Raw genomic sequence first — 121,896 nt, forward strand, 5'->3', positions numbered from 1 at the left:
CTCTGGGTCGGGAATGAGATCCTTCCCCAAGTGGAGGAGTTCAAGTATCTCGGGGTCTTGTTCACGAGTGAGGGACGATTGGAGCAGGAGATTGACAGACGGATCGGTGCGGCGTCTGCAGTGATGCGGGCTCTGCACCGGCCTGTGGTGGTGAAGAAGGAGCTGAGCCAGAAGGCAAAGCTCTCGATTTACCGGTCAATCTATGTTCCTACCCTCACCTATGGTCACGAGCTGTGGGTAGTGACCGAAAGAACGAGATCGCGAATACAAGCGGCCGTAATGAGTTTCCTCCGCAGGGTGTCTGGGCTCTCCCTTAGAGATAGGGTGAGAAGCTCGGTCATCCGGGAGGGGCTCGGAGTAGAACCGCTGCTCCTCCGCATCGAGAGGAGTCAGATGAGGTGGCTCGGGCATCTGGTGAGAATGCCTCCTGGAAGCCTCCCCGGTGAGGTGTTTCGGGCCCGTCCCACTGGGAGGAGGCCCCGGGGAAGACCCAGGACACGTTGGAGAGACTATGTTTCTCGGCTGGCCTGGGAACGCCTCGGGGTCCCCCCAGAAGAGCTGGAGGAAGTGGCCGGGGACAGGGACGTCTGGGTTTCTCTGCTCAAGCTGCTGCCCCCGCGACCCGATCCTCAGACCAGCAGAAGATAATGGATGGATGGATGGTTTAAAGAGGATAAACAAGTATCTGTACCACTAACAGAGGGTGGTGCAGGCTACCGTGCTCGTCATAGTCTTCAGTGAAAGTAGCTGTCCCAGCAGGAAACAACCCCCAAGGAAGAGAAAGGAAATGACGGAAACTGCTGTGGACATCCAGCACCTCTGGAATTACATTTGTCCCAGGGAATATCTGCGGTATTAAATCTGGGAAGAGAAGTGAGTTTTATTGTTTTCCAGCTCAGACCAGAAAAGTCACTTTTACTCGGTCAGAAGAGAGTTGCAAAATTGTCAAATTTGCATTCAGTCTTCTTTGAAACAGGCAAAAACTGCCTCCTGTCTGCACATTAACATCTTTTGCACGTGGTGCTCCCTGGATAGGAATATGGCAGCGTAAATATAGCTCTTCTGCAATGTAGAAAGACCAACTATACAAATAGATTTATAATTAATTCAGCTTTATTGCTGTTACACACCACACTCTTAGCACCAGAGTAAATGGTCAGGGTGTGTTTTAACAGCTCGTTTCTCTTCACATTGAGTCTGCCGCAGATGAATAGTCGCTTTTTCTTTTTCAGCGTGTTGCAGATTTGTCTCGACTGTCCCTTTTTGCATGATAAGCATGACAAAGCCAAGTTAACAAGCAGCCCACAGAGTCAGTCTGTCTGGAAGGAGGTAGCTCATAAACATGCATCAGTCTGGACAGCGTTAGTCTGCCTCTGGGTCCAGGTCCTCAGTGTCAGTGTCAGGCTCAGTGACACCTCCGTCACTTCGGCTGAGCAGCTGCACGCTGTTTGCCATGTGAGTGCCTGCGTGGCACTTTGCGGTGCGGTGGGTGACAGGATGCATGACAGCGGACGGTGCGGTACTGGCACTCTCCTGTCATCTGGGAGAGATCCACCCTCAGGACTGAAGCGGAGTCCTTCTGAAATCAAAACTCTTCTGGAGTCACACACAGTCTGAACTTGGCTTCTGTGGCTTCATACTGTCCTGGTAAGAGATAACAACTGACTGAGCAGCTGAGGAAACTGGCAGCTGAGCGGTGATTCATTTGACCGAAGAGGAAATACTGAAAATACTGAAATTCCTTATATTGTCAGGAAAAAGGTTCAGGTGGACATATGGTTCCCCAAAAATACAGACAGAGAGAAAAGTATTACAGTAAACCTCATCTTGCTAACTGTTCTGGTTAGTTCACATCGGTTATGTCACTGACTGCCATAGTTTCTTGTCCAGTTTTCAACATTGAATAAGATAAAGGCAAAAGTCCACTTCAAGAAAAACATCTCAGACAATAATGGAAGTTGACAAGAATATACCACACTGAAAAAAGTGACTTTTTGGTGAAGTAAACTCTATCAGAGTAACTGTCGTAATTTCTACCTTGTATTTAAGAATTAGTAAGAACTAGAGCTTCTTAAGTAAAATTAAACATTTTATAAATGTAATACATGAATTATGGGGGAAGAGTAAGTTTTATTTAGGTTTCCTCATATAATTTAAATGTTTAATATTTGTATGTACATAAACCTAAAAATACTACATAAACTTTACTCTGAAAGTGTATCGTTAAAATGTACTAAGTTACTTCATAACAGCAAATACTACAGATATATAACATTTACTTAAAATTTTGAGTAAAATGATGTTCCTGCCTATGAAAAACAAGTAGACTTTACTTACTTTGTTTAAATAAATATAACTTAAAACTTAGATGTAATAAAGTAAATGTTACTTAATATCTTCAAAACTGTTATGTTTTATGGTAAGTAAAATTTACTTGATACTGGCAAGTGAGTGTTATTTGATATTGCAGCATTAAATATTACTTAAATGATTTGAGTGCAAATACTTACAAAGGGTTTTTAAGTAAATCTTATGAGTTGTTTTTTTCAGTGCATGGTTAGGTAATTAGATCCATTTCTACTTGAATATTTAGAGAAACAGTAAAGAAGTTCAAAAGTTGTTTAAAAAATATTTACTTCTGTGAAAAGGTTTTATGGACAAACTGAGTCACGAACCTGCAAACTGCCATTTACAAATGAATTATAAATACTTTTCTGTATTTGTGGCACTCTGTAGAGTCTAATATTTTCATTATTTACAGCAAATGGGAAAAAATAAACAATAATTCACATATTCAAAGCAGAAGACTAAATGTGAAAAGATGCAGATTAATTCAGAGATAAAAATGACGGTCGAAGCTTCAGTCTTTATCAGTTTTTAGGTGCCACACCTCAACGTTTGTGCTCTGAGCAGTGGCAGGTCTGTCATTAAATGTCATGTTTCTCAGTCTTATGCTTTAGGCTGCACAACCTCATTCAGGGATGAGAGAAGAAGAGGAAGGAGATGATACCCAGGAGATATCTGTCTTTAAATTCAGTTTGACACCCAAAGGAAACCTGCGCCAGCAAACAGAGAAGCCGGTGGTTGGAACCCTCTGTTTCTGAGGCGACTGCTCCAGGCTGCCACCCATATGTAGGAGCGACCAGTGTGGATACAAGCAAGGTTTTTTTCTATATCAAGAACAACCACGATGTTACTCAACAGAATAATGTACCTCATCTCAAAATCTGGGCCGATTCGCTTCAAGTGTCATTTTCAAATTTGCTGCTTTGCTACATTAAATGTGCGGGTTTGGTGGGTGATGTATCAGACTGAGCAAATGTGAGGACAGTGTTTGTGGTGCTGTGTGTGTGTGAGAGTGTGCTTGGTGCAGGCTGCGAGTCTGTGGTGTGGCTTCAGGCCAGGCTGAGTGGAATAATTGATTGCCGATTGACCCTTCACTGCCACTGCGGACAGTCCTCTCCACTGCATTACTGCACGGACTCATCTGATCAGCGGTGTGTGTGCAGCCTCACAGCTGTGTGCGTCTGTGTGCCAACCAGCCACAACATTTAAAAACCGCAGACGGATCAAGTGAATAACATTGATTATTTTGTTCCAATAGCACTTATCAAGGGTTGGGAAATATCAACACGCAGTTCTTGAATTTGATGTGTTGGAAAAATGTTCCGAATAAAGATTTCAGTAACTTTGAACAGAGAGGAACTGTGATGGATAGACGACTCAGCCAGAGCATCCCAAAAACAGCAGGCCCTGTGGGGTTTTCAGTGTATTCTTCTTAGAACCTCTAAAAAGGGGTCCAAAAAAAAAAAAAAAAAAGTGCACAATCTTTACTGATGCAAGTGAAAAAGGGGAAGACTGGCCCATGTGATCATTTAAAGGTTCAAACTTCTATTTTAGGAGTCTACTTCAGCGGGTTTACATGCTTTAATGTTCGTTAACCTTATTATTTTTATCAAACGGTACTTTAATGTGGCACCTTTCTTCTCCATTCTGTCTGAAATGGTCCATTTTAGTTTCTGTCTCTTTAAGATCCAGTCAAACATGGCAGTTTAGGAGCATTATCTTCTGTGGGATGGAATAGTTTAGTTGGACTTTGGTCTTTGTAGACCTGCAGTCATGGAGAAAATCTATGGAATCCCCCTGAAGTTAAAGGAAAACCCCCCAAAAAAGCATGTTGCCTGTTGGAGACTGTATATGAAGCTTGGTAATGTGATGCAATGCTGCAACAGTTTGTGCTCTTTGTTATGCTAATTTAAAATACTGTTAATGACGATACAGCACCTTATAGCAATGTTTTTTCAGTCTGCTGGAAAAAGGTCTCGCGTTATTGGTCCGTTCACATCACCGACCAGGCAAAAATGAGCAGCATCATCTTTCCACTTATAGAAAAAGTGAAATTGCACAACACCTTGTTGTTTACTGGAACGGGAGTGCTATCTTGTAAGGACCTCTGCCCTAGTACCACTGCGCTATTTTTATTTTATTTTTTTTGTGACTAAAAATAGTGAAATCTGGTAGAATAGGGAAGATACGGAGACAGAAGATGGACCTTAATGGGACCTTTATGAAGTTGTGCTGCTGAATACAAGATCCACTCATTAAAAATCAGGCACTGTGCTAAAATCAGACCCTTTTTTTGGTCAATTTATCAAAGTAAACACATTATAATACTTCTAATTACATTCAACAGTGTGTTTCATAATAAAGATGATAATAAAGATGTCTTTTGGTCTTTGAACTTTATTTCTTTTCAGTAGATTGGATACGAGCTGTAGAAATGGACTTTTATGTGATTTTACAGGTGTAGAAGCACTGTTCTGAGGTTAGAATGAACTTCTCAGCCTCAGAACAAGCAAAAACAAATGAACCCTGTGGTTTCTTATTCTCTATAGTTTCCCTGTGTGGAGGCAGAATCAGGCGCGTCCGATGAAACAAAGACGCATTACTTTGATATCAGCTGTAAAATGTTTGTAAAATGATTGTTGATGTCGGCTCCAGATTTGTTCATTCTGCTAATCGTATTTAAAGCTAAAACAAACTTTAGTTGGTGTCAGTGATAACAAACTTTTTGCAAAACACAAGACAGTTGGAAGTTGTCCCAACAAAATGCATTTTATTACGTAGTTATTTTTAAGGCCTAAGCAGAAAGTTTCCCGAACTTTAACCCATCAAGGCTTCATGTAGCGTGTCTTCTGTTACCCTTTAAGTCTGAGGTGAATCAACTGGTGCACCAACTTTTTCAAAGCATAATAATTAGGGCTGGGCGAGTTAACTCGTTATTATCGCGTTAACTCGTTAATTATTTAACGCCGATAAATATTTTAGCGCGCATTAACGCAGTTTTTTTTTTTTTTTTTTTAATTAAACAAAAATGTAGAATTTTTTTTGGGGGGGGGGGGGGGCTTTTGTGCCTTTAATGGATAGGAAAGTTCAGTGAGACAGGAAGCAGGGGGCAGAGAGAGGGGGAACAACACGCAGCACAGGGCTGTCCGATGTGAGACTCAAACCGGGGCCAGCTGCAGCGAGGACTATAGCCTCTGTACATGGGGCGCCTGTTCAACCCACTATTCCACGACCACCCCTGTTTTATTATTTATTTATTATATTATTGTAAAAGTCTGTTGCTCACAGGCTTTTATTTTGTAAAAGTCTGTTGCTGTCTGCTGCGGAACCGGAAAAGAAAGTAATCGGCGGATCCACCAAACATGGAGAAGGGTACGGAACTTTTACTCGGCCGTTTTCATTTTAAAGTTCTTCCAGACGGCGGAGTCGACAGAACCAAAGTCATCTGTAAACACTGCCAAGTTGAATTGTCTTCTCAGCGTAGTAGTTCCAGTCTAAAATATCACTTAAAGGCAAAACACACAACTGATAGCAGCAAGTCATTCAAGGAAACAGACAGTGGAGCGAGGCTTCTACATAAAAACTACAGAAAGATGCTGATGTTAAAAGTGTGTTTGCACAACAAATGTTATGGCACTTTCATTCATATGGCAGCACATTTAAAATAAAACTAAATGCTAAAAGCTATACACTACTTTTGGATTCATTTTTGGATTTTGCATACAAATGCGATTAATCGCGATTAATCAGGGAGATCATGTGATTAAAAATTTTAATCGTTGCCCAGCCCTAATGATAATTATCATAATGAAGTCCAACAGAGCCAGAACTATCAGTGATACTGGCCTCAAGTGGCTTCTTTGTTGGCTTCACATCTCAGGCCCAGAGGCTCCAGTCCAGGCATTCGTGTGGGTGTCGACTCCGACGTGTACCACCTGCCTGATCATTACTGCAGACCACCTACATCCCGTCATCCCTACATTCCCTGCTGGAAGGGGCAGGATGATGCTCCCTGCCACACTACAAAAACTGGATGGTTTGAAATACCTGAGAATAAGACCGATCCAGCATCTGTGGAAAAACAAGTCCACCCCAGAATGTACAGGATTTAAAGGACAGGGTGACTCCTGACACTGAAAGAGGACTTCTGTGGTTTATTCTTCGACAGGTCAGAACTATTTTGGTGTCACAAAGGACACCCACACAGTGTTCGACTGGTAGTTTTATTGTTGTGGCCGTAAATGTCTGTCATCTTTGACCACAAACCGAAGTTCAAACCAGCAACCATCATTGGAAACAAAAAGGCCCGTGTGACCTGTGTCACAATAAAAAAGTGAATGAGAAACTCTGAGTTTCTCCTTTCTGATTGAAATGCTGAATCACTGGCACACACAGAGGTAAGGAAGTGAAGCATGAAGGGAAGTGATAGTGGTGTTTTCAGGGATTCAGCAGGAACTCGACCCCTCGTTAAAAGGTTGACTCAGTAAATCATCTCGTGATCAACAGAAAATAAAACAACACCAGGGAAATCTCTCAAATTATGAGCTGAAACCGCTCCTGGTGACAAATACGAGTAATAAAAAGCACAAAAACAATCAATTAATCCCGAATTATGAAATAAATGAAAACACCTACTCTGCTTAAACGCTTCGAAGAGGGTATCTGGAGGTAATTCTCCCTTTGTGGCATAGTTTAAATGTTTTATTTCCCACTTTCAGGTAACAAGTATGCTGTTTTCTGTGATTCACACCTCCCCTCCTCTCCGTTTTAAGATCAGCACATCATCCCACCGGTCTCATTCGTTTGTTTGTTTGTTTGTTTGCCAGTTAGTTTATTACTGTATTTTCAAAGCATAGGACAGGGTTGGATTTGCTGTTTGGGCATATTTTCTCCTGTGATAGCATGTTTGAATTTGTCCACTCAGCATGCAGCATGTCAGAGTGTGAGTGTGTTTCTCGGTGTGTGTGTGTGTGTGTGTGTGTGTGTGTGTGTGTGTGTGTGTGTGTGTGTGTGTGTGTGTGTGACGGTGTGGTGCCGGTGGATGCAGGGCACGCAGCTCAGTCAGGGGTCGCAGCAGCAGTATGGCGCCAACGGTGCCAAATTGCTTTCCTGGGCGTGTCGGGCGGGGACCGGCGCGGTGCACCTCCGTCCCCTCCCCCACTCTGTGGAGGCTCCTGGCCCCCGGGGTCACTAACTCCATCACCAGATCAGGAGTAATAATTATTAATACCCCGTGAGTGTGAACAGCACGCAGGTGATTTATCAAAAATGTCGATTACATTTTGCGCAGGGTGACAACTTTTAAAAGCTGAGCAGGTCCCCCGGGAGCGGCTCCAACTGGAGCCGCAAACACGTATCTGCTGGACGGAGCTATTAGGTTTCTGCTCAATTAAAAAGAAAAAACACAAATGCCTCACATTTCAAGACGTTTTTTGGAAGGACAGATGCTCACAATTTTAATTGATCGCGACTGTTCTCACAAGGAAACACAGGAAAGCAGCAGCAAGCACGACCAGATGAGAGTTTTGAAGGACTCTGTGGACTCTGATCAACACAGAATTACCATCATTATATCAGAGTCTCATAAGGAGCAAGCATATCTGCATACTGACACCAAATCCATCTGAATCAGTGATGTTTCAATGCCAGTCTGTAAAAATATTCACAGTCTGCGTGTGAAGGTGCTGCAGCTGGGTATCACTTCATTCTAATAATTAGATACAAAACTGTTCTCCTTCTCAAATCCTGCTGTTCAGTGGGGCGCCAAAGTGTGTGTTCACGAGCTGTCCTTTGGATTCAACGCTCTGACACACAGGCCAGGGAAAAATACAGGAATGGTGAGTTAACATCTGCGTGTCCGATGCTCAAAGAGGAAAACTAAAGACAGAGTACAAGCTGAGGGTGATCCAGACGTCTGAAAACGCTTTCTTTATGTCTTTCGAGTTGGAGATCAGAAGTTCTAAGTTCCCAGACGTCATATTATGACAACGAACGTCGCCTGGAAGTTGAAAAGTGACGCTGCAGGGTACCCACTGTGTCAGTCCTGATAAATCAGCAGCACATGACACAGTCTGCATAACCAGGAGACTGTGACTGACGTGAAAAAAATGGGGATTTATTGATCTGTCAGAATAGCTTCAAGTTACATCAACATATCTTGTTAGTATGTTAGCATGCCACTTTATACACATTTTATGTGTCATTTATACACATTTTCAAGCTATTGTGAATCTTTTTACAGATTCGTAGATACAAAGGCAGTGTAGGAAAGCGCTGCTCATACATCCACCATGAACACAGAAACCTCGTCGCTTTTTTATCTGCTTGATGTTAAAACTAACATCATCAGAAACCAGCCATCATCCCCATGATGAATTAATGGCTGCGGGTTTATCCGTGTCAACTTTGATACGGTTTGTTTAATTAAACATGAGCTAATACTTCCTCCCAAGTCATCTTTTAAACTTGACACCCATCAATTTTCCACACCCGCTTTATTCAGGGTGGCGCCTATCCCAGCTGCTATTGGGCGAGAGGCAGGGTACCCCGGGGACGGGTACACCGGGGACGGGTACCCCGGGGACGGGTACACCAGGGACGGGTACACCGGGGACGGGTACACCGGGGACGGTTACACCGGGGACGGTTACACCAGGGACGGGTACACCAGGGACGGGTACACCGGGGACGGGTACACCGGGGACGGGTACACCAGGGACGGGTACACCAGGGACGGGTTACCAGTCCGTCACAGGGCTTCAACCCAACATTTAAAGGAAAATAGTACAAAGACAACTAATCAAATGTTAAACCTGAGAAATGTAATCCTTTTTAGATGCATTGCTCGTACACATAGAGCTCTTTTATGCTTTTCCTCTTCAGTCTGCCGGACGGGAAAAATCAGCCTCATCCTGGATCTTGTTCATATAAGTTTTCATATCTGTTTTCAGCATTGTGTCTTCTGTACAGATATCTCTGATCGTCTTCCTCTTTTTATAATTTGATGCACCCTTTATAAGGAAATCCATGAATTCTTTACGTCCTGACACTGATTAAAGTTTTGCTTTTATTGTTAAGCTTTCTGTCTCCACGGTCTTTAAGTGCTCAACCTTTTCCCATCTCCACCTCTGATAGGCTGCACTCTCTCTGGAACAGACCATTTGCCAGTTAATGTGATCACACTGAAATGTTTGAAGTGCTTTTAAAGCTTTACATTGTTTCTCGTCTTTTGTCACAAACTTTTCTGAAAGCTAAAAATGAAAAATGATCACAGTTCTCAGTTTAAAGGTGCTGATTTGATGCCAGTACGTAGAAAATGACTGCGTTCTTTTTATTTTAAATCTTACCAACATTTTTTAAAACATGTTTGTATAAGAACTCCATTATAAAGACTTTTTAAAACAGCACAGTCACCTGTGAGCAGGGATTCTCTGAACATTCAGCCTTTTTAGTATAAAATGAGCCATTTATTTCCCATATTGAACCACAGAGGAGGGGTTAATATGATGTGGAAGACAAATAAGCTTTTAAAAAAGAACCTTCCATAGAATACCGACATCCTTAACAGTGAAACCACGTCAAGAGCATCTGTTCCACTATGACTTGGTGGAATTCTGTTAGCACCAACAAGCTTCTAAACCACTAACCATCATGCACATGAGCAGAAATGCAATGATACCAACAACATTATGCGTGTAACAGTCAAATCACCCAGGATTAGCTCCTTCCAGTCCGGTTAAACAAACTTATAGATAACATACGTTCCTTTCACTCCTGTGTTTTCATCACTGCACTGTTGGCCTGCTGACAGCCAGAGATGAGCTCGAAAAGAAACCCGGATCTCATATGTAAAAACTAGAATCAGACCAGCAGGACTTCAGCAAGAAAAAACAGCTTCTGAGCGAAACTACCCTTCAGAGACCACAACTCCAACATCACCTGCCTGAGCTGAAAACACTCTGTGGTGCAAATACTTAAGAAAATTAACAAATTCGTCAAATTCGTCAAAGACGAGCACCAAAGAGTGAACTCCAGCCGTGCCCTGACCTGCACAACAACAGAAGAAAGAGGAGGCGGAGGTTATTATCAGCCTTCCTAAAATGATGCGAATCCATCAGCTGCCCCAGTGTTTGTCTGCACTCTGTTTATGATGTGTGTGTGTGTGTGTGTGCGTGCGTGTGTGTGAAGGTATACTGTAGGTAAGCTGAGCCGAAGAGACGCTGACTGTGTTGAATCTCAGCAGCAGCAGCTCCAGACGCCAGAGACACACCGCACCCCCCCTCCATCTCCGTTTCTCTCCATCCCTCTTCACTCGCTTTGTTCCAGCTCGCATGGACTCTGCCCTGATTTATAGAAAGAAAAGCCCTCAGAGTAGTCATGGTGATATCTCTCTCTGTGCCACACACACACACACACACACACGGGACATGTCTGCCCCTGCATACCCCCACAGTCTACATGTGTGTGTGCGTATAGCTACAATACGCACACACACTCCGACTCTCGGTGAGGTGACGGCTGTCACACTGCTCAACGTTTCCTCTGAGTCAGCAAAAGCAGGAAGAGGAGGAGAGCGGTGGAGAGGCTGAAAGGGGCTGAGAGGGGGAGGAAGAGGGGAAATTGAAGAAGAGAGATATTAAGAGAAAATTAAAATCTGAACTGAGGTGAAAGCCAAATGTTTCACTCATTAAAGACTCAGCAAATTAATTAGTTTGTGAAGTTGGGGGGCAGTGATTTGACATGGACTCCAACTTTAATGCACAGCATGTCCACATTTAAAGCAGGAATCTAATGGAATTTATTTAAATATAAGAACTGAGCTAAAGTTCTGAATCTACAGGGCTGCGATGGTTAAAAAAAAGTGTGTTGCCTGATAATTAAGCAATAAAATGTGAGGAATATTTCATAGTATATTCATGACATTTAAATGTTTATAATAAAAAAAAGAAAAAAATGCAAAAAAAACTAAAACAACTAAAACAACATCAGGTAAGGATGTGAAAATAGTTACTAAAAGTGTTTGGAAGAGGAAAACAGTTTGAATGCACATCTCAGTTTGCCTCTCCATCAATCAAAAGCCTCCAAACCACAGCCGGCACTCAAAGACAACTCATCAGACTGTCAGATTTAACATTAAACTACCTGCAGCCTGCGGGGAAAAGGACAAATGGCTCAGATGTGTCACTAATGATGAGAAAAAGAAAATCTATACAGGAAATGAAGTTGTGTTTTTAAACATTGAAGAAGTCAGATTCCAGCCGCAGACACACAAACAGGTTGGACTGACGGTGGAAACATGCAGCTGCACAGGCTGTGCACATCACTGACTGCTCACCATCCACTTGACCCGCAACACACACTCACACACACACACACACACACACACACACACACACACACACTCTCCTTCAATCACACACTCATTCACGGTCAGTTATGATGCGTGTTTGAAGTGAGCAGCAACCCGCCGGGCGTGTCACATCAGCATCAACACGCGGTGGCATCTGTCTCAGCCCGCGCGGCTTCCCACCCTGAGAGGTGCACAAACCTCTTAATTCAGCCGGGGGGCGCGCGCACACACACACACGCGCGCGCACATCGTGGACACTGGGGGGTATCATGCAGAGATGCCCCACGGACACACTCACAACGTGCAGAGAGTGAGAAGGGGGGGTGCTCACCTCGCTGTTTGCAGGAGGCGGCAGCCGGGCTTCATCAATCCATCACCGGCTGACGAGACGCGCAGTGGCCCGCTGACAGGCGGCCTGAGCCGGGGCGGTGGGGCAGGGGAGGGGGCAGCCCTGTCCGCCTCCTCTGGTATTTTTCTCTCACACAGATCTGGAAATGTGGAGGTGGAAGCTGCCTCTGACCCAGCATCCTGCGCTGCACAGCGGCTCAACAGAGTCAGCGTGCCCGCTGCAGAAAGCTCCATCCCCGCCACAGACAGCAGGTCAGAGCCGGGTGGCGGTCTCTGAAAAACCGGACTAATAATAATAACAACAACAACAACAATAACATAAACTGCTTTTTAAAAGAATGTGGCACTCTCATCAAGACGGTGTTCTTTCATTATTAAGAAACATTTCTGTGGCATTTCGTAACATTTGAACACCGATTAAATATTTTAACTGTAGCCTTATTTTAATCAAACATACAGTTACTTGATAATTATTCATTAGAAAAAAAATCCAAGATTATTTAAAATGTTATACTTTTCTTTTTAGTTTCTTTGAACATATACTTTTTTTAACCAAACAGACAAAAAGCTGCGATGACGCTCAGTCGGCCTTAAATAAATCCAGCTGAACTGCACATTTCTGACAATCTCGAAATAATTTAGATTTTTTTTTTAAAAAATCGTTTTTACTGTTGTTGTTGTTTTGGAAGTTAAAAGCTGCGCTGAGGCAATGAGGACGGCAGCAGTCTGCAAGTTTGGGACAGAACTTTTTATTAAACATTATGAAAACAAGATTTTCAACAACGTTCCACTTTGTAGGTTTTTCACTTGTTGACACGTCAGGACACGTTCATTGAATAAATATAGAAATTATATGTACAGATATACATTTACAGCACTGTGCAGAAGTTTGTTTCATTGATCGCAGTTTAGTTCATGACAGGATTCTTTTAGAGATGTTGCTTTCAGGGTAAAATACGAAGTTTGATCAAAACCAAATAAAGTACAAATATCAAAACAAAGAGAAGAAGATTATTTGTTCGTCTAGATTAAATAAATAAATAAATAGGGGAAAAAATGTTATTTTAACCGGTCTCAAGAAGTGAATCAAATTGTTGCTTTTGTTCAATTTTCTCATTCGTGTTTTGTTTTCCTCAATTTTATCCAAACGTCACATTTCGTCTGCAACAGGTTGACTAAGCATCGGACACTTCTGCACAATATTGCACATATATCTAGGCAGCAGAAAACACATGAACCAGGGATTTCTTGTTGACAGAAAAATGCATCGAGTTATTCCAATTACAGTCAGCTACCACCAGGCAAAGTCTCCTCTTTTTTTTTTCTAACAATCAAGCGTCCTATAAGATGGTGTTAAGACACCGGGCTGCAGAGAAACCCACAGGCCGGCAACATTTTTCTCTACGAGTATTTAAAGTTTAAAAAAAAAAAAAAGGAAAATTGAAAAGTCTTTAATCATCAGATTGGTGCATAGAGTTTTAGCAGCGAATGCAGTCCTTGTCCATCCAATAAATGAAGATCAAATTTACATCCAGGTTTTTAAGAGAGTAACAGATCAAAGGTCCTAAAAACTAAAGGTTTGTCCACTTTGATCTCTTCTTAGTGCAGTACAGGCTTGCCTTTGACATTACACATGTTCAGTAGGAGGAGGATACCATTGACAATTTGCATGCTGTAACATACAAACATTTGTATTAAGACATTTCGAATAATCCAAGCAACAAAAAGCTTTAAAAAGAGAGAAGGTAAAATAACACAGTTAACTGTTTTTCTCTACACATTATGTACAGGTGGAAATAAATACAGTCTAAAATCTGGCTCAGTTAATCTCTTTTTGTCGTTTTTCTTTTCTTTTTAAAACAATAGAAAAATTGATTGAAAATAGCAGTTAAAGACGCATCCAGTTTTTCGCAGTTTAGCAGATTGTTTTGCGTTTTAGTCCGCAGTCTTTGCACCTCTCCGGGGTTTGAGGGTGTGTGTTTGTGTGTGTGTGTGGGAGGGGGGGGGGGGGGGGGGACATTTTTGTTGCTTTTCTGCATACCCAGGCCTTACTGATGGCGAAGGAAGGAGGGAGGAAGAGAACCATGGGTCATGCTTTCCATACATGTGGAAGGATCTGGGAGATGAGTGTGGGGGGGGGGGGGGTTACCATACATGTCCTGCATGCAGGGTTGCAAATAGGGACGGGGAACTATTACACTTGCATTATTCAAAGGTTTCTGCATCGCAGCGCACCTCTTTGTCACAGAAACAGTCTTTTTGAGCTTTCTGCAGCTTGAGGGAAGGCGGCGTGTTGCTTCTTCTGCAGTTCAAACAGACTTTAAAAAAAAAATCATTCTTTGCCTCATTTTAAGACAAAATCATCGCTTTTTCTGAATTAAGACAGTCACCTCACATGTTATGTTGGTTCAGTAAGAATCCTGACAAGAGAAAAGTCTACAGGCTAAGTGATCCCATGTGCCCGCCTGACAGTTGGCAGCGGGCTTCCAGAAGTTTAGCCTACCCATCGTTAAGACTTACAAATATTACGCACCTAATCTTTAGGCCTATTTGATAATATGTTGAGCTTTAAAGTCTTTTCTGTCGAAGGAATAACTGTAAACAAAAACACAAACGCAGAAAAATATAAATTAATGTCACAAGAGTGTGTAGGTGGGGGTGTAATTCAGAGTCTATGCTACAAACATGAGTCTCTCACATGAAGAACTCGGGGTTGGCCTGTTTCCCGGACGGATCTCTCGTGTTCGCGGGCCCGCCGGCATTGTAGGTCCGGCTGGCCAGCTTCTCGTACTTCTCCTTGTATAGATCCCTCTCCTTGACAAGGCGCGCCACGTCCTGCTTCAGCTGCTCCACCTGGGTCTGCAGGGTGCACTTCTCGCTCTCCAACATGTGCCTCTGCTGCACGCGCTTGAAGCGGCAGGACTGCGCGTAGCCCCGGTTCTTCAGGGTGCGCCGCTTCTGCTTCAGGCGGATCACCTCCTCTTTGCTGAAGCCCCGCAGCTGCCGGTTCAGCTCCCGCACCGTCATGCTGACCAGCTGCTCGTCCGAGAACCGGTCCTCCAGGCGCGCGTGGTGGCCGTGGTGATGGTGATGGTGGTGGTGATGGGGTTGGTGATGGTGGGCGGCCGAGGCCGTGGACAGGTCCTCCCCAACGTACTGCTGCCCACGGAAGCCCTCGTAGGCCTGGTGGTGGTGATGGTGGTGCGCGTTGCCGATGAGGGCCTCCACCGCGTCCTCCGGGGTCAGGTTGAGCGCCTCGGGGTTGATGTGGTGCTGATAGCTGGGGATCCAGTACAGGTCCTCCAGCTGCGGCTTGCCCGCGTTGCTGTGATTGTTGTTGACGCTGCTGTTGTTGCTATTGCCGCTGCTGTTGACGCCGCTGGCGAGGCCCTGGTTGGGCTGCGCGCCAGGGCTCGGGGCGCAGAAGCTGGGCGAGGAAGGCACGGAAGAGCAGGGTGTGCTGATCGGGGTGGAAGAGAGCGAGCCGGACGGGAGGCGGTGGCAGTAGCGGTCGGCCTCCGGCGGCTCCTTTTTGACCTCAAACTTCATCAGGTCAAAGTCATTGACGTACTCGATGGCCAGAGGGCTGTTGGGCAGCTCTGCGCTCATGGCGAGGTCGGTGGCCATGTCAGTCCATGCGACGACTCCTGCCCTCACAGCCAAACCGACCGCGGGCAGCCCTCTCGGGTACAGATTGCGAAGAGGAATACACGCCTGTATGGTGTATATATAGGCACACGCACACGCCCGGTGCGTGGAGCTGCTGCAGGGCCAGTGGGTGGGAGGAGAAACTTATTAAGGCTGCTCGTTCCTAAGACAACTTCTATATATAGTGGCGTGAATATACGTATGCATGTAAATGAACTTGTACACCTGCCAGTTTGACTCCGCTCGCTGCTCTTGTTGACAACTTATCCCTGGTCAGATGAGCGCTTTAATACCAGGAGCCCCGGAGCGGCTGAAACTCGAGCCCAGTGAATTTGGAGACACCAACCTGTCTTGTCCTCGCTTCACCTCTGCAGCCCACTTGCCTCCTTGTGATTTACTTTCCTCGGCTCTGCTCGACCAAGTGAAGCCAAAAGATTTTCTCTCCTCCGCTCGGTGCGTTATAAATACTTTCCAAGCATCCTTCTTTGCTTCCTGCAGCTCACAACTTGATCACAAAGTCACTGCAGCATGGCCTGGACTTAAAGTTTCTCACAGTCACACTGAGCGCGCGGTATGAGGCAGAAACAGAGCGCCGCATGCGTAAAGGTGCGCCAGCTGTCCCGGGAATCCAAAGATGGAATGAGTTTGAGATGAAGCTGAAGTTGCAGCTCTTACTTGGAGAGACAAAAAGGCTGATCCCTTGTTGATGTGGTCACTCCATGTGTTTGCTTTGAGGATCGTCTGCTCACGTGCTCGGTCCCCTCTCACCGGGTCGCGCAGTTGTGACCTTACGTGTTGAATGATTGTGAAATTTTACACAAGAGGTGTTAAATTCCAGTTTGTTTTGTCTCCAGCTGTGTTCTTGCTGCTTCTGAAAGCTTCACGGTGAAACCACGCAGTGACACCGAGGCGCTGGAAGGCAGGCACTTATAAAGACAGCGGGTCCCCCCCTCCCCCTACCCCCCACCCCTCCGACCCTCCCACACAGAGGTGTGAAGGGCCAATGGGAGGAGATCCCAGCCGCGTATTTGCATTCTCGCACAGCCGAGTCTCTGCTCCGGCAGCTGGTGGGGCCGGCCGAGGAGAGCCGATCTGAGCCGATCCGAGCCGAGCGGAGAGAAGTGTTCAGGGAGAACAGGTGCAGCAGATCCCCCCCTCTAGTGACCGAGCAAACGCTACTGCACGGCGGAGTAAGACGAGAGTTGCGGGAGTTTCTCGGAGAGAAAAAATGTTTACTCGGAACAGAGAAACACTCGTTACCAGGTGTCAGTTATGTAAAGACGCTGTCTGTTTTCAGATATCAATGCAAAGAAAATGACTCCCAGGCTTTAGAAATATACACCAACAACATGTTTAAATGAAGGAAAAGTTACCCTCAGTAGATTTTAGACTGAATGTTTTTATGTTAATTAACTTAATCATTAAAAAAAAAAAAAAAATCATGTTTTTAACAACCTAAAAGGTTTAGATCCTATGATGCAGCCTGTTTTTGCAAAGACATGTAATCTAATATAGTGTAATCTGGAAACGTTTTAGTAAATAGATCGCGGATATATTTCCATAGGCTATTTAAGAATATTGATTAAACTGCTGTTCTGTGACCCCTGAAAAAACCGACCTGCTGATGGTAAAACTCAAATAAAGTCGACCTGACTGGAAAAAAATAAACTCAGACAAAATGTTTTTAAAAAAATGGACAGAAATGTGGACACACTAAAAAAAAAAAAAAGAAATTTGAAAACGTTGAAAAAGAACCAGCGAGACTGGAGGTATGCGGTTGCGCACGCGCACCGCGAATGTAAAGGTCTTATTTTGGTTTCACTGAAAGAGGTTAAACTTACGAAATAAACAAAGTTCGGTCATTTTAAGTGTATTAAAGATTGCTTTTTATGTCCATTTATCTCCTTTAAGTCTCTCAAAAGAGGCCCACGGATGCCTCTGACACCACAAATCTCTAAATCTATCAATCACTGATCGATTTAAGGCCGCGCGCCCCGTCCAAAAAAAAAAAATCAATCCGCATTTCCGCAAGTCTGTGTGAGGCTCAGCCGCGAGCTGCGCCCGCGCGCGGGTTAAGTATGATTGGACGGTCCCGTGCGGTTTTCATTCGCAATTAACCACAAATTGCATCCCAACTCATCTCCGCGGATCGACGGATAATTAAGCCCCGCCGCCGCGCGCGTCTCCATTCTGGACACATCTGTCTTTTTTTTTTTTATTTATTATTCTGGGCGGAGAGGCTCTCAGGTGTGGGGGTGGAGGAGGGGGTGAAGCGAAAGGTTCAGCAGGATGTCGATAACGCTGATAAGCATCGCGGGAGCCGCCGCACCTGACCCGCTCAGCCTTTTCAGCAGCGGCGGTCCCCGGGGCCCCATCCACCCGCAGATCCATGAGTGATATATCCGCGGGATAAAGTGCCTATCTGAGAGAAAAACAGGTGGCAGTAAGTTTAACTTGATCAGATGTGAACAGGAAAGCCTTGCGCAGCTGCTGAGCTTAACTTCCAGTCCGAACTGCCCATGAAATACGCGCCCCCTCCGCCTCAAATCTGCTGGCAAGGATGAAAAGGAGAGTATAAGATGAAGGGACGGAAATCATATCGAGGTCTTTTAGGTTTAGGTGCGCTAAGTCATTAGAAGTGGTTTTTTTATATATATATATCAAATAAGCAGAGCTGGCCCTCAAACGCCAAGCTAAGCAGTCTGTATTGAAATGGAGCATTTAAGAAGATCCGCTGTGGTCCATTCATTGTCAGGGGAAGGGGAGTGTCTGTGGCCGAGGGCTTGAGACATAAATTTTTTAAGTCAGGGTTTTCATTGTGCCTTTGCATACTGGAACTTCGCTGCAAGTGCAGTTCTACCGACTTAAGCAAAATGGACATCAGCAAGGTGGAGGATCGCCGGAAAGCTTTGAGTCAAGGTAGCCCGCATCCAGTCCACAGAGCCCAGCCAGGAGGTGGCTCAGGGTTATCACAGGCCCGGAGCTTTTTGTCACTTCCGTTAAGTCACTAATGCCTCTGCAGAGGAATCAGCTTCAACACTGCAAAGATGGACACGTGCATGCATGCACGCACACCAGCAGTGAGGCTAACAAGGGAGGCTTTCTTTAGAAATCAGGAGTTTCGCCACATTTAGGAGGCCTCGCTGGTGTTGACACCATGTTTGTCCTTCAGAGAAAAAAAAAAGAAAAGATTTTTAGTCTCAAAGAAACAGAAAATGTGCCACCACCGAGTCTGGGCTGAGAGAGGAGACTGCACCTCGAAATGTGGATGAGGTGCTGTGGAGAGCGAGGAAACTCCATGAGTCAGAACTTCAGTCGAAGTAAATCATTTCCAACTTTAAGCTTCAGGTTTTTCATCCATTTTGGTCAGTTTCTGTTTGGGATTGTTGTGGAAAACAAAGTGTCTGTGCAAGGTCCTGTGGACAAATGAGTGTCTGGTATATCTTCCAGATCTGCTTTGGTTCACTTTGCGGACCGAGTAGATGAAGACAGAGAGAAAAAAAATGAATTAGATGTCAGAAGTAAGAAAAGACTGAGAAAAACTGAGCAAACTTTCAGACTGCTGAAGTTTCAGTCAGCGTGACTTCAGAGAGCAGCTGCAGGTTACCTGTTCAGAGTGTTGAGTTCAGAAATGCAGAAACGTTCACTGAGATTTTACAGCAACATATGCTGCCTCCCAGACCAAATCTTTTCCAGGGACGTCCATGGATTTTAAACAAGATGATGTAAAACTACATTCTGCACACATTACAAAGGCATGGCTGAGGAAGAAGAGGGAAGAAGAGGGCACGGGGACTGGTCTGCCTGCTGCACAGATCTGAAGAAAATCCAACAACAGCCCAAGATTGTTGCACACTTAAGACGTGTTTGTGGGAGGAATGGGATAAAAGAGCAGCGGAAGCTCTTCTTCACTTCAACATGCCTTTCACAGGCATATTCCATGTTCTAAATCCACCAGGGCCTGCTTTTTGGACCGGTTCCTTGGTTCGGAGCACACAGCATCCATCTCTTCCAACAAAGATCTGGAACACTGATCGCTGTGACCACAGCACACGTTTCCACCGTGTGACGCTCCGTCCCAGACGCCTCCGAGCCCGGAGAAGTGGACGCCGCTGCTGGAGGTGAACATAAGGCTTCTTTTCTGCACAGTAAAGTTTGAAATGGCTTTTGTGAATGGAACGCATTTTTCCCCCACAGTCATCCCTTGTCCATGTGGTTCTATCAGCTATGGATGAATGACGGTTCCTGATGCAGCGCCTTCTGAGGGATCTCAGGTGTCCCAGCTTAGCTTCTTGCTTCCTTGTCCTTCACAAATTCCTCCAGACGTCTTGAATACTTTAATGATATAATGATATGGTCAACTGATGTTGTTGTAAAGTGCTTTATAAATAAAAAATATTCTGCACTGCAGAGGGAGAAATATGCAAATCTCTTTGTTCCTTAAAGACTCGAATTTTGGGAATCCTGTTTTTGTACCAAATCATGATTACAATCACCTGTCTGAAATAAAATGATTTTTTGTAATAAACATTATTTGCCTCATGTTGCCCTCATGCAAAGTAGGGCTGTAGGATACACAAATCTCACGATACGATACACGATATTCAGCCAAAGGTATGATTCGATACACTTCCACCATTTTCTGGGAAAAAAAAAAACGGACAGGGTGATTTGACATGATTGATTCGCTAATTGAACTGGTGGTCCGACCTTTGAACCTGAAGGACAACACAGCCAGACAAACAGAAACAAACGAACACGTCACAAACGTGAGAGCTGTGAACTTTATGCAACATTTTTATGAACTCATTTATAACCGTTTTGTATAATGTGACCCCCCCTGGCATCGTATTGTATTACCTTAATGTTCTGTGTTTTCACTAATTGTAACGTCTGACTTTTCAATAAAGTTTGCTTTAAAAAAAAAAAAAAAAAAAAAGAAGATACCTCCGGCTGAAAAATCGATACTTTATCGGGAAATGAAATATCGATATATATCGCAGTATCGATAAAATTGCTCAGCCCTAACGCAAAGTATTTTGCAGGCCTGAAATAAAAGTAAAAGAGTCGCTTTTTTTATGCTTCGGGTTTATTTCATGTCTTGCTCAGATTTATTGTCTGTAGGTAATCAACTTGCTGAAAAGACAGATTCCTATTTGAAGGTGACATATCCCTTTATGCTCTTTTGCCTGAGCTCTGATTGAGATGTATGAGACAGGCTTTGGTCAAAATACCTGTTGGTTTAAGCACAGTGGCTCTCTGTCTAAGCCCTGGTCTCACAGCGATCCGTCAACAGTCTGTTTTGAGGATTGGAGACTCAGCACATGCTCATGCCCACATTTCAACCTTCTGCTGGTGTGGGAGAGAAATGTCATGACATGGCCTAATTACACCGTGTGCCTTGTTGTCCGGTTCATATGAATATTGTTTAAGGTTAGAATGAGCTTGTTTACGATAATGGCGAAAGCCAGGCGTCTTAGAGAGATTGGGCTTGAGCCACGTACGCATTGTATGAAGCAGGGCGGTATAAAAGAGTGTCACAAACTGAGGGAATTTCCGGACATTCTGAAATGCACATGCCTCTGTGACGATTTGTTCAATAAATTCCCCATGAGAGGCTGACTATGGCGGTTCCGACTCCTTTTTCTCCACAACACTGGGAGGAACTCGCGTTAGCTACTGCTAAAGGAAAAGCTAAATAAAGAAAGCATGAGGAATTATTTCTCAGATGCTTCCATTTCCCTGCTCTGAAGTTCAGGCTCTGAGAGTTGGAGCTGATCCCTCTTTGTGGCTCAGTTTCTTCAGTCCAACGTTGAACTGGACCAAGTTGTTAAAACAGTGGGATGAAAAGTGGCTGCTGCACATTCAGTCTTTAGCCAACTCTGCTGGAACATTAGCCTCAGATAGAGTTTATCCACTGGACTCAGATATCCTCTGAGGCTGCTGATAAGTGGAAGATGCATGCTCCTCAGTGCAGCTGACAGCAGAACATTTCCACCAGAAGCTGGCTTCAACCGTCCAGCAGGGTGGATGTGAGTGGGCGGGGCTTAGCCGAGAAGGCGGAGTCAACTTAAGTGGGAAAGTACTTTTGAAATGAAAATCAGAACGGCTCGTTACAGGAGGAACTTTCAAACAATCTTTAAAATTAAACCTGTACATATGCAAATACCTTCCATCTCAAACAGCTGGTGGTCATCTATCCATCCAACCAACAACTGACAGGCATGGCAGCCGACTTTAAAGTATCCAAGTTGTATTAAGTAGAATTACTTAAAGTTAGTAAAGTAAAGCAAAGCAGGAGAAATGTCAAAGAAAGCAGAAGGTTTTGAACACACGAATCACACACATTCACAAATTTGTCCAACATCCACTTTGACATAAACACACACACACACACACACACACACACACACACACACACACACACACACACACCATGAAGGATCGCAATTGACCTTTCTTTTTGTCTCTCAGTCTCTGTGGACAGATGATTTCTCTCCTTCTGTCTTCTCTCCATCTCATGCGCTTTTACTAAAAATTGAAATATTGATCTTAATTAGAGTTTGCCGAGCTCAGCAGCTCGCGTTGAGGGTTTTAGACAAGAGGCAGCAGACATCTGTCTAAGGCACTTACATCTTCAGCGCAGGAGAGGAGCAACGTGGGTGAGGAGGGGGAGGAGGAAGGGGGGGAAAAAAAGCGTGGCGAGAGGAGAAGAGTGATGGCTCCCTGTCTCCTGCCTTTTCTAAGAAACATGTCGAGCTCTCCATCTCTGCTTGTTGTTGTCGATACCTCCGAGATAGAAGTGAGCTGAAAAGTGACACGCACACACACACACACACACACACACACACACAAATAACTCAAATCAATCCTGACAAAATGGATTCATCACAGTTAAACATGGAGCGTGTGAAGAACTGTTGGTGAACTAAAGTTTTCCAGTTGCTCACCGTCTGGTTCACACCAACGTACGCCCTGTTCACACAAAAAGATGTGTGTCTGAGTAAAAGAAACTTCCTCCTGGCTCAGTGTTTGTTCCAGCAGCAACAGACGATCACAACAAACAATTGAATCTTTGCAATTAGATTATCTATAACTATTCAAAGATCACTAACCTGGTTTTCTAGTTGGTCCTGATGAGACGTGTTCACGTGTCACTGCTGGTGGTGCGATGTTGCCAAGAGAAGCGGTAAACGCTTTGGTTTTGCCACGATTCTTTTAAGCATCCTGCCCAGCAAACGTTAAACACCACGTGTACCAATCACTGATAAAAACGGGCTTGTGGTGTTTGCATGTTGTCATTACTGCTGCTTGGGAGGATCACTGTGAAATGAAAGCAAGTCTCAGAAAAGGTGCCGATTTCACGATCAATACCAGAAAAAACCACCAATAGAGAAAGTGACAGTTTGTCACACTGGGCTGTGTGGTGCGGGGGCTGTCCTGGTATTTGCACTCGCCACCATTGTTACCGGGTTACGCTTTGTTCAGTTTGAGTAAAAAGTTGCTAAAAATTGTGAAATTTGGTGGAGATATGAAGACGAAAGAGATTAAAAAAAAAAATAGTTTAAAAGTTAAAAATCCAAAGAAGCTTCCAAACAGTTTTATGGTTATTGTGTGGAAGATCTGCTAATAAGTCGGTGTTCCCAGCAGTCTGATCGCCCCTTTTGGCCCAATTTAGTAGAAACCAATTACAGCTTTTTCAAAGACAATCAAAACGCGTTCATTTCATGGAGTAGTAATCAATCAACCTCACTACGTTATTAATAAAGATGAAGTAATCGGATGTTTTGTTTCTCACCTGCACTGGAGAAATATGTTAATTATTTTCTCATATTGAGTAGAAATGGACTGAAACACAATTTTAGGAGCTAATCTTATGACTATGAAACTTAGCATACAGAGTCCCAGCATATTAAAGACAGCCTTGGTGCAAGAGGGATCCTTACAGGCTGATGCATAAACAAACTCCATCAATTTTCCATTTATCTCCCCCAGTGACAGCTCTATGGGAGAAGATAATTACGTAACTATGCACTTTGAGCAATTTGACACAGTGTGTGATCCTGAGAAACGATGTTTAAGTAATTTGCTTAATTTTCCTGTTAATTTGGAATGAAATGAAATGTAGAAATACTTTATACCAAAGGAAAATTACATTGTTGCGGTATTTTTATTCTGAACAATAAGCTTTCATTCTGTATTGTTATTGCTGCAGGTAGGAAGGACCTCCTGTATCTCTGTGTTACAACGTAAGCCTCAAACCGATCACACTCCGTTGTTTCAACACGACGTCATGAAGAGGTTTGTTGTTCTTTAACCTCTCCAGCACAGAGCCAGCCTTTATCAGTCTGTTCAGTTTCTTTGAGTCTTTGGCTCCAATGCTGCTGCCCCAACAAAGCAGATTACTCTCTCCACCAGACTAAGAGGATACATAAAACCTTACTTCTTAAGGAAGCTAAGGTCCTTCAGTCTGTTCCTTGTAGACGGCCTTATTGTTGCACTTCCAGTCCAGTGTGCTGTCCAGGTGAATCCGCAGATTCAGATGTGATCTGAAGATCAAATCGGAGTTTAATCGGACTATCTGAACTCTGCATTAGACCTCATGTCAAAACTATTCAGGATTTTGCCGGCTTTTAACCCGCTCTCCCTTTTTTTTTGGGACTGTAGCAGCCCAGAGTGCTTAGTTTACAGTCCAAAGTCAAAAATATTCAAGTCCATAGTAAACTGATAAATGTCAGTAACTCTCAGCACTGGTGCAGGTTAAGCACACACACAAAAAATTGACTGCTGCCTTTAAAACCTCTCAAACCAACTAAATGGGCCACACTGTTGCACTTTGGTGACAGATTTCCTCACCGTCCTGAACACAGGCAGCGTGACAGGAGTTCTAATTAGTTGGTCAAATTAGCAAAGAAGTGTAAAAACACAGAAGTGCGTCACAGAGCCCGGTATTATCCCGACATTTCATCGCGCCGCTCTAAATGCATTTGGAGGCTCGTTTCATGAGCTTTTTAGTCTGTTTTACATATTGTAACGTCAGTCAGTCTCAGCTTTCTCTGACTGCACACGTGTGCAGTAAGGAGGCCCATCCAGCTCAGTACAAGTTCATTTCGTGACGTCAGCGGAGCGCGTTAGGTGGGGCTCCGAGTGCCTGCCAGGCTGCTCGTTTGCTGCCATCATTACTCCCCAGTTAAACAGTGTGTTAATGTTGTAAATATGACGCTTTGCACTCAAGCACACTGTCACTTTCACACAGTGTATTAATAGTTTTATTAGAGAAGGCCTCTCGCTGCCCTGCAGACTCCTCCCAGCATCTTCTGTGTGCAGCTCTGCACTGCCACACAACCGGTTACATCACAGAGAAACCGGAGGTGGAGGCACGAGGAGAACAGCAATGCCTCATTTATCTGTAAAACAAAAGAGTTTGACGGGACTGTTTTTCACACCGAATCTTGAAAACAACAGAAAACAAAATCCTGTAAGCGGACTTTTATTTGAGTCATGTGATCCTTTCCTGTGAAGCTGGGTTGTGGTTTTACAACCCAGCTCCACAGGGACAGTCTCCTCCAGAGAAGCTCCTGCAGTGCTCTAAATACTTTGTTTGTAGTCCAGGTTTTTTCTACTTCTGCCTAATATCATCACCATAAAACACTTTTTCAAAATGCAGACGTAGAGGCCAGTTTGACGCACATAGGAGAATGGCAGCTGTCTCTCACACCGACTTAATCAATCACCTCCTGAATGAGCCAGAACCGAACAGACCGAGGCTCTAAGGAGAGAATCCTCAAAGAGACAGAAGCTAAAACAGAGAGCTGGCAGATGGCTACACGAGATGCTGCAGCAGTGTGGACCATTTTTCTTTCAAGCATGTAAAAAAAAACCAAAAAAAACAAACACTAAAATTATATTTCTCCAATATGCGGTTAATTATGGCTACGGACAAACATTTGACTTTTTTTTAACTGATATTTTACTGACATAACATCATAGTGGTGCCACATGAAGCTATGATTTCAATAAAAATGATATGGCGTAAAAAAAAAAAAAAAAAAGCAGCTTCGAAGCTAACAGGACGCATCATTCACAGTGAACCTCCCGCTCTTATCTGAGACTGAACAAAGCAGCTGTGAGCAGAGCTCCAAAACTTTCAGTCTGAGCTGGAGGTTTCCTCTTACTGGGCCTTAACCTGAACAAATCTGTTGGCCACACTGGAAGAAAAGTTTACGTGAGACAAGTGACATCACGCTGTGGCTCTCAAGCTGCGGGAAATCAACTTCAGAACCTTTTCAAAAAAAGGGTCCAAGAAGTGTTTCAGTTCAGCATTCACACAGTTTCCTTTCTGATAATCGCTCCATCAGATGAATGGGGTCTACGGGAGTATTCAGGCTGGACTCTGAGACGATCATCATAACCTGCTCTCACCTGTGACAACGGCAGCTTTTCTCCCCTTTCCAGTCTTAATCCCAGGAGTCTAATCTACTTTTTCTGCAAGAAGAGCTGCTGTTATGTGAGCACATTCCTTAGCAAGATAAAAGACTAAAATTATGAGAAACGGGTTTTTCTATTGAGGAAATTGGGACCTGACACATTGCAACAAATATTGGCTTTAAAAGTCTTTTTGTGTGAACGGTGAAAACGTTTAAAAAAAGGTTTAAATGAGGTTTACCGTTTTTTTTTGGTTTTAAAGAGTTTGGAATGATTTTGTTTTTCTGGAAATGTCAGAATCCTTATGAATACATTCAAAAACTCCATTCAAATTAGTTTGAATGCAGATTTAGAGCAGATGGAAGCATGTGACTGCTGTATATGTCTGGCATATCGCTGCAATATTAACACGCACGGGAGAAGAGAGTCAGATTCCTGCATGTGCACACACACACACACAGACACACACAGACACACACACACACACACACACACACACACACAGAGCCTGGTGAGGGTGAAGTCACTGTGAACTCATGTGTCTCCTCTCCTGGCGTTTAAAATGAGGGCTGCTGCCGCCTCTGTCACCACCTTCCCGATGAAAGCTCTCTCAGGCACGTTGGGTCATGTGACGACACCGCCGCTCCAAAACAGAAACACGCACAGCCATAAACACCGTCACAGCACTGACATGACATGTCAAAGAGAGACCGAGAGACAAGACACGCTAAGTTTAGATTTTTTATTTCATCTTTTTTAAAACTTTACAAAAAACCTGAGGGAAAAAAAACCCGAATCACAAACACTCAATTTCATATAAAATACAGGTTTAAGGATAAAGATAAAATTCTGAGGCCCTGAGTGAAATCATTCAGAGGGAAAGGACAGAGACGACTGTCCAGACAAACCTGGGGTTCAGAAATCACACATGGATGAGATCTGTTCACCTCCAGCCCCGCTGCGCTCTGCTGCTAAAGCCGCGGCTTGATCTGCAGCTTCTTCTCTGCGGAGCAAAAAAAACACAAAAACACACCCCTGTGTTAAAATGAAAAAAATCAAAAGACAAATTGTGTGTTGGCTCATGTGGAACTGACTCTGATCCACTGTCTGTTAAAATGCTCGAATCCTGCGGAAACATTGAGCGATGACATCTGAGCTGATGAGTAAATGAAGAAGAGAGCAGGACAACACAACGGGTGAAGGCGTGTGTGTGTGTGTGTGTGTGTGTGGGAAGTTGTAGTTTGGCAGTGATACATTACATCTGAGCTAATTTATGCAAAGCGTAGAGGAGCTTGTTTGGCTGAGTTCCACCTCTGATGAGGCTCTGGCTGATGTGTTGTGTTAGTGAGGGCCCACAGTGTCATTAGTAATACTTAGGAGCACAAAGCAGCCGGACAGTGGGGGTGGACGGATGAGCAAATGAGTCTTTGGAAGTGTGTTCCTGAGCTCAGGTCTGCTGGGTTTTACAAAAGGAGGAAACTTAAAGACAACGATTTCCCACTTTAACACTTTTTTTTAGCGCTTTCTAGTTGTGGAAAATTAATCTAGAAGATTCCACATATCCTAGGATGTGAGGAAAAAACATAGTTAATCACAGAATGATTCCACATTTAATAAAGTTCTTACTCACGTAGATAAAAGTGCACGCCGAATCAGAACAAATAAATTCAGGATCATTCTAATTGCCAAAACGCCTTAAAATCCAAGTTGGACCATCTCAACAAATCTCTTGCTTGATGTTTTCATGGTGTTTGTCAATGTTAAAACACCTTTGAACCAAAGTCTTATTTTACTGATTCAAACAAAATGTTAAAAGACCTGACCTGTCATTTAAAGAAAATGAAATGTGAGCACACACCTCTGCCTGAATTCTGCACTTTTGTTTTACTCGGATGAAACAGAGAAAGAAGTTAACGGAGCCAGAGGGGAGAAACCTCCACTGTCTTTAGTTTGTTGTGTTGTGTGAGCTGAATCAGGCTTCAGATGCAGTTAAATGTTGCACAGCAGAAGCAACCAGAGCACATGTGTGCACGTCCAGCAGGCAGGGGCAGGTGGATGGTGGATGTTGCTGAGCAGAGGAGGGGGCCTCACTCCTAATCCTTTATCTGTCAACAGTGAGCTGAGCTGAGCCTCCGTCCAGCCCAAAACCTAAACATTATTACCTCTGAATGCTGTTACTCCTCCCCTGAGCACCATCACATCGACTCTGATCATCATTATCTGTGTGCAGCTCAGCACTCCCCCAATCCCAAGAATTAAAGTGATCCAACACCATTCGCGACAAAAAAGATCCTTCGACAAAACATCTGTGGACAACGCGCCTCACAGTCAGCACTTTTACACCAAGGGTGTCACAGCTAGCCCTGGGTGCAACCTTAATACCCTCTGCCATCAGTCCTGTCAATTAAAACATCCCAGTGAGCGCCAGCTGGGATTGTAACTATGATTTCCAGCTGTAGCCTGGCTTAAAACTTTTTTTTTTTTTTTTTTTTTTAAATCAGATGAATTGTGTCTTTGTCATTTGAACATGACAGCATTTTAATACTTGTTGAGGCACTCAAAAGCCGTACTGTACTAGCTGAGGAAAGTACGGTCTACAAGCTGCACACAACTGGAACAAACTACCAGCAGAACTGAAATCAGCCCCAACTGTGAGCACTTTTAAATCCAGGTTAAAAACATTTCTCTTTTGGCGTGCTTATGGTTGAGTTTATATTTTCTTTGATTGCTTTTAACTGTGTTTTAATTTTTATTCTATTTTTTTTTCTCTTTAAATTGCTTGTTTTTATGCTGCTTTATGCCGTTCTTTTAAATGCCTCGTCTTTATGTAAAGCACATTGAGTTGCCTGTGGTATGAAATACACTATATAAATAAAGATGCCTTGCCTTACAATTTGAATGCATTTGAAGTACAGCATAGGATGCAAATTATAGAAATGTTCAGATTGTGTGCTGCCAGCAGAATACTTTACTGCATACAATGTCCATGCACAAGTACTTGGAAGTAAAGAGTAAATACCAAGCTTGAGAACGGTTAAAGAAGACCCTCAAATCTGTCCACTCTACCCAGTTGGTTAAACAGGAAACAGAGTGTAATGACTTGTTAACGGTAGGGGTGGGCCAAAAAAAAAAAAAAAAAAAAATCGATTCATGTACGTATCGCGATTTTTTTTATGGGATGATTTTAAAAATCAATTTTTCTCCTCTGAATCGATTATATCACGTCATATCCAGAAAAACTTCATCAATTCATCACATTAAGTTATGTTAAAATTAGCCCACATTTGTGTTGTGTGGACAATTCAATTCATTTTGTAACTAAACTTAAAAAAAATGCCTCTTTTTGTCTCAGTTGAAATAAATGTCAGCTGCTGGAATGACTGACACAGACTGATGTGCATTGTTTATGGGAACGACATTCATTCTAGAAGTGTATGATTCAACTTGTTTGTTTTTTAAGGAGGAAGAAAATTGCAATTACTGATTATATCGAATCGCGATACTTGTAGAATCGCAATTATCGTGATACAATCGAATCGTGACCAAAGCACATCGTCCCACCCCTAGTTAACGGTGTCTGATAATCAGGCACAGAAAAGCTTTGACACTCCAAAGTAAAGGAACCCCACATTAAGCCATGTTTACAGTAAAACGACCGTAGTTCTGTAACTGATGGATGCTGTTTTCTCATGATGTGTAGTTTTACTAAATGTGACGAGCGTTCAAACCTTTGACTTGTGTTGTGTCACTTTGCAGCGTCTCCGGTGCATCTGCCTCCTCAGGAGAGCTGGAGAGGGAGATGAAGGACGGCAAAGCCAAAGGACCCGCAGTGGACGTCCCAGGAGATGCCTGAGCATCCTGCGGCATGATGACAGACAGACCGGGCCTTGGAGAGAGAAGAGCAGATTCATTAGTAACACAGTGACGTGATGAGGATGCTGTGGCGGTCAAACTGCATTTCTAACCTCTTCGAAGGCTCCTTAGTGCGGACTTTCTTCGCTGGAGTGGTGCACGTGCTGCCGGCGTTGCGTTTGGCTCGCTGGCGGTGGTGCAGCTTGCAGCGGGAGCCTCGTGGGCAGGAGCCAGACTTGGAGAAGTCTGGACACACCAGAGTGTGTTTCTTCTTACACTGGTGATTAAATACACACGACATCAGCAGCTGAGTCTGTCAGCATACATGCATGAAGCTCCAACTGCTCAGAAATAGTCAAACGCAGCGTGGGTGGACATGTCCTGCCATCGAAGAAACCTGTGAACAACCAGAACCTCACAGCAGACGTGTGTGTGAACTATAAACATGCTGCATGAGGGGTAAGCCACATAATGAGAGTACATACAGAAAAAGATCAACTCTGACATTAACACAGACAGACCCAGGTTTACAATGGAAGCTTCCAAAGTCCTCCTCGTTAAGCTGATCAGTAGTTCAGTAGAGCTGCATTTTAACATAAAAGTCACCTAAATGATTGCTTCAGACCACAGTTGTCTGTATTTTCACTGTGGATCAGTTTTTCCCGGTGCGTCATCCTGTGGTGACGCTACGCAACCTGGTTAATATGCTTCTTACCAGCCGATGGAAACGCGTGAATCGCATTTCTCGGAATTTGCTTCAGGAGGAATGAAAACCTGGCTACAGCCAGCAGAGAACTGCAGCAAAAAGATGGAAGTTCACTTCAGCTAAGGCCACAGAAATCAGCAATGCGGCACATTCCCACAGCGTTGTGCTGAAGTGCTTTTATTTGAGCTTTGGAACATAACCATTGTGATTCAGTGCTTTGTTCTCACGATTACTGCCTCCTCTCCTCATCTACACTCTTGAACACTGCAGTTAGCACTGTACAGTGTTCTGGTAAAATCTCTGTGACATCAGAGGGTGAGACCATGTATGATTGGGTTATTACTGCAGCTGTGTGTGCATATGCTGCATTTAATAAAACTGTGTTTAAATATCGTTTACAAAGAGGAAAACCTTTTCGGTGGTTAAAGTTGGCATGTTTTACAGGCTATGGTAGAGATTAAGCAAAGCCGAGACAGAATGGTGGATGTAAGAAGTAACCTAACAATGTTTGAAAGCAGATGATAGCTTCACTTATACTACGCACCGTTTCAGCTCAACAAAACCAGACGAACCCAGCTCGCCTTTGTGAAAGGCCTCTCTGCAAAAATGGCATCAATTGGGAAGCAGGAGAGACAAACAGATTCAACGACATCATTGGCACATGGCCTGCACAAGAGAGCAGCTCCTATCAAAACCATTATTTCAAATAGCACTTGGACCAGGGATGTCCAAAGTCGGTCCTCCCCGACTTAGACCATCACATTTAGGAAAGGAAAGAAAAAAAAAAGGGGAAACTTTTGTTTGGTACTGATAACATTCAACAATCTTTGTACTATTACTGGAAATATTGTGCTGCATCAGCACTGTATTTAAGAATAATAATAAAAAAACTTGATGAATGGGCTTCTTTTTCATGTGGGCAGTCGGGTTTTATATAAAGCCGAGAGACGCCCATGCATCAGTTTTTCTGCAGCCGCACTCCAAGTTTACAGGCCCAGCGCTTCTCTTATAGAATATCATACAAGCAATGAAGAAAAGAGCGTTTCTTAGTATTGAAATATACTTCATGAACACCTGTATTGGGCCTTACTACTTGAAAGATTTAATGTTGATGTGAATCTGTGGAGTGGACCCGAGTGGTCTATTGATCTCACACAGAACCAGTGTGATGTGATTTTAAGTGAAGCTCACCTCTCCATTGGGCACTTGTTTGTAGGTTACTACCTTTAAGAGACTACATTTTTGTCACCCTATCTTTTTATGTACAAGTAAAGCAAGTGTGTCACTGTTAATGCCATCCCGGGGAGGACTGTGCATGAGAGCGTGAGCTTTCACATCCATGTTTGCAAGTGAGTGCGTATGACAGTGTAATACGGGTGTAAATTGGTAGCTTCATTCTCCACGAGATCCGATCCCTCCCACCTGTCAGAAAAGCTAATTATATTCACTCTGGAGTGCAGACTGCGAGGAGTGTGTGTGTCTTTGCATGTGTGTGTGTGTGTGTGGAGGGGTGAGGAGTGCGGGAGTGGGAAGCAGATTGGTCCAGAAATAGAGTGCGTGTGTGAGTGAGTGGAGGGAAGAGAGATCGATTTTCCAGGAACATTGTGGACTCTTGGTCAACTCCCTCTGGAGCCAGGGGCCCCCCGACTCCATGCCATCAGAGCCCCTCACCCAACCCTCACACATACGTTCCTTCACCCAATGGGTGCCAACGCAGCCCGGGATCAACTCACTGTCAAATGCTTCTTCGGGTCACTTTATAGGGCCGCGGTTTTGAAACAACAAGTCAGACCCGCCGCAGGCGTCAATGATGATAGCAATATATCTGGTTCAGTCCGACGTCAATGCTGAACCTACCACCAGCTCTTATGTTGCACATCATTTTAAGAAGTCAGCCATTCTGGATTCCCATCAACAAATTGTTTGCCAGACTAAAACTCCCAAACCCAGAATGATTTGATTGATAACCATGTAAAAACACAAGAATCTGCATAGGAGCGCGTGGTTAACAGTTGACCAAACACTGCTGTTTTGGCTTCAGGACTGATCTTTGGAACAAGTTGCAGCACATAAACTACACATCAATAGATATGCAACTATATCGTTTTTTAAAAAGTTCAGAGACAATGAGAAAGAGGTGAATTACGTTTGAGCAGCTTCACTTCTATATCAAGCATAAATGGGAAACATTTTAGATCCGTTCAAGTTTATTTTTATGTTTTAAACTTATTCTAAAATGGATTAAATTCCTTTATCTCAGCTCAAACCAGTCTACACACATTTCTGAACAATGGCATGATGATATTCCCTCACTTGGTTAAATAACTTTTAGTTGCAAGATCTTCCAAGTTCAGTCTTTCTTTGAGAATTTCTCACATTCATCTTGACAGTAACATTTAAGTTCAGCCAGAATGGATAGAAGGAGTCTGTGCTCAGGTCATTCCAGAGAGGCTTTACTGGGTTCAGGTCCAGACTCTGGCCTGCTCACGCCAGGATTTTTAGCTTTCCTGAAGCCACTCCTGCTGATTTTTTTTGCATCCATCTTTAATTCTAGTCTAACTAGTCTCCAAAGGCCTTTAGCAGGAAAATATCCCCACACAAAACTGCTGCCACTACAGCTTTTTATTGTAGAGGTGGTATTTAGTAGGAAGTGCCTATTTTCCGCCACACCTGCCTTTGAGAATTGCGGTCAAAAAGTTCAATCCTCATCACATCAGATCAGAGGATTTTCATTCTTGAGATCTGAGGCCATCATGAGTCTTTTAGTGCAAAATATATTCAGTTTCTCACCTCTGTCTCACCTCTCCACCTAATTGGTGGAGGGCTGCACCAACTCTTGTCCTCCTCTACGCTTCTCACTTCTCCACAAAGTGACTGTGGGGCTCATTGGAAACTTCTCTTTCCTGAATGCTCAATCTGGCTGCGAGCTCTTTTTTTGTTCTTGGTTCGACAGCTCGTGGACAGCTTTTGGACCCTTTAAATGCTGCAGAGTTTTATTGTATCCTTTCCTATTTACACAATCAAAGACAGTTTTCTCTGCCTTATGGCTTTTTTCTCTGAGACACCATCAGTTAAAAGAGCTCAAACAGATAAAGTCAGTAGCCATGTTTCCATCAACTCGCTTTAAGTGAAAATCTAGGTTGCCAGAGTGTACTTTGGTATCCAGAGGAGTTTATGCTGGACTACAAACTAGCAGGAAAAAACTTCTGGAAAACAAAACAAAATCAAATAAAACAGATATACAGTATACAAAACTTAAGAAAATGTCAACATAATACAAAGTTGAACACAATACGATTGGAGCTACTGCTAAGTGCTCCCACCACTGCAAGCCAGTATTGTTACAACATGAAGAAATGCATTTCTATTCTAATGGGTATCCACTTTTCTGCAGCAAAGTCGAGGGTAATTTTAGCATCAGTGTTGTTCCTGGAACAAAACAACACGAACAATACGAGGGGAAAGGCCTAAATAGTTGTTCTCCTTGGTTGTCATTTTTATAGAAGACGTTAAGTATGTATGAAATACTATGCATGCAAGTTCAAATCATAGCGATCAGTTTGACTGCTAAGCTCAGAGTTTGTTAGCCTGATTTCCTATTTGCTGTTCTAACTTCCCAGCACTAAAGTTGGAGGTTGAGATTTTGCACACGTCAGAGATTGTGGTGACTCCGACAGGAGTGAAATGGACTTCCAGTTGAGTAGCACAAGACACACATATGTAGAAAGAAGGAGTTACACCTCATTTCCTCCAGAACTTGCTTCTAAATCAAATCAAATTTATTAAGACTGCGGGGCGGGGCGGTCGGTGGCTTAGTGGGTTAAGCAGCCGCCCCATGTACAGAGGCTACAGTCCTCGCTGCAGCTGGCCCCGGTTCGAGTCCCGCACCGGATGGCCCTTTGCTGCATGTCTTCTCCCTCTCTCTACCCCCTGCTTCCTGTCTCTCTCCAACTGTCATATCAATTAAAGGCATAAAAAAAACCCAAAAATATGTTCCAAAAAAAAATAATTTTATTAAGACAGCAAGGTGCCCAGGTCCTGTGGCTGCAGAACAAACCCAGATCATCAGCCCTCCACCACCGTGCTTGACAGCTGGTATTTGGTTGTCTCACACTGTGCTGCTGTGCATTATAAGCAAACATCTCTCTGTCCAAAGGACATTGTTCCAGAAGTCGAATGCAACTTTGCAAACCTAAGCCGTGCTGCAAGTATGAAATCAGTGCAAGAAATATTAAGTGTCTGAGAAATTGACTGCAAAGCTCAGTCTGCTCCCCTCAGCTCCATACATCCTCATTTTCATAAAAAGACGAGAAAGCGTGAGAGAGAGAGAGAGAGAGAGAGAGAGAGAGAGAGAAAGAGATGGGAAATGGGAGGAAAAAAGCAAAAGTGGACAGAACATCTTTATCCCACCGCAAGTTAACAATTTTCCACTTGATTTAAGGAATGCTGGGATGTCTCTGGGGCCTATTAGAGAGCTCTCTGCTGGGCCCAAACCAGGAAGAGTCAGCACATTTACCAAGAGACAGAGAGCGAGCAAAAGAACCAATTCACAAGACGAGAGGAAAGGGGGGGGGGGGCTGGGAGGTGGAAGCGAGTAAAATAAAAAAGGGACATCGCATGCATTTACAACTTGGGCATTAAGCCAAAACTCATTGAGAGCGACTTACAGAGAGTAGAACTCAACAATAAACGAGCCCAGGTTGATATATTATCAGATTTACAAGAGGAACATTTTGAGAAAATGGGGGTTCACTGCATCACTTAGCTTAAGGCTGTGATCAGATTGGCATTAGCATCTTCTCAGTTCATTTAAATGACACCAATGCGTTGATGCAGTGGAGGTATCAGTGCCCAGAGCTTCAGTAGAAAAAGAAACATTGCTTTCTTGTTGCAATGCATAATATTGCTGCCAAAAAGTGGAATCTGGCTTCACTTTTACTGCAGCTTTAAATTCATTGCCAAACGGAGACCTGGCAGTTATGTGCGAGCAAACATTCTTGATCAAGTAATTTACCAAATGATCATTCAGAATCAGTCCTGAAAATTGATCGTTGCATTGCTCAATCTTTCCGGACCGTATTTCATCACGTCTCGTGTATAAAATAGTGTGATGCTTGCACATCAAGTTTCACATGAAATCAAAGTCTCAAGCTGACAACAAACAGGAGTCAGCACACACCACATGTGAGACAGAAACTCTTAAAACTACTAACGGGCAACAACTTTGCCTGTAAGAAATACAAAAAGCTAAAAAAAGAGCTGTGATCTACGAGTCATTTCACAGTCATTGGGCTAAAGGACAGAGCAGATTGCTCCGTGTTACAGGACAGTGAAGTAGTCCGGTGGGAACTGATAACCTGCCAGGTGTAAAGGCAACAGCAGCTCTAATTCTGCAGCCTACACGAACCAACTTCATCGTTTTTAAAATTTGATGCAGCGACACATTCAAAAAAAAGGTTGTTAGTGGGGCAAAGAAAGACAGAAACGTTTGTAGAGTCAACAGTAACAGATTTTGGGAAGATTCTACCATCAGCAGATTGATTGGTGAGGGTGTCAGGATCGGGTATAAAAGGAGCATCCACCACGCCGTGGCTCACCAGGTGCCAAACTCCATCAGAGAATCACTTCAAAACTGTCAGCATCTACAGAGCAGAATATTGTGAAAAGATTCAGGGAGTCTGGGGAAGTCTCAGCGTGGAAAGGCCGAGGACAGAAACCACTGCTGGATGAGCTGGGAGCCCTCAGGCAGCACTGCATGAGAAACCGTCATCACGCCACCATGATCCATACAGCCACACGGGCTCAGGAGGAGCTGGGAGAACCATTTCCACTCAACATGGTCCACCTCTGCATCCAGAAATGTGAGCTGAAGCTGTATCACACCAGGAGGAAGCCATATATCAGCTCTGAGCAGGAACACGGCCCAGTTCTGTGGACACCAGCTCATCTCAGATGGACAGAAGGACAGTGGACACGTGTTCTGTGGGCAGATGAGTCCACGTTTCAGCTGCTTCTGGGAAAAACTGCTGAGAAAGAGCATCCAGGCTGTTCTCAGAGAAAGGTTTAAAGCCAGCCTCTGTGATGGTGGGGGGGGGGGGGGGGGGGGGGGCATCAGGGTCCATGGCACGGATGGCTCTATCTGTGTGAAGGTGCCACTGATGCAGGTGGATGTTGGAGTTCTAGAGAGACAGATGCTGCCATCGAGGTGACGTCTTTTCAACCGACTGTTGAGCAGCTGAAATCTTTGATTCAGCAAGAATGGACACTATTACCACACTATTATAAACTGAAACTATTAGTATCCTCAGTTCCCAAACCACCAAAAATGAACACACTGTTCCTACATAAATACTAAAAACAATTAACTAATCAATGCGGTTCAGAAAATGTCCCAACTTGTCATGAATTCGGGGTTTTAGTCAGAAATGAACACAGTTAAGGAGGGTGCAGACGGATCCTGCAGGGTGGAGGTGGAGACAAAGCCAGGATGAGGCAGGATGGTAGCGGGTCTGCTGAAAGGAGGAGGAGGATGGAGACAAGGAGCAGACTTAACCCCAGAGTTGCTGGATTGTCTGCCGGCTCGGCTCGTAATGCCATCCTCAGCAGTTTTCCCATCTATAATTACTGCCTGCTATCCATCATACAGCCGCCAGAGCCTCGCAGTGCAGCGCTTCATAAACACACACACATGCACTCAAGCAAAAACACACACTGGGGAAAATCACAGACCTAAGCACTTCAGCTAATAGAATAAATATTAATATCCCTTTTTGTTTTCTATATCCTCGTTTCCCCGCGCACTATTCAAATGAAGCCTGACAGTGTGAAAAAGCATCTGTTTCACACTCAGCGCTCAGAAACCAGCAGAGAAAAAGAGACAAAGGGAGGTAAAAAACAAAGGAGAGGGGTGGAGGTCATGTTTGAGGAGGACATGGGGACAGCATGTGTTTGTGTGTGTTGACTTGAACATCTCCAGTCATTTGTAAGTGGCTCCGTTACCCATCAGGCCCTCAATGTGTCACTCAGACACTACAGCTATGCCATTATGGACCACCACCCCCCCGCAGCTGTTGCTGCCTGTGTGTCACTGTGTACACGTATGTGTGCGTGTGCAGGGGGCATATTGGTTACCAAACTACTTGTTTACCTAAGCCTCAGTTTAACTTTGGTGGAACCTTAGACGTGTTACACAATCTAACTGTATGTTCAAATAAAAAGCATAGCGTCAAGAGAGAATTTTGAAATCAGATGATGGCGTCTAAATAAAAGTGGGGTGAGATCAAACCAACAAAGTCATGATCAAATAAACCATGACTGGCAAATTGAAGCAAACTTTTCTGTGGTCAGGTTTGGAGGAAATTAACAGAATGCAGCGGCAGAGGTTGCAAACAGCTGGAATTTGTGGTCAATAACTGGAATCAATCAATCTCATCCCTCTCATCGGCTAATCTCTGCCGTCATTAGTCCTCCTTATTGTGACTCAGTAATTGACCTCAGCAAAACGGTTCACCTGGAGGAGAGGAGGCTGCAGGAGGTGTTCAGTTGTTTCGGGGTGTAAACGGATACAAAAAAAAGACTGTCATGGACTCGTTTCTCCTAGTTTCCTTCTCTATTCACGTCACACCTGAGTGGGATTAAGACAACATGAGATGAAGGAAGGCTTCAGAGGAAGTTCTTTGGTTTGAGACAGTTAGGGGAAGTATACCCTGTCATGCTAACAAAGCCGATTAGACACATGATTATTCTCAGTATATGAAATATTTGCTGCTGTTTCAGGACTTACACAAGCCGTTCCCACTCACCATTATGTGCTTTAACTCTATAAAAAAGCCAATAACCACTGCTTTTAGTGAAATTTACTCACTTATTTGTTAGTTTTTCTTGTTTCCATCAACTTTTTCTGATGCCAAAGAGCAAAACGTGCCAAAAAGGCTCAGAAACGCAACAAGTGAACACAAATATAGGAAATGTGCACCTGAGTGGTTACCGACCTGATTGTGTGAATGTGGACAACCAGAGGTCAACTGTGACGTTTGTCTCATATGAACCAGTCAAACTGGTTTATTAAGAAGGTGAGTGTCACATTAACTTTTATCTGAGTCATTAAATCAAATCCAGGTGTTGGCCAGAGTGACATGGCGCCGTACACATGCCGTCTTCTAACACCAGAGCTGATCCACTGCACACAAGCAACATTTTTATTAAAGGATTCCATTGGATATACCTTTAAAATTGTTCTTTCTCTCCATCTTGTCTGAGTACAACTCATGTTTGTGCAGCCAAACGTCTGTTTTAGATTCAACAATACGCAGACCACTAAAAGGCTCAGTCGCTGATGCTGAACATCATCTTTGTGAGGAAATGATGAGCAATGAAAACTGCTGATCCGAGTTTGTTCTGATCTTCATGCCGTTTGATTTGAAATGAATCAACAATAACCGTAAGAGGCCGACGTTAAAACCTGTAATTGTAATTCAGCTTTATAACCTGATCATGGCCAGAAAACCAGGTTGCAGAGCAGCGGCGATTCTTTGTTGGTCTAGATCCAAGAACTGCCTATAATGGGGGCAGGATTATGGTGATCTGACCAACTAAAACTTCACAATCAGGAAAAAAAGTCATTATTACTCTCCCTTCCCCTGCCTTTCACAGTCACTGTTCCTCTGAATTCATTAATGCCCTGCAAACAGAGCCGCTGTTTAAAAAATGCCGGTCATACGTTGAGCGTCGTCAGATTTCTTTCTTTCAGCAGTTTGTGTGTGTTTTTACCTTCTCTCCCTCTGGACAGTAGCCTTTGACAAAGTCCTCACAGACTTCAGCTTTGCGGGACACATAGACGTGACTGTAAGGACAGTTGCTGTTGTTACAGATTCCTTTCAGAAAGTACGAACACACCGGCATCTGCAGAGACACAAGGAAGGAAGAACGTAACTGAAATTATTTACAGTGCTGGGATCCTTACCAGCTCTTGAAATGAGCTAAACAACAACAAATATTACAAGGTCTCATTATTTTCTTATTGAACAAAAACTGAGACGAAGCACAGAAGCAGTTTGTGAAAAACTAAGTTCACCCCATGATTCGGCAGCTTGTAGAACCACCTAATCTGAAGCAATGGTTTCCTGTACGATGTTATCCGTCTCTCACACCATTGTGGAGGAATTTGGTCTCTTTTGGCGCATTTCCACTAGCTCGGCACGGCTCGATACGGCTCGGCACGGCTTGGTTTGGATGTGTTTCCATTACAACCGAGTATCACTTCGAGCCTCCTCGACGTGGGCGGGGTCGTCGCAACACGGCTGCGCGACCAGAACAACAACAACAACATACGAGGAGGATAGCATGGAGGACATCGAGGCGCTTGGAACCAGGGCTGAGGTGATACGGAAAATCTACCCGGTTGCAGGTACTGCGTGCTAGTGGAAACACGGCAAAACATGGAGGACATCAAGACGATGGTACACCTGCTGCTCGGTCAGTGGCTTTGCGTGTAGTCATTAACCTCGTTGCCTATCACTGAAATAATAAAAATCGCACGGTCACTTTTTAAACATGGAGTCACTCAGTGACGTCACTCCATGGTCAATCAGTGGCCTGCAGCCTGTAGACGTCACATTTTCAGGTGGATTCAGCGCGCCCAGGTGGTGCACTGAACTGCCTTGCACTACAGTGATACCTAATCACTAACCTGCCTACTCTGATATTGCAATATTGCACATTTCCTCAACTGTATCAATTGTATTATTGCATTTTGCTTGTACCTGTTGAGGTGTCCATGACCACGGTACACTGACAGGGACAACAAGAAGGCGGACATTTCCAGCCGCACACCCCTCTGGACAATTGCATTCCCACCCAAAGTGTCTATTTATTGCAAATGTACATACTGTATTTATTATTCTCATACACATCCCTATTTACCACCCATATTTAATTCCATTCTTACCGTTCTGTATTTCTAATTTTTATTCTTTCATGTTATTGTTGAGTGTTGTTCTTTGCGAGTGAAGTTTTACCGGAGTCAAATTCCTTGTTTGTTTAGTCAAACCTGAACAATAAAGCTGATTCTGATTCTGCTAAAAATGTGCCTGACACCAGGTGCTACTACCTAATGGAAATCCCTAAAAACTGAGTCGAGTCACTATTAGTGGGAATTTAATTTAATTGTGCTTTCCAGAACTTTAACATTTGACATGCTAACCGAGGCCTGTAGAGTCTGAGATGTAGCTCTTGGGTTCTGAAACCACACCAATTGTCCAGTTCTGTCCCGTGAGCCAGACGATCCGTCACACCGAGCAGCTAAATGACCTTAATTGCAGTTGACAGCAGCGGAGTGAAAGTGAGAGTGTGTGTCTTGACAGCGTGTATGTGTGTGCAGAGAGATCTACTGTTGGACAAGCAAGGGTGAGCCTGCTGGAGGCCACTCTAAATATACCTCGGCGAGAGTTCAGTGAAGAAAGATGGGGTGGGGGTGGGGGGAGTGTGAGAGACTCCTCCATGTTGAGATGGGATCTGTTCTACCTAATTAACTGCTACAGAAATATTTATCCAGGCAGCAGCTCGACCAGCTCTCATGATGTGTTTATGTGCTCTGGATGCGTACAGACTGGGCCATGGGTACAGGGAGGGTGCTGCTCCCGGCTGTGGGGGTGGAAGGGGAGTTGGCCTGCGAGTATCTGGTTTCCAAGTATTTATGGTAGTTGGGTGGTGGGTGCAGGATTTGGGATTCAGGCTCATCTATCCACACTAGTGCTTGGATCAAGCCCCCCCACCCCTATCCCCCCCCATCCCCTCTCAAATGAACCCCTTTCACTTATGAGCCCTGCATGAAATAAAAGCGGGTGTATCCTGTGGAGGGAGGGGCCAAAGGTTCTGAGGTAAGGGGGGCCCAAGGAGAAGTGGCATCGCATAGCAGACAGCTGGGCTGTGACGACCAACGCAAGTGGAGGGCATTGTGCGTGCGTGCATGAGAGAGTGTGAAAGTATATGAGTGAGTGGAGGGTGAGGCGGCAGGGCACCTGTTGTCGGGTTGTTTGTCTCAGTTTTCCCAAGATGGGACTATCACGTTAACCAACTACAAATAGATCAATTAAAAGAACACATCTCCTCTAGAGTTGTGACAAACAATACGATGACCATTTGTGGGGTTAAACTGATCTGTTCTTGGTTATGTGAAATCCTCAGTGGCTCTCCTTACTTCACTGACAGCTAACAACAGTTAATTGGAGAGGAAAAGTGGAAAAAATGTCACCCTTTCGAGGTTTAACCCATTTAAAAAAAAAAAAAAATCCATAAATCACACCTACTGTAACCTACTGATCTGGCATCATCACGTTAAAGTTACGGACAAAAAGGAGGTGAAAGGAGGAGTTATAAAGCTGAAGTGAAGTGAGATCTCACTATCATTAAGAAGATAAAACTGTGATCATAACCACAGTAATGAAATAATAATACACAGATCAGCTATTAAATCATGGCCACCTGCCTACTACTGAGCAGCCACCATCATGCCACCAAAATAGCTGTGGTCAGTCATGGATACAGGGCATCTGAAGGCGTCTGGTACTGAAACGTTAGCATTAGACCTTTTGGCCCCTGAGGTTTATGGGAAAGAGTCTCTGCGGATGGCTCCTTCTTCCCACAGATGCTATCAGGTTGGTATCCTGGAAGTTTGTAGACTTTTTGTTGTGTGCTTTCGGTCCGTCCTAATCAGTTTTTGCACTGCAGCGAGGACTATAGCCTCTTGTACATGGGGCGCCTTCTCAACCCACTACGCCACAAATCACCCCTGTTTTATTATTTATCTTATTATTGTAAAAGTCTGTTGCTCACAGGCTTTTATTCTGTAAAAGTCTGTTGCTGTCTGCTGCGGAACAGGAAAAGAAAGTAATTGGCGGATCCACCAAACATGGAGAAGGGTACGGAACTTTTACTCGGCCATTTTCATTTTAAAGTTCTTCCAGACGGCGGAGTCGACAGAACCAAAGTCATCTGTAAACACTGCCAAGTTGAATTGTCTTCTCAGCGTAGTAGTTCCAGTCTAAAATATCACTTAAAGGCAAAACACACAACTGATAGCAGCAAGTCATTCAAGGAAACAGACAGTGGAGCGAGGCTTCTACATAAAAACTACAGAAAGATGCTGATGTTAAAAGTGTGTTTGCACAGCAAATGTTATGGCACTTTCATTCATATGGCAGCACATTTAAAATAAAACTAAATGCTAAAAGCTATACACTACTTTTGAATTAATTTTTGGATTTTGCGTCCAAATGCGATTAATCGCGATTAATCAGGGAAATCATGTGATTAATTAGATTAAACATTTTAATCGTTGCCCAACCCTAATCTTTTCCAATTCATCCATCCTCTAGGATCAGCTGGATCCAATGCTTCCCATGCACGAGCACGTTGTCAGTCCCCAGCAGAATGTGGAGGTGTGGATAACTACAATTCTCTGTGGAGTCGCTCCTCAAAACAAGCTTAAAGCACCAAGTTTTACTGCTTTGTCTGGAGTGACCACATGTGTGGCAGGTGTGTTCATACTGTGCTCTTGCAAATATTTAGGCTGTACCTCTTTTGGCTGTGAAGGAATCTGGTGGACTGATCACACAGAGCACACACATGAGCAGGTAAAAGGGGAGTTCTCGTTGTCTACAGGAGAGAAAATTAAGGCATGCACCAGCATTTCCAGGAGGTTGGCTTTAAGTCGTGGTTTGATTCTGACTATATTTCTAAGCTGAATGAACTAAATGAGCTTAGTAATGTGACATTCAGAATTGGAGTGCTGATCAAAGGCAGCATCGAGAAACTTAAAGGTGGTCCCAAAGTTGCTAGAGAAGGGGCCAATGAAGGAGTTTATGTTTAACACCTGGAGCTGCTCCGTATGCAAGATACCTGTGCTGCACACATTACTTCAAATAACAAGTCGATCATTAATCAGCTTACAGGGACGGTGTCGGTCTGTTGACCTTTGGGTGAACTAGTGTTCTGGTTTACAGTCGAACACGCCTGGACTTCCCACCAGCACAAGTCTTCCTCACTTCGCCGGTCCATAGAAACAGGAGTCGTGCCAAGAGCCCAAACACGATCCGCTACGACTCGACCCAATAGTGTGTCATCTTATACCTTCACAACGTACCAAAGCCTGGCCTTTGCCATGAAAACACATAAAACACTACGTTGTCCAACACCTTGTCTGTGAGTGGAGGTGTACGTTACCTTCTCTTTGGCAACTTTATGGGAGAATGGGCAGGCGCCATCTGCCTGCTTGCATGTTCCTCTCAGAAACCTGCAGATAAAAAACAAAAAAAAAAGTTTTAAAAAAAGTAGAAGATGTGCTGCTGGTTTTCCAAATATTTTACCCCCAATAAATCTGTTTGTTTTAATAATCCACTTTTTCCTTCACACACGTGTACCCTTAACCTTCCTGCAGGAACTGCGTGCCCTTTGTTTTGTGGCATCTGAAGAAGAAACCAGCACCACGTGCTGATCAGATTCTCTTTTCATTCGTGATGTTTCAACTAAATCTCCCGTCATGTATCGGTTGCATCTTTTAGTTTTTTAAAAAAAGATGTTGTTGTTAACCTGTCACTGTTCCTTCTTATATTTCACACCTGCCTAAAAGAGGCGACTCGGCCTCGCATCAGGCTGGAGTTGCGAAAGCAGCCGAGTGACGACAGCATCGTTGGTTTGAGTGGCAAATTCCACGATGCTGGCTCCATGCGTGTAAGCCCACACGAGCACCGCCCGCTTCGCTTCCGTTAGTACCTCCCCTGTGGCCTCAGAGGCGTATTGCCCGTTCCACCTCTGTATTTTCACACATGATGCACAGAAAAAGGTGCATCAGACCCAGCTTAAAATATGTGAAAGAGGCTAAAAGTATCACTGAACCGGGCCCGACTCGCTGAGTTTGAAAGTGTTTAGAAACCATAGCAACTCTTCCTGCAGCGCAGCTTAAAGCTAACAGAGAACTCTGCTAACTCTACATCCCAATCAGGACCCTTTTTTTTGTTTTTTTTTTAGCCCCAGCAGGAGGAAGCCAGGCTAATCTTCTCCCACCTGTTGCCCGGCAGCCCGACTGGGCCTCCTATTGGACTAAGTGGGATGTTCTGGTGCGTTCGGGTTACCTGGTGCAGACGGCTACTTTGTCCGGGTCGTGTATGAAGGGACAGCTTGTGCCACGGTTACACTTGCCGAAGCGGTTGTAATACATGCAGTACTGCTTCTGCTGCTTCTTCTGACGAGCATGTCTGATGATGGCAATGCTCCGCTGGACCGCGCGGCTGGATTCAGGAGATAAAGACACGCCACAGGTATCCACAACAAACATCAACTCTGAGGTCACTTAAGAGCACAGGCTACAGTAAGGCAGTTTCAGTTTCAGCTCTGAGCCATGTGCAGGTTTCTGGGTATAGGTGTTCTGCATATACTAATTTTAAAAGATTACTTCTGGCTTTACAGTCCTCAGTTGAGGGTGATGAAAGGCACTGAATACTGGGGCAGAGACGGGAGGATCAAATGTAAACGTCTTGGCGGGATTTGATTTCATGAAGGTGGTGTGGTAAGAAGAGAGCCAGCAGATGATCCATATAAAGCTGACGTTATTTAAAGGTTGCAAGGCTTTTATTCAATTTTTTTTTTTTTTTTTTTTTTTTTTTTACAGATCAATTTTGTTAATGATGTCTTACATAATTGGCCTGCCTTGTATCAGATAACAGGAGATGAAAGAGGCGTTACCTGGCTAAGTGGCGCGTGCTGGAGGGTCGGGACAAAGCAGGAGTCGTGTGTGAGACGTGGTGGCCGGAGGGCCGTCCTGAATGTGGAGGAGAGACACAAATCAGCAGCTTAGAGACTCCACTTAGGTCAACAGAAATGTTGAAACATTAATTCAATCAACTAATCCCACAGAAGAAAAGCTTTTTTTTTCTGAAATGAAGTATTAAAATGGGAAAGTATTATCACAGCATCTTATCCTTCAAATTAATTCCTACAGAGTTCTTTGTTAATATTTACTTTTCTTTATCTACTGAAAATAGAAAACTTGACCATCATATCATATATAATCCAGTGTTTACAGCGTGATAGTGACAACTTCCAGGAGTGCCATCATGCAACTCGGACCTATGCTGTGAAATGTAACCACAACGTCACAAGCAAGCAGTTCTGCATGGTGATAAAGACATTCATACCTACTAAAAACAGGTAAAAACAGCCAAAAACAACCTTTTCTTTCGATTCGTTTTATTCTAAACATCATCTCCATAGGTTTTAAGTTTCCCCTGAAATCAAATATTTTTTTAAAAAATACTATTTTACTGATTGACATCACTTGTGACAGAGTTGAAACTGTGTGTGCAATAAAAATACAAAGAGAACGTGATATGTGACCTGTTATTAATACTGTGGTGGTTTGACGTATTGGTGCCAAGGCAAAACGTGACATCCAGCTCAGTCTGAGGACATCATAAATACTCTGTACCCAGTGTCTGAGCAAAGCATGGAGGTTATGAGAGCAGTGAACAAGAGCACAAGGAGGCCGGAGGGCTGGGAAGGCAGTTGCTCTTATCCAGGCCTCTAAATATGGATCTTTATGGCTGTTATGGTCTTGACAAGCGTGGCTATGCTATGATTTTAGCAGAGCAGCGTGACAGTCCGGTGGCTCGGTCCCAAGAACAAATGTGACGCTCGCTACGTTAAGATGTGAAATTACTCTCCCGCTGGAAGGACACCTGATGCATGCGTCTTGAGGATGCAGGAATACCGTGAGGATGCGTGTCGGGATACTGTTCACAAGTTTAACAGACGGCAGCTCCTCGATTTCAGCTGCAGCTTCAGTTGCCCCAGAATGTGTAAAAGAGAGCAAGAGAGGTGTGAACGAGGTCGAGGCAGATCCGGGCTTTAATCTGCACCATCCACTTCTCCAGGCACTCCCCCTTGCCAGTCTGACAGATGACAACTTTATTATTTCAGATGGCAAATCCAGCCTGCTCCCCTAAGTATATTAGAGAGCATGTGGATGGAACTCCAGCCACAAACATGAATAAACACTACTGCATCACCACAGGGTGCACACACACTTACTGTCAGACAGCACCAGGTATCAAACTTCACAGGGCTGTGAAATGTGTCGAAAGCACTGAGTGAAGAAAGCCATTAAACTACAAATGCTAGCATGAAACAGCCGGTCGGATTCCTGCTCCTGTTCACTTGTTCTTTTGCTCAGATTAATCTTGATTCACCATGTTTGGCAACTTTACGTGAAGTTAATAATTGTCATTTTAGCCTTTTTTACTTTTTTTACTTCCACTTTTTTGAAGATCCCCACTGTATTTAACTGTGTAAAGTAAATAGATGCAAACCAGTGCTGCTACGTTTACTGCACAGTTAGGCTGAGCTGCAGTACAGTTTGATTAGGCCGTTTAATTGTTCTACTGTCCATGTCCAATATTCAAACATGGGTGGGGAATCAATTTACTGAGTGAGGCATGTTCGACTCCACTACAATAGGTGGGGATATTCCCCCTTTCAGCTTTTTAGTCTCGGGCTTTTTCTGGTGGAAAAAAAATGGTACTTTTTGTACAACTAAAGGTTTTGATTAAAAACAACTTCTGACACTTAAGGGGATTTCTGAAAGCAGTTCCCTTAACGGTTAAGGGTTAAGGCTTAACCCTATAATCAGGGGCGCAACTACCCACTTTCTGAGGGGTATGCAATGCCTCTTGCATACAGCTTGAAAAAGGAATTTTGATCTGTTTTGATACCAAAAATTAGTGCTACGCGCTTGCAATTTTCTCATTTTGTGTAAAAAGGGTAAATTTCAGTATTGTTGTAGTTATATTTACCGCTAGCTGCACTACCCAGAATTCAATTTAACCCTTTAGCGGAAATAGCGGAAATGTTATTGTTTCCGTTCCGCCACTAATTCGACTGCGACTGAAATGGAGACTCGTCAGATCAGGCAGCGGGGGCCTAATCAGTTACGTGCCTCTGTTATTGATCATTTTATTTACACATGCACAAAAGCGGTTAAATAAAGACGATGCCTACTCGAAATTATTTTTCCACCATCGCTTTGGCGCCCCTTCTAGTGCAGCGTCCCTATGCGCTACTACCTATAATTTATCTGCCTCTGAAGAAGCTAGAAACAAAAATAAATAAATCAATAAGTTCAAATAAAAACATTAGAATGACAAACTTTCGCCTCCATTACCGGCTCAGGGGCGTATCAGCAGTGGATCAACTTCCATCCCTAATGCCGCCTCTGTCGCCAATCAGTCCAGGGTTGAAAGGCATGTCTCAAAAGGCCGATTGAGGGCAAAATAGAACAATAATGTAGCAACGTGAGGGCACTAATGGCCGATGAATTTCAGGGGTTTATCATTTCAAATTTGGGAGAAACCCCAATATTTTCATGTAAATCTGTTAATTATTTTGTCCATTTGTCTGTTGGCAGGGTTACTTACAAACACCCGGTGAAGTACATCATTGATTTTGCTGGAACATACACAATTTTAACAAAAGTGATCCCATTCTGCTACAGAATCTAATGGCTTCTTCCACTGTTCATGCTCCAAGTCTCCCAAAGTTTAATCAAATTTGGGTCAGAAGCTTTCATCATCTTGTAATCTCACATTCCACATTAAGATGAATATTTTCCTGATTCCGACACCTTAGTTGTAGGAGGGAACTCTGATGGAACCAAACAATCCTAACCAGGCGACTCCTAAACATCTGTACCTGTTCGATTAATTGACATGTTGCTCGTCACGGTGCGGGACAGCTTATTGGCAGACACCCGGTACAGGGAGCCACGGATCCAGCACATTCCACTTCCCATCCAGCGCTGAGGGGATGATGGACGCCTGTCATGAGGGGCTCTGAGACGGTTCTGAAGGAAACTCCTGAAAAGAAGGGAAATGATGCATCATCATGAGGAGTGAGGACATCTGTGGAAATCATAGATATGAGGTCAGGTTTTCATCCACTTATCCGTTCAGTTCACTTTGCTAACAGTGAAACGTTCAGTCAGGCTGGGCTCCGAGTTAGAATATTATCAGCTCATCCCTCTTTTTAATTTCACCCCTCTTTTGCCCATCTTCCCTCCAGCTCTTCGACTACATCTCCCCTCTTCACTTTATGTTTCCCATCCTGTAGTCACCCCTCCCCTCCTCCCCCTCCCCTCTTCCTCCCATGTCACAGCACTCTGTTAAATTGCTCCTCTAATGGAAAGGACGGCAGTGTGGAAATGGAGAGAATTGAAAAGAGGAGAGAAGGAAATCAATGAGATAATAGGCAGGGCAGGGGGCCAGAGCAGCGAGGTTGGCCCCAACGCTGGAGGCTGGAGTGTGGAGACCACACACACACACACACACACCTACTACAGTATGTACATTACACACAATCACAGGTTCCTACACACACTCCCCATTCAGGAGTCACTCAGCAGACTGGTGTGTATGTGAGGCGGCAGCACGTGCCCTGCTGCAGTGTGTGTGGGGCTGCCTGCCGGTGGTGGGGCGGTGCAGGGGTTATGGCGATAAATTGCGCTGTCCTGTCACTTCTATTTGGGGCGGATTGGGGCTGGTGTGCAGGGCGCCGCTGGAGGTAATTTGCTGCTGTATTTCAGATGGGCTGGAAATGGGTTTAGAGCGAGAGTTCATGCCTCCCATTACGGAGAAGAGAGAGGGTTACCCCGAACCAGCGCCGCGCGCAAAACAACTGACACGGACGCTTAACACGTGGAGAGCTGCTGCACTGCTGCAAACACCAGAGAAAGCCGGCGAAGATCCGCCGAGGGCTGCGTTCGCATACACCGACCACCTGAGTGTGTGCCATAATTCAGCAGCACAGACACTCAGTTTCACAGATACAAGATCAGTGGCTGCCCTACACAGGGCAACTGCAGCCAGGGGAGCTGTAATGGGGGCTAATGTTGCACTGACTGCCACCCAGGGAGGCTTAAACAAGAACCGGGTGGCCCACGGAGCCACAATGGAGGTTAATGGCGATATGACATGAGCAGTTAACACAGACTGCAGTTAACCCTGACACAGGGCTGCAGTCAGTTGGGGGTGACCATGGATGCTAACACCCTGTCTGTTAGGATGTGCGTTCCCTGGGCTCACAGCAGCGTCTGATCTCACACGCCCGTGCGCACCGCTGCTGCACCATGTGATGCTCCTGCAGAGCACAACCCAGCTGAGCTCAGGCTGCAGAGACGCAGACGACAACATTCAGTCATTCGCATGTTGGTCACTTTTCTGTTACTGTTCCTCACAGCTTCATGCACTCAGCACAGATGTGATATTTGCCTTTCATGTGAGACTGGACACTACATAAAGTTTGGAGTAGTTAAGTGTTTTTTTAACAAGCAGTACAACCGTAATAACTCACATTAGCAATGCAAGTAGTGTAAAACATAGCAGTTTTAGCTGATGGAACACTCATGGGTTTAATTATGTACATTATAGTTCTTATGTGCTTGAGAAAAACATGATTTTTTTTTATTTAGGATCGGATTAATGGCTAAAATACAATAAGACTGAGTTATCAAGTTCATGTATACACCTTAGTTTGACTCTAAATTGGATCGGATTCAGACCCGAGATAACTCTGTTGAAAGTCACTCTAAACCTGCTTGTAGACGCTGAAGCTCGTGGTGAATCAGACTTTGCGTTCTGCGCATGCGCCAGATGTTTTCCCGGGGTCGTGACCCGGAAGTCAAAGGAGACGATATTCCTGTTGTTGTCGCCGTCAGAAAGAAACAAACAACGCGATGGAGAATGCTCCGTTGGGCATCGAGTTTGTGCAACAAGCAGCTCATCACAGAGCAAATGTAGAGGGACGTAGCTTCATCTGGCTCTGCGTTCTCCATCTTTCTCCAATGCCTGAGTTTGTTGTTGTTGTTGGTGGTGAAGAGGTCAACAGGAAGTGGCTCTATTAGCAACAGTTGGAATGGGTACAGCGCCACCTATCATACCGGGGTATGACACGCTTTGTGCCTCTGATCCCATTCATTCATCCACCATCCAAGGAGAATTACCCTAAGGAGCATAACCCAACTGTAGCTATAATGGAATTAATCTCATCATTAAGGTGACCCACTGAGTGTTTGCAGGTCCACTTTACGTACCTGGTACATGACACTACGCAGAAGCTGGAGTCTTGTCAAGCTGGGCCAAAATGAGTCATACGAGTTATTATACGAGTGATTATATCAGACCTGAGCAGCACTTATGAATATATAAGGTATTAAAAGGAAATTCCTTCCATAGAAGAACATTTAAACATTATTCACTGCTCATTCTCCTTCCAAGGAAAGTACAAATTTCACAAATATTGTTGCCTGATTGAGATCAGATTCAGAGCAAACTGCTGGTGTTAAAGCACTGTTAACATAGATACTGAGTGTTTTTATCATGATATAAATGCAGTGATTAAGTTCTAAGCCTTATTTATGCAGAAACACAGTTCTTGTGAAATTTCAGATTCAGAATTTTGTGCTTTAACAAAATGATGTACGGTGCTACTGTTTAAGCCTGGTAACGGTCATAGTGAAGAAACTATCGAGTCCCTGGAGGTTTCTGGCTCTGGAGATGTGACAGGAGTTTGCAATACGATCCAGGGAGAGAAGGGAGCAACCGATTATCTTTTGTGCCGTGTATCACCGTTCAAGTCTATTAAAGACAACATCTGTACAGTGAATTCATCTGTTTTTACACGGTGATCTACCACAGAGAAAGCAGCTGCAGAACGTCTTAATGTGTTCTCACACAGTCCACAAATACTTACATTACTTCCTTATAGATATCTAAATCAGTCAATAACTATTCAGTTTCCGTGCACGTATACTGGGACAAGGACAGTGGTCCAATGAAATGACCGAGTCGAACTAAGCTTAGCTCGACTTAACTGTGCACGTAACTGTGGTCGGTGTATAGGCGCCGCCATTGTTGATCGTCATCATACCACACAAAGCTGCGGTATCTACAATTCTACAGGATCTAGAATTGTCTAAACTTGAAAATTTTGGCCAGAAACTGAAAACTCGGAACTCAAAAAAGGTGGATCATCTAATTACAGCCAGATGTGATCACATCAATCTCATGAGGAAATAAGAGCACAAAGAGCTACAAAAAAAAAGAGAAAAAGTCTGACTCATCAAAACTCCCTATTTTCCTATAAAAGATATAGACAAATTAGAAATTAGGAACAAAAAAGTTCTCCGTTTCATGTTTTCTTTTGCCCCAACACCACAAAATGTGTTTAAAATCACAAAAGCAGAATGTTTGACATGGCAGCTCCATCAAAGACTGAGATAAAGAAAGAAACATTCAGTTTCTGTTTCAGCCGGGAGGTGATGTAAAGTTTGTGTACTGGGTAGCTTTTAATTTATGTTTCAAAACATAAAGTGCTTGGAGGTCAGAGGAAAAAAAAAAAACTTTAACTCATCATAAATAACAGAGAAAAAAATATATAGAAGAAAGAGGAAACAGAGGATGGAGCAAGGGCATAAGGGAGCTCCCATGAGACTAGTTTATATATATATATATGTGTGTGTGTGTGTGTGTGTGTGTGTGTGTGTGTGTGTGAGAGTGTGCTTCTCTGACCATGCGATGCACAGATAAAGGAGAGAGCGATTCAGCACTACCAGAGCTGTTGATGAATGATCCGACTTTTGTTTTAGTGACAGGGAAGAATTTGGAGGGTCACGCGACTGCTCAGAATAATGCTGCCCTTGTCCATTTGTCTGCAACCAAAGCATTAGTAAGCTCATATTGGGAAACAGTTACCCTTGAAACAAAGCACAGCAAAAACAGTCATCTGGCTAATTCCAAACATGAGGACCGCTGCTCTCCTTAAAGGAAACCAGAGCAGCGTCCCAATCCCATCAAGTCCAACTGAAAGGGGGCCGAGCAGAACGCCTGACAAGAGGAAGCAGAATGCAGTGTTGACAGCAGCGGAGGTGGATCATAACACATGGCTGTAAGTGACAGGCAAATGACTAATGTGATGAGTAATGAGCAAATGAATGAACTGGGGGATAAAAGGGGACGAACGTGGGAGTGAATGCGGGAAAAGCAGGAGAGAAGTGAAGAAGAAGGAGCGCTGCTTCACTTTATTGCCTAGTCTCTTACATCCTGTGCTGATCAATACTGAAGCACTAAAGAAGATGAGCGCCCGGACCAAGCGTGTGTGTGTGTGCATTGATATGCGGTATATATACACACACTCAAAGACAGTATACTTATTAGGGATTGGACCGTGTCGCCAAGTTGGAGCTTAACGTTTCTGCAATAAACAAAGCAGAGAGATATGGAGGGAGGTGGGAGAGGGCGACATGAAATTTTATCAAACAGAAAGAGGAAAAATAAAAAAAAAAGCAACAGCGCAAACATCGGGTTGTAGAAAATTAAAGACTGGCTCAGGGGTTTGAACGGGGGGGGGGTTGGGAGTGAGAGAGATGGAGAGAGGCCCGGGCTGTAATTTATCCTCCAGAGTGCGTGCTTTACGGCTTTCTTAATTCAACTCCTGATACTATTAATGGAGTTAATGTTGAGATTATATCTATTTTCTGGTGGCCGGGCCTGAAATACTGCAGCAGATAACAACCCACCCCCCCCCTTCAAACTGACTGATAGTAAATCACCAGCTGTGCTCCTCGTGGCTAAAACTGGGTAAGAGCACAGCATTCTGGGTAGGTGGAGGCTCACTTCCTGGAGTGGATGAGAAGGTTTAAAAAAAAACTCAACTGAGCTCCATAATACCTTAAGATAACTGTTGTTATTTACAGTGCATGAAACAATTCTGTCAGCCTTTACATGCTTTAGGCACTTTGTACAGATCTTAAAGTCGCCCCTCACTTCTTTATAGCTGCAAATATAAATATAAACACAGTATACAAGATGAAAACAGAGTTTGTTCAGTTCTCAGCAGCTTTAAAGTGAATATCTGCTCTAAGCTCCTTTCTCCTCCAGCACAGCCTGAACCCTCTCAGACGAGCTTTCTGTCCTTTCTTTAAGGAGTCTTCAGGAACAGTTCTCCAGGCTTCTTGAAGGACATCCCAAAGCTCTTCTTTGGATGTGGGCTGCCTTTTGTTGCGTTCTCTGCCAACATGATCCCACACTGCTTCAGTAATGTTGAGCTCCGGGCTCTGGGGAGGATTCATCCCTCCATCAGACCTGCTGCCACTGATTTTCAGCCCACTTCTTGTGTCCTTTGGCACAGCTCAGCCTTTTCTCCCTGTTTCCCTTCCTTAAGAACGGCTTCCTGACAGCCACCCTTCCATGGAGCCCATTTCTGATGAGGCTTGGGCCAACAGCAGATGGATCAGCTGAAGGTCCAGATGCATCTCTCAGCTCCTGTGTCAGGTCTTTGCTGGATGTTTTCCTCTTTCTTAAGGACATCACTTTCAGATCCTGTTCATCTGCTGTAGATAGTTCTTTAGGCCTGACACTTCTTCTTTTGTCCTACATTTGTCCAGTTTCCTCAAATGTTTTAAGGACACACTGCACACCATGCTGAGATATGCCAAGTTTTCAGCTAACAGCTCTTTGGGAATCACCTTGTTGCTGCAGAAATCCTGTTTTCTGTCTGTCACACTATGTTATCTTTGCTGTTTTTCATAGATGCAGCTAAAGAAATGGGAACAAATGATGATGTCTCTGTGACAGGCTGCTGGGAACAAAGTGCCTAAAGATCCAGTTTAAAATGGCTTCTTTGCCAAGTTGTCTGTTCTGTGTGGACACAACACTGGTTCAGCCCTTGAGTTAGGAGCCTTTTTTCTGCCTGAATGAGTCATAGGTCAGAGTTAAAGTGATACTTCGGAGTAGATTCAACCGGGGGTCATTTGAACCGTGACATCCAGCCAAGTAGCCCACCCGAAGTTTTTCCGATATTGGCTGAACATCAGCTGAGTTACTGAGTTATCCCGAATAGCTTCGTACAAGGGTTAATGGATCCTGGTCCGTATCTCCAAAATTACCACACTAAAATCACATGCCATGATACCAAACTTCTACAGTAGCACAAATATGGTCTGTACTCACCAAACGATGCATTTGGAAGTTTGAAAATAATCCAGGAGTTAATTATTATCAACACAAGCCTGATAGCTGCTCTGCAGCTAAAGCTGCGTCGACGTCACTTCAGAGAGCTGGGAGCTTCAAAGTAAGATGAAGGTTGATCTACTACTGTAGACAACAAAGCAAGGCTGCTCAGTTTCTCCATTGATAAAATAACTTCACAACTCTACAACATAAAAATCCATAAAAAAAAACATGTAGAATATAGCATATACTTTGTTGTCTACAGTAGTAGATCAACCTTCATCTTATTTTGAAGCTCCCAGCTCTCTGAAGTGACGTTGACGCAGCTTTAGCTGCAGAGAAGCTATCAGGCTTGTGTTGATAATAATAAACTCCTGGATTATTTTCAAACTTCCAAATGCATCGTTTGGTGAGTACAGACCATATTTGTACTACTGTAGAAGTTTGGTGTCATAGCATGTGATTTTAGTGTGGTAATTTTGGAGATACGGACCAGGATCCATTAACCCTTGTACGAAGCTATTCGGGATAACTCAGTAACTCAGCTGATGTTCAGCCAATATCGAAAAAACTGCGGGTGGGCTACTTGGCTGGATATCACGGTTCAAATGACCCCAGGTTGAATCTACTCCGGAGTATCACTTTAAGTGGACTGGACTGAAAAAGCTATTGCTCAAGACTACTTTCATTATGGGAAAATCTGTCTGCTTGAAGGGAAATATAAAGAAATGAAGGGGAAGCACTGTACATCCCATAATATGCTCTTATTTTGTTTTCCTTGTGAATAATCATTTAGTTTCTTTGTGAAATCCTTTGTAAGCTCACTAAGAAAAGAGCCATAAAAGTAAACTTTAAAGAAAAGTTGAAACAGGAAGTCAGCATTCATCATCCTGTGAAACTCACAACATCTCATTTCTTTCTCCCCGATCGCATCGCTCTGCGATAGTGACAATTTTTATGCTTTTTCACATTCGTCTGACATCCTTTTTACACCACAGCAACTCACAAAAGATAATATTCAACTTATCGAAGTACATTTGATCTGGAATTAAGCGCCCGACTCAGTGTTAGAACCAACTGATGCACACGGGATCATTTTAGCCGACTCCTCATGAAATGTGAAGCCCTGCATCTTCAGCTTGATGGTTTGCAGATACAGCAGCCTCCTTTCTCCATGTGTCATTTCATGAAAACTACTTTTTCACAATGTTCTATGAAATCAAATCAAATATGAATAACAAGCGTTTCTGACATACTACTTTAAGCTGCTCCAACAGTAACGTCAGTTTGTCTGCAGCTCTGTTAGCCTGTTGCTAACACAGCAGCCAAAGTGTGAGACGTAAATGTGGGCGTTCATAGCTGCAGAAGTTAGAAGTCCCACTCATGTTTCCCATCATCCACATTATGTGATCTACAGTTGGCACACATGTACTGGGGTGTGGATCACAATGAGACTCACAGTGAAGCCACTGGTATAAACTGCAATGGAATCAGAAGATAACTACATGCGCATTTGGGCAAGAGACCGACACTCCAGCTTTACAGGAATCATGCAACTCCGGCAGTGTGTTCGATCCACAGCTGCAGCAGCAACGCCTGCACTGCAACGGTGTCCCAGCTGTCTGCCACACTGCATAGAAAACAGGACCAAGTCAAAGTAGCCAAGAATAAGGCTACGGCTACACGGAAACGTTTTTCACTGTAACCGATACTTTTGCTTAACGTTTGGCTGTCGCGGCCACACGGAGCCGGCGTTCCCACTACCCCAAAACGATAGTTTTGGAGAACGGGTTCCAGAGTGGGAAGATCTGAGAACGGCGTCGTTTCGTTGCCATTGTTACAGCCAAAACGGATTTGTTTACATCTGCGTCACAGCCACATGGCCAACGCCAGTGACATTTACACATACGTCAGTGACCAGAACAAAAAGCGGCTTCCATTCAAAATCCGGAAGAAGAAGACAACACAGCAAGGACAGACAGCGATCATCATGGACCCCACAACATTAATAGTAGCACTGCTGCAGACACTGCTAACTACAGCTGCGTTGTTGAAGGAACAGCGTGAGCTTCGCGCTGGTAGAAGTAGGGGCGTACACGCATGCGCATTGCTTCTTCTATTGTTCTGGTGTAACCGGTGGGGGTGGCTTACAGCGCACATAGAGGTGTGGCGTGTGTACTGCATCGTTTTCAGCGTTTTCATCGTTTCCAGCTTTCCTGTGTGGTTGCAATAATTTTCGTACCCGTTTTCAAAAAAAAAACTTGTTTCGTTTCCGTGTAGCCCTAGCCTAAATCTTCACTGTCTAAAGGGAGTCGTTCCTCTCCACAGTCGCCTCAGGCACACTCCGGACGGGAGATTGGACTGAAGAGAAGTTTGGGTGCAATCTGTTGGTTTCCTTGGCTGGGAAATTGTTTTTGAATTGGCTCTATATGAATGAATTGGATTATCTTATAAATAATTATGATTACAATTAATTGAATTCCAATTGGCTTGAATTGGACTTTATTATTTAAGTGCCTTGAGATGACATTTGTTGTATTTGGCGCTATATAAATAAAAAAAATTATCTTTTAAGTATCTAGGTCAAGTTTGTGCTTCTATGTTCAGTAACAAAACAAAGAAAATTTGAAATGAAAGCACAGGTTTGGGAAAACTTTGCAGGTTTACTTTGGTATGACTCGCTGACGTGACACCGTCCAACAGACCAGCAGAATGAGACCAGCTTTAAACTCTTTTATTCACATACAATCCCCTGTGGATGCTTCCGTTTAAACATTTTCATGGAAATTTGTTCCAGCTGGAACAAATCTTGTGTAACATCTTCCCCAAAAAAACACAAAAATCTGAGCCTCTTCACACTGAAACAATGTTTTCTCACATGTGTGTAGTTTCACCAAGGCAGATGAGGGGTTTGGTATTTTCTTAACCAGCATGGAGGTTAGCAATGAGCAGGCACAGAGCTGAGAGCCCATGAGGACAGGGATCAGTGGGTGTGATAGGCCAAAGATGAAGAGCAGCACTCAGTAGTTAAGAGCAGACAATATGAGCTCATGGTCCACTCAACGGCTTCAAACTGATAAAAGTGCTGCCGATCTTTGGAGTTTAACAGATAGATGAGTGGAGCCGGTAAGCGGGGGAAGTGTTGGGGGATTGGGGGTGGGGGCGGCCTCTCCCAGGGGACCTGACCTGTCCCCCTCCCTTCCTATCTCTGTCCTCACTTCTACACACAGGGTGATATTTCACAGGATGTCAAGGGGCTCAAATTGAAAATCCCTTGATGAATCAATATTTACTGCAGCAGCTAAATGAATAGTAATAAGTCACCAGAGGCTGAGTCCAGCCACAACCAGGCACCTCTGCCTCACCAAATCTGGATTACACAAATGACCCTCACCCCTCCGACATCACACAAAAAAAAGCGTACAAAATGCTGAGACCTAAAAGGTTCAACGGCTGCTTTAAAGAACAGATCAGTGCAGACGCAGGAGTAGCAAACAGAAGGTCGTCATTAGCATCTGCTCTGGAAAGTAACCAGAGAAAAGTTTGTGTTTAGTCCTCAACGGGGAAACCATTTCTGACGAGGATCCAGACCTAATTCACACTGAAATTATGGCTAATATTCAGCAGGAAAAAGTTAATCATTTATCTCATTTTAATATTTAGATTTGTGGCATCCAGCTCCTTCATAAAGCGCATATCAGACTGGATGCAGCCACCATCACACCAGCAGCTCGGAGAACAACTGGCTGGCATTTGGCCCTTTTAAACTGGAAGTTACCATATTTGAACGAGAGGGCATAGATTGTGAGTGAAACATGAAACATTAATGGACAAAAACTCCTCTTAAAAAGGCCTAATATCTATTAGTTCTACTTGTGGGTAACCATTTACTCTGCGTTTCATGACAGGAGTCGATCCTTTACATGGGAGTCAAACACCAGGGGCTGAACTAACACCCAGTAACTCTGAGTAGGAGTGAAGTTTCAGCCAGCAAAGACACATTTTCCTTGGCATATTTATGCGTTTCTTACGACCGGCTTCACGCTAGCTGTTGCTGCTACACAGATTTTTGGATTCTAATCCAGGCAACACGAGCAATTTCAAGAAATTTGGGCTCTAGGAAAGAGAGATAAACCAGTAATGAAAACAAGACTGACAACTCTAAGTGCATTTAGGGTGAAATGGAGATTCACTGATGGTTCATTTCATCTGTGAGGGTGTGAGATGGAGGAATAAGAGAAAGGGTAAAAGAAACCAATAATCAAAGGCCGGCCATAAGGACATTAAAACGAAGACCCATCGTGGGGTTGATGCTCTCCCCGCTGGTGGAAATTAATGGGAGAGACACTGGTGTAAATGGTTTATTCTCTGGGTTATCTACTGTGTAAAAATGAGCACCATAAATTCCCCACCTCTTCCACTCATGCTACACATGATGGTGACATAAAAGACAGGGCGCTGCTCCGCACTGAATGATATTAACCACCGAGCCACACAAAGACAGGCCAGCAGGAAGAGGGGGTGCGTGTGTGTGTGTGCGTGTGTGTGTGGACGCGGATTACCTGGCAGACTGGATCCTCTTGGCCCGCCAGGAAAGGGCTGGGTTGTAGTGGAGGGTGTGCGCAGTGCTGGAGCCCAGGCGGGTCACCATTTTGTAGCGCGTTCTGAAAACCCGCTGGGAGGCGGGGCTACGATGAGAGGGCGAGGTGGGATCTGTGGGACGGCAACAATTAACAGCAGATCAGTAAGAAATTGTGCACATCAAACGCGACAACACAAAGAAACCGAGGCCAGTCGATGTGTAAACAAATGCACACACTCAGACACACAAGTTTGAGGACTCTGGCAGGTGTGCTCTTTAATAAGCTTCACATATAAAAATGAGCGGGAATAACAGAGGCAGAATTTTTATGAGTCTAATAAATCATGTGCTCTGTCTCTTTCTGCGCTGCCTTCATCCCTCCTGCTCGGCCTCCCTCCTTCCTTCTCACTTTAAGTCTCATTCGTTATATCATTTTACAAATCCATCAGAGAAGAGGCATGAGAAGGGAGCGATCGCAATAGAAAAAAAAAAGGGGGACTAAGTGTTTTTATTTATTTATTTGGCTGAGTATCCATCATGTTGTTTTATGATGGCCTGGGCCGGCTGACGCACAGAGAATAGAATTTGCATTGAAGATCGCTCGAGTCTCCGTTCTCATCAGTTTACAGAGATCAAACCCTTCCCTGACCAAAGTCTTTCCCCTGAAATCAGTGTAAAAGTTTGGTTTCCCAAAGTTGAAAAACTATTCGGAAGGGATTCAGAAAGAAATACTCTCTATATTAAACATTGATTTACCTCTGACCCCACAATTTTATATCATATGAGCACTCCCAAAGGGAAGATGGGAAAAAAATAAGCTGTATCTATTACATGTCCTATTATTAATAGCTAAAGCACTTTGAATTGTTTTGTACATGAAATGTGCTATACAAATAAATTTGATTTGATAAGAAGATGAAAACTGTCTTGTGGTTAAAACAGCACACCTTCATCTCAAGATGGACATTTTCTCAACAAGATGGGGCCCTGTAAGCAAATACAGCCAATGTGAAACATAAACAATCTACACCATCTCAGAACCGTCCAAGTGTGATCTAAAAGAATGTCAGAAACAGTCCAATGACTGAGTGTTTGCCAAACTGTTATTTCTTTGATTGTTCAGTTTTTACATTTCACGAATAACATTAGAGTTTTCTTTTTCATATGTATGTAACAGAAAGAAAAAATTGTTGTAAACTAAAAGATATGTGTAAATACATATGAATACCAATAAAACTTGGTTAAAAAAAAAAAAAGTTTGGTTTCTCTCATCATCTGTCCCAGTTGCCCCATCATCTGTACTTTACTTTATCTTAGTAAAGGCAAAATATCCAACAATAAACACAGAGTAAAACTTTCCAACGTTCCAAGTCAAGTCATGAACTGCCCATAACAGCGAGAGGTTAACTTAGATGTTAAAAGAATCTGGCTAAGCTTCAGTTTATTCAGCTTCTCCCCATTCAGAGAGCACATCCTCCACAAACACAGAGGTTCTAAACTAATCCGACAGTCTGAGCTGTATGAAGAAGTAAAACACTTTGGACACACCTGAAATGCATCATCACAGCCATAAGTCTGTCAGTCTTTAGAGCGTTTTCACTTCCACTCATGAGCATTTCTATGAGACTTTGATCCATGACCTAATCTGATGAAGTCGATCATTTCTGTACAACATTTGACTCTCTCTCTGTCTCAAACATCATGTTTGGCCAGATCTTCATCAGCATGAGGGTGTGTTCATCCATTTCTGTTCTGGACTGAAACCATTCATTCTAGACTTGTGTTTACATTCAGAGTGTCACTTTTCTACCATTCCAGCAGACGGCTGAGAGAAGACATAAGGATAAATCCTTTTTGGGGACAAAAAAAAAAGCCAAAACATCACTGTGTCATGTGATATGAGCTTGTTGGATAAATGTGTGTGCAGTCCATTTACTTTTCCATGTAACAGGGTAATACCTGCCTTATTACTGCCCATAACACTTTTAATGACCACCCAGAGGCGCCGACTGTCAAGCACCACCCCCCAACCCCTGCTGGAGTCTCACATTGCCATTTCAGCAAAGGGGAATTTGTTAAAGACAAAACAATGTTACATTAGGAGTAAGTGAAAATTATCACCCTGGAGGGCGTTTTCAGGCTCAAACCTGCGACCGCAGTTGGATAATTTAATATCCATGTTCATGTGTGCAAAGATGTGATGTGGTTTAATTACCAGATCCTCCCAACAAATCAAACTATCATCAAATAACTCCTAAAGTATCTCTACACAAACTTGGGAGTTTGCTCCAGATCTCATTTGCTTGGCGTGAGAGCTGCCGCTACTACAGACAGAGAAAAAGATGTTAAGTTGTGTAAAAAACAGAAATATTCTAATGGTTCTAAAGACAAGAACTCACCATTCATGGCAGTAAACATTTGGAAAGATCCCACTGTGAATTAATTTGCTCCCAGCTGCCTGATACTTTATGAAGAGGTAAAACCCTCCTGAATCAGTTACTCGACATATTCATTTGAATCATTTCACCCCCCCCCCCGCCAAAAAAAAAAAATTGCATCATCTGCACTACTATCTCTGTCTGTAGCATTATTCTCTGCAGTGGTCACTGACAGCACTCCGTCTTCCTAATGAGCACAGGAAAGACAGAGTGAAAGAAGGTGTGAGGGGGGGGGGTAACAGATGAGTTTATGGACTGAGAAGAAGCTCATTTCCCCTCACTTCTTTCACAAGTCTTTAATAGCCTATCCTCAAGATTGTTGCTATTTTAATTAGCGTCCAATAGCCAAACGTGACCACAACAGTGACATACAATACAATGATTCGATTTCCACTTCCACACCTTCCGCCTCCCCCCAGACGTGGTTTCATTTGTCAGCTGTGATGCAGCTCTGGATCAACTGGAGAATTCATCTCAGACAAACATTTGCTGCTCAACAAATCGCAGAGAGCTGGGGGAGCTGCTGAAAAGCTCAATGCACGTCGAGGGAACACAGAAAAGCAGACGTCTGTGAGTTTGGCAGGTGCAGGCAACTCAAATGTACATATGAATGTTGGAAAGCTATGAAATTATAGCACAGCTATACCAAGCTGACGCTGTCAGGTGAACCTGAACAATAACCAGAGCCAAATAAATCTAGGATCACACTTTCCAGATGTATTTAACATTAAAGGGATATTTAATTTCTAATTTTAGTTCTGTATACAGCAGTTGCTTTATTTAAATATTAATACAACATATTCACACACACAAGCCTGTTTTTCTATCTCAGTAGGGATTCTCTTTATGACCCAGTGCATCTCTGGCCCGTCACCTTAACAGACACAGCTGGATGACAAACCCTAACCTTTGCCCCAAAACCAACCCTAAAACCCAAAAATCACTTTGTACCTGCAGGGAGCCCAACCTGGTCTGACAGGAAGTCCCCAAAAAGTTGTGTGCAATTCAATCAAATTAATCATTACGAGACTTTCAGTACAATAGTAGCTTAAACATGTACAGATAATTAAACCGTTCATTAGAAGAGCTCAGCTAAAGGAAGAGCTCAGCTAACTGAAAAGCTCAACTAAATGAAGAGCTCAGCTAACGGAAGAGCTCAGCTAACGGAAGAGCTCAGCTAACCGAAGAGCTCAGCTAACGGAAGAGCTCAGCTAACCGAAGAGCTCAGCTAACCGAAGAGTTCAGCTAACGGAAGAGCTCAGCTAACTGAAAAGCTCAGCCAAAAGAAGAGCTCAGCTAAAGGAAGAGCTCAGCTAACCGAAGAGCTCAGCTAACCGAAGAGCTCAGCTAACGGAAAAGCTCAGCCAAAAGAAGAGCTCAGCTAAAGGAAGAGCTCAGCTAACCGAAGAGCTCAGCTAACCGAAGAGCTCAGCTAACCGAAGAGCTCAGCTAACGGAAAAGCTCAGCCAAAAGAAGAGCTCAGCTAAAGGAAGAGCTCAGCTAACCGAAGAGCTCAGCTAACGGAAGAGCTCAGCTAACGGAAGAGCTCAGCTAACTGAAAAGCTCAGCTAACTGAAAAGCTCAACTAAAAGAAGAGCTCAGCTAACGGAAGAGCTCAGCTAACGGAAGAGCTCAGCTAACGGAAGAGCTCAGCTAACTGAAAAGCTCAGCCAAAAGAAGAGCTCAGCTAAAGGAAGAGCTCAGCTAACCGAAGAGCTCAGCTAACCGAAGAGCTCAGCTAACCGAAGAGCTCAGCTAACGGAAAAGCTCAGCCAAAAGAAGAGCTCAGCTAACCGAAGAGCTCAGCTAACCGAAGAGCTCAGCTAACCGAAGAGCTCAGCTAACGGAAGAGCTCAGCTAACGGAAGAGCTCAGCTAACTGAAAAGCTCAGCCAAAAGAAGAGCTCAGCTAAAGGAAGAGCTCAGCTAACCGAAGAGCTCAGCTAACCGAAGAGCTCAGCTAACGGAAAAGCTCAGCCAAAAGAAGAGCTCAGCTAACCGAAGAGCTCAGCTAACGGAAGAGCTCAGCTAACGGAAGAGCTCAGCTAACGGAAGAGCTCAGCTAACTGAAAAGCTCAGCCAAAAGAAGAGCTCAGCTAAAGGAAGAGCTCAGCTAACCGAAGAGCTCAGCTAACCGAAGAGCTCAGCTAACCGAAGAGCTCAGCTAACGGAAAAGCTCAGCCAAAAGAAGAGCTCAGCTAACCGAAGAGCTCAGCTAACCGAAGAGCTCAGCTAACCGAAGAGCTCAGCTAACGGAAGAGCTCAGCTAACGGAAGAGCTCAGCTAACTGAAAAGCTCAGCCAAAAGAAGAGCTCAGCTAAAGGAAGAGCTCAGCTAACCGAAGAGCTCAGCTAACCGAAGAGCTCAGCTAACGGAAAAGCTCAGCCAAAAGAAGAGCTCAGCTAACCGAAGAGCTCAGCTAACCGAAGAGCTCAGCTAACCGAAGAGCTCAGCTAACCGAAGAGCTCAGCTAACGGAAGAGTTCAGCTAAAAGAAGAGCTCAGCTAACAGCTACCCAGAAGAGTCAGTTCTGGCATCTATGGCTGCAAGAAATGTGCAAAACTAATCGAGTAGCCTGAAAACACAGTCCACTACTTTTTTAAAGAGTCGACTAATCTTTGTTTGGGGGAGGAGGAGACTGTTTCACTACACAGACGCAGAACTAGTGTTTATGGCGTTGTTTCTGCTGTAGTTTGCACAGCAGCAGATAGCGGCAACAAAACAAAGCGAAGCATGGCAGTGTTTCATTCAACCAGACAAAGTCCAATGCACATTATGTGGGATGAAGCTAGCTTACTGCGGTTCCACCAGCACGATGAGGACTCGCCTCCTGAACCGCCACAGAAATGTGGTGCTTCAGGAGCAAAAAGACCAGACGGAACATGATGCTGTAGCTAAACGCTCGTGTGACGCCAAATGACAGGAGCAAATAACTGCTTTGGTGATTAATGTTAGTTTAATGATGACATCACGATGACATCATGACGAGTTGACGAGGCTGAACAGAGCTCTGGGCTCCGTTAGGCTGTTAGGAACGGAGCATTTTTGAGAATACCCTGAACCTTTGGGGTGGGTCTTACGGAGTTGAATATATTCCTGATTGGTCAAGTATTCCCTGAGTTTTATTTCCTCCTTGCCATCTCAGACATCGCAGCTTTAAAATCCACGACAGCTCATAAAATCTTAACTTCAATTCATACAGGAATAATTGTTACCATTTGTAAATACTCACACTCAGCCATTTACTTTGAGAGCGCTGAAATGCACTTTGAGTTAATAAAGCTGAAGCAGACTTACTGGTTTTACTCCATGAACCCACACGGCTATGCCAAAGTAAAATATATACTGTTGTTCTTACTTTTGTGATTTGGACTCAGTGGGTGAAAGGGTATGTGTTGGGTTATCAAAGAAAAAGAAAAAAGAGAGACGGCACAAGAGAAGGAGCTGGAGAGAGAATACGGGTGGGGGTGGTGGTATGTACACGATTAGTTGCCTGGCTTGTAGTCACTTTTTCTCCCACAATCCATCTGTACTGCAGTCAGAGCTATTTGGGCGTCCTGGCAGATGACAAATAGGGCTTGTCAAAGGTGCTGCCATGATTCCCACCCTGCAACCTTGTACAACCCCACCCCACCCCCACCCCCACCCCATCCACTTCCCTAACCTGCACCTCAATCTGCCTCTAAACCCTTGTTGCAGACATCGTGACACCCGCTGTGTCCGAGATGCTGTCACACAGCTGTTCCACCTTGGCTGCTGTTAAATGACACCAACAGTGAGCTGTAGGTGTTTGTCCTTTGTGTGCGCGTGATGTGTGTTTGTGTGTGTGTGTGTATGAATGGATGGTGTGGCGCTGATTGTAAACCACTGCAGGTTGTGTTGGTTGAGTGGCTCTGGGAGCAATGGGGTCTCAATCTTCCTCTATAGGACCATGACCAATGAGCATGTGAACACATACGCGCACACACAAACACACTTACTCACACATATACACCTGGAGTCTCAATCTTCTCTTAATAGACCTTTGACAGTGGCCTGCCTTGCAAGTGGTGCCCTGCACTGTGAAGACACCATTTGCAGACGCATGCAGCTCGCCCGCCGTCCATCCATCTCTCACCGACTCCCCGCTCTGAATCCACAGATAATCTACTCGCGCCGCCTCCCGATGCACTCATCGCTCCTACTGCGAGTAGTCTGCCTTCCTGTCTCAGAGCGCCATTAAAGGGCTGGTTCAACACGTTTTCTCACTTATTTCTCAAAGCCTGAGTATTCAGCGTCTGTCCCAGTGCAACAGAGGTGGAAGGAGATTTGTTTGGGATGGTATCTGCCGGGCAACAAAACATCAATGCAAATCCTGCTGCAAGCACACTGGGCATGAGCCAGGCCCCGATCAATTCTGTTTATTTCTTCCTTAGTTAAAACAGAGTTATTCCACATCATATCAGTAATCCGTAATGCTTAATCGGTGGTATTGGCAGTCAAAGATAAATGGGTTAGAGAAAAAAAAAAAAAAAGTTTGACATCCTCCATGAAATTCTGCAGCATGCTACCATCCTGGAATTGACGTCCACACATTAAGATTAGTTTTTTTGAGCAGTGATACAAGAGGGCTTGTGAGGTAAAAAAAAAAACAACAAAAAAAACAGCAATCCTTAAGGACACTCAGGACACCATATTGAGCAAATTTGTGAACAGCAGAGCAATCTAGAAATGCAGTGACATTCCATAAGAAGTCCAATGAGGCAAGAAACGAAGTCTAAACGGGCAAACAAACACTTCTGTGCCTTCCAAAAAGCTTCAATATACGACTAAAAGGATCCCAGTTGCATTTGTGAGAGTGCGTAATGATGATTAGGCTGCTTTGATGTCCCTCTTCAACATGGGAATGGCATTAGGTAATGTGGTGTAAAGAAAGGGGCTACTTTCTCCTCAGTCCTCTGGACCTGCACTCTGGACAATGCTTGCACAGCAATGATGAAACTAAAAAAACAAAACATTTATCTGTTGACTAGCTCCAAAACTCCCAGTGGTCTGTAGCCGATCACCTCAAAAACTAAAATGAGGAGAAGGGGAGGAACGCTGATGAAGTTGATGAAGGTGAGTGATGCACTACAGTTCCTGTGGCATACAAGCAACACTGAACTTAAAAGGTCCCATATTTGGATCATGCATTCAATTCAAAACAGAATTTTATGGGTTTATAAACTCTTAAGTGTGAAGCATAAGCTGGGAAAATCAGACAGAAATTCCTCTAATTCACCATTAAATACACTTAAGACAAAAACTACGCGATCATGTCGCCTTCTGTGTTTCAGTGAAACCAAAATTTGGCTGGTCTCTTGTCAACCGTCTACCATCTTTTTGTGTCCAAGTCGCTCTGTGCTGACGTATCCTGTAATCTAATGCAGCAGTATTATCAGCACAGCTCTTCTTATTTTACTCGCATGTTTCTGTTGACTAAAACAGGAATGCGTCTGAAATAATGACGCATATTGGGCCCATCACACACCAAATTAAAGGGGAAGTTCCTTTTTTTTTTTAAACCTGGACCTTATTTCTGCCATAAAATACGTTCATCTACTCACTGATAACAGTTTGGTGAAAGTCGGCGTCCTTCAGACGCTATTTAGATCACTGGAGATCCGAAATATCCATGTAACGAGAGAGAACAGGGCAGAGACAATACAGCCTCTAAATAAGGCATTATTTGTCTTTATTTCACCAATACTTTAAGTCGATACTTTATATACTTTAAGGATAATACTTTAGGCTCATACACTCCGATAAGGACGTCCCTTCGAACTCAAAGTCGTCGTCCACGTCGTCAAAATCTGATAAATATTCTGCCATGTTGCACAAAACCAGCAGCAGCAAACTCTGTGTGAAGTTAGCTGACTGTCACAGAGCACGGAGTGAATGAGTTGTGCTGCAGCGGCGCGTCGATGATGTCATCCCAGTAGACACGTGTGTGGAAAGCCCCCGATAACAACAACATGGCAGCTCTGAGCTAACAGTGCAATAGTACACGTTCATTCATTCATTCATTCTTCTTAAAGTATTGGTGAAATAAAGACAGATAATGCCTTATTTAGAGGCTGTATTGTCTGGGGCTGTAGCGATACACTAATCTCACGATACGATACGCGATATTCAGCCAACGATACGATTCGATACACTTACATCATTTTCTGGGGGCAAAAAAAAGGGACAGTGTGATTTGACATGAATCGTCGCTGATTGGACTGGTGGTCTGAAGGACAACACAGCCAGACAAACAGAAACAAACGAACGTGTCAAACGTGAGAGCTGTGAACTTTATACAACATTTTTTTTTAACTAATTTATCACTGTTTTGTATAATGTGACCCCCTGGCATTGTATTGTATTACCTTAATGTTCTGTGTTTTCACTAATTGTAACGTCTGACTTTTCAATAAAGTTTTCTTAAAAAAAATAAATTAAAAAAAACGATACTCGTGGCTGAAAAATAAATACTTTATCGGCAAACTAAATATCGATATATATCGCAGTATCGATAAAGTTGCTCAGCCCTAGTATGGTCTCTGCCCTGTTCTCTCCCGTTATATGGATATAAACGGATGTGAGCCGACTTTGACCGAACTGTTATCAGCGAGTAGATGAACGTATTTTATGCCAGAAATAAGGTCCAGGTTTTAAAAAAAATAAATGAATTAAATAAACAAATTAAAATAAATAAAACACACGAACTTCCCCTTTAAAAGCAAGTCATTTTCGAGACTTCAATTCTGCTAAGGAATGTGGTCAGCCAAAGTTGTCTTTGAAATCTGAACTTTGCATACAAAAGCAGCCTGTAAGGACTTGACTGTATGATATACTGGAAGAGCAGTCTGAATGATCCATGTGGTATTTTTGAGCTGTCAGTTAAAAAAAAAAAAAGCCTGACAGACAACTAAAACTAAATAAATAATTAATAAATAAATAAATAAAAATCACAATCAGCCAATTTAAATATAATTCGGGAGAACCAACTTTTTAAAACAAATTTAAGTTTTCCTCATTTATCCTCTACGATTATGTATAACAGGTCTGATCTTCCAACTGAGGAATCCACTCCAAACTCGTGACAAATCACTGGTTCAGATCCTACTTTATATACCTAAAGAGACAGATGGAGCATCACATAAGTGGATCTGAAAGTGTAGAACTAGACTCCCATCCCGAAGATGACTGAGCCTCATCTAAGTGGCGTGGGCTCGACAGAGTAAAGTTCTCTTGTATGCTAAGTTTCTGTATCCTCAGCCCTCTAACTGGGGCTGCTGACAGGCCACAGCACTGAACCTTCAATCCTCCATCCTCTTACGGATCCCCCAGAAGTACCTGACGGCTAATTCCGGGGAACAGCGGTCTCCGTCTGCTCCCTCCCCGGGATGTGCCGATGGATAATAAATCTTATTATTGACACTGCCTGTTCCCCTGCCATCCCATGTCCCAGTCCCCTGGGGCTCATCCTCTGACTCCAACAGCTCCAGCACTCACAGAAGACAGCGGTGCCAGGCTAACATCAGATTTAACAAGGGAGTTACCACAATTTAATAACCCAATGTAAGCCAGCCTAGTGATGATAACATGATCTCTGCATGTTTGACACTCGGTGATACTTTCTGACAGACTACCCAGAGATGCCAACGGGGCTTGATGCCTCACCCTGCCAACAGAGAAGCGCATTCCTCCGTTTTTAAAAAGATTGCATCGCATAACTCATGCACATGTGTTGCATGCAAAGGCTCTCCGTCCCTGAAACCTCATTTTTACAAGAGGACAGGCAGACTCAATCGGTCCACTGCTGCAGGATGTGGAATGGGTCATCTGTTAGGTCGCTAGAAAATGGCGTATGCTCAAACTCAGTTCCTGGCATTTAACACCAAAATGAGAAATAAAAGCATTTCAATGTCTGCCAAAAACATGGACTGGTTTTAGTCTCGCAGGTATTATACATCTTTATAATTATTTTCTTGGCTTTACAATGCCATCAGACAGAGACCGTGGATATTACCACTTCACTTCCCCATCAGAAAGTGCAGAATGAGAGAAAAATAAGGCAGTGGACACAAAATGACATACATTTGAGATTGATCTTCTTTTTTTTTTATGTGAGGCGCGATGATTAAGACTTAAAATTGTATTTATTTTTAGGTTTTTGGGCCTTTAACTGACAGTGGGTAGTAAGGAAGGGGGGCAGAGAGAATGGGGGAAGATGTGCAGCAAAGAGCCCCAAACCCATAGAGGAACTACAGCCTCTGTACACGGGACGCCTCCACAACCAGCTGAGCTACACGCCGTATAACAAGTACCTGATTTCCATACAAATAGACAAAAGGAAAGCAAAATTATCCTTTTATGCCACTGATATTTACAGTGTGAAAAAAGAAAAATGGGTGAAAACTATTCATTAAAATCCGTCTCCAGCAGTTATTAATTATTAAAAAGTTATTAATCCCATCTGTGTTCATCAGAATTGTTCACTTTGAAGTATTTGCTACACAGAATTAAAATATTCTGAGAATGACTCTACGCCTTTTATCTCATCGAGTAAACGAGGATCTAATAATATGTTAAACTAAGCCCTGCCGACATCTGCACCTGGTTGGAAAGGGGAGGCTTGCGCACGCTACAGCATTTGGTTAGACGGGTGCTATTGGTGAGCTAGCGACCGCTTCCCTGGCTAAGCAAGCAGCCCCTCATTCACTCAGCTTGGGACAAAGTCCCGAAGTCCCAACCGCAGACTAGGCTGGGCTAGCGTCTGCTTGCTTGACCTGAAGAGCAGCCAGCAGTTGGGTTCTGCCTGTAGTCTGTGCTAGCTTCATGTTTTACTGGTTATTCCCAGCCAAGACGTACAGCTGTGCAGCCCCACCCACAAAGCAGTCAGGACTGGCTCCTCCCAAAACTTTGAGAGTAAATTGAAAAGAACGTGGAGCTTTAAGGATGAATTACTGATTTTGAGTAATCTAAGTTGTAGTCCATGTGAGCGTGACAGTTTCCTGCAGACTAAAAACAGATCGGCCACCAGAGGAACGGTGTAACTGTAAATGTGATGACAGATAGATGGCACGAATCAGCTGTTGTTTGCTTCATGACTAAATCCACACTTGGCAACAAGTCAGATGCTACAGAGTACAGAGCACTGTATTTAACAAAGAAAGTATTTCTGTCTGATGAACCTGCTTCAGTCTGTTTAGAGCAAAACTCTGGGCTATATTAGCCTGTATGTGGAAGAAAAGGGTTGGCAGGACCTGACAAGCTGATGGGGCCACATACTGAAATAGGAGGCCCCTGGTGTTTGCCATGAGCAGATGCTGCCAACTAGGGTGTAGGTGATGTCACCATCCAGAGGCTTGTTCAGGAGGGAGGGTGGCGGTGACGATGGGGAAAAGGTGGGGGAGCTACTGGCCTGTGGCTTCGCCCATCAAGCAGTGGAGCCATCAGCTGTAACCGACACCAGCTGATCCGGGAAACCTCAGGATGACCAGGGGCGGGGGGGGGCTCTCTCCCTCAGGCAAATGCCAGGTGAAAGGTTGTTGCTCATATACAAAGAAGTTGAAATGGGTACAGATACTAATATGCTTTTGTTGTTTGAAACGGTTTATTTTGGGTATAATTTGAGCAGGTTTGAGCGATGTGCAGCAGAGCTGATTATTGTCTGGTATTCTGGGTTCAGACAAATTCAGACAAATCCAACATGAGCAAGTGGGAATAAGAAGACCACCCTGTCTTTCCATGCAACAAGCCAGTCATGCAGGATTCATGACAGCCCACACTAGTGCTGGGCGGTATGACCAAAAATACATTTCACGGTATTTTTTCACGGTTTCAAGGTATTTTTTTTTCATGCATAATTAGGTGTTCACAGCATTTTCTACAGATTGAGAACAGAATTAAAAATTAAAATAAAAATTCTTCAAAATAATTCCTTTGTTAATAATTGGTCAAACAAAACTTTATTGTACTAATATTCACATCTTCATTGTAAACAAATTAATAACATAGCTAATTACACTGGTCGGACTGTTCAGCTGTTTCAGACTGATACCTCCGGTTCAGGCTGGTCCTCATCCTTTACACGCACGTCTCTTTTTCAATCGCGGAAAATATTTTTCAATACTCATCTGGATTGAAGCAGCAAACATTCAGTGTAAGAGTTTAAAAAACCTAATTTATTTGATTCACAGCTGCTAGTGTTTTGACCTCGACAACCCAACTATATATATATATATTTTTTTTTTTTTTTAACGGCAAACTTGCGACTAGTTAACTTTATAAAGAAGGCGTAATGCTATGGGTCGGGACGGGACAACATTGTATTAAAAATATAAAATATTTTTATAGGACTTTTTAACGTGTGATTTTATAAAGTTGCACGTGATACCAACCTTTTGTGAATTTCGCCAGCCGTCTTCTTTCAGTTGAGCTAATCTAACGCGACGCTGAAGCTAGCAAGCTTCCAGGCATGATCTCGCTGATGGAGACACACGCGGTGTGCACGGAGGGGAGGGGCTGTGTGTGTGTGTGTGTGTGAGTAGGCTATGCGAGAGAGACGCATGACTGACAGAGACGGAGGGAGAGCAGGGAAAGGAAATGCAGCTTAACGAATACGACTATTTTTTAAATAGCGTTAAAAATAGACAGTAAACATGCGTGTTTAGAAGCGCAACACTGAAAAGGGTCCCGTCTCAAACAATGTCGCGCGACGCAGCGTTCCCCCCGTTGTGTAATCAAATACACCGGTATATTAAAAATTCATATCATAATGAAATTATAAACCGGTATTCGGTGTGAACCGGTATACCGCCCAGCACTAACCCACACCTATTCATTTAAATGAGCCCACCCCCATAGTCTAGCCTGGGAATTCCCATGCTGCTTTGCGCGCAATATCATTCACACTGCAAAGTCAGCCTGGAAACCACCGCCCTTATTTTTGCCTGAGTTAGGGAACCAATCACAGAACGGGGGGGGGGGGATAGGCAGCAAGACGATGACGACGTCTTTGCGCGACACCGAAGCTTGTGGAGTGTTAATCCAACATGGCAGCGGACACAACGTTACTGTTCGATGCAGCCTTAGAAAGTGTTTTAAGTAGCTTAGAACGCAAGTTTACTTTTAAAAAAAGAGCAACGTTTGGCGTTGAAAGATTTCATTGCCAAGAAGGATGTATTGGCTCTGCTACCAACAGGCTTTGGCAAAAAAATCTGTCGCTCTACATACGTCATCTGGTATAAGTGATACAATTGGCTATGAATCGCGCGCAAAGCAGCATGGGAAGAACCAGATGCCATTTGATAGACATTCGTAGCGCCCAATAAACGGCTCTAGCCATTCGTAAACCACGCCTCAAATACGAGAAAATGCACACCTAGTTCCCAGACCACCATCTCATCGAGCTGTGGACGCGTCAGCCAGGCTACCCATAGTCAAGAGTTAAGGCTGATTTATGGTCGCCTACGGAAACCCTCCCGGAGACGCTCTCCGTCGCTTGCGTGCGTCGGCCAAACTTCCTATCTATCCGTCGAGGCGACGGAGACTCGCGGAGACTCGCGGAGACCGCAAGGGTTGTGATTGGTCGGCTAACAACATAATTTCCGCAATCACTTTTCCGGTTTAGCGCTCTCTCACAACAACAACAACCGCCTTTTTTTTTTTTTTTAAGTATTTTTTGGGGCTTTTTATGCCTTTAATGATAGGACAGTTGGAGAGAGACAGGAAGCAGGGGGCAGAGAGAGGGGAAAGACACGCAGCACAGGGCCGCTCGGTGCGGGAGTCGAACCGGGGCCAGCTGCAGCGAGGACTGTAGCCTCTGTACATGGGGTAGCTGCTTAACCCACTACGCCACCGACCGCTCCACAACCGCCATTTTTTAAAGAGTTTACTGTGTGGCCGGTCAACATTTGGTCAAAATTATTTGCATTTCAAATTCAACAAGCTCCAACTTCAACAACAGTCTTTTTCTCTTGCTCGCCATCGTTCACTGTGAGGAGTGGAACAGAGCCGGAAGGTAAACAATCAACTACTTTCACGAAAGACGTCGCGAGATTGGTTCGTCTAGCGTAGCGACGCCTACTGATCGGGAGGTGAATTGCCTTGTGTATCTGACATCCCAACGGAGAACTTCGAAAGGACGGACTACGGAGAAGGATTGACGGATAGCGACGGAGAAGCATACTGAGGCCTTTAAGGGTATTCAACCAACAAGAAGAAAAAAAAAAGAAAAAAAGAAAAGAGAGTTACTCTCAGTGAGGACGTTGAGGTCCAATCCTGATGGGTTGAAGCTGAAATGAAAATGATCACAACAGAAGAAACAGCACGATAAACCACACCACACCACAACCTGTTAAGGTAGATCAACACCCAACGCATTTAAGGTGGAAGCGCAACTCAGGTTCCTGCAGCAGCATGCTAAAAGTTAGATGTGTCTTTGCTAAGCTGCATATTTTCTGACATTTTGTGAGAAGTTGGTCGCAGGTGCATGTTTGATAGACCTACAGCCACTGACAACAGGCTTTGGTAAAAAAAACTCCTCTAACAACAGCAGCTGCCTGATAACGTGACAACCGATCCAACGTAGCACCCTGCCTCTAGTCCCTCAGCTTCTTACACAACGGAGCGATATCTTTCCTCTCAAAGAAGTGAAAGCCTAGAGATTAGATAATGTGAGCAAGTACCTAAAACAAAGCCCACTCGATGCCATTCCAATGGACTTGCTACTAATGCCACTAAATTACCATGCTAGCTTGATAACAAAAAGTAGCAATTTGATAGACAGCATTTGGGAGGTAAGATAAGATTAAAAGGTCTGTAGTTTGTCTCAGGGTGAGCTATAAGAAGTCTTTAAAAATCATTCAATCATCTGTGTGTATCTACTCATTGAAAGCACAATGACTATGTATGTTTCCAAATGTTGAATAACATGTAAGAAGACAACATCCTTGATGAATAATTGAGTGATAATAGCCTTCTCCAGAGTGGACATGCTCCCGCAGCCACAAAACATCAATAACTTGAATAAGACATGATGAAAACACACTTTCCTCCTGAACTCAACCTTGACCCCAACCTCACCCCGAGAGCTGACAAAATGTTCAGCGCTGATTGGAACTCCATCAGGTTGTGATTCCCGTCAAACACTCCCATGCGTGTCCCATGATGTCTGTGTGACACACTGTGTCGTGTATGGTCAAAGGGATGACTCTGGCTGTCAATCAGCGGGTCCCATTAGACCCATTAAAGGGGAAGAGCCTGCGGCTTTGTCCACTTAAGGACTGACATTATTACAAGCGGTACGAGTGCATCTGTTTGTGAGCACTGCAGATGTGGGTGTGAAAGGGAAGAGTAAGTGTGTCTCATAAAGGCTTTTCTGTGAATGACTGGGCCACTTGAAGGTTAAATGAGAGCATCCCTAAAGAGTAACATAAGATTCCACTAGGGATGTGAACTTCTGCCCTGAATGATACATGTCAAGACCCCCAAGAACACAAGCAGGAGTGGAGGGAGTGTCGGGGGATGGGGGGGCAGAAAGGGGAGAAACATGTGGACTAAAGAGTAGGCTCCTTTTCTTATTGTTAATACAATCATTTTAGGTTGTTAGAATGTTAGAAAATAAAAATAACTTTAAAATTTGACAGATGATTCTATTAAAAGTCAAACTTTCTGGGCTTAGGAGTAAATATGTGGGTTCCCAAAGTTACTTTTAATTGTTAAAATCCAAATTAACGTTGTTTTGGGGCCCCTTTGCTTTAAAAATCTCTCATTCAGGGAGGAATTCAAGATTCAAGATTGTTTTATTTGTCACATACACAATCATACATAGTACAATGTGCAGTGAAATTCTTCCTTGTCCTGCTACCAATATGAATAAAAATGAATAAAAAATATAAAATAAGAATAAAGAAATTGTACATTTTTATTTTTATGTACATTTCAAATGTATTCTACATTCTACATGAAGGTTATATCTCACATTAGAAATATCCAGGAATGGAATGTCTCCTGGAAAAAACAGATGCCATTATTAAGTCCAGATTTGAATATTCATTATGTCTAATAAAGTTGTTTAAAGAAAAAAAAATATCACTTTCATATCAGATTCCTGCTAAAATTCTCAAGAACTCACTGAGGATTAAAAGCCGTTGCCTGGCAACAGAGTGCATACTTGTCACTGGTCTCAGACGTGCTGTTCTCTGAACTTTGTTATTGCTCTGTTGAGAAGTGTTGTTCCTGCATACAGAAATACTGTGTCTTGAACATCTTGGCTGACAAGACCGTTGCACTGGAATGAAGTAATAGAGAGACAGAAGAGCTGGAGCGTGGGCCTGCACCATGTTGGTTTGACTCCATCACACTGAATGATGGCTTGAAGACACATGTGGGACTTTGCAGTTTGTCAGTCACCCCACACACAGGGAGCAAAGGTGCCTTATGGTTATAGATTTAAAGCAGGACTTAGGTTCTGGTTGCAGATGCCAGCGTGGTGCGCATCCATCATGCTGCTGATTCTATTGGGCCAGTGAGTGATGGACCCCGGGCAGCCGGTCGGACACCGGCCCTCAACTTCTGTTTCAGCCACAGAGTGAGAGACAAGGAAGTGATGTACAAGGCCGTCGGGGGACACTCAACCATCATGAATGTGTCAAAGTGTTACGAGCGAAAGGGGCCACACCACAGGCCAAAGAGAGTGAGGGGTCAGGGTGTCGAAAGGGGAACCAGAGAGGCCAGAGGACACCACTGTAATAAGGAGTATTTACAGTAAGTGTTGTTAGCACGAGCATAACTTTCAGAAGATTAATGTTGGTCTCACATACAGTTGCAACTGAAACGGTTTACAGGCAGCGTTCACAAATACGGAGCAGGATTCACTACATGCTGCACTACGTATGCATGTGGGGGTACTTTATGTATGGCTTAAAATGAACACGTGCTCGTCTCAACACGTTGAAAGGAGGTTCTATATTTAGGACTTTTTTCCATAAGAACAACTGAAACTAATTTAGTTATACATGACGACCACTTAGTGTTGCAATGAAGCAGCAGCACCTCTGTGAACAACAAACCGCACAAAGTGAAAGTGAAATCAAACTCTGAATCCTTCACACAGCTTGGAGGTCTCCAACTCATGAAAACCAGAGCCAGGTTAACTCTGGCTGAAACTCTGGAAGTTCACCGCACAGCAGGGACTCACGTGCACTAACGTGTACTAACGTGTACTAACGTGCACGAGCTGGTCTGACCTGCTGTCGCCGTACAGAACCCAGCAGATTGATTTACAATCCAGCTGTGCTTTCTGGTAAGAGCCATATTACACCGCTCTCTCACAAAGTCATTTACCGCTTTTAAGGTTTAAAAGATGTTCAACCATTCACAAGACTTCGTTTTCTTTATCAAACTGTACATCTAGGTGTTGCCTGAACTGTGCATCTACGTGTTCCCAGAACTGTGCATCTAGGTGTTCCCTGATGAGAGTTACTTTTTGATTTTGCTTAGGCTTTAGTTTTTGAATGCAGATGGATTTTGTTGTTCAGTTGTGACTGTGTCGTGTATCCCCATCTGACCACAGAAGCTGGGTTTCTACCAGTAGGCCCCAACACTTGAACTAAAAAGGTTTTTATCAGATTGTGGTTGTTTGCGTCGCCACGGCGGTCGAAAATCTTGGAAAGATTCAGCAAACCTGCCTGTTGATGTATGAAAAGACAAAGTTTCTGGTCACTGCTCTGACTGGTGAGCTGAACTACAGCACACAGACTACAGTGAAGCCACAGTGGAAACGAGGAAGTGCTCTTCACTGCATTTACACAAATCAGAGATCTTTAGAAATGCTAGCCCCACCATGGAAGCACAGGGAAGCTCAACAGTACTCTCAATTCTGTAGGATCAGTCTGTAGAGATTTGTTTGCATTACTTCTACCCCCTCCATAATGAAAGTTTATCAAGCTGGGTCATATATACTGTATATAGACATAGGCTGTGTTCGAGTACTACTCCTACTACTCATACTGATTTTTTTTCCCGAATGCATACTAGATTCGCCGAAATGTTGGGTATGCATCATGAGGTTACTACTCGTACTCAAACTACCCAAGATGCAACGTAACGTGACGTCGCCGATCGTCATTTCCTGTCAAAACGGCAGTTTCAAGCTAGCTACAACGAGGGTAGGTTCACTTCCTGTTTTCAAAACAAAAGCACCAATTGTATCGTAATGGCTTTCCCTATGATAAAAGGCAACGGGTATTTTATTTTGTGAAAATAACCGGAAGTGCGTTGCTCACTGCGGCTAGCTTTAGTAGCGCCGAATTCGTGGGAACAAAAATGTAAACAGCCGGTATTTTGTCAGGTTTTCAACACGTTGGGGATCTAAAACGACTACTTTCTCGCCAGAAAATGTTTCAAATGTTGCTAAAGTTTACAGAGTTTAGAGCTTAAGCGAAATCAGCTTCAGGCCGGCTGATTTCGGCTCGGGTAGGAGCAAAATGCATTGTGGGTAAACGCTCTGCATACTGTCTGATCGATGAGTATGCCGTATGCAAGTATGTAGTATGCGGTTTCGAACACAGCCATAATGTTTGAAAAGCATTGAGATAAGTGGCCACCTTGAGCTATCTGAAAAGGTTTGGGTGTAAAATTCAGATGACCCTGGGCAGAGACGCTGATATTTGACCTCAGAGTCTCTGTGTAATGAAGAGGGCCGGCTGGAATAACTAAGGAACTCGTTTCTGACAGTTCGCTCTGGCCCCCGGCCACCATCAGCTCAATAAGAAGGGGGCTGGCTCCCGACATAGCTCTGCATTACCAAGGTTAAAAGTGAGGGTTCAGGTGCTAAGGGTCAGTGGGGAGAAAAAGGGGGACGGCTGCACGATGATGACAGGTGAGTCTCTCGTCAGCTTGGGTGCTAATTTGGTGAGGGCAGAGGGGTAAGGCTTCCTCTCTCCCCCCTTTCTGATTCTATAGAAGACTAGCAGGTGCTCTGAGGACCGACTCCAAATAAACAAACCCTCTCAAACTCCTCTCCAGGAATTTGTCACTTTCTGCTTACAGCAGTTTAAGCCTTGTTTGGTTTCAGTAGGAGACCCTTTCTGTGCTAACTCAGTGCCGTTACTCTGCACGTCCATATGTGTCCTTAGCGCTTTCTGCCCTTCTCTTGAGCAGCATCCTCACCCACCTATGGCCCCTCTCATTCCATGGTGGCACTCTGGGTGCAGCTGCCAGGCCCTAATTGGTCCCTTTGGGTCCAGGAGGAGCTGGCAGCAGTGGACTAAAATGCTGATCACAACCAGGAGGAGCGGGCATCTGCTAGGAGCGGACACTGCTGCTGAACCGCTGGCATGGCGTGCTCACAAAACACACACACACAGGAATATGTACAGATAAAGGTCCTTCAAAGTCACAGCAGTCCTTAGCATAAACACATCTGAAAGCCTTAGCTCAGTTGTGGGATTAGATCAAAGGTCTAGTTACAGAAACATTCATCTAAATTAAGTCATGACATTCATAATTTAATCATTTTCTGTTGGAATCATTTGCACTAACCAAACCGTGTTAAAATGTCTGGCATTATTCAAGTTAGTAATCATTTAATAAAGTGTTGCACCTTTTAATCAATCAATAAAAATACTCAAACAGTAATTAATTCTTTTTTTTTTTTTGCCGATGTGAAAAATGCTGAAAGTTTTTATGAATGAATCCACCGGTGTGGTAGTTTTGCAGCATTGCAGGAACATTTCTTCTGTTGACATCATGACTGTCAGCACACATTTCTCCAAACTGTGCTCATTAACACACTCAGAATCATTAAGACGAGAAGGCATTGATGAGCGTCCATCTGGGCCAGATGAGTGCACAGAAATGGTAATCCTCTCCTCATTAGCCCCCCGGGTCATGAACCCAACACACACACACACGAGTCAAACTATAAAGCTGGATTTACAGTTGATGCGTCACTCACGGCGGTGGCGGCCCGTGACGTCAAAATGACGTTTCAGGCCTGATGCTTGCCTTCAAAAGACGGCGCAGCGCGTTGTCCTGCACCAGTCGATTTTTGTAACTCGGCTGCGCCGAGAATGACAAACCAGATGGACCAATGTGAGACCAGACTTAAGTCAGGAGGTGCGTTTGTACAGGCACCTGTACGACACTGCAGTGAAACAGCACAGGGACCAACGTAAACTCCCAAAACTGGTCGACAGAGATTGGCAGAACTTTGGGGAAAGAGGGAGAGTTCTGTAAGAATGTGTGGAAGAAGCTACGGGACAGATACGTGAAGGCAAAGAAGAGGGCAGAGACACAAAAAGTGGTGATGCCGGGGGCTTAAGACCTTCACCTTTTAACTGAATTAAAAAATTAAAATTATCCGAATACTGCAGCAGTATCATTAATGACAGCGTTCCTGCTCTTCATTGTTTTCTTCTCGACTTTTGTGGTTGTAGAGTAACGGTAACCTTCACGTAGCAGCGCCACCTCTGTGACGGAGAAAATTGCAACTAATGGCGCATAGACTTGCGCCACTATATACAGCCGGCACGAAATCATGACGTCGTCAAAACCGCTCGCAGACGCGGCAACCATGCTAGAGCCTTAAGAGGGTGTCATGTGCAGAGACGCATGTAGGAAAGCTGCTGTAAAGAGGTGCTAGAAGGAGAACTTTTTATCTCATTGCATGAAGCAACCTTTACAACCCAGAGTGCAAATGTAAGAAATAATGTTCACTTTAACTAAGGTGCAGATTGTAGGTTAACAATCTGAGGAAGTGTTCAAACATGTAGTAAGAACCACCTTGAAATGTCCCATTGTTTAAAAGGTGGGTTTGATCTAAATCTAAATCCTTAAAATGGTCGTGCATGAGTCTGATAGTGGACATGTGGTTTCTTTGATTTTTAATTTTCTGTATCTGAACGGGAGTTTATGTTATTAATGGCGGCTATTTGGCAATCAGTCCAGCATTACTGTCATCGAACAACATGATCAATAGTATCTGCAGAGACTGAGTGAGGTATTTAACAGCCAAGTCCCCCAAAGACAGTACACAAATTAAGCAGACACCAAAGGTGCGTGCACACACAGACACACAAGGCCCCTGGACAGGAGACAAATTAACCACTTCCAAAAGAGCAATTCACAAGGGAGCAGGGGACAGTAAATGCTTGATAATCGATATCGCCTTCCTCAGGAGAGCCCACCCAATCACAGGGCCACACGAAGATAAATAAAAACACAAGTGCACGTGCAAAACACACAAACAAGGTTCCAGTGTGTCAATTCTTTGTAAAATTTTAACACTTTAAGCCCAAATGAGCACAGTTTGATCCTGCAGTGCCCCCCACACAGTGGTCACGGCGCTCTGGTCTTCAACAGACAAGTGGCTTCTTCCCCTACTCTTTTTTTTTTTTTTTTTTTAAACTCCTCTTTAACTCTGAAGCTGCAATGACAGGAGACAAACTAGCCATTTCCCCCAGAGCAACTCACCGGGGACAGCAGAAAATGAACTGCCCCAGATCAATACTGTACTCTCACACAGTCACAATGCTCTCCTCCACAGACACACAGCCAAGAATGGCCCACTGTGGAAAGCACACCAAGTTTCCCTATGGTTTCAGAAATGGAAAAAAATAGCTGGACTTACATGAATCAACTTAAACTCAAAATAAGAAGTTAGATCAGGGTTTCCACTGGATTTTTAACACCACCAGGGCGGTAACATGGTTGCTTTGGTTTGTCCGTTTCTCAAAAATTTGTGGGCTGATGAACCAGGAGGTGGAGCACAGCCCAAATTAGAAGGAATTTACTACAGATGTGGAATCAGCCCGGCTCAGAGTGCTCTTGTTTGGGCCGGTCACAATATAGGAGAAAAAATAAATAAATAAATCTGATTTTAATATAAAATATTTTACATACAGAATGTAAAATTGACAAACTAGGATGTCCTCAAGGAAACATTTCTGCATTATAGTCTTAAAAAAAGATGATACTACTGAACAAGATATATATATATATATATATATATATATATAGATACATATATATACACACACACACACACACACACACACACACCCATATAACCAAGAAATATGTAGAGGACAACAAACTGAACAAGAAGAGCTGTAATGAACAGAAGAGGCTCTGATCTCAGCAGCTGTGACATCAGCTGATACAGAGAAGTATTCATTACGTTTCTGAAAGCTTTTTACTTGCACACGCAGTAAGCTGGACTGTACACCTGCAACATATATCAACATGACATTAGCATTGCAGTTTGTTTGTTCATATATACACAACTAAAACATTTTGATATCCTAATTTCACAGACTCACTTTTAAAGTTTGGCTCACTGATTCTAACTGAGCTGCATCAATTTATTTCTTTTCATATGAGAAATCAAATCCTTCAAGATAAATAATCATACAGGCTAAATACGTTCCATTTGTCATGAGGGACTAAAAATGACCTGGATAAGGGCATGAAGTTTTAATGCTGACAAAATGGAGCCGTCAACTCACAAAAACAACGTTAAAATCAAGGGTCACATTGGATCCTGACCACCGTCGGGTCAACATCAGGCCTACAGGTTGTAGCTCTGCCCTGAGCAAGCACAAGTTCATCTACGGCTCAAGTTGCTGAGCCAGCATGTGCACAGCGCCCTCTGCAGCTCAGAGGCAGAACTGCACAGGAAGGACCCACGGTGCACATGCACGTGTAGAAGTTGAAGTGCGGCTCAGTCGGTGTACGTGAATTCTGGACCTGGCTGTACACCCTGACCCACTCACAGGTTGGTATAAATAGTACTGACCAATTCAGGTTTTCCTGCCAAGTCTACTGGCTCAAAAACACTCAACAGATCCGACACCGGCGGTGTTCTCTGACGGTTCAGATCTGCCAGTTTCTGTGGCACGGCAGTCAAAGTGCCACTAATAACCCACCACCAGCCAGGTTTTAAATCAGGAGGAAAGCAGCTAACCATCAACATCTCAAACCATCAGGTTTCCTTTAGTACAGGAAACGCTACCCTGATCCGCCCTCTTAGGACGTCACCCGTTTCGTCCTAGCTCCTTACGCACTTATTTGTTTCCTAAATTGTCTTCCCATTTGTCTCGGTACCCAACTTACCGCACTTACTCTAGCAGTAGTTATGCTCTTAGCTGTTTGGTTTTGGAAGGAAAGGCACTTATGATTTCTTGTGACCTGAAGTTCTTTTGCCTACCGATGTGGAACACACTTATTGTAAGTCGCTTTGGATAAAAGCGTCTGCAGAATGACCGTAATGTAATGAGACACTCATTCAAATACAACTTCAAATTTTGAAAATGTGCAGCTTCATATAAAACTGTAAATCCAGTATTTTATACATTATATTTATTTCCACTTAGGTCTACATATATATTTATAAAACATGCCACTCTACGCCTTTGGCAGAAGTAATCATACAACCAAAGCAGGACAAGGGTCCAGACTGAGCCCTGGGACTCCTGCAGCCTTAGGGATTTTCTACTGAGCCCAAACAACAACAACGTCTAAAACCATCAACCATTTCTAACCGTTGTTTTGGTGTATGGTAGCGGTTATTAATATCACAACCACAAGACATGTCATGCCCAACTGGTTCCACCTCTGCAGAAACAAATGCCAGCAGTGCTGCTGCCAACTCACTGACAGTCCAGTCAAAGCCAAACACTTCCTGTAAAACTCACACGAGCCGCTTGAGCCGGAGGAAGTGAGCTTCTTCATAATGGAGTTACGGTACTGTCTCCCACACCAACACACAGAACTGAGGACTCAGTTACTCCGCTTCTGTTTTGAGCAAATCTCACTAATTAAATAGGTTAAAGCATCAATTATTTAACCAGTGAGAGGGACCGTTGACAGGACGAGCAGGCACTCAAGGAGCATGGGAAGGGGGTGATGGAGGGGGATGCAGCGTTCCTCTCGGCTATAAAACAATCCGCACCCGGCACAGCTAATCAATAGAGCCCTGCTGGAATTAGCAGTTATCTTAAAGCCCTTTAACAAGAGCGTAGTGCCTGACAAACACAAACAATCATCCATTATTAAATACAAAAACCCAACATGGACCCTCTGGGAAGAGGAGCAGAGAAGGGCAGCAGATATGGACAGCGGGAGGGGGGGGGGGGGGGGGGGGGGGGTCTGGGGTCCAGTTAAGATAACTGCAGTCATGGACAGTCAGTAAATTATCTCAAACATCCAGAAGCAGAGCCAAACTGGAAAAAATAAAACAGAGCCCATTCAATTTGGCTCAAAATACCACCAACAGGAGGAAAAAAAAAAAAAGTTTCAGTTGGTTTCCTTAGCTAGGAAATTGTTTTTGAATTGCCTCTATATGAACAAACTGGATTATTTTATGAATAATTATGATTACAATTAATTGAATTCCAATTGGCTTGAATTGGACTTTATTATCTAAGTGCCTTGAGATGACATTTGTTGCATTTGGCGCTATACAAATAAAAATGAATTGAATTCGACCTCGTGCAAAAGTGGAGAAATATTCACTCAAACCAGATTTTCTCAAAATGCCAATTTTGCTTTTCGTATTGCGACACGTTGACGAGCCTCGTCGGTTAACGACGATCCAGCCCGTCTCTGCAGAAGCATCTGCTTCACATTTGTTCCTTACACAACCATTGTTCCTAATAGTTTCATTCACAAGAACACCTGTATGGAGCTCATGGTGGGCTTCGGAAGCCCCCCCATCGGTGTGCTTGTAAGCAGGAAGCACAATCACAATCTTGTCCCCTAGATGGGGAATTCGTGGTCAAATAGCTGGAGCTCCTCAAGAGAATAAAGAAAACTCTACTTCACCCAGGGGACGGATAGAGACACAAAGGGGAGAGAGCAAAGGAGGGAAGGAGTGGTGATCACAAGAGTAAAGGAGGCATTGAGAAGGATGGGAAAGGAGCATTAGTAGGGCAGTATTTGTGGTGTTGGTGGAGGTGGGGGTGGCAACCAGTGAATAACTCACTATGACCAGAATAGACATAGAGGGGTTCAGATATCCAGACCAGTATGACTGAAATGGAAAGTTGGAAAGGCTGAAAAAAAGAAATACGTCAAGGTGATGCAGCATCAGGTTTCTCCTCAGCCTGAGGCCACGACCTGCTGCCTGGCTCCGAGGCGTGACTGGAGAGCCAGGTGGAGCAGGAGAGTTTGGAAAGGAGGGCAGAAAGTTATGAAACACAAGAGACGATCCGCCCACCAAACCACAGGAGCGTGGCTGCTGCCTCCACTTGGCTCTCAGAGATATCAGTTAAGAACATGTTTAACGAGCAGTATTACGTGGGCGTCTTCTTTGTGGCGTCAAACAGCAATCCGATGCCATCTGATGTGAGATGTCTTCCGACTAAAGCGCCCCAACACGGTCAAATGGAGCAAACCATCACAAATACATCGCAAAACAACACCCAACTTTTTTCCTCTGAAAATACTTCAAACAGGGCTGCTGGTTTTTCCTACAAATTCAAACATCTATCAGACATCCGGCAGTGAGAAACCATTTATTCTTGAACCAGTAGTGGGCGCTGTAAAAATAAGATTGATCTAATGCGCGACCTGCTGACCTCTCAGTAAAACAGAGCAACGTTTGGTTTGCAATACAAATGCAAAAATGGAGGAAACTAACCATCAAAAGACGTCCGGAAAAAACAGTCAAGGCGCCAAATGGTGCTTTGTGAACGCTTCGGACTGAATCAAAGAAGATTTGGTGCGATCTGTTGGTCCCAATACAGTTACGGTTTGTTTTAATACGATCAGAGAGGGAGCAGAGACTACACTGGAAAAAATCTAAATCTTACCAAGTATATTTGTCTCATTGAGTATCTCATTACACTTAATATAAGACACAACTGCCTAACAAGTACCGTTTCAGCCAGATATAGGGACTTGTTTTAATACAATACATCTTGAATATCTTGTTAAGTGAAAAAGTCTTGAAAACATCTTGTTTTGAGTCATATTTCACATATGCATCGGCATTTTTTCCAGTGTACACTTTACTTTCATAAACGAGTCTTCAGATGCCGAGAAAAAAAGAAAAAAAAAAAAAAAAATGAATGCAGCAGGTCAGACTTTTTGTTGCAAGATTTGACCAATTCAGATGCAGGAAAAACACAGAGGGGTAAATTCACAGATCACGGACATGTTCAGCTGCCACCGGTTCAACGGAAAGCCGCCCGTGTGTGAAAGGCGTGCGAGCAAATATACAAATGGAACAAAGTGAGATCGTGTTACTGTGCCAACTCTGAGAGGACCGTTTCACCCGTTACGGAAAATAATAATAAACCCCGAGCTCTGATAATCGTGAAGACTCGTTAATGCAGAGATACTCATTGTGCGGCTCCTCAAGCTCTAATTGGTGGCTCGCACTCGCATAGTAGCTTATAACAATATGGTAACAATAACAAGAATTTTTTTCAAATAACACACAGCGAATACTGCGCAGTATTAAGTATTTTTTATTAAGTTTGCGTTTTTGTTGTATTAAATATTTTTATTAAGTATTAATTAAGGCTTAATGGTGTTTCCTAAAGGGGGAACTGTTAAACCTGGCAACGCAGCCCGCTTAAACCACCTCACACTTGACGGCAGAGCATGCTAGCTCCTTTAGCCAGCGAGAGATGCAGGTACAATGGATCGGTTTTTATTTTAAAAAAAAGGGCAAAAACCAGCACAAAAACCATGCTCATGCTGAATGTCTCACTATGATAACAACAAACTACAAATACAACATGAAGAAAGTCGAGCACATGCACGCCAGCTTCCGCTCATCCCAGTATTAAGGTAAATGTGGTCTGAATTGAAAATGTATTGGCTGTGATGTTTCTTTTTTTGTGGGATGTTTTATATGTAGAAATGCATATTTGCAAAAGGGGACTTTAGTATGTTGTTGTAAAAGTGGCTCTTCCCTTGATTTTGCTCTGCCAATGTGGCTCTTGTGAAAAAAATAGTGAGTATCACTGCTCTAAAGGGTCTTTTTTTTAAGAATGCTGCTTTGCCCGTTGGGTGAAAATTCAATCAGACTGCACTGCTCAACATTTTCCTTCATAGTCAAAATCAAGGAAAAACATCACGAAACACATCCGTTTCATCAACAGAATATATACTGAAAAAGCAGCAAGCATGGAGAACTGTGTGTGTCTTATCCTAAACAGTTAGAATGAAACTCTTTGCCAAAAATGCACTTAGCAATCAGGATCCTAATTGATAAAGAGTTCTATATACGTCCACAATTCAGCCGAGCTTCAGTCATGTAACGCCGGTGTGAGTGGGACATAATCAACATGCCGGGCGCTCTGCAGACTCCTTGCTCATCTTCCCACGTAAACAGCAAGCCCCCGATGATTATTATGGGAGCATGTCAGTGTGCGCAGACATATGGAGGAGAGCTGGGCCGGATAGGGTTACTGTCACAGGGTCGCAGGGTGAGGGGTTGGGCAGCTATACCACCATGTCCTCAAGCTGACAAAAGGTGGGGATTTATAGAGCAGCCTTTAACTCAGCCCCTGACTTTCCCCTATCTGTTACCCCAACAAACACACACCTTCAACAGGACACGTAACAAACAGGAATAATACACACAGGCTGATAAACGTAGGGCGAGTCAGATTTTTCCCACAATGAACGTTGCACTTACTTTCCATTTAATCAAAGACTGAGTCAGTGTTTTTTTCTCCTTAATATGCATATTACTGGAACTTTAAGAGTTGGTTCTGGGTGACGGATTCTGCAGACCTTCACCCCAACAAAAACGGAACATTTTCCTATGAAATTTCATGTTGCGCTCGTTTAATTGACCACTCGAGTGTGTGATTGCATGCGTGCACATACCTGAGAAAAAAAAAGATTAAAAGGATGCTGGTGAACTGGAAAAAATGACTTTGTTGTCTGAAAGAATATCCATCCCCGATGTAAAGCACGAGCAGAAAGAAACAGAATTATTACAACAGTTAGCCGTGAAATAAATCTTGTATTTTTACCCAATTTACAACTGAACATTAAAAAATAAATAAAAACGCTATAACAGGACACAGAAATGAAGGAAAAGTCAAACAATCATTCCCTCTGCTTGATAAATAAGGTCACAGACCGCGGGCAGAAGAGGTTGAAATAATAGATGTTATAATGAATTGTACGTGTGCCTGTTCTAGTTCCAGGAGGCTAGTGTCTCAGCAGCCAAGTTATCTACCAATAAGTGACACCCGTGTTGCCTGCCATGTGTTCTCAAATAATTAGCACGGCGCTGCCTGTTAGGTTTCTGATTTATTCAGACAGCCCGACACATGGGCCACTCCTCTGGATACCAAGAAAACATTTACCTCCTTAACTGGGAAGGAGTCACAATCATCTGAGGATCACGTTTCTGGACTCAATAGTATTGATTACACATTTCAACACATGTCGCTCATCCCCCCACCCCCTACATAGGGCATAATCCCCCCACACAAGACGGCGTCCAGAAATCAAAAACCATAAAAAAAATAAATAAAAAGGGAAACGTGAAGGGAATGTTTGAGGGAAATATGGAAAACCAACTGAGAAATTTATCCAGCCGTCTCGACCACTTTCAGCCAAGTGCAACAAGCGTTAACTGAAGTTTGTGTGTACTCAGGAAGGCCGGTGGGATCAGCGTGCATGTTGAGCTCAAATGAGTAAAGATTTTAATTATGGCCAGTTGACAGTTTGATGAGTGTCCGGGGAAGGAGGAGGGGGGTCCTCACAGCTGAGTTTGGGTTACCGCGGTTGTACTGTTTGGGGGTCTGATCACTGGCATGCACAGCTCCCTGGGTCTTGAGAGGTTAATCAAAATGCCAAGTGTTACCGTGCACCGTGGCAGAGAGCTATACTGAGCACGTCGTGCACAACACATCATCTTACATGAGAAACAGAATCATTCATGCAACGGAATAGCTGCACCGTTTATAGGCACATGCATGGAGACGTCCGTGCTTCTTCTTCCTTAAAATGAGTCCGCATGAAAGTGCAATGGTTGAAAATGTTGAGAGGCTTCACGTCTATTCTTATTGTTTATCCTTTGATAAAAAGTTTGACTCGGAACAAAGCCGTTTGGACAGATAAGTGTGCGATTCTCCATCTGCAATGACAGCAGCACTTCTTCCCTAAATCACTGTGGCAATCCTACAGTGCTGGATGTGTGCTTTGTCTGCGTGTCTGCGTGTGTGAGGGCGCACATGTCTGGTAAAGCATGTGCGAGAGAGACAAATGGTGACAGATACAAAGAGAAAGCCACAAACAGTTCAGGACAGAAAGGGAAGACACAGGTCCACCTGTTTGACACAGAGAGCCTGAGAAAGTGCACAGGAATGAGCAGAATGCCTGTCCGTGTGTGTGTGTGCGTGTGTGTGCAGTAGGTTAATGTCCATAAGGTGCAAGTGTGTGTGTGTGTTTCAACCAACTGATAATACCATCAGGAATGGCATTTAGAGAACGGTATGTAGAAAAACAGCTGACGGAGGATCATATGTACCAACACACACACACACACACACACACACACACACACACACACAAACAAACTATTAAAATCATTTGATCAATAAAAGTTCTGCAAACGATCAGAACACCAATACATGTGGCATGAAGCGATGCTTAGTGTGCACACAAAGCACCGGCAGCTGTGTGGAACAGCTCCGAACAAACAAACAGTTAATGCCCTCCGGAAGCTGCCGCCGTGTGCGAGCGTGTGTGTGTGTGAGCGTGTTTGTGTGTGAGCGAGCGAGTGTGTGCGAGCGAGTGTGTGCGTGTGAGTGTGTGCGTGCGAGCGAGTGTGAGCGAGCGAGTGTGTGCGAGCGTGTGCGTGCGAGCGAGTGTGTGCATGTGAGCGAGCAAGGGTGTGCGTGTGCGAGTGTGTGTGAGCGAGCGTGAGTGGGCGAGCGAGCGTGTGTGTGTGCGCGAGCGTGTGTGTGCGTGCAAGTGTGTGTGTGCGAGCGTGAGTGGCCGAGGGTGTGCGTGCGTGCAAGCGTTTGTGTGCGTGCGAGAGTGTGCGCGAGCGTGTGTGCAAGCGTGTGTGCGAGCGTGTGCGCGAGCGTGAGTGTGCGCGAGCGTGTGTGTGAGCGAGCGTGTGTGCGCGAGCGTGTGTGCGCGAGCGTGTGTGTGTGCGAGCGTGAGTGGGCGAGGGTGTGCGTGCGTGCAAGCGTTTGTGTGCGCGTGCGTGCGAGAGTGTGTGCGTGCAAGCGTGTGTGCGAGCGTGTGCGCAAGCGTGTGTGCGTGCAAGCGTGTGTGCGAGCTTGTGCAAGCGTGTGTGCGCGTGCGAGCGTGTATGCGCGTGTGTGTGAGAGCATGCGTGTGCGAGCATGCACGACAGCGTCAATGTTGGACAGCGAGTCGGTGTAAGCAGACTGCAGGACAAGTGGTCGCAGTGAGCAGGAAAAGTGGGAGCAACTGGAGCAAGCGTGAACCAGGGAATGATGCAAATAAACAAGCAAAAAAAAAATAATAAAAAAATGCACGTTGTGCCAAGCTCGAGTCAACAAAGGGCCGGCGGGGCCGGCGCACGTGTGACAACGCCTGAAAAATGCATCGGTTTCTGGAACTGCGATTACCGTGTCAAATCAGCTGAAATCTCTCCTTGCGCCTTCACAGAAACAGCTGAGAGACGATGTTAAAAAGTGGAAAACGATCTCAGAGAAATGCTAATACTCGCAGCATCACGTTAACAGCTCTGAGACGGCGGCTGCTGTGACCTCAACCTGCCAAACGTTCTGATGAAGAACAATCTGAATGTGTCTTAATACTGATTAAAAGATGCCCTTCACCTACAGGTGAACCATGTATGAAGCTCGTTGAGTGGGAGAATGTGAGGAGACAAACAGGGTAGACCAATATGGTGAAAATTTGAATAGTAATGATTTCTACGAATGTTTTTCCCCCTGTTATCTTTAGTTTTCGAACAAACAGGAAAACAGACTTCCTTCCTTCTGCCAGAGTAAGTGGAGCTTCTTCAGTCTCCTGGTAGTTACACAGATTATTTCCCCCTACAGGCTGCAACAGGAGGGGCTGATGTTTGGTGTTGAGTCAGCTGTGTGTACTCATTCTCTTCGCCGAACAGTCAATCAGATTCTACACGTCGAATCAACTCAAAAACAAAGAGTCCGACAATGGGGAACACATCAAAAATTCAAGACAGCCAGATGTTCACAGACACTCCGGATGGCCAGCTGTAGGCCCTGTGTGTGCGGCCTGTAAGATAGGAAAGAGTGCAATGTTTGCCCTGCAGCTGGAGCCAGTAAAGACCTGCAACTGCTGCAGAGTGATGTCAAAGGACCAGGACAGCATTCTTTCCCACTGAAAACAGACATTACATATTGTTACGTTAGTGTTCTCCCAATCAGAACCACTTCCACACCGCTCTCACAGAACATGAAGGTCTGGCATTTCTCTGTATCCTGGAGGTTTCCTGATGAGGAAGACATCAGCCCCACTGACAATGAGCTGCCAGCTGTTCTTCAAACAGGTAAAAATCAATCCAGCTTCTTTTTTTTTTCCCCCTCTGTGATTTGGCCTCCATGTGAGACGTTACGGTCCACTCCTGTAGAGCTTCCTGCTGCGGCCTCATTGAAAAAGAAGCATCTGAAGTATCACCCAGGTGTTCCGTTCCCACAGGTGCCGATCCGAGCTGAAGCTGCAGGGTTATCCCACGCGGGACAAACCACTTTCCTTCTGCACTCAGAAGCCAGGTGTAAGCAGGTGTAAGCAGCTTTTTCTACCAGTGAAAACAGGGCTAAAGGAAATAACTTCCCCTCTGTTTTTCACACTTTAGATGCCCTCAGATAATACAGCATGTCAGATTACCGAGTTCCATTTCAATGCAGGAAAAATCAGACTATCAAATAGAACTTTTTCTAATCCGACCACCTGAACAAGATTTACTGCACCTGCTTGTGTTATTATGATGTCCATCTTGTTTTCATTTTCAACAACAACCAATTTTGGTGGAGACAAATACACAAAAGAGAAATAAATGAGGCTACTTTTAGTAGCCATTTGGCCCAGCTGAGCATAAAGACTGGTAACAGAATCAAGCAGCTGGACCTTTCAATGTTTCTAAAGATCAGCAAATATTTTATATGTATGAAGACCAAAGTGGAAACGCAACAAAGTTCTGTTTCAAGAAGTGTTGGACCATTTCTTAGTGAGGATCAGTTACTTCCTGTGTTCCTCCAACTGAACTAAACTCTTAGCTTAGCTCCCAAAACGTTGAGGTTTCTCTCTGAGACTCGTCCTACATGAGCTGCTGAGATTTCCTTCAGAGAGCAACGCCGCACGTATGTGAGGAGGGGCTGCAAATTCTCTGCAAGAGCACACAAAGGACTGGTGTAATCTGCAAAATACAACATCAACATGTCATGTTGTATTATTCAATCTACGTGGTCAAAAAGCTCAGCGAGATGGGTTGAACAGAAATAACCGTAAAACGTAGAACATTTAACTATTTAAAATGCAACAAAAACATCACTTAAAGCTTCTCTGCATTCCAGTGTTCCAAATAACAAAGATTATGTGACCTAATCTGGTAAAATATCAGATCAGGTCACAGGGAGCAACTGAGCTTCACCATTTTCTGATCATTTATAGGCCAGAAAATCAAGAAAAGTAGACTGTACAGTACAGTAACAGATGATTATTTGCAACCTTATTCATATAATAAGTAAATCTAATAGTTATGACTTGGTGCAACAGTGTTTAAATACCCAGTCAAAAGTGTTTTATATGGGCCGGCGGTCTCTCAGGAGGCAGAGTGGTCCTCCTTCGTGTATTCACGCCCCTGCCCTGGTAAATATGGAATAAGCGTTCCGGGGCAGGATGCTCATCTATTTTTGGTTTAAAGAGTCTGCTAAATGAACGTACTGTACGCCGACGTTTTAAAGAATAAAAACTTTCATCCTGATGCATATTACCAGAAGAGAGAAGACAGCAACGGTGAGGAAAAACAACAGAGGGAGACAGGCTGTGAGACGGAGAGGGAGGAGAGGACCCAGAGTTGAGATAGAGACCTAAAACGCTCCGGAAGCCTGTCACATGGGGCCCGAAGCTGCACGACTCAGCACTCTTCCTCTCTGTGTTCCGTCCGTTCCTGACATTTATCTGCTTTATTAGATTATCTGGGCTGCATGCTAGCACACACATACACACACAGAAAAATATACATAACACACACACACACACACACACACACACCTCTCGATTCATTACGGTCCTAACTGCTTACTTAGGTTTATGCCCTCTTTAAATTAAACCAGAGATAACCGAGCACCTCAGAGAACACCGCCCCCTCAACGTGGGCTCAAACTAGCCATTGAGGAGGAAATTAAGAAACATTGTTTGCGAGTGTATTATCACGCATGTGTGAGTGGTCATAAGGTTGTTTTTTTAACGGGCTCATCTATAGGGACTCTGCTTCCCATCATTAGTAATTCAATTTGCTCTTTATTAGCAGCTCTTATCAGAGGCACAGACGGCTAAGAGCTGCTTTCCTCACTCCATCTTCCCCCAGCACTCACCCCTGCTCCATCTTTCCTGAGTATGAGTCTGAATGCCCATTCTTAATTAGAGAACCACGTCTTCCTGCTGCAAGCTGCTCGGGTGTCTTCGCGTGACATTTGGAGAGAAGACGAGGACGTGGCAGGTGGAGAGTCAGAGAAAGAAGTGGACTGATGGAGGAATAAAGCCTACTGTTAATAGTGATGGCTTTTTCTAATGTGCTCCGTCTCCACCGAGTATGGAAGATTACACCAAGATGGGCACGAGGCGTGTAGGGTACACACAGAATGACCGGAGGGTTTGAGGGGCAAGTGGAGGGGGAAGAGGGTGGGGAGGGTGGGGGCAGTAAAAACAATGATTGCTTTCCATCAGGTTAGGCCTATATTCTACAGTTCGTTAAAACAATCCAATTTGCAAAAGGATAATTATGCATTAGCTCCTTTTTATCTGCTGGAGGGAGAGTGGTGCCAGGGCTTGATAGCAGCGGCGCTGCTTGCATCCACCTCTGCAAATTACCCGCTATCGGCACTTGTTCGCCATCACAGCTGAATTGCGCAATCAATTAACCTCCCCCCTCCTCCTCTTATACTCTGCCTGTTCGTCTCCCCTGTGACAGCAGACAACACAAGGCCTCTGCAAGGATGACAAGCATGGGATCTGCTGCCCTCTGCTGGGGGATTCTGCAACTGCAAAACGCCGGGTTGACTCCACAACCAGCAAGAGTTGTCATCAGATCTGATATTCAACTCTCTTCAAATGATCAGTCTTATTCCGTTTCATATCTGGCTGTAATTCAACTCAATATTCTGACCCTGACAACAGCATCTAATCAGCCAAGCAAAGAAGACCGTATATTTCAAGCTTTGCTATTTTTACACGAAAGCAACACTGGTGAGACAAAGACATCAAGATGGTCATTTTCAAACACAAAAAGCCATCTAATGTAAGCATAAATTACTTCACAATTCGAAGACAGTGTTTGCAGATTGATTAAACTCTGCTTCTCTAAGGTGCTCTTTTTTTTTATATAACCAGTCATGGTACTGACCCGTTTCTTTTTAGTTCCACTTACTTTTCCAGCTTTTTGTTGCTCCGCCACAACTTTTGAGATGTGTTGCTGCCATCAAATTTAGCAATTAATCCTACACTAAATAGTAAGACTCAAAATTTGATATTTTTTCTACGCTATATTGTGAATAAAATATTGAATCGTGGAATATCTTTGATAGGAAATTCCAAACTTAAAAGGACAGTTGGTGAGTTATTGGGTGAATGAAGGAGTTCCAGCTCCACCAAATGACTGCAGGAGATCACAGGTATTAACTACATTATTAACTTACTGCATTGTTTCTGAGATGTGGGGGAAAATAAAGCATTTGAATCATATCATAAGACTACAAACAATAAAAATGAATCATAACTAGACAGATTAGTCGAGCTCTCCCTGACTCCCAGTGTAGCCACAGGCCTGTTCCAAACAACACTCCTTCTTTGAGTGCAGATACATTTTAAAAGGAAAAGAAAAAGCTAACCTGACCGCATTCTATGTTTCTGTGACCGTTTTGGCTGATGCATTCCTCCTAAAACTTTTTCACAGATTTTGTTGACAGTTAATAAGGACATTTAGTCTCTAGAGGCACTAAACAGAAAAATGGTGGACAAATAAAAAAATAAATCGGACTTTGTACTTTAGTCTGTGGTGTGTGCCCTCCTTACTTGTTCTTGAATATGTGGGGGAAAGTCGCCTCAACTTGTGTCTCCCAAAAGACACAAGTTCCCTGGGGGGTGTCCTCCTAACTGCAAAGGGACTCCGGGTCGGGGCGTGCGCTCGGCCCCGCGGGGAGCTCTTTACAGCTGCCGGGCCGCCCCCCTTCTCTGACCCTCCTCCGCTGAGGTCCCAGAGGATGAAGAGAAGAGAACAGTCAGTGAGACAAAAAGCATATTACACCGTGCACACCATAGAAAGTTTTCTTTATTTTAAACCACTCCAAATCAGTCTGGTAAGAAGCTGTGGTTGGACATCAGTCCAACATGCACACAATATGCTTTGCTGCCACCTTCTGTCGAAAGGCTGAACAGCTCTTCACAAGTGAACGTGTCAGAGTAAACAGCAGAACACCTGTACGATGGAGTTGCCTACCTGCTTGCAGACCTCCGAATGATTTTCATCCGGCTGCGGAGCTTGAACCCCCCCGGCGAGGATAATGGAAGGTATGCACGTTGAGGTAAAGTTGGCGAAGCAACAAGCCCCCCTTTCATTCCTTTGTTTTTCTCTGCCGTCCAGTGGAAGGCAGATCTACGACAAGCCACCGCTGCCCCTCCAGGCCCGGCCCCGGAGGCACTCTGCCCCCCAGCCTTCCAACGGTAACGACTGCCGAGAGAGGAACCGCTAGAAGAACTTACAATCCCCTTTTTCACTTTTACATAGGGAGAAGAGGCCGGTTTAGCTTTCTTGGCGGCGTCTCCCTTCTCCAGGGTTCGTATAGGAGTCGAGGTTTTGGGAGACAAAGGCTTGCGAGACATCTTAGCCTGGGCTCCAGCAGAGGAGACCCATTTGTACTTTGAGGTCTTAGGCATTACAGTCACTGGGCTAAGTTTCCGAACCGACTTCTTAGGAGGTGTTCTCTTACTGACTGTAGATGAGGCGGTGCAGGAGGTGGTGACATCAGCCTTGGAGAATGATGTTGGGGTAGCCTCAGCTTTGCCGGTGGGAGAGGAGACCGAGCTAGCTTGCTTGGGCTCCACTTTTCCAGCGTTCTGGCTCTTTATCCAGGTGAACTTTGATTTTTTCAGAAAAGATGTATTAGCTTGGGTCTGGCTGCTCTGGGTTGGTACGTTTAAGGGAGGTTGGTCTGGGAGTCCAGACAGAGCTGAGAGAGCTGGTGTGGTGTTACTGGCTGTAAAAACTGCTGAGGTTTTTGTGGTCGCAGTTTGGCTGGTTTCATTGCTGGTTTTGCTCGTCAGGGAAGGTTTGTTCTGAGAAATGGTTGAAGTGTTGGCCTTAACTGAGAAGGCAACCTCTGAGGATCCACTAACTTTCATTCCTGGCAGGAGTACATGTCTGCTTTCAGGCTTTTGCTGAATTTGTTGAGTCTCTCTCTTTGGAGCGTCACCCTGCAAACTTGTGTCAGTTAAACCTGAACTTTGCTTTTCATCCTTGTGCTGAAGAACAGCAGCCTCTGGATCTGTGTTTAATATCTTTGTCCCTGCTCCCTTTAACCCCGTCACGCTGTTTATGTGTCCCTCTTTCTTCTGCTGGACAGGATTTCCCGACAACAAAGAGACAGTTTTGGTTGGAGTGGTCTCATTTCTTCTGCTCAGACTGGGCAGTGAAGCGCTGTTAGTTCCACTTTCAGAAGTAGATTGATGTAGGGAGGAGGATGAGGCAAAAGCTGGGTGGTGTTCAACAGAGGATGGAGGGGTTTTATTTCTCAGAGAGTATGTTTTCCTCCAACTTCCACGGCTCTGAGGAGCATACAATCTCCCTCTGGAGCTGTGAGGATGGAAATCATTTGAACTGAAACCTCCGTCTCTGGCTGCTGCTGAATCTTCTGGACACCACTGCTCCGCTCCCGTTAACGGTGCGTCTCCATGGACGCTCTTATGTTTGTTGATAAGATCTGCAAATTAAAAAAAATGGGTGTGATTTAGTTGTGTAATCAAGTCGAACTAGAAATAGTCAACGTTTTCATACAATATGTAAGGACAAGTTTGATTTAATTCAATCTGAGGAAGTCCTTTATCACAAAATAAAATTTGATTATGATGCAGCGCTAAAGTAAAGGACAACGCTGACATTTTTGGTTGTAAAAAAAAAAAAAAAATAGACAAAATAACATTCATTTATCATCGATGGGAGAGGATAACGCATGTTCACTCTCAGTCTCACCCCTGCTTTCCTGCCATCGTCGGGCCCAGTCAGTCATTCTCTCCCACAAGCATTCATTACCTTTTCCACGCTGCTATTTAAAAAAAACTTTTCAGTAATAAATGGACGTATATTTTTACATGATGGCCAGACACACTGGCTGATGTTATTAGTTTGCCCTGAGGGACAGGCTGTTTGGTGTATCGGGAATAATGTTAAGCACTTATCACTGACATCAAGATAAATTTAAGATTTTAATTTAATTTAAGAGTTTTATTGCCCAGGCCCTGACATTGTAAATTTAAAGGTGGCACTCGTGAGATGTTTTAAGAGAGAAGCAGTTTTTTTCTTGTTACTGTTTAATTAACATACCAAAGTGTTGAAGCTGGGAAACGTCATAGCATATTTATTTCAAATATAAACCAACTTAAATCTTGACTAAAGAAGAGGGGACATGGAGCAACTGAAGGCTTTCTCCTGCTACCCTTCCAAAAAAGCCAAACTTGTTCAGTCTTTTTCTAACTGTTATGTCACGAACTGCGTTGTCATGCGTTGTTCATTTACCCCACTTTGATACACGATATAAACCAGATGATTTCTCATTATGTCTTCATACTGTTGTTTCATACTGTTGTTTAGATCTTCGTTTTGAAAATGATAAGCTAATAAGACCGTCATGTCACATCAAATTGTAACTTAAAAGGTGTATTAACTGTCACTAAAGCGTCTTTTCAGACACGTGAGTAAGTTGTGCGTGAAGCTAACGTTAACGTTCGCTTTCAAAATGGCAAAAAATAACAGATCGACAAACTGCCGAAACCTTTTTACTGAAAGCACACAACACTTAAACATTCTTTCTATCGGCTTGTCTCGATCATAGGCGTTGACATTTGTAGAAAACACTCTTACTTTGTAGAAGTTCAATCTGCCTCTTAAGAGCTTCTCTTTCCTCCATGTTTAAGACCAACACCGTTCGTCATCAAATCGCGACAATACTGGTTTACGTCAGAGCCTTAGGACAGGTTTTATATTGGCCAATCACCGCCTGATATACCTTTTGGTGTAATCCCTCATTGATGACTTACGGGTTTAGATTTCGTTTTAGCGACGACTTGCTAAAGGCCCAGGCGTCAAAATCCCCTCCTTAATTAAATTGACAATACATAGGACAGCTAAAACAAGACATTACGAGAAAAAAAGCGATCAACAATGTCTAAGTCAGAGCTATTTTTTTTCACTGATAAATACTTAAGGGAAATAAGGAAAAGTAGTTCAATCATGTACTTATTTACTTGCGGTAACAAATTAAACAAACATGGAAATAACCAGCTGTCAAAACTATAATCAGATGCATATACCTTTAAAATATATCTAAGAAAAAGCTTGTTATGTGCTTGTTGTGTTTTTTTTATTACGCGTGACAGGCTCCTGTTGCCTGTAAGACAATCCTGAGGGTGTAATTCCCTTCTACGTCTCACGAGACGTGCTGCTGTCTGTCAACAGATTTGAAAACAACAGCGTCACTGTGAAATTAGTGCTTTATTTGAGCTTTTTAACAAATATAAATACATTAAATATAATTCCTCCGTGTCCTCGGCGAGCTTTGGAAACTTTTCCCCGGACCGTCGTCTTCCTCGGAGGGCTGTGAAGTGACGGCGACGCCGCTCCAAAAGTGAAATGAATAGAAAGGGGAAGTGAAACTTTAAGCAGGTTGGTCGTAAAGCTAAAAGAGCGAAGACGCAACAGAAGGAAAACTCCCGAGATTGAGAAGGTAAATACGACTATCGCTATTTTGTCACAAGTGCCTGTCGGGTAAAGTAACCCAAACTTCCTGAACTGTTCTCAAAGTGTTGATTGAACGCAGCATTCAAAGCTGTCGCTATTAGCTCTAACTTTACGCCATTTGGTAAATATTTTTGCTAGTTAGCGAGCTAGCTCCAGTGTTGCTTAACACACCGATAACACGTCTAATCTGTGCACCTGTGTGTAACCCACTGTGTCCGTGTCTCTGTACAGTTACCCACTGCATCTTCTGACCTTGACAACATGACGTCAACAGACTACGTGTTCTTCATCTTAACAGAAAAGCCTGACTACCCTCAACACATCCACCCTGGACGCATATTTTACATCCTAGATACTAGTTACAAAAGACAAATGGAACAATCTGGTCCTTCGATAAAGCTTAAAGTCTACCCTATGTCCTCGCCTTTAGATTATCTGATAGACCTGCGCTGCATGAAGGAGCTGAGTGTAGAGGAAGCTGAGCTGCTGATGGCCCTGCCTAAAGATACTGACAGGCTGAAGTGGTTCAAAGACAAAGATGCTCTGCTAACAGCAACGGGACTCACTGTGGGCACCACAGTGACTGTGGACGAAGAGGGAAAGAAGCTGAGAGGCATCATCCGCTTCATTGGACCGTTGACCGAGCCGCCCTACAATGAAGTCATATCAGGAGCGTTCTTTGGAGTCGAACTACAGGTCTGACCTAGTGTTGGTTCAGCCAGAATGAGAGAACTGGTGTTTTTCTGTGCGTGTAGTTTTGGTTTCACTAGCGGAGGTGTTGAAATACTCATCCCTAAGATTCCCGTCTCACTTTGAGCTCAGTGGTGCTGAAGGGAAATGGATTTGTGGTGAGATGGGACGGTGTTGGTGCAGGAAGAAAGTTTCCTGATGCCAGTTCCCCACCAAACCAATATCAGAATCTTGTTGTCACTCAAAATGGTTGAAGAACCCTAATTGTAGATGATAGTTGTTCCAGACCACGGGCGTCTTACCCATGGGGGATGGGGGTGTTTCGACACCCCCACTTTTACAGCAAGATGATTTCATCCCCCTCACATTTTCCAAAAGTAAACCCGTTTGCTCCATGGATGGATTATATTAACGGTTTGCCCACCCTCGTAGTGCACCGACATACAAAAAGGAGCGCCCCTCAGCTGCACGAAAAGGCATTGGTCAAACTGAACGGACATTTGTGCTGAATAATTAAGCCCATATGTAATTATATTTCATACAGGTTCTGGTTTTGGATGGTCCAAATAAAAATAATAAAGAAAGAAGAAAAAACTCTTTAGAATATCTATCCAGATTTGAGCAGTTGTAGTTTCCATACAGGACCTAGTTTAGGACGATCAGAATGCAAAAAAAAAGAAGCAGTAAAATGACCCTGTTCTGCATTTTCACAAATCAGAAAAAGGTTTCACAAATCCCAAACAAGGTTTTAATGAATCTAAAGCCTCTTTGGAATAATTCTATCCAGATTTGAGCAGTGTAACTAATGTAGTTTCCATACAGGTTCTAGTTTAGGCTGATCAGAATGCAAAAAATGCAGTGAAATGGCCCTTTATGCCCATCCATTTAATTCGCAAATCGGATGCCAACTTCATTGTCGTGTCTATGGGCTTGATGTGGCGCTCATGTGCCCCCCCTGGAACACCCCCACATTTTAAATCACTGCTCCACCCTTGTTCCAGACCCAAGCCCACCAAAGCGAAGGGCCACCCTGTGCACCTCATCTGCGGAATTTTTACCGGACTAATTCCTGGTGAAAATCTGAAGGGACTTACCTGATGCGGTCTAAAAAAGACCTTTACTCGGACCAAGTCTTCTGTCACAGGCCAGATTTTCTAAAGCCTGAGATCAGGACCAAGAGGACCCTCAGAATCCATCTTTCCTCTCAGACCACTGCAGCTACCGTGTGTTTTAATTCGGTCGAGCCAAAATGGCTTCCCTGAAACGCTTCCCCCGTTAATTAAGATAGATTAATCAGTATTAATAGGGAGGATTTCTTTGGTATCAACTATGAACTAGGCAGCTTTTTATTTACACACAAAACTGTGCCAAAGCCTTGAGCCATTCGCTCATTTCTTCAAATATTACCAGGAAAACAGGAAATGGTTTGACTAACAAATACGACTGACAATGCTTAGGTACAACGACTGGAATGAAAATGAGTGAAAAAGCAGCCAATAGTCTGGAGAAAGCCTTGAGAACTGCTGCTCAAGACCACTTTAAAGATTAGAGGAAAGTCTGGCTGCTTGAAAGGAAAATATAAAGAAATGAGGGATGGTTCAAGACGAGTTTAGGGTGTAAAACATCATTTTTTCATTAGTTCTGAGAAATCTCAAATTTTCTCCATGTCTAGAGGAACAATGAAACTGACCCTTCAGATAAAAACAGTGATGTTATTTATAAAGTCCTCAGGCTCATTAATGGAGTCATTGAGCTGACGGTGTGGAATGAATTCACGTGTGCTGCTGTGTTCTTCTTCTGCAGGGAGCGGACAGGGGGAAGGGGAAAGCTGATGGGACCTTTGGGCATAAAAAGCTTTTCCCGTGTGAGAAAAAATGTGGCGTTTTTGCCCCATTTTCCAGAGTCAGGCCTGTGGTGCCGAGCTCTCTGTCACCCTCCATCGCCGAGCCCCCCATTCAGACACAAACAGACGAGCTCTCTCCAGGAGACAGGGTCACCTACTTCATGAATGGGAAATGTCGCCATGGAATGGTGGTGGAAGTGCAAGAAGAGGATGGAATGCATGTCCGGATCTCCACAGTAAGAAATTTCCAGATTTTAGCTTTTATCCCAGACAGCAGTCGTTTATAAATGTGAAGTAGGCAAGGCAAGGCAATTTTATTTGTAGAGCACAATTCGTACACAAGGCAATTCAAAGTGCTTTACAGCTACATAAAATCCCAAGAAGGCAATAAAATCATTCCAAAAAAACATTAGTTAATTAATTAATTGAGTGAAGAGTGCAGATAAAATACTTTCAGGTTTCATATGCACAGCTAAATAGAACTGTTTTCAGCCTGGATTTAAACATTGTCAGAGTTGAGGCCTGTCTCACATCTTCTGGAAGACTGTTCCAGATGTTAGGAGCATAAAACTGAAACGCAGCCTCAGCTTGTTTAGTCTTGACTCTGGGCACCAGCAGGAGACCCCTCCCTGAGGCAGGAGACCCTCCCTGAGGTTCTCAGAGCCCGAGTTGGTTCATATGGCTCTAACATGTCAGAGATGTACTTTGGCGCCTGGCCATGAAGACACTTGTACACAAGCAGAGCTGTTTTAAAGTCTATTCTCTGAGCGACAGGAAGCCAGTGCAGAGACCTGAGCACTGGACTAATGTGGTCGTATTTCCTGGTTCTAGTCAGGACTCGAGCAGCAGCGTTCTGGATGTACTGCAGCTGTCTTACAGCCCGTTTAGAGAGCCCAGTGAGCAGGTCGTTACAGTAGTCTGACCTGCTGGAGACAAACGCATGGATCAGTCTCTCTAAGTCTGGTTTAGACACTATTCCTTTTATTCTGGCAATGTTTTTTAGATGGTAAAAAAAAAGGTCTGAGTCCAATATTACCCCGAGATTTCTAACCTGATCATTAGGTTTCAGAGAGAGAGTCTCAAGGTGTCTGATAACACTTCCTCTTTGTTTCTCTGGGCCACAGACAATGATTTCAGTTTTGTCTGAGTTTAGCTGGTGGAAATTGTTTAGCATCCACACACTGATCTGTTCGATGCAGCGACACAACGTATCTGCAGCCCCGTGTTCTCCTGCCGTCAGTGACACGTAGATCTGAGTGTCATCTGCATAGTTGTGGTAGGACACATTATAGCAGCGTATTAGCTGGCCTAGTGGAAGCATGTACAGATTGAATAATAGGGGTCCCAGGATTGACCCCTGGGGAACCCCACAGGTCATAGCCATTTGGTCTGAGACACAGTTACCGATTTCAACAAAAAATTTACAGTCCTCCAGATAGGACTTGAACCAGTTTAAAGCACGACCAGAGATTCCCACCCAGTCTTCTAACCTCTGTAATAAGATCGCATGGTCAACCGTGTCAAAGGCAGCACTCAGGTCCAGCAGAACTAAGACTGTGACTTTACTTGCATCTGTGTTCAGGCGGATGTCATTTGTCACCTTGATCAGAGCTGTCTCAGTGCTGTGGTGGGGCCTAAAGCCTGATTGGAAAGTATCAAAAGCATTGTTAAACAGGAGAAGGTCAGTAAGCTGTTGGTATACAACTTTTTCTAGGACTTTGGCTTAGAATGGCAGGTTTGATATAATTAAACCACTTTAACTGTGTCCTGTGTGTAATTTCTGACAAAATATGGCTCATTTAGCTCGACCTGAGTGAAAATGGCCTCAGCCACAAGAAATTTTAGCCCATTTCAGACATTTACTGCTTTCAGTTTAACATCATGTCTAAATGTGCAGCCAACAGTTACCAAACAGGTCAGGTCGAGTAACATTTACCTTTCACTTTCAGCACGTCTGAACTGCTTCAGTCAAGTGACCAGTTAAACATTAACAGTAGGTGTTCGTTTCAAAGGAAACCAGCAGAACAACCACTGCAGCTTCTCCTCTTGAACTTATTAATCAGAACATACGATAGAGAAGACTTTGCCAACAGATTAAATTATAAATAGTGTTTTTCCTCATGTTCATAACAGCCATGCTCATTACTGTCATTGCCATAAAACCCCAGAGAATAAGAGTCCAGTTAGAGGTCTTTTTTTCTTATTTTCTAATTCCAAACAGAGCTCTTTACTTTTTAAAATCAAACATGAAAGCTTTCCTGTTTTTTGCTTCACATTTCAGGAGAAAGCAGTTTTCCTTGTAAGGTTTTTTTTTCCTCATAAGATTGATGTCCAGTATGAATCTTGACCCAGAAAATATCCATTTTACCCTTAGACACCTGGGTTAGACTAACCTGGGTTAGACTAACCTGGGTTAGACACACCTGGGTTAGAAACACCTGGGTTAGACACCTGGGTTAGACTAACCTGGGTTAGACACACCTGGGTTAGACTAACCTGGGTTAGACACACCTGGGTTAGACACCTTGGTTAGACACACCTGGGTTAGACACACCTGGGTTAGACACACCTGGGTTAGAAACACCTGGGTTAGACACCTGGGTTAGAAACACCTGGGTTAGACTAACCTGGGTTAGACACACCTGGGTTAGACACACCTGGGTTAGACACACCTGGGTTAGACTAACCTGGGTTAGACTAACCTGGGTTAGACACACCTGGGTTAGACACCTTGGTTAGACACACCTGGGTTAGACACACCTGGGTTAGACACACCTGGGTTAGAAACACCTGGGTTAGACACCTAGGTTAGACTAACCTGGTTTAGACACACCTGGGTTAGACACACCTGGGTTAGACACCTGGGTTAGACTAACCTGGGTTAGACTAACCTGGGTTAGACACACCTGGGTTAGACACCTTGGTTAGACACACCTGGGTTAGACACACCTGGGTTAGACACACCTGGGTTAGAAACACCTGGGTTAGAGACACCTGGGTTAGACACACCTGGGTTAGACACACCTGGGTTAGACACCTGGGTTAGACTAACCTGGGTTAGACACACCTGGGTTAGACTAACCTGGGTTAGACACACCTGGGTTAGACACCTTGGTTAGACACACCTGGGTTAAACACACCTGGGTTAGACACACCTGGGTTAGAAACACCTGGGTTAGACACCTAGGTTAGACTAACCTGGTTTAGACACACCTGGGTTAGACTAACCTGGTTTAGACACACCTGGGTTAGACACACCTGGGTTAGACTCACCTGGGTTAGGCACACCTGGGTTAGACACACCTGGGTTAGACACCTGGGTTAGACTAACCTGGTTTAGACACACCTGGGTTAGACTAACCTGGTTTAGACACACCTGGGTTAGACACACCTGGGTTAGACTAACCTGGTTTAGACACACCTGGGTTATACTAACCTGGGTTAGACACACCTAGGTTAGAAACACCTGGGTTAGACACCTGGGTTAGACTAACCTGGGTTAGACACACCTGGGTTAGAGACACCTGGGTTAGACACCTGGGTTAGACTAACCTGGGTTAGACACACCTGGGTTAGACTAACCTGGGTTAGACACACCTGGGTTAGACACCTTGGTTAGACACACCTGGGTTAGACACACCTGGGTTAGACTAACCTGGGTTAGACACACCTGGGTTAGACACACCTGGGTTAGAAACACCTGGGTTAGACACCTAGGTTAGACTAACCTGGTTTAGACACACCTGGGTTAGACACACCTGGGTTAGACACACCTGGGTTAGACACCTGGGTTAGACTAACCTGGTTTAGACACACCTGGGTTAGACACACCTGGGTTAGACACACCTGGGTTAGACACACCTGGGTTAGACACACCTGGGTTAGACACACCTGGGTTAGACTAACCTGGGTTAGACACACCTGGGTTAGACTAACCTGGGTTAGACACACCTGGGTTAGACACCTGGGTTAGACTAACCTGGGTTAGACACACCTGGGTTAGAAACACCTGGGTTAGACACACCTGGGTTAGACACACCTGGGTTAGAAACACCTGGGTTAGACTAACCTGGGTTAGACACACCTGGGTTAGACACACCTGGGTTAGACTAACCTGGGTTAGACAACTGGGTTAGACTAACCTGGGTTAGACACACCTGGGTTAGACTAACCTGGGTTAGACACACCTGGGTTAGACACCTTGGTTAGACACACCTGGGTTAGACACACCTGGGTTAGACACACCTGGGTTAGAAACACCTGGGTTAGACACCTAGGTTAGACTAACCTGGTTTAGACACACCTGGGTTAGACACACCTGGGTTAGACACACCTGGGTTAGACACCTGGGTTAGACTAACCTGGTTTAGACACATCTGGGTTAGACACACCTGGGTTAGACACACCTGGGTTAGACACACCTGGGTTAGACTCACCTGGGTTAGGCACACCTGGGTTAGACACACCTGGGTTAGACACCTGGGTTAGACTAACCTGGTTTAGACACACCTGGGTTAGACTAACCTGGTTTAGACACACCTGGGTTAGACACACCTGGGTTAGACTAACCTGGTTTAGACACACCTGGGTTAGACTAACCTGGGTTAGACACACCTGGGTTAGAAACACCTGGGTTAGACACCTGGGTTAGACTAACCTGGGTTAGACACACCTGGGTTAGAGACACCTGGGTTAGACACCTGGGTTAGACACCTGGGTTAGACTAACCTGGGTTAGACACACCTGGGTTAGACTAACCTGGGTTAGACACACCTGGGTTAGACACCTTGGTTAGACACACCTGGGTTAGACTAACCTGGGTTAGACACACCTGGGTTAGACACACCTGGGTTAGAAACACCTGGGTTAGACACCTAGGTTAGACTAACCTGGTTTAGACACACCTGGATTAGACACACCTGGGTTAGACACCTGGGTTAGACTAACCTGGTTTAGACACACCTGGGTTAGACTAACCTGGGTTAGACTAACCTGGGTTAGACTAACCTGGGTTAGACACACCTGGGTTAGACACACCTGGGTTAGACACCTGGGTTAGACACACCTGGGTTAGACACACCTGGGTTAGACACCTGGGTTAGACACACCTGGGTTAGACACCTGGGTTAGACACACCTGGGTTAGACACACCTGGGTTAGACTAACCTGGGTTAGACACACCTGGGTTAGACACACCTGGGTTAGACACCTGGGTTAGACTAACCTGGGTTAGACACACCTGGGTTAGAAACACCTGGGTTAGAAACACCTGGGTTAGACTAACCTGGGTTAGACTAACCTGGGTTAGACACACCTGGGTTAGACTAACCTGGGTTAGACAACTGGGTTAGACTAACCTGGGTTAGACACACCTGGGTTAGACTAACCTGGGTTAGACACCTGGGCTAGACACACCTGGGTTAGACTAACCTGGGTTAGACACCTGGGTTAGACACACCTGGGTTAGACTAACCTGGGTTAGACACCTGGGTTAGACACACCTGGGTTAGACACACCTGGGTTAGACACACCTGGGTTAGAGACACCTGGGTTAGACACACCTGGGTTAGACACGCCTGGGTTAGACAACTGGGTTAGACACACCTGGGTTAGACTAACCTGGGTTAGACACCTGGGTTAGACTAACCTGGGTTAGACTAACCTGGGTTAGACACACCTGGGTTAGACACACCTGGGTTAGACTAACCTGGGTTAGACACCTGGGTTAGACTAACCTGGGTTAGACACACCTGGGTTAGACACACCTGGGTTAGACTAACCTGGGTTAGACACCTGGGTTAGACACCTGGCCAGTAGCACCTCAGGTGGCATTTGTAGCTCCCGTTCATAATGGAATGCTTCTACTCATACATATTTTCTTCTGCCTGTGTGCTCCCTGTCCTCTTTGTATTTTTCAGTAAAACTAAAATTAGCCACTTTTGTCAACGCACATGTAGCAGTTTAAAAGGCATTTACATAATTTTTTGGTTTGGCTGTGATTTCAGGACACAGATGAGACCGGGAAGAGAGGAGGCGAAGTTACGGTTTCACTTGACAATGTTGTTAAAGGAGAGGTGCCTGCAGGTTTGAGCAGCTCTTTACATGATGAAGTGTAAAGCTGATTTCTACATTTGACACAAATCTGACACGTCTATATTCTACACACTGCAGAACCTGAGAGCATGGACATGGATACGCTGCCACCCGAAGCCCCCGCTGATGATCTGCACATGGAGCTGAGCTCCGTGGTGGAGGTGACGCTGGGCTCAGGAAACGCATATGGAATTATCCGCTGGATCGGCAATTTGCCTGATCGAAGCGATCTCATGGTTGGACTAGAACTGGTAAATCTACATTCTGATATGTTCATCTGTAGAAGCAAGACTTCAGAAAGCCTGCGAGGCTGTTACTGGTTAAGCTCCTTTATGTGTCTTTTGATGCTTGATGTAAATATGGAAGTCTTCTGCTCATGTTCAACCCATCTTCCTCATCACTAACTCTGTGACCCGGGCTCAGAGTTGCTGTTCTTCTTCAGCCTTTCAGTCTGATCAGTTTGTTTTTTGGACTGCAGGAGGGGGACGTTGGAGTGAGCGATGGCAGCTTCAAAGGTGTGCACCGTTTCCATTGTCCTCCCCGGAGAGCGCTGTTTGTGAAGCTGAGCTCCTGCCGCCCCGACTCGCGCTTTCAGAACACGTTAGCCAATCACGATGAGAAGATGCTAGAACTGGACGATACAGGTTAGTGGAGGATTAACCAAGTAACTTCTGACTAGTCTCAAGTAGAGATGGGACCAAGTCACACATGTGCAAGTCTCAAGTCTTAGCTTTCAAGTCTCAAGTAAGTCTCAGGTCATTTTTTCTTGGGCAAGTCAAGTCACCTTATTATTGCAATTTTACCTGCAGAATCTGATCTTAATAAAGTGAAAACACAAAGATATAAGTAACTGTCAGTAAACATCATTGGCCAATGTGTCCAACCTGTCCACCCCGTATCACATCAAGCTAACGTTAGCTAACTACCGACTAGGCTAACAGGATAATATTAGCTAATTTGACGAGCACTTACTGGTCAGAATGGATCTTCAAATGACGAACAAAGTTGGAAGTTGTCGTCTGGCTGTCTGAGATGTTGATGCCGCATGTCTTGCACTGAGCTGTTCGTCTTTTGCCGTCAAAATAGTAATTACGGAAGCCAAAGACAACGACTCTCGGTCACGCTCCCGCTGACATGTTGATGCATATCTGATATGAGTTGATTCTCTCCAATAAACACTAAGGTATGTAGAGAGGGCATGACTGATTGACAGGGTAGGGATCCAATCATGACGCCATTCTCAGCCTGCGCTCCTACCGGGTAATCCATATTATTTTTTATATTAATTAATAAATTTTATATTCAAACTGAAAACATGAACTGAATAACTCTCAAGTCATCGCGTCAAGTCTCGAGTCTTTTATTTTTTGTCTAGTCAAGTCACAAGTCATCAAAACAGCGACTCGAGTCCAAGTCACAGTGACTTGAGTCCCCATCTCTGGTCTCAAGTAACCTCTTTTTCACCATTTTAATTAATTATCAATATTCATATGCTTGTACAGATAGTGATCACAGGGATAAGCATTTAAAAACATTTAAAAAAAAAGAGTCTCACCAAAGGAAACCGACATGCTGAAAATATCCAGCATGCAAATCCTTCTGTAGATCCACAAAGAGCGAGTCTGCATAATTTATGGGAATTCCCAAACCAATGGCTGACCTTTAACTAAGAAGATGTTTTTATTGTCCTGTGTATGTTAGCAGCATGCATTACATGCTGTAGCCCTTCATCCCATCGGGCCTGGCAACAGAACCGGCCAATGAACCAGCATGAAAAATATCAACACTTGGACTTCTGCTGTGTTTGTAGTTTTGCTCTTGTGCGTTTCTATAAAGCTGGTCATTGTGTTTGTGCTGCATCAGAGATCTATGCAGAGTGCAGCACAGGGAAGCTGGAGACTGTTCCTCCCGTCAGCACGGAGGAGGTCAACCAGCGTCTGATTGGACAGATGAAGGGGATCCAGGGGCACTGTAACTCCTGCTACGTGGATGCCACCCTGTTTGGGTCAGGATGATGAGTATAATTATGATAGGTGCTGTTGTTTGCTCTATATAAGGTTAAAGTCACTTTATTTTATTATGCAAAGCATCCCTTAAGTAACAGAGTCAAAGGTTAGGACTAGTTTTTGTTTGTTTTTCTCTCTATAAGCAGTAGCTTTACGGTGTACGGCGAAGTTTCAGAACAGCCTGCTCCGCTCGTCTTAGAAAATCCGATTGAACCATCGTGCTGTGGAAGTTAAACTTCCTTTCTTTGCCCTCAGTTTGTTTTCCTGCTCCTCTGTGCTGGACTCCATGTTGTTCAAACTAACAACGCCTCAAGATGCCCCGATCCAGAGGACTCTGCTCCGGGACATTGTCAACCCCCTCCGCAGGTGTGTGCTATCAAGCCTTGGAAAACACTTTTTTTGTCTTTGTTGAAACACAGCAGCTGACTTTCTATTCTGTTGGCAAGCAAATCTTAAGACATCTTATCAAAAGCTGCAACTAAGAACTCATTGAGTATCTCATTACACTTGATAACAAGATTACAATTGCCTAACAAGTACTATTTCAGCCAGATATAGGGACTTGTTTTAATACAATACAGCTTGAATATCTTGTTAAGTGAAAAAGTCTTCAAAACAAATTGTTTTGAGTCATATTTCACATGAAACAAGCTTTTTTTTTACATTTGAAGAGGTTTTTAAGCTAACTTCAAGATCACTTTTAACTCAAAAGTCCTAAATATTACATCTTATTTCAAGAAATCTCGACAAGCCGATTTTCACTAGTTCCATTGGCAGATTTTTTTTGCTTATTTCAAGCAAAAACGTCTTGTATTTGTTGGTTTTTTTTTTACTTATTTTGGAGGGGCATTTTTTTCCAGTGTGGCCTCTTTTTTTTCCACTAACTGGTTAAAGCAAATAAGCTAAAGGGTGGTTTTGAGGGCTACGTTGCTTATGGTTATAATTCTGCTGCTGCTGCGTTACGTCATTTACACTGTTGTGAGCTCAGATGCTGTTCTCTTTGCCCGCTTCTTCAAACCAGGCAATAATAAATTTTTCGTGCATCAGTCCAACTTTTATTGATTTCCATTCCACTTTTCTTGTCTGCGCTTTCTAACCGCGAATGAAAAACATGGTCTGAAACCCAACCTCTTTGCAGTAAGGGCTTCGTTGAGGGGCGGCACATCATGAAGCTCCGACAGCAGCTGCAGAAACACGGCTACAGCCACTCCTTCACCACAGATGAGAAGGGTCAGTTTGAGCCGGAGGATTTTAAAGCAGCTGAACTGTTGTTGGGATTAAAGTTTAAGGCCGAATCCACTCGTGTCTTTCAGATCCGGAGGAGTTCCTCAACATCATCATGCATCGCATTCTGGCTCTGGACCCCTTACTCAAACTGTAACACTTCTGTTAATACCTTTTTAGTCTGGAATGAATTTTGAGACCCGCCTGAATCTTTCTGTCTTCTTCCCTTCAGATCAGCTGCTGGCAAAGTGCAGGAGAGTTACTTCTATCAGATTTTCCTGGATCAGAACCACAGTCTGGTTCTCCCGACTGTCCAGCAGCTTCTGGAACATTCCTTCCACAGTGCAGGACTCAAGCTAGCAGAGGTGGGATCTCTTCTAAATGACTTTCACTGTGGTTATTTGGTGTCCCTTAAACACTATCTTTCTGCTATCTGGTTAACAACCCACCCCAAAGTGCTTTTAAACCCACTCTGTTGTCTTGAGCATTGACTTTCTGGTTTGTTTTAAGTATATTAAACTAAAACACCCTGATCTCAGTGCTTTTAAGCTCTAAGAAGTACATTTTTGTGCTATTTTTATTAACTGAATTCAAATATGAAACTGTCCATTAAGCTACTAATCAATCAGCTGTTTGTTAGTCAGCTTTTATTGTTGTGATCCTTTGATTGTCCAATAGGTGGCTCTGTTGGACATATTTCTGGAGTCGCATCATTTCAGGGTATTCTCTCCGTCTCCTGTCTGCAGGTGCCGTCCTGCCTCATCCTCCAGATGCCTCGCTTTGGGAAGAAGTTCAAGATGTTCGACAAAATTGTTCCTTCTCTGGAGCTGGACATCACTGACCTCCTCTCCGAGGGTACAGTTAGACATTCACACATAAGGCACATCAGGCACATCTGCAGTGCACGTGGAAGTGGCGTGATGAGTTCAAGCCGTGGTGTGTGTGTTTCAGGCCCTCAGCAGTGCATACTGTGTGGACATTTGGCGATGGAAGAGTGCACGGATTGTTTTAAAGATCCTGTTTTCAACCCGACGGGATTTAAAGTCTTCTGCAGGACATGTTCAGCTCAGGTTCGTGGCTTTGTCTGAACCTACGGTCTTCTCTCTGTCTTTAGACCATGCAGCACATGCCACCTTACCATCTTTTCACCAGTTTTAGCCATTACAGTGGAAAAATAATGGAATTATTTATATTATTTCCATGTTGGGGTTTTTTTGTACTCATTTTTTATTGATTTTCACAAGCAAATATCAATACAACAGACAAGAGGACAGCTATTGAACTTACCCTCCCTCCCCCCACCCCTCTACATGGGAGTCAAATAGCACCTACAACAGTTCACAAACAGTTACACAGACAATTTCGTTAGATTTTCTTCAGTAACAAGTCTTTAACTCTGGTAATTCCATTGGACCAAGTTTGCATCGTCCTTGGTTTGGCACCATTTGTACTTGCAGAAGAGAGTTCATGATAAAGAATGTCCAGAAACATATGCAGCCAGTGTTCCAACGATAAATTGTGGGGAAGTAGCCAAACCTGTACCATCGGGTTTTTTTGGCCGCGGTCAAACCAGCAAGCCAGAGTTTTCTAGACCTTTCACTCATACAAATTTGAGAGTCATTTCCATGTTTTTTTAGAGAAAATACTGCATTTGTTTAGCTTGGAAAGCGCTCTGACTTGTGCTCTTTTAATCTGTTTGTGCACTCGATTATGCAGAAGCTAATTTATTATGACCACAAGCAAACCACCTGCTATTTAAGTGCTGGCTGCAGTAAGTGGTGCTGAAACAATTATTCTGCACAAAAATGTCAAGGTTTGCTGCTTTTCTTTACCACCTTTCATTTTAATCTTAGCCTAGCTGAAAAATTAGGACTGGATCCATGATTAAGAATCGTACTTTCTTAAAAGAAATGTAAATAGTGTGTTTATCGTTCCAGGTGCATTCCCATCCCCAGCGCCAGTCCCATAAGCCGGTTCCTCTGGACATCCCCAAGGATTACCACAGCAGCCCTTACTCCCTGACCAGAGACAGACTGGAGCTTTTCGCTGTGCTCTGCATTGAGACGAGCCACTACGTATCCTTCGTCAAACACGGACCAAACAGCCAGGACTGGATCTTCTTTGACAGCATGGCCGACAGGCAGGGTGAGCAGGCGCTCTTCATCCAGGGTGTCAAAAATCTAATAAATCTTGTAAACTCAAGAGCTTGCTGACTCGGTTTGTGTGTTGTGTTCAGGAGAGAGTGACGGCTTCAACATCCCTGAAGTGCGCGCCTGCCCTGAGGTTAGCACCTACCTGGAAATGTCCCGCGCCGAGCTGGCCAATCAGTCGCCGCGAGACATGAAGGGCGTGGCCAAGCGCCTCTTCTGCGACGCCTACATGTACCTGTACCAGAGCACCTGCATGTCCCTCTATCGCTGATGGGACACTTAGCTACACTGGAAGCGTACAAAGCTTTTGTGATTTTTCATTTCCATTCGCCGATTTGGTTTGTTTTCTTCTCATGGATTTAAGGAAATGCACATTTAAACATTCTTTATATTTACAGACATGTATATGAATATATTTGCTTTTGTTATGTGGAAGGAAAGGACAAACTGACATGGCTTTCTCAGTAACTTTGCACTAAAGTCTTTAAACAAGAATACAGCAGTCACCAGTATGCAGTGTGTACTGAAAATACTGTAAATGTCTGGATTACTCTGGATCTGTAATTCCAACAGTACGTTTAGAATGAAGCCAAAAATTCCAAAGCTGACAGGATGGTGATTCCTTGGTGTTGTAAATTTGTTGTAAAATATTATTAATTTGTTCCAAAAAGCTTAAGATTGGAACTTAATGTTCTGGTTTGTTTATTTCAGTAAACTTTGTTCAGATTCTAGTATTTTAATCTTACCTCAGGAAATGAAACGTTGCCTCTTTTTGTTATGAAAATGCATTTTCCTGGGTGACGGGATGTATATTTGGTACAAAGTGGGACAAAGTAAAACTGAGACACTTGCACTCAAATGGCTGCTTAGCTTTTTTCTTGCTAAACTTTTGAAATGGAGTACAATGAATGCAACAATTAAAAGCTAATTATGAACAGTATGAGTGTTGCTCTTTATTCAGAGAGGAGATGCTGCGTTTTTTAAATGCAGCTGCACAAACTAAGAGCTGATGACTAACTCCTGGATGTCCTGTTGGTTTTCGTAAACTCTCACTATGTATCAGTCATTTTTCAAATCAATTTTCTCTTCAGGGTTAAATCAACAAGCAACCTTGCCCACTTGTAGCAGCGGTCAGACTTAATAAAGTCCAAAGACCTGACTCTGCAGTGCTTGATGCATCATCAAACTGCAGTTGATGTTAAAGGGATAGTTTGCCTCTTTTGACATGAAGCTGTATGACATCCCATATTAGTAATATCATTTATGAACATTTTCTTACCCCCTGCTGCGTCCTGTGAGAAAATAGCGCCAAGCGATTGTGAGGTCTGACTTTTTCCTGGACAATGGTTTTGTGATGCAAATGTATTATTCTTTTGAACGCATATTGTTTTGAGAAGCAAAACGCTTTATTTTTTAAGCCCCAGCCAACTAGCCGGACTACCTTCATCAACACCAAAACTCGGCTGGAACTCTGCTCACAGGACGCAGCAGGGGGTAAGAAGATGTTCATAAATGATGTTGCTGATATGGGATGTTATACAGCTTCATGTCAAAAGAGGCGAACTATCCCTTTAAGCTACTTCAGGTGTCAGTTTGAAGATTTTCTTTGACTTGACTTTACAGCACAGTTGCAGTATATCATTGAAAGAGTCCAGTGTTGCAGAAACATGAACAATATCGTTTTTTTTCACAAAGCAGTTTGTTCCTACTTCTGAACACGAGAAATGACTGATGCTGTGCACAAGGGTGCAACTTCTGAGTGTTTTCTGGTTCTTTTACTCTCCACATCACAGCGTAGTCCAGCCCTTTTCATTCCAGTTGCTTCCAGGTGTGCACGGGAAACCACACAAACACAGGAGAAACATAATATATGACATGACAAAAGATCACCACCAACACCAGGTGAGGTGCACAGGTAAGTCCGACCATTTAGAACCGCAGAGTGGACACCAAAAGTGACACACCAATCACCCACGTGCCAATAAAGCAAATTTATGAGTATAAAAAACTAACTTGTATAATTCTTTTGCAGCTCAAATATCACATCTAAACTATTGTGTTTAATAATTCCCTTCTGTCCACTCCTTACCTGTTCTCCCTTTCATGGTTTTGCATGCCCTGTGAAGGACATCCAGTGTGGAATGGCACACTAAAAGTTTAATATGTGTTTAAAAGCATGCTTTTAGATGCACCGCCATGATATAAAGTTGAAAATGAAGCCTCTGGTACCACAGAAACTCCCTGTTGGAACAAAGCGACTGTGTGAAAGCCAGCTTTTCTGTGACTGACACTGAGCCAACCTACTCTGGAGTTCAGGCTCTTTGTTTTAGCCCCCCGTCGCTAACTTTCTACCAACACATATAATGGCACCTGCTCCCTTCCAAGCTCCTTGCAAAAAAAACAAACACAAAAAACAAGAGTGAAAATGAAATCCCTCTCCTGAGGATTGGAGTAAAGACGGATTGGAAAGTCTAACAACTTCACCTTGCTTCAAGCTAGCTTGGTGGATGATTGACCACCGATGGCTCTACATCCTGAGCTACGGCCGCACAGAGTAACACAAACACACAGTGTTGCAGAGGTGTCATGGCACTCTGAATCCAGCTGTGGATGAAGTTGATCTGAAGCACTAACGGTGAAAAGCACGCACTGCGAAAATGTAACCGTGGGAAAAGAGCCTTTTGAATCCTTATTTTTGGGCAAAGTCATCGAATGTTCCGAGTGGTTTTAAATCAGATTGACAGATGATTAAATGCATGTTTTAATGTTCTGGCAAGCGTTCAAATGTCAGTTATGACTCTCTCATTTATTTTGATATGGACCATTAAGCATTTTTGTAACTTGCCAGATGGTTTTTCAGATATGATGGTTTCAGGCAACTATTTGATTTAAAATGTGCTTATAGATTTATGCCATTTATTTTGAACAGTTTGATCAGACAGAAGCTGACTGACTTATTTTTTTACTTGTGCCTTTACCTGTTTCCTTCCCCCAAAGACGGGTCTTTGCTTGAGCTCATGCTGAGTGTGAGATTGGCTTCATGTTGAGTCTGAACACCGAGTGTTTAAACTCTACGAGATGGGAGTTATTCTTCCTGGTAAAATGGGGTTTACATCCCAATTTGTTTTCCTCGCATGCAGAAGCAGTCAAACTGCTCATTGCTTTGTCTTGTTTCTGAGCAGTGTGCAACAAAGTCGCCTTTCTCAGTGCTTCCATTAGAAATGAAAGCAGTGGAACACAGAACAAGCAGGAAATGGACTGTTAGCACTCCTCAGAGTCTGACAGTCAGAGCCTTGCACGGATCTGAAACGTCTGTTACACTTAAGGTACAACAAAACGCTGCTTTGTTGGCTTTGAAGTGTCACACCAACCTCAACTTGATCAGTCCAACATCACATGTACTACAATGTCACGTGACATGAATACACACAAGGTTTTCCAACATGAAAGCGCAGGGACTCCTCGGCTCTCGCTCCTTCGGTCTCATCTTTCTTTCAAACGGTGCCTGGCTGGATATTTGTCTTCGTTCCAGATGCTTTTGATCCTGCTGTCTCTCTTTGTCTCGCTATGATCAGCTCTCTGAGTGACCTCTACAGTAGTTAGGAGTGCTGAGCTGTGCTGTGTGCTCTGATGAGTTGGGTTCTTTCACATACTCGAGGGCACAGACTGCAGCAGGGGGAGCAGCCTTGAGTTTTAATGCAAAGCAGCCTCCCTTTTATCCAACCATGCTCAGCATAATCACTATTATGCAAAAAAAAAAAAAAAGCACTGATCCTGCATGTGTGTGTTTACATAAAGGGGACAGTTGTGTTGGTTGATCTACTAGTGAGTTCGCTGGAGAGGATGATGTCATCGTGATAAAGGATACAGAGGTCAAAACAGACGACCTTTTTCATCATCAAAAATCAACAAGATATTTGCAGTCTGGCTCCAGTGGGGAAGCCAACATGCTGTTGGTAATTTCTTCCAAAGAGATCCAGCTGTAATGCTTTTAATCATGTGAGCTGCTTATAATAAAGGTTAAATACACCCATCGGTTTAGACCAATAGAAGCTTTAGAGAAATTATTTTCTGTTTTTAGCCTGTTTAGTCTCCTTTTCTGGATTGAAGAATTTTATTCACACTATATGTGTTGCCTCTGAGTATCACAAGGTGAGCCCAAACACAGTCTAAACTGGAGAGTTGGACCGACAGGAATGTTTCTACAAAACAAAATACCAGAGATGGGACCAAGTCACACATGTGCAAGTCTCAAGTAAGTCTCAAGTAATTTTTTCTTGGGCAAGTCAAGTCAAGTCAAAGTCAAGTCACATTATTATTGCAATTTTACCTGCAGAATCTGATCTTAATAAAGTGAAAACACAAAGATATAAGTAACTGTCAGTAAACATCATTGGCCAATGTGTCCAACCTGTCCACCCCATATCATATCAAGCTAACGTTAGCTAACTACCGACTAGGCTAACAGGATAACATTAGCTAATTATTAATTTTATATTCAAACTGAAAACATGAACTGAATAACACTCAAGTCATTCAAGTCATCGTGTCTCAAGTCAAGTGCCGAGTCTTTAACTTCCAAGTCCGAGTCGAGTCTCAAGTCTTTTGTTTTTTTGTCAAGTCAAGTCACAAGTCATCAAAACAGCGACTCGAGTCGACTCGAGTCCAAGTCACAGTGACTTGAGTCCCCATCTCTGCAAAATACTAATCAGAGCAAAAGCAGCACTCAAAGCAGGGTTGGCATGGAGAGCACGAAACTACAACCAAGTTATGGCGATGAGCATTGAAAACCTAGGGAGCATGTATACTGGGAGGGGTGATCGGATGAGTGGATGCAGGTGAGTAACAAGAACAGGTGGTGACAGGATGATCTCAAGACGAGATATGGACCTGAGGACATGAAACAGAGAACCTTACTCAGACAGAACAGAATCATGCAAGACATACAGCTCTTAGAAAACTAAACATGACCTTGTGCAAATACTGAGTAGACGTGAAATATGACATGATCAAAGGAAGTTAGCCTTTTCAGAACTAAATGATCTTAAAACCTGGAAAGAGCTCTGCTTTATCAAACTCATTGCGCTCTGGCTCCATAGAGTCGCTCTCATCTGGATGTAAATTATTGATATTTCTTCTTCCTTGGATAAGTAGATCGATGCAGCTATTAAATCAAGCCTTTTCCAACCGAAGCCTTTTTCACAAAGGTGAAAAAAAAAACTCAATAACATCCACTAACATCTGACTTTTGAGTGCAGTGGGAAGTTTAATCAGCATTGAATGACAGTAGTCACTGGTATCTATTGGCTCTGGCTGCAGTCGGCATAAGTTGGAACACAACATCCCCGTGCACATGTTCATTTTTTAATAAGTATCCTGCAGCGGGGGGCTTCAAGAGTGGGTGCAGCTCACTTTTTCTTAACAGAAACGCATGTTTACCAACTGTTACCAACACAGCCTGCAGATGCCATCCCATCCCTTCATGCTGTCACGCTTACAGGCCTGTATCCTGGGAGGTTACTGGACCGGTGCTGAACACGTTGTCTCCCTTTGTCACCCTCCAACAGAACTGCTTCAGTAAACTGTATACCTGGGTCTAGTTCAGTCTTCTCTGCTTTGTTATTAAATCTTTCAGAATTCAGTTGATCATCTTTTAACCGGCATGAAGAAGCGTAAATACATAACTCAGATTGTGGATTAATTTGAAGATTTTTTTACTTTTAGAGTAAAAAATGGATCGGCACCATCTTATTCAATAGATCTTCACAGCAGTGTGCTGCATTCCACCAGCAGGTTGCTCTCAGATGTTCAGAGATCCAGATTTAAAAACAGAGCTTTTGCAATGGCTGCCCCGAATCTGTGGGATGGTTTACTTCTTCATATACGCAGCAGTCAGACTTTTGGGAAAGCAGAGAATTACTTCCGGGCGGAACATTTTGTACTGGGTTGTGTCATAATGTTTTATTTTTGTTTTCATTATTGTGTTTTGCTTTTACACAATGTTCATAAAACCATATGCTTTTATCTATTGTTCTTATTTCTTTCTTTTTTGTTTCAATTTTAAATCATGCTTTTTATTTTTACTGTTTTAATGTATCTGTAAAGCGCTTTGAATCGCCCTGTAGTTGAATTGTGCTGCACAAATAAACTTGCCTTGCCTTACCTTTGCACCTGAGGGCCCCAGCACGGAACCAGTTTTGTCTTATCACAGGTGTCTCATCAGGATGTCTTTAGATGAAGTCATTTAGAGGAAAATAAACTGCAAATAACTGTTGTAAATTGGGTTTTTACAGGTCGGAGCCAGTGCTGAGCAGAGACAATTAATGAAAGGTAACAGATTTATTAAATGTGGAAAAAATAATACTCAAAAAAGTGGTTCAAAATGGAGTTGAATGGATAGCCAACGACCTGGCAACGAGCGAGCAGAAGCAGTGGAGCTTAAGGAAGATCACAGCAGCCACCAGAGGTGAGTCCAATGACGAATCAGTCAGCCGTCACAGCCAACGGCAGGAAGTCCAAGGCACAGCACCGGGAACACAGGAAAGACTCAAACCATCACGATAGCTAAGATTGTCTTTTGTCAAGACTCCCTTACTGAGAGTTTAAGTTCCTCACCTCTTACAGTGATGTTAATGTCAAAGCAGATTACAGCAAAGGTCTATAAGATGTCATTAGAAGCTACAAACAATCTCTACACTGACTTCAAACACAATTGATTTTAGATATATATTATAGATTAATTGAATCTCTTAATTTGTTGCTGTGAAATGCAAGAAAGGGAAGACCAAGATCCTCCTTCACCACAAATATAACTCCACACAGTTTCCAAGTTATCGGCCTCAGATCTGACCACATTCATCCAGCCAGGAAGCTTCCAACAGGAAGGACCTCAGATGCCATCAGTCTTCATGGACTGGAAGTCTCTGTGACATCTTTCTGCCAAGCTTCAGACAGCATATTCTGATAAACAAGTTTGCCTTAATTTGATTTATTTCCGCTCTGAATCCAGACTTTCTTTCATTTCTGTATGAGCCTTCTGTTTTTTCTTTTTCTGTCACTTTCCTTTTAATAAACCATTTGCATTAAAGGGCATAGAAATGCATTACGGCTTTTATGTGCATCTCCATTCTGCTCCATTTTTAATCAAGTCGGTTCCATTAAAAGTTCCTCTTTTCAAATGAGAAGAAAGCCATTAATTGCCCACCTCGCCGCAAAACGTGTGACTCTCACAGCCATATGCTCGGTTAATTACTTCGCAGCATTAGCACTCATAAATGTGTCATTAAAGCACACACGCTGGTCTAATACAGTAGTCTTTATAAAGGGTTTTGTGGCTTCCATCTCCAGCGTCTGACATTAATTCACAGCAGTGGTTCTTTAGATATTTGTGTGTCAGCACCTGTGGGACCCTCATCTACATCTATCATGATCAGCATATAAACTGGCTAACACTGGCTGACCACTGTTACATCTACATAATTAAGCAAAAGAAAGGTTAACTTTACCTAATTTTCAGCATAAAGATTCTCCCAGAGCGATTTCAATGTCTCTGCTGTGCTCCACATGTGAGCCAACGGCAGCTAAAACCTGTGATGAGATGCACGTCAGCCACTTCATGACTTCATGATCCGTCTGTTTCCAGTCCTGCCAAAAGATTATGTGGAAAAAATTGGACATTTTACTTTAAAATTGTTACGTTTTGACCTGCGAACCAGTGTAATTTTCTTGAGCTGAAATAGAAAATTATGTTAAGGTTATGAATATCTCACAGTGGGTGAATTCTAACATCTGATCTGGCCAAACTGTGAACATGGTATCGGAAGTTAAAACTTAATGACGATTAATTATAATTAAGCATGTTGTGTGTCTCTCTGTTGTCCTGCATAAGGAGGAGGGCTGCAGCTGATTTATCCTTTCCAATAAACAGGGATGAGTTTACCCCTAATGGGGCCAGGAGACGTGGCTTTTCCTGGGAAATCACGAATCAATTCCCCGAAGGCTGCGAGTTCTTAGTGCAGCTGGTGACTTTCTGTTAATCTCCTACTTAATGTGTCATGTGCATGTTGCACTCACTGATTTGCAACCTTAATACTGGCACTTTGAGGGACCTAAAGCGTCACTGAAGTTTCAAATGAAGAATCATAGATGCTGTAAACTTCACTCTTTGAGTGAAATCTGGAATGAAAACAACTCTCACAGGAAATCTGCTGAACAGGAACTTCTCATTACAGGGAGTGCAAACCACTGCCAAGACTACAGAACAATCTTAAAAAGTGTCATAATGGTGCCAAAATGTCTTTGACAAAGTTTTCATCCAAACAATCAAAACATGGTTCTGTGAGTGGTATCGTCGCTCAGTTCACATTGGTTCAGACTAAAAATGACCAACACATTTGGTCGTCTGTGACTGAAAAAGTGAGGCCAAAACCTCCCAGAAATACCCCTCTTCTTCAACATTTGATCCCAGAAACTTACAAGACTTTTATGAAGAGTACAGGAAAATGTTGTCAATCGTGTTGATTTTGCATGTTAATCTGCTTGCGGGTTCTAATATATATATTTAGGCTACCTTTACACGGAAACGATCTGAAACCAAAACGCAAAAGTGGCGTTTCGTTTTCACTTTTAAATCTGCATTTAGACGAGTGTTTTAGGGTGAAAATCTGCGTGCATACAGAAACGCAAAAGTGTGTGACGTAGACTCCTTCGACATGCGAAAATTTTCATGCCACGCTTGGTTGTCTACCACGCCATTCATGAAGTTATCCCACCACTGAGAAGTCCTCCCAGGTCTCACCCACAGCTGTCTAGGTCACCTGCTCTCTCTATGAACTTCAGGAATTTCGAGAACGTAGTTCATATTTTTGGTCTGTTCTTTACTACTCTCGCTCATCATTGCTGTTATCTGATGAAATGACTCTTGAACGTCAATTACCGCGCCTGAGGCGAGTTGAAAGTCTGCAG

The 121,896-nt window shown here is 43.8% G+C and overlaps 3 protein-coding genes across 3 annotated transcripts; 1 reads left to right on the forward strand and 2 right to left on the reverse strand.

Annotated features, from left to right (window-relative positions):
- Nucleotides 1-12,785: 12,785 nt before the first annotated feature.
- Nucleotides 12,786-16,570, reverse strand: mafaa (MAF bZIP transcription factor Aa). Its single transcript, XM_075484469.1, has one exon. The coding sequence runs from the start codon at nucleotides 15,668-15,670 to the stop codon at nucleotides 14,738-14,740; it is 933 nt and encodes a 310-aa protein (XP_075340584.1). The 5' UTR covers nucleotides 15,671-16,570; the 3' UTR covers nucleotides 12,786-14,737.
- Nucleotides 16,571-26,844: 10,274 nt separating this feature from the next.
- On the reverse strand, nucleotides 26,845-98,116 carry zc3h3 (zinc finger CCCH-type containing 3). Its single transcript, XM_075485988.1, has 12 exons — nucleotides 98,051-98,116; nucleotides 95,414-96,893; nucleotides 94,990-95,162; nucleotides 59,287-59,437; nucleotides 48,414-48,577; nucleotides 45,414-45,489; nucleotides 44,804-44,959; nucleotides 43,896-43,965; nucleotides 39,444-39,575; nucleotides 30,082-30,245; nucleotides 29,845-30,002; nucleotides 26,845-27,119 (listed from the first exon to the last, which is right to left on the reverse strand). The coding sequence occupies exons 1-12, from the start codon at nucleotides 98,094-98,096 to the stop codon at nucleotides 27,088-27,090; spliced, it is 2,802 nt and encodes a 933-aa protein (XP_075342103.1). The 5' UTR covers nucleotides 98,097-98,116; the 3' UTR covers nucleotides 26,845-27,087.
- A 500-nt stretch (nucleotides 98,117-98,616) lies between these two features.
- cyldl (cylindromatosis (turban tumor syndrome), like) lies at nucleotides 98,617-113,872 on the forward strand. Its single transcript, XM_075485989.1, has 15 exons — nucleotides 98,617-98,912; nucleotides 99,158-99,622; nucleotides 101,420-101,695; nucleotides 107,465-107,543; nucleotides 107,631-107,803; nucleotides 108,031-108,196; nucleotides 109,416-109,557; nucleotides 109,814-109,924; nucleotides 110,697-110,788; nucleotides 110,872-110,935; nucleotides 111,015-111,147; nucleotides 111,529-111,637; nucleotides 111,734-111,852; nucleotides 112,720-112,927; nucleotides 113,019-113,872. The coding sequence occupies exons 2-15, from the start codon at nucleotides 99,188-99,190 to the stop codon at nucleotides 113,201-113,203; spliced, it is 2,292 nt and encodes a 763-aa protein (XP_075342104.1). The 5' UTR covers nucleotides 98,617-98,912; nucleotides 99,158-99,187; the 3' UTR covers nucleotides 113,204-113,872.
- Nucleotides 113,873-121,896: the final 8,024 nt, after the last annotated feature.

Source organism: Odontesthes bonariensis, chromosome 15, assembly GCF_027942865.1.
Source record: "Odontesthes bonariensis isolate fOdoBon6 chromosome 15, fOdoBon6.hap1, whole genome shotgun sequence".
In the NCBI taxonomy this organism is placed as follows: Eukaryota; Metazoa; Chordata; class Actinopteri; order Atheriniformes; family Atherinopsidae; genus Odontesthes; species Odontesthes bonariensis.

What these genes read in the sequence shown, in the direction of transcription:
- zc3h3 (XM_075485988.1), bottom strand. Translation starts at nt 98,096, where the DNA reads ATGGAGGAAAGAGAAGCTCTTAAGAGGCAGATTGAACTTCTACAAA. An exon ending in AGCACGCGCCACTTAGCCAG is followed by an intron (nt 44,960 to 45,413) that starts GTAACGCCTCTT and finishes TCCTGAATCCAG; the next exon opens with CCGCGCGGTCCAGCGGAGCA. An exon ending in TGACACAACACAAGTCAAAG is followed by an intron (nt 27,120 to 29,844) that starts GTTTGAACGCTC and finishes TTTGCTCCGCAG; the next exon opens with AGAAGAAGCTGCAGATCAAG.
- cyldl (XM_075485989.1), top strand. Translation starts at nt 99,188, where the DNA reads ATGACGTCAACAGACTACGTGTTCTTCATCTTAACAGAAAAGCCTGAC. An exon ending in TCATGGTTGGACTAGAACTG is followed by an intron (nt 107,804 to 108,030) that starts GTAAATCTACAT and finishes TTTGGACTGCAG; the next exon opens with GAGGGGGACGTTGGAGTGAG. An exon ending in CAGCATGGCCGACAGGCAGG is followed by an intron (nt 112,928 to 113,018) that starts GTGAGCAGGCGC and finishes TGTTGTGTTCAG; the next exon opens with GAGAGAGTGACGGCTTCAAC.
- mafaa (XM_075484469.1), bottom strand. Translation starts at nt 15,670, where the DNA reads ATGGCCACCGACCTCGCCATGAGCGCAGAGCTGCCCAACAGCCCTCTG.